We start from the raw sequence: 144,179 nt of genomic DNA, 5'->3' as shown, positions 1-144,179 counted from the left end.
GGTGGTCGCTACTGCGTTCTGATTGGCGGCCTTGCCTTATGAGGCGACACAATAGCCCTTCCGTCCTTTGTTCCTGACCACGTGGTGGTTTGCAGATTAATAAGGAAAAATGAAAACACATTTGAGACCCCAAACGATACCTACTGTGCACAAAATATAGGTGCCAGAAGAACCGTTGAAGAATAGATAAATCGAAGAGGAGTCGCAGGCCAGAGAACTCTGCAACGATCTGCAAACCACCACGCGGTCAGGAACAAAGGATGGAAGCGCTACTATGTCGCCTTCTGTTGAAGGCATGACCACCAATCGGAGCGGAGGGGTGGGGAAAAGGCAACGCAAATGCATGCCTATGTGTCGGTGTCTGAGTCGTCAACGAGGTCGTTGGTACGGTGTCAAACACAGCGATGTGTGCTACCCAGCGGGACCTCAACGATCAAAAAAAGGTCCAGGCCATTCCGACACGACCAGCGATCTCACAGCAGGGGCCTGGTCGCTGCTACGTGTCAAACATAGCGAGATCGCTACTGAGGTCGCTGTTGCGTCACAAAACTTGTGACTCAGCAGCGATCTCGCTTAGTGTGAAGTAGCCTTTATTTATTTAGTCATCAAGGCTTCTGTCACTTGTCCTTCCACCCCCACACATTCCACAGTCTCGTTAGTAATCATGTCTGGAATTATCAAGTCTTTGTGTACCACAGTCCCGGCTGCCTCAGTGTCAATCAAAAATTCTGCCTCCTTCCCTCCCGGCATTGTTATGGTGGTCATTAAGGAAGGACCAGGTCCGGAGGGGACAAGAACAGGGTACACATTTGTCACTGGGTTGCCAGTTTCCTAGTCTGAAGGAGGTGGAGGATTGGTCTGCTTAGTTTCCTTTGTAGGGTTTCTACAACGGTTGGCGTAGTGCCCATTTTCTCCACAGTTCCAACACTTTATTGTTTCTGAGTCCCTAGGGCCTTTACTAGGTCTCCACTGTTTTCCCTGTGCTCCAGCATACATGACAGGTCGTTTTGCGGTTCTGGTTTGTTCAACTCCTTTGGCAACCTTCAAGAGGTCTTTTGGATCTACATTTCTCCATTCAGGTCTGGCTGTCTGTACTGCATCTCGTAACCTTTTGGTCATACCGTCAATGAATGCATTTACTAGTATTTTGATATCAAGTGGATTTATTGGACTGTACCCCATGTCAGCTGTAACCGTCCAAAGTACATCTCCACACTCTCTTCTTTTTGCTGTGTCACGTCAGTCAGTAGTACAGACTGTTCTGATTGTTTCACTGTCGCCCATTGTTTTAGTGACTCACAGTACGTTTCTCCAGACCGTGCAGATTTATCATCCATGCTTGATCTTTTGCCACATCTGTATGTGTCTTAATTATGTGTCCTAGTACGTCACCTGCCTTTGAACTCACCAAGCTTTCTAGGTCTGCCCAGGTGCACTTATATGCCCACTGTATTTCCTTTATTTGTCTGTAAAATGGGAAAGGTTGGATTTCAGGGTTAGGTAACTGCTTTAGCATAGCCAACTGGTCAGAGGGGCTCCAGGGATAATATTCCTGTATCTGTCTCACTCTAGTCACCTCCTAGGTCTTGATGTGGATGCTTCTCTGGTGCTGGGTCTGGTGGAGGAGATGACTGGATGATGATCTATGGGGGTGAGATGCTGTTCTACATTTTCCTCTCCCTCAGGGATATTGTCCGCTTCCTCCCCGAAGGTCAGTGCTCCCGCTACTGAGTCAGCTTCCTCTGTTACTACATGTGACCTTTTACGGACAGGATTTAATGTAATTGGCTTAGGTCGGGTTGCAGCACGTCATACAAGTGTTTCTCCAGTCTGGGTTTGGCTGACCACAGTGTTTACAAGTCCATCTGTCTTGTCTCGGTCTCTGGTTATACAGAAGTAGGGCGCTAGCAGTCATAGATTTTTGTGGATCAAAACAGTCATAATACACCTTACGTCTTACTGTAGTCTCTCTACTTCCATGCTGTTGCATTTCCTCTGCCACACACCATTTATTCACTTGTTGCTCTCTCCCCTTGTCTTTTATCCAACCTCTATTCTCTCCTCTGAAACTGTGCCATTTTTGTACATCCAAACTCTGGCATTTTTGCCTTTTTCAATATTGGTCTCACACCTTTCACTGCTTCCTTTCCTTCTCTGTCTTTTACAATCTGTATAGCGGTTCTGGATCCCATTTGGGGCCCTGACTGCACACAGAACAAGTTGCCCATGGCTTCAACTTATTCACTCAGACAACTCACCTGCAGAGTGAGTGTCAAGATTTAGAGGGAAGGCTATGCCACCTCTGACCCGTTAGATCAACTGGCTAGAAATGGAAGGCCCAGATGTGTTAGGCCTCTGACCCACTAGGTCAGTTCCATGGCCGGGAAGGCTATACCACCTCTGACCCGTAAGCTGACTGTAGAAGGAAGGCCCTGTTGTGTTAGGCCTCTCACCTACTACATCAGCCGTGCAGTTGGCTACCCCCTTTGTTGATCCTCAATTTGCTATATCAATCACTCAACTTGGAGCAGGTGAATCTTTTTACCAAACTTTCAATCACTTACAAGTTTCCTCTAAAATAGGCACAGTTCTTTTACTTTTCGTCGTCCAACTTCAACTTACAGTATTCCTTTCTACTTCAATACATACAGTACCATTGCTTTAAACTCAAATCTTACACTGTACAATACCAAGGACAGATAAACTTAGAATGCAACTACGTGCCCCCCTTCCTCTGGCCCACAGCACAGAGAGGAGAAATTACAAGCAATTAGCGCAGGGGTTCGACTCACCCCTCCCATCAGGTATAAACACAGATAAGAAAGTCACAAGCAATTGCACAGCGGCTTAATTCCAGCTATAATCAGAATTTCAGAATTTTAGTGTCCCTTACACAGTAACAGCATGCAGCAGTTCTTAAATTTTAATCAGAATCTGTTTCCTCAAAACCCTCATCCTCCTCTGGAACTGGAAACCACAGAACTTCACTGTAAGGGCAAATAACTGTATAATGTGAGAAGCCACGCCTTGCCCTTTTCTGGCCAAATTCTTCCAGGAAACTTTCCAATGTCATGCCACATATAATACGAGCTATATCATTACTCAATTCATTCAATCTCAGATGTAGATTGAAATATCTGTAACGCACCCGTCCTGGGCCTTGCACAAGAACTGGAAAGGTAACAATATTTCAATCTACATCTGAGGACATTTGGTCTGGTGACCTTGTCTTTGACTTATTGTTTGCACCTTTCTTGCACTATGCACTTTTTGCCGTTACTATACCCAGCATTTTGGGGGGGGGGGGGGGGGGAGGGAGGGGTATAGATTTATAATGATTTGGTGTCCTTGTGGTGTTAGACAAAGGCCCTCGATGTGTCTGATAAGTTTTCAATGTGACTTGTGTGATATTCTTTCTGTATAAGTGTTTAATAAATTGGATTTTTTATGATTTAACAAGTTGGACATGTACTCAGTGTTCTTGTACAGGAGTTATGAATAGAACAAAGGGTTAGCTCCTCCTCTGCAGTATACACCACCCACTGGTTCCGGATAGAACCAGTTCAATGATCAAGCAGTAGGAGATTAACAAAACTTAACAGTAGGTACAACATGTCAAAACTATAACACATCATAGGCAACAGGCCAAAAGGGTGGGTGCTGTGTCCCCCAATGAGTGGCTCGGAGAAAAGGATTTTACGGTGAGTGCACAAAATTCCCTATTTCTCATTCACCACATAGAGGGACACAGGACTGTGGGATGTCCCAAAGCAGTCCATGGGTGGGAAATAACAATATAACAGAGTAAACTCACGGCACCTACCCCTGCCTTCAAGATACGTCTTCCCTGGCTCGCATCTGCTGATGCTCGAGAATGGACATTATAATGCTTTGAAAAAGTGTGCAGGCCAGACCACGTTGCTGCTTTGCAAACATGCTCCGCAGACGCTTGATGCCGAATGGCCCACGAAGCACTGACCGAGTGGAGTGTGCCTTGATTCCCACTGGAATCGGCTTGCCTCTGATGTGGTAAGCTTCTTGAATAGCCGACCTAACCCATCTGGCTATTGTCGACTTAGAAGCGGTCAATCCCTTACCGTGTCCCTCCGGGAGCATGAACAGGGCATGCGTCTGGTGAAAAGATGCTATCCTAGATACGTACTTCCTAAAAACCCTCACAAGATCCAAGGAGTGAAGAGCCTTCTCCACGCGGTGAACCGGAGCAGGACAAAACGAGGGAAGCACAATTTTTTCATTAAGGTGAAAAGAAGATACTACCTTGGGAAGGAAAGATGAGGATGGTCTGAGGACCACCTTGTCACGGTGAAAAAGCAGAAAGGGAGCTCTACAGGAAAGAGCAGCTTACTCCGAGACTCTTCTGATTTAAGTAATCTCGACAAGGAAGGCAACCTTCCATGAAAGGAGAGATAGGGAGATGTTCAGCAAAGGCTCGAAGGTAGACTCTTGTAGGACACCTAGGCCCATATTAAGGTCCCAGGCGTCTAGAGGTGCTCTATAGGGAGGTACCACGTGGGAGACTCCCTGAAAGACCATTCTCACCTGGGGGTTTGGAAGCGATCTTACTCTGGAACAGGATGGACAAGGCCGAGACCTGCCCTTTAAGGGAGCTAGGCCCAGACCGGACTGAAGAAATTCCAAAATGGTGGGAATGTTGAAAATGAGCAGAGGACCACCATTGGAAGATTTTCCAGATCAAATGATAGATACGCACTGACATCGGTTTTTGATCATGGTGAGAACTACCTTGCGGGAAAAACCTGCTTGGGTCAGAACCCAGAATTCAACAGCCAAGCTGTCAAACACAGGGTCCCTGAGTTTTGGTGGTAAACTAGACCCTGAGAAAACAGATCCGGTAGATCTGGAAGGCGCCAAGGAACGTCTGCAACCATTTGGACCAGCTCCACGTACCACGCTTGGCCAGTCCGGAGCAATGAGAATCACCAGTACCCCCTCCACCTTGATCTTCCTGATGACCTTCAGAAGCAAGGGTAAGGGGGAACAGATATGGAAGACAGAAGCGACTCCAGGGAAGGACCAGCACGTCCACCCCGATGGCTCTCGGATCCCACAAACTTGGGTACCTTGGCATTGAACCAAGAAGTCATAAGTGGTCTACGTCCAGAGTACCCCAGTGAAGGCAGATCTGCTGGAAAATTTCCTGATGGAAAGACCACTCTCCCGGGGCCAGGCCTTGATGGCTGAAGAAATCCGGGGCCAAATTTTCCACTCCTGGAATGTGAACGGCCAATATGACAGAGTGGTTCCTTTTGGCCCAGCGAAGGATGTGTTCCACCTCGCGTTTTACAACTTTGCTGCCAGTGCCCCCTGATGATTGATATAGGCCACAGCTATGGCATTGTCCGACTGGATATGATGGGGCGGCCTGCTAGATGATGAAACTGCTGCAGGGACAGCCAATTCGCTCGAATCTCCAGGACATTGATGGGAAGACGAGACTCCTGAGGAGACAAATTCCCCTGGGCAGTGTGATCACAAAAAACCGCTCCCCAGCCGAGGAAGCTGGCGTCGTTAGTGACTAGCAGCCAATGGACCGGGAGAAAAGACTTCCCTTGGAGGACGGAGGATCGGAGAATCCACCACTGGAGTACCTGCTTGACCCGAGAGGTCAGCTGACTCTTGTCCCATGCGTCCAGAAGTACGAGTTGTAGGGGATGAAGATGCAATTGTGCAAAACGGAATTGCTTCCATTGCGGCTACCATCTTCCCGAAAATCCTCATGCCGAAACAGATGGAACAAAGAGACGATTGACAGAGCGCCCTGACCCCCTGCTGAAGGGCTAGGACCTTGTCCCGAGGGAGAATACCAACTCTCAGGAAGTGTCCAGGATCATGCCCAGGAAGTAAATCTGAGCTGAAAACGGGAGAAGACTTGTTCAGGTTGATTAACCAGCCTAGCCGAGAAAGGGTATCCAAAGAATGCGGATGCATTCCTCGTAGGCTAGGCTTTGATCAGTAGGTCTAGATAAGTTAGGACGACTAAGCCCCGAGAGTGTAGAATGGTCATGACAGCCGCCATGACCTTTGTGAATATCCTGGGGGTGGAGGCGAGGCCGAAAGGTAAGGCTGTACACTGAAAATATTCTAGGTGAACAGCAAAGCAGAGAAATCTTTGGCGAGGAGGGAAAATTAGGATGTGAAGATATGTATACCGAATGTTGATGGAGGCTAGGAACTCCCCTTGTTCCATCGAGGAGATGACGGAACGGAGGGATTCCATCCTGAAATAGCGGACTCTGATGAATTTGTATAGAAGTTTTAACTCCAGGATGGGTCAGACTGTACCATCCTTCTTTGGTACCGTGAACAGATTTGAATAGAACCCTTAGAACCCGTCGTTGTCTGGGATCGGGGAAATGACACATTCTCGGCTGAGTTACTCAGTTTGGTAAAAGGCCCGAGCCCGCGTTCCCGCTTCGGGGAGATGAGAAGCAAAGAATCGGGTTGGACGGGGGGAAGAAAATTCTATTTTGTACCCAAAGGACATCAGATCTCTGACCCACTCGTCATGAACGACTGCGAGCCAGACATGATGAAACAGGAGTAGGCAGCCGCCTACTCTGCTGGTGTTGTTCGGGCAATGTTGGGAGTCATTTAGTCGAGGATCTGGATCCCCTAGATTGGGAATGCTTGGTGCAGCTCTTCCACGAGTGGTTGAGTTTGTGCAAGGTCTGTGGACTCTTGTCCCTATGAGCGGGGCGCCCCGAACCAGGGAAACTAGCCATCGAGGACCACCCGTAATTGCTGCGAAAAGACCAAAAACGTGTCTGCAGCTGACGGCGGATAGGGCGCCTAATTCTCTGCTGGGGAGGAATTTACTCTTCCCGCCTGTAGCATCCGAAATCAGCTGGTCTAGCTTTTCTCTGAGTAAGTGACCGCTAAGATAGGGAAGGGATGTTAAGGACTTTTTGGATGCAGAGTCCGCTCACCAGTTCCTCAGGCATAGTGCCCTTCTAATAGCTACTGCGTTTGAAGCTGTAAGTGCAGAACAATTAGCCACATCCAGGGAAGCATTTTCTAAAGTCACTGGCCAAAGAAATTTGATTGGCCAACGCCAATGGGGGAAGATCACTCTTCTGTATGGCCTTATGCAGGGAATCTGCCCAGTAAGCCACAGCTTTGGCTACCCAGGTCGCTGCAAAGGAGGGGAAAAAGTGCCGAGCCAGAAGCTTCGAAAACCGAACAAGCGAGGCTGTCAATCAGGTGATCTGTGGTATCTTTAATGAAAGATCCATCCGGTAGGGACAGCAGAGTCTTGGAGGATAAACGCAATACGGGAGGATCCACTGGAGGCGATTCCATCCATTGTTTGCGAAGGTCGGGTGAGATCTCTGACCTGCGAAGCGTTTGTCTGGGCGCTACCTGTCGCCGGACTATGTCCTGGAACTCGGGGCGATTGCCAAACACCTATCTGGATGTTTAGTCCTTTTAAAAGACACTGCATTATCCGTGTGAGAAGTAGCAGGCTCTTCGTCGACCTGCAGTGACTGGTTGACGGCCTCAATGAGACTATCCACAGTAGCCTGATAGCCTGGGGACTCTTGGTCAAGGCCCATCCGACTCAGATTCGGAGTTATTTTCGTTGTTCGCCCCTGGAGAGGGAGAGCGAGAAGCGGAGCTAGCAGACGCCAAAGCACCAGAGGGCCTGGGGGATGAGCTATGTACCCATTTCCTAGATGCCTGTTTGGGTCTTAAGAGAGGATGGCCCCTACAGGCCGATGGTTCCCCTGATATAGGGGAATTCTCTAAGACAAATGGATTAGTGGTCCAGCTCCTGGAAAGATCCTGAAGGGACTCCATAACCTTAACCCTGCTGTTCTGTTGGTCAAAAATGACCGACTTTGAACTTCAATATTCTTTAAAATATTCAAGATGCGGCTCTGAAACCCGTGGCCGACCGACCCATCCTCATTTAAGTCAATCAACCACAAGTTTCAGAACCGCATCTTGAACACCCCAAAAAATACCAAAGTTCAAAATAGGTCTCCCCAGACCGAACAGAACAGCAGGGTTAAACAAGCCATAGATTGCGATAGTGACTAAGTCCACTCAGGGGGACTAGTCACCAAGGGGTCGGTCGCGGTGGAGGGCTCCTGAGCGCATTTAGGATCGCAAGCCTGACAGAGGGGAGTAGCATGTCCCCTTGGTAACACAGCCTGACAGGAGGGGCATGAAGTGAAAAACAGTTTTAGTGGGCTTTTTTGAGGTTTTAGGTAGAGACATGCTGTATCCATTAACCCCCAAAAACTGCAAGTAAACTAATTTTTGTAGCTGAAAGTCAGCAGCGCAGTTTGAGGAAGAGGAGAGCCTGAGGGTAGTGTGGCAGAGCACTTACCCAGGTCCTGTACCCCAGAGAGCTTGCTCCCCAAGCGGTGCAGTGCCAGTCCTAAAAAGGCAGTCCTGGGCAGTGGGAACTTGTAGAGTGGCTAAATATGGCCGCCGAAATCAGGAAAGGCGCTTCTGACAGCGTGCAAGAAGCGCCAGGTAGGTGGGCATTACCACCGAAGTGATGAGCGGTAGTGGGTGGGATTACTGGCTTGCAGCCTAGCAAGGGCTGAAGTTGGAGACTAAATTAGCGGTGCCCGGCCGGTCTGTTGCGGGGAAATCAGTGCCCTGAAGGGAACCATCGCCCCTAAAATAGCTCAGGCCTGGCATCCCACGTCGCAGGAGAGTACACGGGGAGGCGACACTCAACGTGCTTGCCTGTTTGGGGGAGATTGGCCCCTTGAAAAAGTCCATCACCCCAGCCTTCCTCATAGAAAAAAAGATTTAAAAAAATAAAAATGTATGGTCTGAATAGCAGACCCCAGTGTGCCTCCTATGGACACTAAGCATGAACTGGTTCTATCCGGAGCCAGTGGGTGGTGTATACTCCAGAGGAGGAGTTAACTTTTTTGTATTCACTTAGTGTCAACAGCATACACACACGGTCCTATGTCCCCCAATGTAGCGAAGGAAAATTAAGGTCATCTCCAGCTCACCCCAACTCCCTGATCTGGAATGGGGCCCACAATCCCCCCCCCCCCTTCCCCGTCAGTAGCCCTATTGGGTTCAATGATGCACACCAGAAATATATGAAGGGTCTGCTCTAAAAAATACATTTTGGAATCAACAAATTCCTTCCTTTTCCATCCGAATGTCCCTGAAAATTTAACTCCTTAACAGGGGTATGGACTCAGCCTGGCTTGTTTAACTTCACCGACGTAATCAACTATAAAACACTAATTTTACATTCATATGATGAACTGAAAATTAAATTTTCCCTCCATTCTCTTATACTATTAAAACTAGGCACTTTGCCTCATGATTATTCCATGGCCTGCAGACCTCCATTCATAGCTCCTTCATGAGACTGTGCAAAAATAGTTAAACAACAAGAGGTTTGATATCTGGTATTTACAAAATTCTACAGGCTCCAGACACAGATTCCTTAACCAGACACACTTATATTCTCAAATGGGAGAAATATCTGGATAAAACACTGACCGTGATAGATTGGAGAAATGTTTGGACCGAAGCAGCCTGCGTCTTGTATTCCATACAAAGAAAAGCAGTACAAAATCCTTAATCTCTGGTACCATACGCCTGAACTTTTACATAAAATGGACCCATCTATTCCTTCCCTTTGCTGGCATCCTATCTAGAGGTTCTATTCACATTTTTTGGGGACTGTCCACTGATGAAACCGTTCTGGGTGATACTTCAACTCCTCACTAAGCAAGTTTTTGGAGTGAATCTCCCGTTGAGCCCTCAGTAGAGTTGAGCGAGTTTTAAAAAAATTCAGTTCAGATTATGATCAGCAGCGAATATTGTTTTCTCAGTGTCCCATGACAGCACCACCAGAGAGGGGATCCGCCCTTCAGGGACAGGAAACCTATAGGATAAAAGGGTGGTACCTCTCTCCTGCATCAGTTTCCTGTCCCTGATGGGGAACCTTCTAGGATCGGTACCTGAAGATATGAAGAACCCGGAGCCAGCCAGTCACGTTATGGCAGCGGGGAGGCCCCTGTCACGGCTGGTACGGTGTCCGATGCCGCCACTGCTGGGACTGATGGGTCTGCAGAGTGCGCAGGGGGAAGTGCAGCCGCCACTCCGGATGCCAGGAAGACCACGCCAGAATTGGCACTTCCGGATTCGGGGCAGGCACATGTGCGTGGTGTACTTAGGGTACACCAAGAGGGCCGCCACTCCAGATATAGTGCCTATTCATTTCTGGGTCCCAGGCAGTGCACGCAGAAGAAAACAAAAAATGGAGAATCAGCACTTTCCCGGTGACACAGCAATGGAGGAGGGGACTGGTATTGGCACCATGTTTTAAACTAGGAGTGATGCGCAATTCATTGCTGCATGCCATCCAAGGCCATGGAGGACAGCAATCAGTAGCTCCAGCCACCGCAGCCATTACAGTCGCAGCAGCAGCGCCACCACCAGCGCAAGCCGGATCTGCAAAGGAAGAGGTCCTCTGCCGACACTCGAAATACCAGGTCCAGCAGCCATTCCACACAGCATAGCAAAGGCTCCAGTGTTGTAAACCAGCCGACACCACCACCTACGGATCTGATACGGTATCCTACACCTCCTCCAGAACCGGTACCTGTGAATGCGCAAGATGGGTGAGTGATCTTCATGAAAGTTCACTAGTATAATGGGGTCCCCTCTTCTCAGTTTATTTTAGGCATGGAAAAGAACAGGGAAAACTAAACACAGAACCTGCCCACTGTGTGAGAAACCTTTACCGCAGTCCTGGGATAAGAAGTTGTGTGATTCCTGTATAGGGCAAGTCCTCTGTGAGGAAACCCCAAACTTCGCCTCTGAATTACGATCCGTAATAAAATCAGAGGTAGAGACAGTGTTTAAGTCCCTTAAAGGAGAAAGGGTTAAGGAGAAAACACCCATACCCTATTCCCACTCAGATTCCTCTAGTTCTGACATTGGAGACTCAGATAGACGGAATTCCTCCTCCACGGATAACGAGAGCGGAGGTCACCACTGCTTTCCTCTAGATGAAGTCGATGTACTTGTGAAAGCAGTAAGATCGACCATGGGCGTCCTAGATCCCCGGGCTGACAAGACAGTACAGGACATAATGTTTGGAGGATTAGGTCAAAAAAAGCGCAGAGTCTTTCCTATTAATGAAAACATCCAAGCCTAAATTAAAATGGAGTGGAAAAAGCCAGAGAGAAAAAACTCATCGGTACCCTCCCTTAAAAGGAAATATCCCTTCGAGGAAGAGGCTTCTACTTCATGGGATAAGGCAGGGGTGTCAAACTGCATTCCTCGAGGGCCGCAAACCATGCATGTTTTCTAGATTTCCTTAGCATTGCACAAGGTGCTGCAATCATTATGTGTGTAGGTGATTAAATTATCACCTGTGCAGTACAAGGAGATCCTGAAAACATGACCTGTTTGCAGCTCTTGAGAAATGCAGTTTGACACCCCTGGGATAAGGCACCTAAACTTAACGTAGCAGTAGCCAAGGCCTCAAAAAAAATTTGCTTTGCCCTTTGAGGACATGGGAACTCTGAAGGATCCCCTTGACAAAAGAGCGAATACCTTCTTTAAAGGGGCGTGGGAATCGGCAGGTGGATGTTTAAGGCCAGCAATAGCAACCGCATGCACTTCTAGATCCCTAATGATTTGGATTGATAATTTAGAACAACAACTAAGGGATGGCATATTCAGAAATAAAGTAATAGAATCTATTCCCATGATTAGAGGGGCAGGTGCCTTTCTGGCAGACTCGTCAGCTGACTCAGTTAAACTCACTTCTAAATCAGCAGTCCGTAGGACTTTATGGTTAAAAAGCTGGCTAGGCGACCTACAAACCAAACAAACTTTGCTCAATCCCATGTGAAGGGAAATTTTTATTTGGGGAGACCCTGGATGATATTTAGCAAAAAGCAGGAGACAAAAAGGGTTCCCTATCCTGGCCGCACCATTTGTTAAACGGCCCTTTCAGAATAGGAATTATTTCCGGAGACGGCCCCCAAGGGAGCAGAACAGATGGGATGATGGGAAAAGGAGAGATAGGGGGTTCCTTTTCGGTAATTCCTCAAGAGATAAAATGACCACTAAGTGACACCTCCCCCAGGGTGGGAGGAAGATTATCTCAATTCCTCCCGGCCTGTGAAAAAATCCCAAACAGTGTCTGGATATTGAAATTGATAAAATCTGGACTTCAAATAGACTTTACTTCCCTTCCTCCCCAAAATTATGTGGTCATCCTGCTGAAATTCTCACCTCAACAACAGGCGTTAGAACAGGAGATTATGAAGGTCATAAACAAAGCAGTCATCCAGGAAGTTCCCACACGGGAAAATTGAACAGGTTTTTATTCCCCGTTATTCCTAGTTCCAAAACCGGATGGATCCTTCCTCACGATAATAAACTTGAGGAAGCTGAACAGTTATGTAAAGAACCAAAGTTTCAAAATGGAGTCAATAAAATCAACAATAAAAAAAACCTGTTTCCGGACTGTTTCATGATAGTGTTGGATCTCCGCGACGCGTATTATCACGTCCCCATCCACAAGAACTCCCAGAAATACCTCAGACTAGCAGTAGTCATGGGAGGGAAAGTAAGGAAATATGAATACAAAGCTCTACCCTTTGGCATATCAGTGGCACCCCGCATATTTACCAAATTGACAGAGGAAATGATGGCCCACCTAAGAGAAAAAGTCATAGTTACTCACCGATAATGGGGTTTCTCGGACTTGACCTTTGGGCGAAGGGTTCTCGAGGCGGTGGTCCCTCCCTAAGCTTAGTCTCTGCAATTCTCTCCGTAGTGCTGTCATGGGAGACCGAGAAAGTGATAGTTACTTACCGATAACGGTGTTTCTCGGAGCCCATGAGAGCACCCGCTTATTCCCTCCCATCACGAGTGCGGTGAGCACTTACTACTTGTATATAACTAATGTAACATAATATAGGCACGAAGTTCCTCTAATATGTTTTCTCTGTTGTAACTAACCTGGAGGTCCTCCGATGCTCTGTAAACCAACTGATGCGAGGGAGAGGTACTGCCCTTTTATCTGTAGGTTTCCTTTCCCTGAAAGGCGGATCCCCTCTCTCTCCGTAGTGCTGTCATGGGAGACCGAGAAAGACATTTTGATAGTTCCATACTTGGATGACTTTCTGATTGTAAGCAATTCAGCCCAACACTGCCGTCAAGAGTGCGACAGAGTGATAGAAACTCTAACAGAGTTAGGGTGGCTTATAAATCTTCAGAAATCAAAACTAGAACCGACCAGAGTTCAAGAGTTTTTGGGCCTAACCTTGGACTCCATAACACAGGAATGTCGTCTTCCAGACGAGAAAAAACAAAAAATATTAAATCTTGTCTCAAAAGCTTGCTCAAGCCCTCGTATGACCCTAAGAAGGGCAATGTCATTGCTGGGGTGCCTTTCTGCCTGCCTCCCAGCAGTCCAGTGGGCACAACTCCACATGAGAAACTTCCAGTGGGACATTCTGAGGAATCAGAATACACTAAGGGGACGTCTAGAAGACCATATCACTCTAAATTCAGCCACTATTCATTCCCAAGTTTGGTGGTTGGATCCCAACAACCTGTCAAAAGGGGTCCCTTGGGTAATAGAGGTATATCAAATAGTTACCACAGATGCGAGTCCCACGGGGTGGGGAGCTCACCTGGGCAACAGTGTCACTCAGGGAATTTGGAGGGCTCAGGAATACAAAGCCTCCTCAAACCAAAAAGAACTCTGGGCGGTGGGCCGCGCTCTATTATCCTTCCTTCACAACCTACAGGGGCATCATGTCCGGATGTTTTCGGACAATCAGGTAGTGGTAGCCTACCTGAATCACCAGGGGGGGACCAGATCTCACGCCCTTATGAAGGCCACTTCCGAAATCTTCAGCTTAGCAGAGAACAACTTCCTATCTCTTTCTGCGCTACATATAAGAGAAGAAAATCAGAAAGTTGACTTCTTAAGCCGTACCCATTTAAAACAGGGGGAATGGACTCTAAATCAAAGCATTTTTGATCAGATCATAAAACTTTGGGGGGTCCCTTTAATAGACCTTTTTGCCAATGTAAAAAACAGAAAAGTAAAAGAATTTTGTTCTCTAGGCCTTCGGGCGCCTGGATGCATTCACGATTCCCTGGACTCAGGGTCTCGCATATGCCTTTCCCCTCCTATACTTATCCCAGCAGTTCTGCAGAAAATCAGACAGGACAGGGCGAGACTCATTCTAATAGCCCCCTTCTGGCCCAAAAGGACCCGGTTTTCCTGGCTGAGGATGCTATTGGTCACCGATCCCTGAGTTCTTCCGGACCTCCTATCACAGGGACCGATGCTCCACCCTCAGTCAGAGAGTCTCCACTTGACAGCGTGGAACTTAGGAGGTCACTACTAAAGGGAAGGGGCTTTTCGGATAAATTAGCTTCCACACTGTTAAAAAGTAGGAAACGGTAACCACTAAAATATACGGCAAAACTTGGAAAAAGTTTCTGTCCACCTCTGGGGTGAAATTACAAGATGGGGTCCAAATTCCTAAGGTGTTAGAATTTCTACAAAAAGGTTTCGATCTGGACCTCAGTAAGCACCCTGAAAGTGCAAATAGCGGCTTTGGGGGCATTATACAGTGAGAATATAGCTGCTAATTCATGGGTAACACGTTTTATTAAAGCGGCTATAAGATCGAAACCCATAAACATAAAAAGACTACCAACTTGGGACTTAAACCTGGTCTTGTTAGCTCTAACAGAACCCCCGTTTGAGCCTATAGATTCAATATCCCTTAAAACTTTATCACTTAAAATGGCCCTTCTAACAGCCTTAACATCTGTCTGTAGAATAAGTGATCTCCAGGCTCTATCTGCAAGGCCTCCCTTTACACAAATCCTGGATGATGGGGTTATCCTGAGAACAGACCCTGCCTATCTACCCAAAGTTGCGTCCAATTTTCACAGGTCCCAGGAGATAATCCTTCCTTCCGCCCAGACCCTAAAAATAAAAAAAGAGGAAAAATTCCACACATTAGATGTGAGAAGGTGTCTAGCTCAATACTTAGAATCCACCCAGCAGCATAGGAAGGAAGGGTCTCTCTGTTTTCAGAGACCCGGGAAAGGACTCAAAGCCTCCAAGGGCACTATACCACGCTGGATAACAGATGTGATAACCTTGGCGTACTCGTCCACAGGAAACACAGTTCCCGAGGGGCTGAAAGCGCACTCTACAGGAGCTATGGCGACCTCCTGGGCCGAAAGGTCGGAGGCATCAATAAACCAAATCTGTAAGGCGGCTACATGTCATCACCTTCAACCTTTTTTAGACACTACAGTTTAGACCTAGCCTCTTCATCTGACTTAACCTTCGGAAGAAGGGTTCTGCAGGCTGTGGTCCCTCCCTAAGCAATAATCTCTGCAATTCTCTCTGGTGGTGCTGTCATGGGAGACTGAGAAAAGCAGTTACTTACCGATAATGGTATTTCTCAGAGCCCGTGACAGCACCCACTTATTCCCCCCCCCCCCCCCCACTCCTCACGTGTGCGGTGAGCACTTTTTAACGAAGTGTGTTTTACTAATATAGACACGTGTATACCAGATAAGCAATATGTTAAAAGTGTAGATTTTTCTTCTTGTCACTAACCTGGAGGACCTCCGATGCTCTGTAAACCAAACTGACGCAGGAGAGAGGTACCGCCCTTTTATCCTATAGGTTTCCTGTCCCTGAAGGACGGATCCCTCTGGTGGTGCTGTCATGGGCTCTGAGAAATACCGTTATCAGTAAGTAACTATGCTTTTTTGCAATATTCGCCGGACACAGCTGAAAGTCAATCGGAGTACAAATAGACGAATATATTTGGAACTGATCATCACACAAATTCGGCACGAATAAGTTACCAATCTGGCACGAATATGGCAAATTCAGATTCGGCAACCTATTCTGAACATATTTGCTCAACTCTAGTCCTCAGCTCTTTCTAATAAATATTGTCCCTGAATCCATATCTAAGAGATCCATTAGATTGCTTTTAGATATGTTAACAGCAGCATGCTGTTTGATTGTCTACCATTGAAAGCAAACCTCTCCACCTTCCCAACTGGATCTATATTCTCACATAAAGAATATCAGGCAGCCCACATCTGGCCCTCTGGCTGTCTCAGTCCACCCGCTTGACCGAGACAGCCTTGGGGCTGTAAACCAGAGGTCCACGGGCCACACCGTGCCCACCTGTTCACTATCTCCATCTGCACTGATTGCACTGGTGAAGGAGGGGCCTCCGGCCACTTCCTCCGCCAATCAGCGTTTGAAATAGCTGATGCAATGTCTTTATTTAATCGCATCAGCTGTGTACTGCGGAGAGTCAGCGCACCAGAGGCAGGGAGAGAAGCAGAGAGCCAGGGAACAGGACCGAGGCATTTGCTTTTTTCATGTGAATGAGATGTTTGGGTGGGCATGAGGAGGCTATAGGGGTGTCATGCTGCACATGGGGAGGATATGGGGGCACCGTGCAGCACATGGGGAGGCTATGGTGGTGACGTGCAGCACATGGAGAGGCTATGAGGGCGACATGCAGCACATGGGGCTACTATGAGGGTGACATGCTGCGCATGGGGAGGCTATGGGGGCATCATGCTGCGCATGGGGATGCTATGAGGGCCTCATGCAGTATATGGGGAAGCTGTGTGCGGCTTATGCAGTGTATATAGGGAGGCTGTATGGGGCTCATGCAGTGTATACAGGGAGGCTGTGTGTGGCTCATGCAGTGTATATAGCGAGGTTGTGTGGGGCTCATTCTGCATATGGGGGAGGCTGTGTGGGGCTCATTCTGCATATGGGAGAGGCTGTGTGGGGCTCTTATAGAATATAAGGGTCTGTTGGGGGCTCATACAATATACAGAAAGGTCAGTAATCTGGTTCAAACGATATATAGGGGGATGTCAGCATACTTAATTCTGCTCAATATTAAGTGCTACAATTAATAATATCAATAATTTAATTATAATATATCAATATTAATATTGAGTAAAGTTAATTTTGACCTATTGGTTCGGCCCTCCACAACAGTCACGGTCTCATGTGGCCCCATGGGAAAACTAATTGTCCATCCATGCTGTAGAGAGATTTAACATTGTTTGGTCTCCTTGGGATTCCTTTTGGGCCATGTTAAATATATGACCTATATGAGATGAATATAACTAGGCCGTAACATTCCACATCATCATTCCACATCATCCAAGCAAGATCAGGCAAGGATTTTGTCAGTTTTCAACCCACGGACACTTCCAGAGCTCCCAGACCTATTGTTCCAGGGTCCAATGTTTCATCCTCAAATACCAAATTTGTATCCAAGAGCCTGGAATATGAAAAGGGAAATGATAGCATGTTTGGGATTTCCAGAAAAAGAAAAATAACATAGTAACATAGTTAGTAAGGCCGAAAAAAGACATTTGTCCATCCAGTTCAGCCTATATTCCATCATAATAAATCCCCAGATCTACGTCCTTCTACAGAACCTAATTGTATGATACAATATTGTTCTGCTCCAGGAAGACATCCAGGCATCTCTTGAACCCCTCGACTGAGTTTGCCATCACCACCTCCTCAGGCAAGCAATTCCAGATTCTCACTGCCCTAACAGTAAAGAATCCTCTTCTATGTTGGTGGAAAAACCTTCTCTCCTCCAGACGCAAAGAATGCCCCCTTGTGCCCGTCACCTTCCTTGTTATAAACAGATCCTCAGCGAGATATTTGTATTGTCCCCTTATATACTTATACATGGTTATTAGATCGCCCCTCAGTCTTTTTTCTAGACTAAATAATCCTAATTTCGCTAATCTATCTGGGTATTGTAGTTCTCCCATCCCCTTTATTAATTTTGTTGCCCTCCTTTGTACTCTCTCTAGTTCCATTATATCCTTCCTGAGCACCGGTGCCCAAAACTGGACACAGTACTCCATGTGCGGTCTAACTAGGGATTTGTACAGAGGCAGTATAATGCTCTCATCATGTGTATCCAGACCTCTTTTAATGCACCCCATGATCCTGTTTGCCTTGGCAGCTGCTGCCTGGCACTGGCTGCTCCAGGTAAGTTTATCATTAACTAGGATCCCCAAGTCCTTCTCCCTGTCAGAATACCCAGTGGTTTCCCATTCAGTGTGTAATGGTGATATTGATTCCTTCTTCCCATGTGTATAACCTTACATTTATCATTGTTAAACCTCATCTGCCACCTTTCAGCCCAAGTTTCCAACTTATCCAGATCCATCTGTAGCAGTATACTATCTTCTCTTGTATTAACTGCTTTACATAGTTTTGTATCATCTGCAAATATCGATATTTTACTGTGTAAACCTTCTACCAGATCATTAATGAATATGTTGAAGAGAACAGGTCCCAATACCGACCCCTGCGGTACCCCACTGGTCACAGCGACCCAGTTAGAGACTATACCATTTATAACCACCCTCTGCTTTCTATCACTAAGCCAGTTACTAACCCATTTACACACATTTTCCCCCAGACCAAGCATTCTCATTTTGTGTACCAACCTCTTGTGCGGCACAGTATCAAGCGCTTTGGAAAAATCGAGATATACCACGTCCAATGACTCACCATGGTCCAGCCTATGTATATCTATGCTTTAAACAAGCAGCAAATATTTATGGTAAAATCTGAATTTCTATCTTTCTCAAAGTTGCATCATTCAGAGGTTCCTGAAGTACCATTTTGAGTCATCTCAAGAGTTTTCTGCAAAAAGGATTAAAGGAGTAAGGAAGGGTTAGGCACCAAACTCAGTTCAGGAATCTGAACCTGGAAGTTTTATTAAAATTGTAATCTAGCTGAAAAAAAAAATGATGAGGTAGTTGATGGCTAGCTTTAGATTTGGACCCCAGATAGGTCAAATAGTTCCTCATTTGGGCCTAAATCTGGTATAAGAAGCACTTATTGAAATTCATTATGAACTTTTGGAAATATAACTTGTAAGGATTCTTACCTCTAAAAAATAAAAAAAATAAAAAAATCATACTTATGGTTGTATTAACCTTAGCTGGCAAAGTTTGTGATTTCTATAGTCCCTCCTTTTGCTAAAAGTTAACCTGGAAATTATAGGCCAGTAAGTCTAACCTCTATTGTTGGTAAAATATTTCAAGGGCTTCTGAGGGATGTTATTCTGGATTATCTCAATGAGAATAACTGTTTAACTCCATATCAGCATGGGTTTATGAGAAATCGCTCCTGTCAAACCAATCTAATCAGTTTTTATGAAGAGGTAAGCTATAGGCTGGACTACGGTGAGTCATTGGACGTGGTATATCTCGATTTTTCCAAAGCGTTTGATACCGTGCCGCACAAGAGGTTGGTACAAAAAATGAGAATGCTTGGTCTGGGGGGAAAATGTATGTAAATGGGTTAGTAACTGGCTTAGTGATAGAAAGCAGAGGGTGGTTATACCGGTTTTTACGTACCAGTAATAGGATTTTACAGAGTCCACGACAGCACCCCTACGAGAGAGGGGATCCGCCCACCTTCCGGACAGGAACCTACAGGATTTAAAGGGGCGGTCCCCCTCATCACTCCAGTTTGTGTTTCAGAGCATAAGGGACACTGCCATTGAGTTAGTACATAAACATATACACTTAAACATTACTAAATACCATCACCTTCTAAAGAGTGATTCTTTAAAAAGCACACTTTCCCAAAAGGGTGCAGAAACCAGTGATCAATTACGGGGGGGAATGTGCGGGTGCTGTCGTGGACTCTGTAAAATCCTATTACCAGTACGTAAAAACCGGTTTTCCTATCGCCACGACAGCACCCCTACGAGAGATTTCAAAGATCAATCACCTGGGAGGGACTACAGCACTAAGTACTGTACGGCCAAAACCTAAATTGGCCTTTGAAGATAAGTCAAGACGATAATGTCTAAAAAAGGTGGAAGGAGATGACCACGTTGCCGCCTTACATATTACGTCTATGGAGACGTCCGCTCTTTCTGCCCAGGATGAAGCCATGGCTCGAGTGGAGTGGGCCCTGATGCCATCTGGTGGTGTCTGGCCTTTAGCAGTATAAGCAAGATATATGGCATCTCTTATCCATCTGGCGATAGACGCCTTTGTTACACTCGCCCCCTTCCTTGGGTTCTGAAAGGAAACAAACAGAGCCCTACTCTGCCTCCATGGTTCTGTTTTGTGCAGGTACTGTAATAGAGTTCTTCTAACATCTAACATGTGATATTTCTGCTCGTCAGCTGAAACTGGATGGTCACAAAGATGGTTAAATTATTTCTTGACTTCTATGAAATTTGTAAGCTACTTTTGGTAGGTATGCTGGGTCTGGTTTTAATACTACCCTATCCTGAAAGACCATTAAATAAGGAGGATCTATCGCCAACGCTTGGAAATCACTCACTCTCCTAGCAGAAGTCAGGGCTACTAGGAAGGCTGTTTTTAAAGTTAAATTTTTAATGGAGACAGGATCTATTGGCTCAAAGGGGGGTTCTGTTAAGGCGTCTAAAACAAAATTTAAATCCCATGGTGGTAATCTAGGAATATACACTGGGTTACTACGTTCAGTGGCCTTAATAAATCGGGAAACCCATCTATTTCCCGCCACATCGCTGTTATATAATGCCCCCAAAGCTGAAACTTGGACCCTAAGGGTATTTACCGCTAAGCCCAATTCTCGGCCCTTCTGTAAAAACTCCAGTATAGCCAGAATTGGAACTTTGCCTGAAAAGGGATTTTGGTAGAAGGCAAGGAACTTTTTCCAAGTTTTAGCATAGATCTTGGTAGTAACCTCTTTCCGTCTATTTAAAAGGGTAGCTATCAGAGCTTCTGAAAACCCTCTTCTCCTCAATAACTCCCTTTCAAATTCCACGCCATCAGATGCAGGGATTCCACATTGGGGTAACTGAACGGACCCTGAGAAAGAAGCTTCGGGCTGACTGGCAGTACCCAGGGGTCGGTCATAGACATTGCCCTGAGTAACAAGAACCATGCCCTCCTGGGCCAAAAGGGGGCAATCAGGATCACTCTCGCCCTCTCCTCCCTGATCTTCCTGAGGACTATAGGGATCAGACACATTGGGGGGAACGCATAAGCCAGAGGGAAATCCCAGTGAATTTGAAGGGAGTCTATTATACAGGGCTTGTCCGCCACCCGAAGAGAAGCGAACTTCCTGTCTGTTCATTCTCGTTGCAAATAGATCTATAACGGGCAACCCCCATAGGTCTACTATCTGTTTGAACACCCGTCGATTTAGAACCCATTCTCCCTGACTTAGAGAATGACGGCTGAGGTAATCTGCCTCTGTGTTGAGCTCTCCCCGGATGTGAACGGCTGACAGAGAGCGAAAGTGAGCTTTGGCTATGTTGAGTATGTCCGTGATGGTATTCATTAGAGATCTTGACCTTGTACCTCCTTGATGGTTGAGATACGCCACTACTGTTGTGTTGTCTGACTGGACTCTTACATGTGAATCCTGCAGAGATGGTAGCAACCTGAGTAGGGCCTTTTTTACTGCCGTAAGCTCTTTCCAATTCAAGGACTCTTGAGCTTCTAAGAGAGACCATTGCCCTTGAGTCCAAACATCTCCTATATGAGCTCTCCATCCTATTGGACTGGCATCGGTTGTAACCGTGTTGTCTGGTACTATACTCCAGCGTACTCCTTTCCCTAAATGTCCCGTTTAACCATCATCTCAGACTGTGTAGAGTGTCGGTGGATAGCCTGAGTCTTCCGCCTAACTGCCCTTGAAGACTCCTCTCTGCATCCAAGACCTGGGCGTGCAAAACTCGAGTGTGGAATTGAGCCCACTGGACGGCTGGTATGCAAGATGTTAGGGATCCTAGAAGGGACATAACGTCTCTCAAAGTCAGATCTGGTCTTTTTGTTACCGTACTGACTTTGTGTACAATCCTCTGCTTTTTCTCTTCCGGAAGGAAACATAGTTGCTCTTCCGAATCTAGCAGAATACCCAGGAAAGTCTGAGTCGTTGATGGTTCCAATCTTGATTTTTCCATATTGACTAGCCAACCCAAGTCCTGTAAGGAAGATATTTCATGATTTAAGCGACTTCTACACTGAGAAAACGAATTTCCCACTACTAGGAAGTCATCCAAGTAGGGTATAATTAACGTATCATGGTCTCTGACATAGGCCATTACTTCCGCAATGACCTTAGTAAACACCCTCGGCGCCATAGATAGACCAAATGGCATTGCAGTAAACAAAGTGTCTGACCTGGTCGTTTAAGCGCACCGCCATTCTGAGGAATTGTTGATGATCCTGGTGAATGGGCAGATGGTAATACGCATCTTTTAAATCCAGGACTGTCATATAACATCTGGGAAAAAAGTTTAGTCGCTGTTTTAATAGATTCCATTTTAAAGGCATGGTATTTAAGACGTTTGTTCAATCTCCGTAAATTTATGATGCTTCGAAAGGATCCATCTGGTTTGGAGATTAAAAATAAAGGGGAATAGAACCCTTTCCCCTGCTGACGTTTTGGAACCTCTACTATAACTTCCTTCCGTCTTAACATCTGAACCTCTTTTTCAAGGGCCTTTTGTTGGTCTAAGGAATCAGGGCCAGTCAAGATATAAAAATCAGAAGGTTTTTCCTGGAATTCTAATTTTAACCCTGAATTAATTATACCCAGAAGCCAATTGCTCGAAGATATTTTGGCCCACTGAGAATAGAAGTATTTTAACCTGCCCCCTACTGGAAGATCTTTATTAACGATAATTTCTTCTTCTTCTGGAGGAAGATGATGAGGCATTAACCCCTTCATGACCCAGCCTATTTTGACCTTAAAGACCTTGCCGTTTTTTGCAATTCTGACCAGTGTCCCTTTATGAGGTAATAACTCAGGAACGCTTCAACGGATCCTAGCGGTTCTGAGATTGTTTTTTCGTGACATATTGGGCTTCATGTTAGTGGTAAATTTAGGTCAATAAATTCTGCGTTTATTTGTGATAAAAACGGAAATTTGGCGAAAATTTTGAAAATTTCGCAATTTTCACATTTTGAATTTTTATTCTGTTAAACCAGAGAAATATGTGACACAAAATAGTTAATAAATAACATTTCCCACATGTTTACTTTACATCAGTACAATTTTGGAAACAAAATTTTTTTTTGTTAGGAAGTTATAAGGGTTAAAATTTGACCAGCGATCTGTCATTTTTACAACGAAATTTACAAAACCATTTTTTTTAGGGACCACCTCACATTTGAAGTCAGTTTGAGGGGTCTATATGGCTGAAAATACCCAAAAGTGACATCATTCTAAAAACTGCACCCCTCAAGGTACTCAAAACCACATTCAAGAAGTTTATTAACCCTTCAGGTGCTTCACAGCAGCAGAAGCAACATGGAAGGAAAAAATGAACATTTAACTTTTTAGTCACAAAAATTATCTTTTAGCAACAATTTTTTTTATTTTCCCAATGGTAAAAGGAGTAACTGAACCACGAAAGTTGTTGTCCAATTTGTCCCGAGTACGCTGATACCTCATATGTGGGGGTAAACCACTGTTTGGGCGCACGGCAGGGCTTGGAAGGGAAGGAGCGCCATTTGACTTTTTGAATCAAAAATTGGCTGCACTCTTTAGCGGACACCATGTCGCGTTTGGAGAGCCCCTGTGTGCCTATGCATTGGAGCTCCCCCACAAGTGACCCCATTTTGGAAACTAGACCCCCCAAGGAACTTATCTAGATGCATATTGAGCACTTTAAACCCCCAGGTGCTTCACAGAAGTTTATAACGCAGAGCCATGAAAATAAAAAATAATTTTTCTTTCCTCAAAAATGATTTTTTAGCCTGGAATTTCCTATTTTGCCAAGGATAATAGGAGAAATTGGACCCCAAATATTGTTGTCCAGTTTGTCCTGAGTACGCTGATACCCCATATGTGGGGGTAAACCACTGTTTGGGCGCACGGCAGGGCTCGGAAGGGATGGCACGCCATTTGGCTTTTTAAATGGATAATTAGCTCCAATCATTAGCGGACACCATGTCACGTTTGGAGAGCCCCTGTGTGCCTAAACATTGGAAATCCCCCAGAAATGACCCCATTTTGGAAACTAGACCCCCAAAAGAACTAATCTAGATGTGTGGTGAGGACTTTGAACCCCCAAGTGCTTCACAGAAGTTTATAACGCAGAGCCATGAAAATAAAAAAAAAAAATTATTTTCTCAAAAATGATCTTTTAGCCTGCAATTTTTTATTTTACAAAGGGTAACAGGAGAAATTTGACCCCAAAAGTTGTTGTCCAGTTTCTCCTGAGTACGCTGATACCCCATATTTGGGGGTAAACCACTGTTTGGGCACATGCCGGGGCTCGGAAGTGAAGTAGTGACATTTTGAAATGCAGACTTTGATGGAATGCTCTGTGGGCGTCACGTTGCGTTTGCAGAGCCCCTGATGTGGCTTAACAGTAGAAACCCCCCACAAGTGACCCCATTTTGGAAACTAGACCCCGAAAGGAACTTATCTAGATGTGTGGTGAGCACTTTGAACCCCCAAGTGCTTCATAGAAGTTTATAATGCAGAGCCGTGAAAATAATAAATACGTTTTCTTTCCTCAAAAATAATTATTTAGCCCAGATTTTTTTATTTTCCCAAGGGTTACAGGAGAAATTGGACCCCAAAAGTTGTTGTCCAGTTTCTTCTGAGTACGCTGATACCCCATGTGTGGGGGTAAACCACTGTTTGGGCACACGTCGGGGCTCAGAAGGGAAGTAGTGACTTTTGAAATGCAGACTTTGATGGAATGGTCTGCGGGCGTCACATTGCGTTTGCAGAGCCCCTGGTGTGCCTAAACAGTAGAAACCCCCCACAAGTGACCACATTTTAGAAACTAGACCCCCCCAAGGAACTTATCTAGATATGTGGTGAGCACTTTGAACCCCCAAGTGCTTCACAGACGTTTACAACGCAGAGCCGTGAAAATAAAAAATAATTTTTCTTTCCTCAAAAATGATGTTTTAGCAAGCATTTCTTTATTTTCACAAGGGTAACAGGAGAAATTGGACCCCAGTAATTGTTGCGCAGTTTGTCCTGAGTATGCTGGTACCCCATATGTGGGGGTAAACCACTGTTTGGGTGCACGTCGGGGCTCGGAAGTGAGGGAGCACCATTTGACTTTTTGAATACAAGATTGGCTGGAATCAATGGTGGCGCCATGTTGCGTTTGGAGACCCCCTGATGTGCCTAAACAGTGGAAACCCCTCAATTCTAACTCCAACACACCCCTAACCCTTATCCCAACTGTAGCCGTAACCCTAATCACAACCCTAACCCCAACACACCCGTAACCCCAACACACCCCTAACCCTAACCACAACCCTAATTCCAACCCAACTCTAGCCCTAAGGCTATGTGCCAACGTTGCGGATTCGTATGAGATTTTTCAGCACCATTTTTGAAAAATCCGCGGGTAAAAGGCACTGCGTTTTACCTGCGGATTTACCACGGATTGCCAGTGTTTTTTGTCCGGATTTCACCTGCGGATTCCTATTGAGGAACAGGTGTAAAACGCTGCGGAATCCGCACAATGAATTGACATGCTGCGGAAAATACAACGCAGCGTTCCCGTGCGGTATTTTCCGAACCATGGGCACAGCGGATTTGGCTTTCCATATGTTTACATGGTACTGTAAACCTGATGGAACACTGCTGCGGATCCGCAGCCAAATCCGCACCGTGTGCACATAGCCTAATTCTAAAGGTATGTGCACACGCTGCGGAAAACGCTGCGGATCCGCAGCAGTTTCCCATGAGTTTACAGTTCAATGCAAACCTATGGAAAACAAAAATCGCTGTACACATGCTGCAGAAAAACTGCACGGAAACGCAGCGGTTTACATTCCGCAGCATGTCACTTCTTTCTGCGGATTCCGCAGCGGTTTTACAACTGCTCAAATAGAAAATCGCTGTTGTAAAACCGCATTGAAATGCGCAGAAAAAACATGGTAAATCCGCCATAAATCCGCAGCGGTTTAGCACTGCGGATTTATCAAATCCGCAGAGGACCAGAATATGTGTGCACATTCCTAACCCTACCCCTAACCCTACCCCTACCCCTAACCCTAGTTCTTACCCCAACCTTAGTGGAAAAAAAAAAAATATATTTTTATTGTCCCTACCTATGGGGGTGACAAAGGGGGGGGGGTCATTTACTTTTTTTTTTTTTTTTTATTTTGATCACTGAGATATAACCTATCTCAGTGATCAAAATGCACTCTGGAACGAATCTGCCGGCCGGCAGATTCGGCGGGCGCACTGCACATGCGCCTGCCATTTTGGAAGATGGCGGCGCCCAGGAAAGAAGACGGACGGTCCCCGGGAGGCCAGGTAAGTATAAGGGGGGGGAGATCAGGGCACGGGGGGGGGGGGGGGGGGGGCGTCGGAGCACGGGGGGGTGGATCGGAACACGGGGGGGGGGGGGGTGGATTGGAGCACGGAGTGGGGGATCGCTGTGCGGGCGGGTGGATCGGAGCACGGGGGGGATCGCTGTGCGGGGGGTGGGATCGGAGTGCGGGGGGTTGTTTGGAGCACGGGGGGAGCGGGCAGGAGGACGGGGGAGCGGAGCACAGGACCGAGGGGGGCGGACCACAGATCGGGGGGCCGGGGGGGGCGATCGGAGGGGTGGGGTGGGTGCACATTAGTGTGTCCAGCCATGGCCGATGATATTGCAGCATCGGCCATGGCTGGATTGTAATATTTCACCATTTTTTTAGGTGAAATATTACAAATCGCTCTGATTGGCTGTTGAAAGTGAAACTGCCAATCAGAGCGATCGTAGCCACGAGGGGGTGAAGCCACCCCCCCTGGGCTAAACTACCACTCCCCCTGTAGATCGGGTGAAATGGGAGTTAACCCTTTCACCCGGCCTGCAGGGACGCGATCTTTCCATGACGCATATGCTGCGTCATGGGTCGGAATGGCATCGACTTTCATGACGCAGCGTATGCGTCAAAGGTCGGGAAGGGGTTAAAGTCCGAACTTTTCTTTTTCGGATCTGTTGGTTCCCAGTCTCGGTTGTGGTAAGGTCTTCGGTATTGGAAGAGTCTCCTGAAGGTATTCCTAAAGGTAGGAGTGAACACTTTAGGAAAACCCTTTTTCCTATCCTCAGCCTTAGCTAGGATGTCATCCAATACCGGGCCAAACAGGTACTCACCCCTACACGGTATTGTACACAGTTTAGCTCTCGCCTGAGCATCCCCTTTCCAGGTCTTAAGCCATAGGGCTCGGCGAGCAGCGTTTGAGAGACCTGCTGATCTTGCTGCTAATTTTAGAGAATCCACCGATGCGTCCGCTAAATACGCCACTCCTTCCCGTATTTGCGATAGGGAGTTCAGCATCTTGTTTCTGGGCACCTTGGATTTCAGCTGTTCCTCCAGCTGGGTTATCCACACCATGACGGATCTAGCCGTACACGTACTAGAGATCGCCGGTTTGAATGCACCCGCAGACGATTCCCACACCTTCTTCAAAAAGATGTCCGCTTTCCTATCCGACGGATCTTTCAGAAGGCCTACGTCCTCCAGCGGCAAAGCACCGGCTTTGGATGTGGAAGCCACCGCTGCGTCCACTTTTGGGACTTTCATCCATTCTGCCAGATCATTGTCGTCAAAGGGATACCTTCTTTTGGCTGATGACGGCAGGAAACCTTTATCCCGTTTATCCCATTCCCGTTTTATAAGGGTCTTAACTGTATCCACTACCGGGAATGTCTTACGACTCCTCTGGCACAAGCCCGCAAACATTATGTCTTGTGCGGATCTTGGTTCCTTGTTTTCTGCAACACCCATGGTTGCTCGGACTCCTTTAACTAATATATCCATGTTATCCACCGAAAAACATGGCCTTCCCTCTTCATCTGAGGAGGATGGAGATGAGGAGCGGGAACATTCACCTTCTTGCAGGGAAAGACTAGATCCTGGAGATATGTCCCTGCCCGACCTTTCCTGGCGGCTGCCTCTAAGGGAATAGCTTATTTCTTCCCTGATGACCGCTCTAAGGTCTGATGACCGAAGGGGAGCTTCCTCTTCTAAGGTTTGACAGATGCAAGCCTGGCAAAGCCTTTTAGTATAACTGTCTGGCAATGGAGTTGTGCATAGAGCACATTGCTTGTGCTTAGATTTAGCTGACTTTTTCCCCTAAAACAAAGCACAAAATAACGGACCATATCAGCACCAGGTGTATTGTTAACACTCACCATAAGGCCGATTCTGTGAATATCGGTTCTGGAGGAGTAGGATCCAAATGTGACGCTAGGGCGCTCGCACGCTGCTGCCCCCGTACCACGCTGCTGCTGCTTCTCCTTGAGCGGCCGCTACCACTCTTGCTGCGCTGCTCCAGTCCCTCTCCATGAGGGTGCTCGGCGTCCCCTACTGAGGACATTGCTGCACACTTCATTCCACAGCCGCCGCTCTTGCAGCGCTCCTCCCCCGGCTTACCCCGGAAGTATACGACACTACTTCCGGGTTCACCAGCGCTGGTGAGAACGCTGCACCCGCGCTCAACTGCGGACCAGGACGGCACTGCCCGACTCCTGGGACGCACTCCGTATGGCCAGACGAGGGGGGGTCTGCACGCAGGACACCCCCGACGCTGCTTCCGGGCCCCCGATTCTGCCGTTCCTAAAGACACCGCGCAGAGGCATGGAGGACCCGGGTGAGATTGATGATCCTGGAGATCATTCCTGCAGGCTCCCGCCGTCCGGACAGGAACCCAAACTGGAGTGATGAGGGGGACCGCCCCTTTAAATCCTGTAGGCTCCTGTCCGGAAGGTGGGCAGATCCCCTCTCTCGTAGGGCTGCTGTCGTGGCGATAGGAAAAAATGGTATAGTCTCTAACTGGGTCGCTGTGACTAGTGGGGTACCGCAGGGGTCGGTATTGGGACCTGTTCTCTGCAACATATTCATTAATGATCTGGTAGAAGGTTTACACAGTAAAATATCGATATTTGCAGATGATACAAAACTATGTAAAGCAGTTAATACAAGAGAAGATAGTATTCTGCTACAGATGGATCTGGATAAGTTGGAAACTTGGGCTGAAAGGTGGCAGATGAGGTTTAACAATGATAAATGTAAGGTTACACACATGGGAAGAAGGAATCAATATCACCATTACCCACTGAACGGGAAACCACTGGGTAAATCTGACAGGGAGAAGGACTTGGGGATCCTAGTTAATGATAAACTTACCTGGAGCAGCCAGTGCCAGGCAGCAGCTGCCAAGGCAAACAGGATCATGAGGTGCATTAAGAGGGGTCTGGATACACATGATGAGAGCATTATACTGCCTCTGTACAAATCCCTAGTTAGACCGCACATGGAGTACTGTGTCCAGTTTTGGGCACCGGTGCTCAGGAAGGATATAATGGAACTAGAGAGAGTACAAAGGAGGGCAACAAAATTAATAAAGGGGAAGGGAGAACTACAATACCCACATATATTAGCGAAATTAGGATTATTTAGTCTAGAAAAAAAGACGACTGAGGGGCGATCTAATAACCATGTATAAGTATATAAGGGGACAATACAAATATCTCGCTGAGGATCTGTTTATAACAAGGAAGGTGACGGGCACAAGGGGGCATTCTTTGCGTCTGGAGGAGAGAAGGTTTTTCCACCAACATAGAAGAGGATTCTTTACTGTTAGGGCGGTGAGAATCTGGAATTGCTTGCCTGAGGAGGTGGTGATGGCAACTCAGTCGAGGGGTTCAAGAGAGGCCTGGATGTCTTCCTGGAGCAGAACAATATTGTATCATACAATTATTAGGTTCTGTAGATGGACATAGATCTGGGGATTTATTATGATGGAATATAGGCTGAACTGGATGGACAAATGTCTTTTTTCGGCCTTACTAATTATGTTACTATAGACTTGGATGACAAAGTAATTCCATACCTGATACAGAGTTAGTGCCCCAAATCTCCTCCAAGTTTCACAGGTCTCAGGAGACAGCTCTTGCTTCTTTGTGTAGTAACCCAAAAACTCCAAAGAAGAATTTTATTCCTTATAATATTTAAGTTGGGAATCTATCAATATAACTATTTAGGGCAGAGAAAATCTTAATCTCTTTGGTTCAGGGGCTTAAGGGATGCAAAGCTAAAGAACTTTGTTGATTAGGTTAGCCATTTGCCCATCATCTGGCTCAGCTGGTCAGTTTTCCCGGCAGATTTAGGCCAAGGCTGCATAGCTAAATGTGTTTTGCAACAGCAAATTGCAGATGTTGTATGCAAGTCGCATATGACATGACTTGAATTGCAGTCTATGATAAGAGTTGCCTTTGATGTGTGACCAGTGACAAAAAAATCAAGACACCCTTGAAAACATTTGCGACACCATAGGAGATCATTAGAAGCATGTAGTTAAAGGCTCACTGCAGTAAAGTAATTTTTGCCACCTGGGTTGACACAACAAACACATCAATTGAACAAGTATGTAAAACTGCTAAGTCTTCACCCTTTACCACCCACTATCAGTTAAACTTGAGATTTTTTTTTATTTTTTTTTTATAGAAGAAATAAGATCCTTTAAGAGGCGAGACCTTGCTAAGGATTAAAAATGCCTAGTTAATTCAGTGGTCACATCCCGAATCAAGGGAAAATATGAAAATTACACTCATCAGTAGCTTCATTCTTTTTTTTTAAATTATTTTATTTTTTGAAACCCATGACATCCCCTTTAGTCCTTTGCCTTTTGGGTGCTGGTTTCTTCTCTTTTGTGTTTAATGTGGAAGTGCAGCAAGATAACTGTTTGCTACCAGAAATAGGGTGTGTTTGGTTTATTTTTAGTTATCTAAATGAATATGGTATCCCGCTCATATTGTCATGAAATCCACTCATGTTTTGGAGAGGGGCTACACCTTTATCGTTAGGTTTCCTGTCCATGGGGTGCTTTCCCTAGATCTGGTGAGGTCACATGTTATAGAGAATCAAATTGCCTTGAGGAAAAATATATATTTTTTATGTATGGATTAGAAAGAAAACAAAAACATTTGCAGAGCGACATACTCACCCTCCTGTCATTCGGTTGGAACTAAAATGCGTGATCTGCTCTTGAAGCGATGACTATGCCATCAATATATCACAAGGCTGTGAGATTGGCTATAGCAGTTGGGTAACTGGAAATATGGGTCATCAGATGTTTCTTTGATGATGTGTTTTTCCAGTCATTGATCACTGCAGCTAATCAGAGGCTACAATGTTCCTGTGACATTAGGATGGTGCAGTCATCACTTCTGGAGATGATCACCGGCAAAGCCTGTACTTAATGCAGAGGTGACAGCAGCTGACCATGTCTCTGTTATACATTTTTTAATTTCCATACCTAAAATATAGGAAAACCCTTTTGAAGGTTTAGCCCAGGCAATGAAATTATAAAACAATCTTTACTGGTTTTAAAACTACAACAAAATCAATTTAAATTCCTGTAATGTATTGCCTTGACCCCCTTCTTCCTGCTAGTAGAATGTAATACGGTATAAAACATTTATATTTTATCTATGTGTCTTGGTTGACTTGTCTGTGGTTGGTCCGCTGTGGCTTCTCCCTACCCCACTCCCTTAGATTGACAGGCCTCACGCAGTGTGTTGGGGCAGTCCCACACGTCCAGATAATTCCGGTACCAGAATTATCCGTGTCCGTGCGTTTCTGTGGCACACGTGTGCCACCCGTGTGCCCACTGGGTACCACACGCACCGTGCAGGAGACAGCGCTAAAGTTTAGCGCTGTCCCCTGCATCTGGTGCTGAAGCCCCATTCATATCTTCCCTGCAGCAGCGTTTGCTGTAGAGAAGAAATGAATATTCATTTTTTTTTGTTTCTCGTGTTTAACATAAAGATCCCTGTCCCCACCCCCTGTGCGCCCGCCCGCTGTTCTTAAAATACTCACCTGGCTCCCTCGCTGGCTGGCGCTGCTTCCTGTCCTGGCCGCACCTTCTACTGTATGAGCGGTCACGTGGGGCCGCCGATTACAGTCATGAATATGCGGCTCCACCTCCCATAGGGGTGGAGCCGCATATTCATTACTGTAAATGAGCGGCCCCACGTGACCGCTCATACAGTAGAAGGTGCGGCCAGGACAGGAAGCAGCGCCAGCCAGCGAGGGAGCCAGGTGAGTATTTTAAGAACAGCGGGCGGGCGCACAGGTGGTGGGGACATGGATCTTTATGTTAAACATGAGAAACAAAAAAAAAAAAAAAGGAATATTCATATCTTCTCTACAGCAAACGCTGCTGCAGGGAAGATATGAATCGCGGCTTCAGCACCATGTGGGTGGGGGGGGGGACAGCGCTTACTGTAGCGCTGTCTCCTGCACGGCACACGGACTGCACACGGACAACGTCCGTGTGCGGTACGTGTTTTACACGGACCCATTGACTTTAATGGGTCCGTGTAATCCGTGCGCTCCCATGAACACTGACATGTCTCCGTGTTTGGCACATGGAGACACGGTCCGCAAAAAAAAAAAAATCAATGACCTCTGCACAGATGCATTGATTTGAATGTGTCTATGTGTGTCAGTGGCTCCAGTACGTGAGGAAACTGTCACCTCACGTACCAGAGCCACTGACGTGTGAAACCGGCCTTAGTCATGGGAAGCAGGGCAGGGAGAAGCCCCAGGGGATCTCCCATGGCCCAGACAGCTTTAAAAAAAAGTATGCCTTCTCTGAAACGCAGCAGTGTTTTAGAGTAAGCCACACACAACTGCAATAACAATCACTGTCTGGATTTATGCTGCCCATGGTTTGGGCAGCATAAATAAGCGGACAGGTTCACTTTAAATAATACTTGAAAGAATTGTGAGCGTTCATAATTTCAGATATCTAACCATCGGCTAAATATCTAGATTTCTGTGGCTATTCATCTCAATTGGAAATTCAGAAAGTCATGTACTGGCTACAGAAAACAACCCAATTGAGGTATATGAATGGATTTACTGTTGTAGAAATATAAGCAGCAAGCCTTTTGCATGTGAACATGGCTCCTCTCGTGATAAATGACACTGTGATGAACCGAGTCATGCTAAACTTGTCATCCAACAATTAAGAAAAAATACAAACCATACATAGACAGAACACCAAGTGCTTCATTTGGTACAGATCACAAATCAAGTGATAACATGGCAATGAACAGCTGGTAATGCTACACGGTAACAGGATTGTGTTGCACAAACAATGTGAATCGAAAAACTGTTTTAGACAGTATTCAATAAAACAAAAAAGTAAAAGAAACTTTAAAAAAAACAAAAAACTTCCTTAATTCCTATAAGGAAGAACACCTCTTGCATTGTTTACATAGCTGGTATGAGGATAGGAAAACAAAGAAATAAAAATATTTTTGTTTCCTCAATACCCTTTGATTGTGGCCAGAAATTTACCACTGTGGTGGAAATGGACAGCAATGGCAGTCTTGTGCCCATATTAAGGCACCGTCTTGAAGGTTGTGTGGCATTATTAAACACTTGTTGCTCCTATTTTCCCTACATGGAATGCAGAGGAATAACAAACTTGCAGCCAAAAGGTGAATGATAGCCGATTCCAACCTCTCTGAAAACCTTTTGAGGAATGCCAATGTCACACAGGTAAACTCTTCCAGCCTGCTCTCCCAGGGCTAATGGGAGACCCAACTGTAGGGACCACTTGGCATGGATACCCTGCCCCTGGTCAGTCACTGGAGGGTCAATGCTAAGCACTGGGGCTCGGTTCTGATTGGCCCAGTCCACAGCTGCTTTGTACCATGGTTGGTCTCGTAGAAAGGCATTTTCATGGCAGTCCAGACAATTAATAACCAGGTCTACAGGGCAATTTGGAAGATCTGAAACAGATGATCGAATAGCAAAATTTAATACGTTTTTGCCAGAATACATATAATACTTAAATACTGTAACACAACACAAACTTCAAAATGTAAACTTCATTGGGTACCCAAAAGTACAAAAAACAAACAAAAATTAAGAATAAGATATGGTAATGCTTTGCATTCTTCATAGAAAGCCACAAGATGGCAGTATTACACAGAGATACATAAAATGCTGCGATTTCTTATGCTCCACATAATTAGCACCTTCTGCTTGTGGCTCTGACAAATCTACTCAAAATGGCTTATAAAAAAAAAAAAAAAAACGGCAACGTCTGCAGTTTTTATTGATTAAGACACAGATTATATGTTTAATCTGCTTTTGTTTTAAGGAACTGGCTAAGTATACGTTGTACACACTATGTGTGAACACACGTGATCATGCTACTTTGCTTTATGCAACGTTGAATAGTCATTGTGTGCAGACTTCTTAACCTGTGGCTACATTTGATACACCTGTGTCTATTTTTACATCCATGTAAAGTGGACTTTTTTTTTTATCGTGTCATTCAAATTGCCTGTTTGTCTCCATGCTGCAATCCTTTTTTGATTGTTAAAAATGAAAAAAAAAGGCCTATTAAAAAAAAATGAATCTGCAGCATCACATACACTGTCAATAAAGCAGATGTAGAACTGTTACACAACTGCAGTTTTTTTAAATTGGTGTTTTTAAACACTACACCCCTCGAAAAAAGGCTGTCATTCAGATTACAAAGAAGAGAAGGAGCAAGCAAGTTTGCTAAATCTTAGATCCTGTTCACATCTGCATGGAACAGGTCATCATATGGTAGCACTTTTGAGAACTATTAAAGGGAACCTGTCACCCCGGTTTTTCAGTACGAGATAAAAAATACTGTTAAATAGGGCCTGAGCTGTGCGTTACTATAGTGTATTTTGTGTACCCTGATTCCACCCCTAAGCTGCCGAAATAACTTACCAAAGTCACCGTTTTCGCCAGTCAATCAGGCTGGTCAGGTCAGATGGGCGTGGCGACATTGCTGGTTCTTCCCCCAGATCTTGCATATCTTTCAGTTGGTGGCGTAGTGGTTTGCGCATGCCCATCTTCTGAATCCACTGGGCAGGAGAAGAAAAAACGCGCGATCGGCGCTATTTCCCTGGTGATCTGTGGGGGCGGCCATCTTTTTGAGGCCGCGCGTGCGCATATGGACTCCTCTGCTGCCTGGGGCTTCAGAAAAATGGCCGCGGTATGCCGCGTGTGCGCAGATGGAGATCGCGGCGGCCATTTTCCTGAAGTTGAGATGCAAACTCGGCTTCAGGAAAATGGCCGCCACGATCTCCATCTGCGCACGCGCGGCATACCGCAGCCATTTTCCTGAAGCCCCGGGCAGCAGAGGAGTCCATATGCGCACACGCGGCCTCAGGAAGATGGCCGCCCCCACAGATCACCAGGGAAATAGGCCGATCGCGCGTTTTTTCTTCTCCTGCCCAGTGGATTCAGAAGATGGGCATGCGCAAACCACTACGCCACCAATGGAAATATAGGCAAGATCTGGGGGAAGAACCAGCGATGTCGCCACGCCCATCTGACCTGACCAGCCTGATTGACAGGCGAAAACGGCGACTTTGGTAAGTTATTTCGGCAGCTTAGGGGTGCAATCAGGGTACACAAAATACACTATAGTAACGCACAGCTCAGGCCCTACTTAACAGTATTTTTATCTCGTACTGAAAAACCGGGGTGACAGGTTCCCTTTAACGCCTTGTCGGAGCCTGAGCCAATGGGTCCTTTGGGCAGTAAGATCATTGTTCCCTCAAACGAGGGCCATGATGCAAATGTTGCAAGGTCCTAGATTATGCCTTTCTGAGTAAGCATGCAAACAAATGTTTCCCATATCCATCTAGGTCAACTACTCCATACATATCAGTGCAACTACTTGCTTTCAGGAGCTCTGGATGCTTTAATGAAAATGGTATGGTATGAAGCCAATCAAAATATTCTTACCAATTCTAGATCTGTGTACTGTGGCATAGACCAGCTCAACAAGGAAATGGTCAGAGGAGAAGTGATTTTTGGAAGCTCATTGGCGCATCCACACAATAATTTACTGGGTAATTAAAAATCTCAGTAGTACAACTCTTGGCTATGCAGTCGAAAAAGGCTCACAGCTTCAGTAGTGGTACTAAGCATTTGGTTATGGGCACACTGCTACTGATTAGAATTGTAAATTGTGGAAACTAACAGAAAGTCTGATTTTGTGTAAGCGCAGCCTCAAAAATGTGTGTTTCGTGGCACAAGATGCATATATGCTTATGAGGCTGCAGAGCTCAGTTCAAGAGACCCGCGACCAGTCTACGCACTTTGGATCTTTGGGCTCACAAGCAAACTCTAGCATTATCTGGCAATTCTGAAAAGTCATCACCTGATCAGGAAGAAGACAGGAGCAGTGCTGGGAACCCATTGACTATGGCGATCGTTGAGTATATTACACAGGTTTTGGCAATAGTTTTGTGAGAATGCTCCTTTAAGTAAATGTTTCTGACAGGCATTCACAAAAGAGTACCAGTGAAATACCATCGGATGATCCAATCTCTCATTATGCAACTCAAGCACTGACCTTTTACATTTGACACCTGCTTGCCTTCTGTTCGACAAAACAGATTTATCTCGTTGGTAACTGGCTCCAACATCTTCACAAAATTAGGTAGAAATAGGATAATATCTACATCATGATTGGCCAAGTGCCGACCGCAGCTTATTCCCTGAGCCCCTTTGAGGTGTGGCCCACACAGAACGGCAACAATAGGTCGCTGGTGAACATTTTTAGGATTCAGCCTACAAATAGATTAAAGAAACAAGTGAATACAAATGGCATACTTCTATATTAACAATCATTATTACATTTTTCACTATTTGTCAGCTTTATGAGACCGCTTTGGAGCACTACTGCAAGAAAGAGTGGGCAAAGATTGCCAACTGCAGATGTGCCATGCTGATAGACTCCTATCCAGAAAGACGAAGTTGCCTTTGAATTTATGGTAACATTGAAAGTATTAGGTTTAAGGATGTGCATATTTATGCAACCAAATTATTTTAGTATGGGATTATTTTAGTTCTTGTTGGATCCTGATATGCATGCCAGGCTCCCACAACCCAGAAATTAAGGCCTGAATTTTTATACTTTTGACAACAACTTACGGTAAATTTAGTAAAGTCACCAATGTAGGGCTCCCCAATCTTATTTAAGAGGTTTTAAGACCAAGTAAAAAAAAAATGACCAGTTTTTGCGCATAGATTTTTTTTTTTTTTTTTTAAACCCACCATATGACATCAGAGACATGGGCCTTTTTATTTGGCACTTAGATGCCATGGCGTGCACCAAGGAGGCGTTGCTCACTGGATACTCTAGGGGTTTGAGACCACAGATACACCAAAAATAAAAAATAAATTATATTGATAGATATACAAATAATTATTAATAAAGTACTAATGGTGTATTGTGAAAAGGTAGTGACTAAACACTAGAGATAGAGAACCAACCACAACTAAAACATGAACAGCAGAGAAAGTATACCCACGCAGAAGATAATTATCAAATAGCCTTTATTTGCGGTGACAAGTGGCACAATAAAACAATTAATCAGTACGCGAATTATGACAGGACAATAAAAAAATATATATTTTAAAATCAATCAGATATAAATAGGTGACCTCAAAAATAGCTCTTGCAGTTTTTTTGCCAAAATTAATGGTCGGTATAAATAATGAATAAAACCTACCAAAAATAAATAAAAAAAATAATATATATTTTATATATTATAAAATAATATAATTATATTATATAATTTTTTTATTTATTTTTGGTAGGTTTTATTCATTATTTATACCGACCATTAATTTTGGCAAAAAAAACTGCAAGAGCTATTTTTGAGGTCACCTATTTATATCTGATTGATTTTAAAATATATATTTTTTTTATTGTCCTGTCATAATTCGCGTACTGATTAATTGTTTTATTGTGCCACTTGTCACCGCAAATAAAGGCTATTTGATAATTATCTTCTGCGTTGGTATACTTTCTCTGCTGTTCATGCTTTAGTTGTGGTTGGTTCTCATACTCTAGGGGGTGAAGTAAACAGATTTAAAATGCTGCCTGGCCACCTTACCAAAAATGAGCTACCAGGAGGACTTGAGATTATATCTTCCCAGGAGCTGCTTACTTTCTGTCAGAGGCGAGTACAAAACGACTAGCTACCACTTATTGTGGAAGGTAGCTGTAATCACTAACTGGTACTTTGACAGAACACACTGCACACATGATGGGCAGCCACAGACTGGTGATAGGTGCTCTTTAATAAATTTCCATGACTTCCAACACTGCCTCACTACTGAGCATGTACATAAAGTACAGCACAGATTCATCTCCACTAAAAGTATAGATCTTTAGATAAGGAACAGAACATATTTATAAAACATTACATAACTTTCCCAAATTTTTGTGAAAAAATATTCAGCACTTACTGCATTCAACTACTGCACCCAATTTATTATATACTTGAGTATAAGCCGACCCGAGTATAAGCCGAGACCCCTAATTTTGCCACAGAAAACTGGGAAAACTTAATGACTCGAGTATAAGCCTAGGGTGGAAAATGCAGCAGCTACCGGTAAATGTCAAAAATAAAAATAGATACCAATAAAAGTAAAATTAATTGAGACATCAGTAGGTTAAGTGTTTTTGAATATCCATGTTGAATCAGGAGCCCCATATAATGCTCTATACAGTTCATGATGGGCCCCATAAGATGCTCCATACAAAATACGCCCCATATAATGCTCCATACAGTTTATGATGGGCCCCATAAGATGCTCCATAGAAACATTTGCCCAATACAATGCTGCATAAAGGTTCATTATGGCCCCATAAGATGCTCCATAGAGTAATATGCCCCATTTGCTGTGATTTAAAAAAAAAGACAAAGAAAAAAAAAAAAAAAAAAAACATACTTGCCTCTTAGGCCCCCGACACTTGCGATATTCACCTGTCCCCGTTCCACCGCTGGGCGCCGCTGTGTCTTCAGGGTCCTCTGGCTGTGACGTTCAGGCAGAAAGCGCGCACTAACCACGTCATCGCGCCCTCTGACCTGAACGTCACAGCCAGAGGATGCGGAAGATGGAGCAGCGCCCGGCGGTGGAACGGGGACAGGTGAATATTGCAATGCTCGCCCTCCCCCCGTTATACTCCAGACGCGGTCCCCACTTCTCACTGACAGATGGTCTCGGCGCCAGCAGCTTTTTCCAGTGTTCAGCGGTCACTGGTACCACTCATTAAAGTAATGAATATGCGGCGCCACCCCTATGTGAGTGGAGTAGCGTCCATATTCATTACTTTAATGAGCGGTACCATGTGACCGCTGAACACAGGAAGAGCTGCCGGCGTCTAGAGACCATCGGAGATGCAGGGACCGCAACAGGAGCAGGTGAGTATGAAGTGACAGCCGCTGCTCCCCCTCCCCCACCGACCCCTGGGACAATGACTCGAGTATAAACCGAGAGGGGCACTTTCAGCCTTAAAAAAAAAAAAAAAAAAAAAAAAGGGGTGGGGGGGCTGAAAATCTCAGCTTATACTCAAGTATATACGGTACTTTAGGAGTCATATTATGACCATTTTTGGAGTAGAGTTCGACTCAGACTACACAGCTCTGGTGTAAAAGTCAGCTCTAGTTTAGCCTCTTCTCCAGTGAGGCTTACAATCCAATTTCCTTATGCAGAATATATTCTGGCTAACAAAAAGCAAATAGAGAGATAACAAATGTTTATTTTATCAGCTTAAATTACACTAATATTTAATATATTCAAATTACTACACAATCTACATAGCGCATATGGTATTTTATTAGTAAAATGATTTACAGATTATGTTACAGGGCAATAAACAGGCATTGAATGTTAAGTCTCAGGAGATATCGGTGTGTTTCATACCGAAGTAATGATATCCGGTTTATTCACACTTTGAAGACCAACCCACACCTAGTAATTTATTTGTGCTTGTTTATACACACGCAATGCTTGCTAAGCACGACCTTGCTAAATTGGTTTGTACTTTAGTGCCCTGAGTTAAACTGGTATTACTGGTGTGGTGTGAGAGCAGGAAGAGAGGAGGGCAGAAGATCGGCATCGCGTGTGAGAAGAACATTCCTAACAGACTTGTATCACTTTAACAGTGGGAAATAGAGGCCTGGTTGTATAACTGGCTTCATTCCTCTGCTTATCTTGCACGCCTGGTGGCAGAGTTCCCAGTTTTAAGGCTAGATATTGGCTAGGCAACTCTAATGATACAGTTAGACATTCAAGATTTTATTCAATTTTTTTTTTTTGCCTAGTGCCTGTGACCGATCAGTATATTCTGCATATAGATAAACTCATCCAAATCGTATCTCCCTTCCATGTCTGAATCTTATACCTTATGCTGGCTGCAGATGGTAGTTCTAAGTTGGGCAAAAACCTTATAACTAGTGATGAACGAATATATTGTTACTCGAGATTTCTCGAGCATGCTCGGGGGTCCTCAGAGTATTTTTTGGTGGTCGGAGTTTTAATTTTTAGCACCGTGTTATGACCTGGTGGTCAGGACAATAATGGACCTGGTGGTTAAGAGCACACGGAATGACCTGATAGTTACTGATAATATAGGACGAGCTCTGGGACGTGGGAACTCTGCTGACCGCAATCCCTAATCCTATCAACCACACTAGAAATAGCCGTGGATTGCTCCTAACGCTCCCTATGCAACTCGGCACAGCCTAAGGAACTAGCTAGCCCTAAAGATAGAAAAATAAAGCCTACCTTGCCTCAGAGAAATTCCCCAAAGGAAAAGGCAGCCCCCCACATATAATGACTGAGTAAAGATGAAAATACAAACACAGAGATGAAATAGATTAAGCAAAGTGAGGCCCGACTTACTGAACAGACTGAGGATAGGAAAGGTAGCTTTGCGGTCAGCACAAAAACCTACAAAAAGACCACGCAGAGGGCGCAAAAAGACCCTCCGCACCGACTCACGGTGCGGACGCGCTCCCTCTGCGTCCCAGAGCTTCCAGCAAGCAAGGCAACAATCCAAATAGCAAGCTGGACAGAAAAATAGCAAACCAGAGAAAAACAAGCAGTCACTTAGCTTCTGCTGGGAAGACAGGTCACAAGAACGATCCAGGAGTGAACTAGACCAATACTGGAACATTGACAGGTGGCAAGGAGCAAAGATCTAAGTGGAGTTAAATAGAGGAGCCAGCTAACGAATTAACCTCGTCACCTGTGGAAGGAAACTCAGAAACACCCACAGCCACCAGAAAAAGTCCATGGACAGAACCAGCCGAAGTACCATTCATGACCACAGGAGGGAGCCCGACAACAGAATTCACAACAGCACCGCAGCTGAAGGATTTACGTGTGTTAGCCAGCATAAGTACATGTGGGGGGTTGCCTGGTTGCTAGGGAATCCCCACATGTACTTATGCTGGCTACCATATGTAAATCATTCAGCTGCAGCGCTAAACAAACTCCGAGCACTAAAAAATACTCGGAGGACACCAGAGCATGCTCGAGAAATCTCAAGTAATGAGTATATTCACTCATCACTACTTATGACATGAGGAGCAGATAAAATGCATTCAATCGTCAAAGTGCTTGATGACCAGGAGGGTACAAAGTGTAGAAGTGGGGGGTGGGCTGAGGAGTAGGTGAAGTTGGCTGTACTGAGGGAGAGGGTGGGTGGAAATCGGTATGACTTAAAGGGAACCTGTCACCCCCAAAAATCGAAGGTGAGCTAAGCCCACCGGCATCAGGGGCTTATCTACAGCACTCTGTAATGCTTTAGATAAGACGACAACCGATGTATCCTGAAAGATGAGAAAAAGAGGTTAGAATATACTCACTCAGGGGTGGTCCCGCTGCGGTAGGCGTCGCGGTCTGGTCCGGGGCCGCCTATCTTGTTACGATGACGTCCTCTTGTCTTCAGGCTGTGGCTCCGGCGTAGGCGTACTTTGTCTGCCCTGTTGAAGGCAGAGCAAAGTACTGCAGTGCGCAGGTGCTGGGCCTCTCTGACCTTTCCCAGTGCACTGCAGTACTTTGCTCTGCCCTCAACAGGGAAGACCAAGTACGCCTGCACCGGAGCAGCAGCGTGAAGACAAGGACATCATCGTAAGAATATGGGAGGCCCCGGACCGAATCGCGACGCCCATCAGACCAGAACAGAACCGGGACCGCCCCTGGGCAAGTATAATCTAACCGCTTTTTCTCATCTTTCAGGATACATCGGGGCTTATCTAAAGCATTACAGAATGCTGCAGATAAGCCCCTGATGCCAGTGGGCTTAGCTCACCTTCGATTTTGGGAGTGACAGGTTCCCTTTAATATTCTCACCCAAATTAAGTGTTTTGGAAGAAAAAGAGAATAAAGAAAAAAAAAATCCAATTTCTTTGTCTATATAGCTACTTAAAAAACATCATAGGCATTGGAGGGATGGCCTGATCTCTTGATACCTGGATCTTGTGATGCTCTCCTTTTTTGCTTATGGCAACCCCTTAACTATAGCCGTGCAATAAGAAACTTTATTTAGTCTAGACCTAGTAATTACTTTGTTTTTCTATCTAAATAATTATTCATAATTACTGGCAATGTGTCTGTCCTAAATACCTTAGTTTCATCTCCGAAAACAAACAGAAAAATATAGCACTTTTATGAGATTCCAGATCTGTAATCATATTTGAAAGAGAAGTTAACAGAAACGTGAAACATTTTTTCATAAGCAAAGTCATTTTTTTCAGCTCACCTGTTTGGCCCACCGAGTAGCGTCAGTGCCATCTGACTGGCACAAACTCCTGACATTTCCAACTGTTTCTCAACTGATAGGCCGTGCTTCTCAGCCACGCATAAGAGCTTCTTGTGCAATCCATATGAAATGCTGGGTACCACCAGACCTGAATCTGGAGAATAAAGAGTTTGAGATCAAAGAAAGCAAACCTTAGTGAAAAGTATAAGAAATACCATGAATTTATCTGAACTGAGCTTGTGGAAATCCATATACTTCCCACCAAAACAAACCCATTTAGAAGTATCCATGTGTAGGAGACATATTTAGTGTAGATTCATCTATCCTTTGTAGCTCAACTTAATGATTACAAGCTGCAATTCCCAAGATATCCTTTTTCTGCACAACTCAATCTGTGAAGCAAAGCTGTAGTGATGGATGTAGAAATATACAAGGCCTTCTCAGAGTTTTTTCAAATAAAATCGAAAAATGTCTTAAAACGCAGATCAGAAGTTAAGCGTTATGTTCTGCTGTGAATTTAGTATGGCTTTAAGTTGTTTAAAACGGAACTCTTACGTAATAGTCTTACTGATTGTAATACTTACATGATGCATATAAACTAAAGGGCCTAGTTCTCCTGCATTCTGATAAGGAAAGATATGGCAATGTGTTTATTCACACAATTCACAGTTGCGTGCAATACACTGTAGACTAACTTGACTATGGGTGCCACCCGTGTCACATGGGGAGCAGAGTCTGTTGTTCTACTGCACGAAAGCCTGGCAGCTGTGATTAGGAATTGGCACAAAGGCTAAGGCAAGCAGCCAAGCCTCTCACCTCAGATAGAGGCAGCTGGCGACTTCTGGCACAAGGAGATTTGCTTGTCACGTTATGTTCATGGAAATGACCTGGAGCCAAAGCTTGCCCCACTCTGCCCTTATGAACCAGCACTAGTTATCAATTACCAAGATGAAAGTGTAAAGGTAGCACAAAAACACCAAAAAAAACTATTTTCGTTACAATAAGGAGCATATGCTGGACAACTTTAAAGATCACATATAGTACACAGTTAAAACAAATCCTGGATCCACTGCGATTTAAAAATCAATGGAGAATATAATTAGCCTATATATAATAGCATATATACAATCATGGGGAAAACTAAATACACCATCTTTGAAGTAATAATAATTTTAGGAAATTCTAAAGGACCAGAATTAAGTAAATAGAAATAATAAAACTACAAGACAAATTACACTGTCCTTATTTTACGAAAACATAAATCCTAGGCCAAAATATAGTAAACAAAGCGTGTAATACATTGGGTACATCCTTTGAATTAAATGAATTAAAGGGAACTGTGCACTATTAAAATGCAGAATGGATATATAGAGATAGATATACATATATTTTACATATACACACACACATTAGAAAGTGATCTTAATAAAATAGTGCCTTCAGACTGGACTGCATTTTCATGGTGATTGATTCTTCTATTTAACATCAAATTGGATGTAGATTTGCTCATGTGCTTGAGATTGTGGTCCTGATGTGGGCAAGTTTTAAGATCAATAACCTCACATTCAACAGTGGAGTACTTTGGAATATGCAGTTGCCCAGGGTCTTGTGGCTGCAAAATTAGCCGAAACCATGACCCCACCACTGTGTTTGACAGTCAGTATGTGGTGTTTTTACTCATCTGCTGTGTTTGGTTTTGTCCAAATATTGCACAAGACAAAGACCTAACATCTCCACTTTAAGGTACCTTCACACTAAGCGAGGTCGCTAGCGAGATCGCTGCTGAGTCACAAGTTTTGTGACGCAACAGCGACCTCAGTAGCGATCTCGCTATGTTTGACACGTAGCAGCGACCAGGCCCCTGCTGTGAGATCGCTGGTCGTGTCGGAATGGCCTGGACCTTTTTTTTGATCGTTGAGGTCCCGCTGGGTAGCACACATCGCTGTGTTTGACACCTTACCAACGACCTCGTTGACGACTCAGACACCGACACATAGGCGTGCATTTGCGTTGCCTTTTCCGCACCCCTCCGCTCCGATTGGTGGTCGCTACTGCGTTCTGATTGGCAGTCATGCCTTCAACAGAAGGCGACATAGTAGCGCTTCCATCCTTTGTTCCTGACTGCGTGGTGGTTTGCAGATCGTTGTAGAGTTCTCCGGCCTGCGACTCCTCTTCGATTTATCTATTTTTCAACGGTTCTTCTGACACCTTTTGTGCACGGTAGGTATCGTTTGGGGTCTCAAATGCGTTCCCACCGAAGGGCTATTGTGTCGCCTCATAAGGCAAGGCCGCCACCAATCAGAACGCAGTAGCGACCACCAATCGGAACTGAATGGGCGCGGAAAAGGCAACGCAAATGCACGCCTGTGTGACTACAACGTCACACAGGATGTCCCTCATCGAGGTCTGAATCGTCATAATAGCTGCCATGTGACAGGGTCTCAACGACCAACGACATCGTTGTACAGGTCGCCGCATCGATTCTGCATCGTTGGGAAGATCTCACTGTTTGACATCTCACCAGCGACCACATAGCGACGCAGCAACGATCCCTGACAGGTCGTATCGTTGTCGGGATCGCTTTAGCGTCGCTAAGTGTGATGGGGCCTTTAGTCTCGTCTGTCAAAAGCATATTGCCCCAGAAGTCTTGTGACTTGTCAACTTTGCAAACTTTTGCGGTGCTGCAATGTTATTTTTGGAAAGAAAAGACTCCGTAACCCTTCCAAGCAAGCCATACTTCAGTCTTTATTTAATTGGACTGTGATGAATGTATCCATTTACCATGCAGAGGCTTTTAGGATATGTGCACACGATGCGGAAAACGCTGCGGATCTGCAGCAGTTTCCCATGAGTTTACAGTGCAATGTAAACCTATGGGAAACAAAAAAAACGCTGTGCACATGCTGTGGAAAAAAAACGCGCGGAAACGCAGTGGTTTACATTCCGCAGCATGTCACTTCTTTCTGCAGATTCTGCAGCAGTTTTACAGCTGCTCCTATAGAAAACCGCAGTTGTAAAACCGCAGTGAAATCTGCAAAAAAAACCACGGTAAATCCGCAATAAATCTGCAGCAAAAACGCAGAGTTTTTGCCTTGCATATTTATCAAAACTTCTGCTGCGGAAAAATCCGCATTGGACCATTATACGTGTGCACATAGCCTCCGAGTCTGAGCCTTAGCTCTTGGGCGTTTTGCAATTTGTCAGAGCATTGCATGGTGTGTTCTTGGGGAAACTTTGCTTTAATGGTCACTTGGTTGAAAGTCCACCTGGAACATTTTCCACTTGGAAATAATCTATTTCACTGTAGAATTGATGACAACAAATTGTTCAGAAATGGCCTCAAAATGTCTCACCAAGTTTGCTTCTCAAAGATAATTACTGATTTTCCTCCTTGGCATTATGTTAACACACATTGGAAATGCACTAGAAAAATCAAACTGCAATACAGCAACTTCAGATTTTATAAGATGCAGTCAAAACTAGCTAATGACCAATATTTGAAGGACATTACATTAGCAGCTAGCGGTGGAATCTTCGCCCTCTTAATTCCTATGTTAGCAGTGCTTAATTTTTCAAACACTGTCCTGCATTTTGGCTTCGTTTTTGTTATAAAATGTGTAATTTGTCATGTGTTGTTGTATTTACTACACGTTAAAAGACCAGATTTCTTTTGTCTTGATACTTAAAAGACATGGAATTCAAAGAGGATGTTCTTGTTTTTTCTCATCACTATCTTTCTGCAAACCTTCTCAATAATAAATTTACCATAATAAAAGCTTAAGGGGTCATCCACTTTCTTGATACTGCATCTTCTCACAAGCTGACCCGCACTTCTGTCCATAAAAAGCTGCTGATGGAGGAGCAGGTGACAAGACATGTCCATCAGCCTCCAACAGTAAAGCAGTGCTGCTCTGTTTGTGTGGAAAGATGCACTAACAAGGGAATGTGGAGCACCCCTTTAGTGCCACTTACTGTTTATGTTATATGCCACCATTACATTTCTGCACCTTTAAATATTGAATACCAATATCAGCTTATGTGCACAACATAAAATCTGACCAAATATTGACTTACTTGACAAGGTAAATGTAAGAAAAAAAATAAAAAAAAAATAGATAATGAGTTGTCAGACAGGTTACTCCAGCTGCACCTGCTTTTCCCAGCTGTTCAATAGTCACACGCAACATACTCTCCATTCATGAGGTCTCATTCATCTACTGTGTTCCCTAGCACAGACAAATCTCTAGGCTTAACCCATTCACATACATGCAGTTGTGTATTAGCTCAATCTGCAAATAGTTCTTCCAATTTTGTAAAGGGTCTCAAAATAAAAGGGACCCTATGAAGCCACATTTCTTGCCAGAAGAAACACCAACCCGGGATATAATAAATCAATTAGCGCTCATTTAAAGGCCATTTTACATGGATTGGCACAACTTTTATAGGGCTAAACAATGGCTAAAGGGTACCAGTCACCTAGCTCATGCTGCTCAAGTCACAGGCAGCATAAATCGGAGTGTGGCTACACGACTGCAGCCAGTTATATTTTTCTCTGAAAAGTTCCAACGTTTCAGAGAAAATGTAAACGGGAGGATACGTCTGGGGACCACAGGCAGAGGAGAGCCTAGTTCAGCGCTGCCTCGGCTGGCTTTTTTTTGCATCGCTCTAGGTGACTGACCAATATAAATGGGTATGGGAGAGACCTGTGGATCATATGGAACGGCGATGGGATAAGCTGGCCGGGGCAGTGCTGAACAAGTCTCAACTATCTGTAGTCCCCAACCAGATAGTTTCAGAGACAAAAACATGCCTAGCTGCATTCGGGCAGGTAGGCTCTAATTCATACTGCCCATGATTTGGGCAGCTGCATCAAGTGACAGCTTCCCTTCAGAGGGACTGCACAGCCCTCATCTGGTCTACACAATATCAACAAGAATTCATCTGTTTATGTGGAGAGATGTGCTGCAGACAACATTTAGGCCAGCATAAGGGATACAATCAGCTGTCGGTCCAATGATCACTGTTTAAGAGGGTGTTTTACCAGGTATTGTGTTTCCACAACCCAATAAGCTAACCACATTGGTGTCCTCTGCTTTTGTGATCAAAACTAATGAGATGTATTTAGGCATTAGCCCGAATTTGGTGGCATACTGTCCAGTACTGTATAAAAGCAGGTTTTCAATGAATACTCATGTTTATTTGTCCACGCAAAATTCTCAAATATCATTTTGCAGGGCAAGCGTCACTCCATCTATGTACCTTGGTCTGTCCATGAGATTTCTAATATATAGTCATCTAAGCTATAGAAGAAAAAGCAGTGACTGGAAAGTTACAGAAATATATTTTAACCCCATGTGCGAGTGCGATGCTGCTGAAATCCACACCAACATGCAGTTTTAAATACTCTTAAAACTGATTAGGTCTGTGCAGCTTTGGAGATGGAACTGAAGTTTACCTGCAAAACTGCACGGACAGTATACATTTACAAACCATGCAAATTGGCTGTAAAGTACATGCTGCACTGTTTTTCGGCAGCTAGATTTTTCCATACGCATTTATCGAGACTCAGAATTTTCATTCTTCTTAACCCCTTTACCCCCAAGGGTGGTTTGCACGTTAATGACCGGGACAATTTTTACAATTCTGACCACTGTCCCTTTATGAGGTTATAACTCTGGAACGCTTCAACGGATCCCAGTGATTCTGACACTGTTTTCTCGTGACATATTGTACTTCATGATAGTGGTAAAATTTATTTGATATTACCTGCGTTTATTTGTGAAAAAAAAAACGGAAATTTGGCGAAAATTTTGAAAATTTCATTTCGCAATTTTCCAACTTTGAATTTTTATGCAATTAAATCACAGAGATATGTCACCCAAAATACTTAATAAGTAACATTTCCCACATGTTTACTTTACATCAGCACAATTTTGGAACCAAAATTTTTTTTTGTTAGGGATAAGGGTTAAAAGTTGACCAGCAATTTCTCATTTTTACAACACCATTTTTTTTTAGGGACCACATCTCATTTGAAGTCATTTTGAGGGGTTTATATGATGGGTATTTTCTAAGTGTGACACCATTCTAAAAACTGAACCCCTCAAGGTGCTCAAAACCATATTCAAGAAGTTTATTAACCCTTCTTGTGCTTCACATGAATTTTTGGAATGTTTAAATAAAAACGAACATTTAACTTTTTTTGACAAAAAATTTACTTCAGCTCCAATTTGTTTTATTTTCCCAAGGGTAACAGGAGAAAATGGACCCTAAAAGTTGTTGTACAATTTGTCGTGAGTACGCCGATACCCCATATGTGGGGGTAAACCACTGTTTGGGCGCATGGGAGAGCTCGGAAGGGAAGGAGCGCAGTTTGACTTTTCAATGCAAAATTGACAGGAATTGAGATGGGACGCCATGTTGCGTTTGGAGAGCCACTGATGTGCCTAAACATTGAAACCCCCCACAAGTGACACCATTTTGGAAAGTAGACCCCCTAAGGAACTTCTGTAGAGGTGTGGTGAGCACTTTGATCCACCAAGGGCTTCACAAAAGTTTATAATGCGTAGCCGTAAAAATAAAACAAAAATTTTTTCCCACAAAAATTTTTTAGCCCCCAGTTTTGTATTTTCCCAAGGGTAAGAGGAGAAATTCGACCCCAAAAGTTGTTGTCCAATTTGTCCTGAGTTCGTTGATACCCCATATGTGGGGGAGGAACCACCGTTTGGGCGCTTGGGAGGGCTCGGAAGGGAAGGAGTGCCATTTGGAATGCAGACTTAGATGGAATGGTCTGCAGGCGTCAGTTTCCGTTTGCAGAGCCCCTAATGTACCTAAACAGTAGAAACCCCCCACAAGTGACCCCATATTGGAAACTAGACCCCCCAAGGAACTTATATAGATGTGTTGTGAGAACTTTGAGCCCCCAAGTGTTTCACTACAGTTTATAACGCAGAGCCGTGAAAATAAAAAAATCTTTTATTTCCCACAAAAATTATTTTTTAGCCCCCAGTTTTGTATTTTCCCAAGGGTAACAGGAGAAATTGGACCCCAAAAGTTGTTGTCCATTGTGTCCTGAGTACGCTGATACCCCATATGTTGGGGTAAACCCCTGTTTGGGCACACGGGAGAGCTCTGAAGGGAAGGAGCACGGTTTTACTTTTTCAACGCAGAATTGGCTGGAATTGAGATCGGACGCCATGTCGCGTTTGGAGAGCCCCTGATGTGCCTAAACAGTGGAAACCCCCCAATTATAACTGAAACCCTAATCCCAACAGTAATCCTAACCACACCTCTAACCCAGACACACTCCTAACCCTAATCCCAACCCTATTCCCAACCGTAAATGTAATCCTAACCCTAACTTTAGCCCCAACCCTAACCCTAGCCCTAATCCTAACCCTAGCCCTAACCCTAACGGGAAAATGGAAATAAACACATTTTTTAATTTTTCCCTAACTAAGGGGGTGATGAAGGGGGGTTTGATTTACTTTTATAGCGGGTTTTTTAGCGGATTTTTATGATTGGCAGCAGTCACACACTGAAAGACGCTTTTTTATTGCAAAAAATATTTTTGGCGTTACCACATTTTGAGAGCTATAATTTTTCCATATTTTGGTCCACAGAGTCATGTGAGGTCTTGTTTTTTGCGGGACGAGTTGACGTTTTTATTGGTAACACGTTCGGGCACGTGACATTTTTTGATCGCTTTTTATTCCGATTTTTGTGAGGCAGAATGACCAAAAACCAGATATTCATGAATTCTTTTGGGGGAGGCGTTTATACCGTTCCGCGTTTGGTAAAATTGATAAAGCAGTTTTATTCTTCAGGTCAGTACGATTACAGAGATACCTCATTTATATCATTTTTTTATGTTTTGGCGCTTTTATACGATAAAAACTATTTTATAGAAAAAATAATTATTTTTGCATCGCTTTATTCTCAGGACTATAACTTTTATTTTTTGCTGATGATGCTGTATGGCGGCTTGTTTTTTGCGGGACAAGATCACGTTTTCAGCGGTACCATGGTTATTTATATCTGTCTTTTTGATTGTGTGTTATTCCACTTTTTGTTTCGGTGGTATGATAATAAAGCGTTGTTTTTTTTCCTCTTTCTTACGGTGTTTACTGAAGGGGTTAACTAGTGGGCCCGTTTTATAGGTCGGGTCGTTACGGACGCGGCGATACTAAATATGTGTAATTTTATTTTATTTTTTTATTTAAAGAAATGTATTTATGGGAATATATATATTGTAGATTGTAAGCTCTCACGAGCAGGGTCGTCTGATTTTGCTTTAATTATTGTATTGTTAACGTTGTTACTTGTGACTTGTGTTTGAAACGGTTAAACTGTAAAGCGCTGTGGAATATGTTGGCGCTATATAAATAAAGTATATATATATCATCACAGATCGATGATCTGACAGTTTGCATAGCACTCTGTCAGATCACCGATCTGACTTACAGCACTGCAGGCTTACCAAGCGCCTGCTCTGAGCAGGCACTTGGTAAACCACCTCCCTTCCCTGCAGGACCCGGATGCCGCGGCCATCTTGGATCCGGGCCTGGAGCAGGGAGGGAGGTAGGGAGACCCTCGCAGCAACGTGATCACATCGCGTTGCTGCGGGTGGCTCAGGGAAGCCCACAGGGAGCCCCCTCCCTGCGTGATGCTTCCCTATACCGCCGGCACACGGCGATCATGTTTGATCGCGGTGTGTCAGGGGTTAATGTGCCGGGGCGGTCCGTGACCGCTCCTGGCACAGTGTCGGATGTCGGCTGCTATGACGTACTATCCCGTCGGTGGGAATTAAGGCCTACCCCATCTCGACGGGATAGTACGTCATATGGGATTAAGGGGTTAAAGGGATTTTTACTCCGTGACTATTAGATCCCTGTCCTGAGATGCAGGAGACATATGTTGCAGTTTTAGATACGGTGCTGGAAAGGGTAATTATGATTAATGCTAGCAAACAAGATAAACATAATGTAATTACACCTAATAACAGATGCCCGCATTCCTCACACTTTGCGTGCCATACAACACTATCCTGCTGGCATTGCTCACACTATATTGGAACGTAACTTTAAGGAACTGGCAGGCAAAGTATTTAACTAACTTTTGCCTAGGTGAACCATCACACACACACACAACCTAATCGAGGACAGAGAGGGTGAAGGAGAAAGTCCTGTCACGCAATGAGGAAGAATCTAAAGCTAATGTTTAGACTTTTAATTACTGGATGACATATGTGCGAGTGAAGAAGGAACGCCTCCTGCCTCGCACACACGCAAGCCAATTCTAAGGCAAACCACAGCAGAAGTACCGTAATAAGGGATGTAATATAAACTTTACAGTGGGGTAGAGAGGAGCAGGAGCTCCTCCGGGAGGCGAGAAAGCTGGAAGGTGAAGTTAAACATAAAATATGAAGTAAAATAGGGGGGAGCTTGGCAAAGCGCTATATGTTCTTCTAAACAAGCTGAACCTCATGCACAATGGGGCATGCTGTGGGTAGGAAGCTGGGGGGAGGCTTGGCTGCTCAGGAAGCCAAGTAATTAAAGAGGCCCTGAAAGGAGGAGGGAGGGGGCTGTTGGAAAAGTTTTACTATGACATTTTACAGCTGGTAGTGAAGCTAGGCAGATACTGATTGAGTAGCACTCTTAACACGCAACACATGCAACGCAATCATTCACACTGTGGGAAGGAGCAAGGGTCACTTGTAATACAGACAATACCCAGTAACCCATTTCTGTCTGTAACAATCACGTGACTTAAGAACATTTGTATGAAACCAGAATTGGGGCCATTCACACTTTTTACTTTAACAATTCACAGCCCAACTGCAGGTCTCCTGGGACATGTAACACTGTTAGCTTGTGTCAGAAGACCAGCGGTTAGGCTGAGAGATGCAGTTGTAACATGGATTGAAATACAGACGGTATAAGGTCATGTGAATAAACCATATGGCAGTACGCATACCATTGATACATGCACCAATGCATGCTATAATTCCGAGCTATTCTGCCGTAATGCTACTACATGTGACTATACTGTGCATCTTGAAGGCAGTCTAAAGTGCAGTCTGTGCAACAGCGTACATGTCAATTTACACGGCACCGAGCTCCAACGCGTTCAGCTATATCAAGTGTGAATGTTTCCATAGAATGAAAAGTTCCTAATGATACATATTTATCATACGGCAGAAGAAAAGTTCAAACAGATGACCTATGGCCAGATATACAATGGAGCACATTGATAAAAGGCTCCAGGGTTTGTGCACCCTGACATAAAATGACATATATAGAACCCATTTCCCTCTACTGTATCTCAGAGCTGGAATTAAAACAGCAGCCAGCGGTGGTCATTTCACCAGTTATCGTATTAATTTGTTGGGATCTCCATGCATGTGTCGTGACGGTCGCAACACATGTAGCTGCGGAGCCAACAGCTGATCAGTCGGAAGCCGGGTTCCCTCTGCAACTTATTCGGCAAGCGCTATAGTTTGCCGAGTAAGCCCTGACTCGATCAAATTCACTCATCTCTATTAATAATCTACAGGTTAACCCCTCTGTGACCTTAGACGTACTATCCCGTCGAGGTGCCCTGGGCTTATCTGACCCTGGACGGGATAGTACGTCATAGCCGATCGGCCGCGCTCATGGGGGGAGCGCGGCCGATCGCGGCCGGGTGTCAGCTGCTTATCGCAGCTGACATCCGGCACTATGTGCCAGGAGCGGTCACGGACCGCCCCCGGCACATTAACCCCTGGCACACCGCGATCAAAGATGATCGGGATGTGCCGGCAGAGCAGGGAAGCACCGCGCAGGGAGGGGGCTCCCTGCGGGCTTCCCTGAGACCCCCGGAGCAACGCGATGTGATCGCGTTGCTGCGAGGGTCTCACCTCCCTCCCTGCTTCCTCCAGCCCCGGATCCAAGATGGCCGCGGATCCGGGTCCTGCAGGGAGGGAGGTGGCTTCACAGAGCCTGCTCAGAGCAGGCACTGTGAAGGCTGCAGCGCTGCATGTCAGATCAGTGATCTGACAGAGTGCTGTGCAAACTGTCAGATCACTGATCTGTGATGTCCCCCCCTGGGACAAAGTAAAAAAGTAAAAAAAAAATTTCCAAATGTGTAAAAAAAAATTAAAAAAAATATTCCAAAATAATGAAAAAAAAAAAAAAATATTATTCCCATAAATACATTTCTTCATCTAAATAAAAAAAAAAAAACAATAAAAGTACACATATTTAGTATCGCCGCGTCCGTAACGACCCGACCTATAAAACTGTCCCACTAGTTAACCCCTTCAGTAAACACCGTAAGAAGAAAAAAAAAAAAACGAGGCAAAAAACAACGCTTTATTATCATACTACCGAACAAAAAGTGGAATAACACGCGATCAAAAGGACAGATATAAATAACCATGGTACCGCTGAAAGCGTCATATTGTCCCGCAAAAAACGAGCTGCCATACAGCATCATCAGCAAAAAAATAAAAAAGTTATAGTCCTGAGAATAAAGCGATGCAAAAATAATTATTTTTTCTGTAAAATAGTTTTTATCGTATAAAAGCGCCAAACCATAAAAAAATGATATAAATGAGGTATCGCTGTAATCGTACTGACCCGAAGAATAAAACTGATTTATCAATTTTACCAAACGCGGAACGGTATAAACGCCTCCCCCAATAGAAATTCATGAATAGCTGGTTTTTGGTCATTCTTCCTCACAAAAATCGGAATAAAAAGCGATCAAAAAATGTCACGTGCCCGAAAATGTTTTCAATAAAAACGTCAACTCGTCCCACAAAAAACAAGACCTCACATGACTCTGTGGACCAAAATATGGAAAAATTATAGCTCTCAAAATGTGGTATTGCAAAAAATATTTTTTGCAATAAAAAGGGTCTTTCAGTGTGTGACGGCTGCCAATCATAAAAATCCGCTAAAAAACTCGCTATAAAAGTAAATCAAACCCCCCTTCATCACCCCCTTAGTTAGGGAAAAATAAAAAAAATGTATTTATTTCCATTTTCCCATTAGGGCTAGGGTTAGGGCTAGGGTTAGGGCTAGGGCTAGGGTTAGGGTTAGGGCTAGGGTTAGGGCTAGGGTTAGGGCTAGGGTTAGGGCTAAAGTTAGGGTTAGGGTTTAGATTACATTTACAGTTGGGAATAGGGTTGGGATTAGGGTTAGGGGTGTGTCAGGGTTAGAGGTGTGGTTAGGGTTACCGTTGGAATTAGGGTTAGGGGTGTGTTTAGATTAGGGTTTCAGTTATAATTGGGGGGTTTCCACTGTTTCGGCACATCAGGGTCTCTCCAAACACGACATGGCGTCCGATCTCAATTCCAGCCAATTCTGCGTTGAAAAAGTAAAACAGTGCTCCTTCCCTTCCGAGCTCTCCTGTGTGCCCAAACGGGTTTACCCTCACATATGGGGTATCAGCGTACTCAGGACAAATTGGACAACAACTTTTGTGGACCAATTTCTCCTGTTACCCTTGGGAAAATACAAAACTGGGGGCTAAAAAATAATTTTTGTGGGAAAACAAAAAGATTTTTTATTTTCACGGCTCTGCGTTATAAACTGTAGTGAAACACTTGGGGGTTCAAAGTTCTCACAACACATCTAGATTAGATCCCTGGGGGGTCTAGTTTCCAATATGGGGTCACTTGTGGGGGGTTTCTACTGTTTAGGTACATTAGGGGCTCTGCAAACGCAATGTGACGCCTGCAGACCATTCCATCTAAGTCTGCATTCCAAATGGCGCTCCTTCCCTTCCGAGCCCTCCCATGCGCCCAAACGGTGGTTCCCCCCCACATATCGGGTATCAGCGTACTCAGGACAAATTGGACAACAACATTTAGGGTCCAATTTCTCCTGCTAACCTTGGAAAAATACAAAACTGGGGGCTAAAATATAATTTTTGTGGAAAAAAAATATTTTTTATTTTTATGGCTCTGCATTATAAACTTCTGTGAAGCCCTTGGTGGGTCAAAGTGCTCACCACACATCCAGATAAGTTCCTTAGGGGGTCTACTTTCCAAAATGGTGTCACTTGTGGGGGGTTTCAATGTTTAGGCACATCAGTGGCTCTCCAAACGCAACATGGCGTCCCATCTCAATTCCTGTCAATTTTGCATTGAAAAGTCAAACGGCGCTCCTTCCCTTCCGAGCTCTCCCATGCGCCCAAACAGTGGTTTACTGCCACATATGGGGTATCAGCGTACTCAGGACAAATTGGACTACAACTTTTGGGGTCCATTTTCTCCTGTTACCCTTGGTAAAATAAAACAAATTGGAGCTGAAGTAAATTTTTTGTGTAAAAAAGCTAAATGTTCATTTTTATTTAAACATTCCAAAAATTCCTATTAAACACCTGAAGGGTTAATAAACTTCTTGAATGTGGTTTTGAGCACCTTGAGGGGTGCAGTTTTTAGAATGGTGTCACACTTGGGAATTTTCTATCATATAGACCCCTCAAAATGACTTCAAATGAGACGTGGTCCCTAAAAAAAAATGGTGTTGTAAAAATGAGAAATTGCTGGTCAACTTTTAACCCTTATAACTCCCTAACAAAAAAAAAATTTGGTTCCAAAATTATGCTGATGTAAAGGAGACATGTGGGAAATGTTACTTATTAAGTATTTTGTGTGACATATCTCTGATTTAATTGCATAAAAATTCAAAGTTTGAAAATTGCGAAATTTTCAAAATTTTCGCCACATTTCCGTTTTTTTTCACAAATAAACGCAGGTACTATCAAAGAAATTTTACCACTATCATGAAGTACAATATGTCACGAGAAAACAATGTCAGAATCACCAGGATCCGTTGAAGCGTTTCGGAGTTATAACCTCATAAAGGGACAGTGGTCAGAATTGTAAAAATTGGCCTGGTCATTGACGTGCAAACCACCCTTGGGGGTAAAGGGGTTAATAGCCACCACTTAGACCCCTGCTGCCAGGAAAAATTTATCTTTACTCCTCCCAACAGCATTCGGCGGTCAGTCATCGGGGTGCCGCCGCCATGGGTTCAGTCACTGCTGTGTAGAGAGTGACAAAAAAACCAGTACACAGGCAAAGATGCTTACCTGTCCAAGGCCGCCAAACAATAACACTAACCAAAGTGCAGCGGACCCAAGTTAAGATGGTGGTTTGGTTAGTGTAATTGTTTGGAGGCCTTGGACAAGTAAGCATCTTTGCCTGTGTACTGTTTTTTTGTCAAGAATAGTGGAGGGTTTTTTTTCCTCCTCTTATGGTGTTTTTTTTTTTTGTTAAAGTAAGACTGGCAATACGTAAGGACCCTTGGCGTGGGTTGCCAGCTTAAATATTATGGCCAAAATACCAACCAATACCTTACATACATTGTTATGTTTTTGGGCACGTCATTTTTTCAGGGTGCAGCTGGGCCCTAGATGGCTCTGTAAACTGTGGCCTCTGTTCACACAGGATGCATTATAGCAATGGCTGGCCCGCTTTATGGCGTCACTAATAGGCCTGGAGCCATATGCCCTGCATTTCTGTGTGAACATGCCACATACAGATCATTTTGCACAGGTGTGCCAGGCGGCCAAATCCTGATTGTAGGCTGGCTGCATTATTGGTATTATTGCACCTGTGCATCTGTCATCCACCATCTTAACTTGGGTCCGCTGCACTTTGGTTAGTGTAATTGTTTGGAGGCCTTGGACAGGTAAGCATCTTTGCCTGTGTACTGTTTTTTTGTCAAGAATAGTGGAGGTTTTTTTTCCTCTTCTGGTGTATTTTTGTTTGTGTAGAGAGAGTCATCTGTAACTGTGCCCTCGGCACTGACTGACAGCAGCTCAGCATTAGTGCCGCTTGTCAGTCAGTGCTTGGGTTGTGGCTAACCTGCGCCTTGACCATTCCTATGGCTCAACACCAGATTACTTATCAGAGACACATGATATTTTCAATTTTCTGAATAAGGGTCTTGTGAGGGCTTTTTTTTTTGCACTCCGAGCTACCATTTTTAATTAAACCATTTTGAGGTAGATCCGAAATTTTGATTGCCTATTATTGCAATGTTGTGAAAGCTAAAAACCTTAATTGGTTTAGATATTTTTTCTCATTACGCCATTTACAGATTTGAAGAATTTCATATTTTGATAGATCGAACTTTTCTCAATATGGCGATGATAAATGTGCATTTTGTTTTAATTTTTAAAGAGGCAAAAAATGAGGGGGATTTGAACTTGCGTTTTTTTGTCATTTAGAAAAAAAAAACAAAACAAAAAAAAAAACACATCTCACTTTTTACTGTACACAATAATCCTCTTAAAGGACTTGAAGCTGCATTCATACCACACAGCACTGCTTTCACAGAAATATCTTAATGACAGGTCCGAAATATCTTAATGACAGGTCCTGGGGTTCTTCAGCAGCCCCCCGGCTGTCATGGCAGCACAGTCATGGGCGCGCGCTGATTAGTGTTAATGCAGCTTCACCCGCAGCTGTTAAGAGGCAGCTAATAGCTGAATAATAAATCAGACATCGTCTGCCGGGACAGATGCTATTCAAGCACGCATCAAATGATGGGACACAACATATGACGTAATTGTACGTCATGTTATAAAGAGGTTAAAATGGAGCCCAAAACTGCATCCCATATTAAAGATATGGCCAGTGATTTATAGATGGGTAATAAGATGCAATACTCTACATTTATTAACATTAAACTTAAGTTGCCAAGTGTTTGCCCATGCAGACATCCTATCCAGATTCATTTATAATATATTACACTGTCAAGCTCAGTTTTATTATCCTACAAAGTTGTGTGCCATCAGTAAATACTTTTACAAACTTATATAGCTATTGGAGCATGTTTTTACTGAATGCAGAACTTTCATAGTAGTGAATGGAGAGACAACCATCAGTAAGAATGGGGGTGGATTGTGGTACCCATGTTACTCAAGTAGATGTGGATCCCACCCACATTCCTTAGACATGTATAAGATATCCTGTAGTTTAACAGCTGGGTACCTGCCGCAGCCACTAAGATTAGAGATAGCCAAAAAGAAAGAAAGAGTTGACACAGATGTGATCATTGAAACAGACTCCTTTCTTACCTGTGCAGTATTCCTTACCACCTGGTTGTGGTACTATAATTCTCCTATATACGATAGGCTCAGATTCAAGTATATTTTCATCATGTCTGTATGTTGGGGGTCTTTCATTTGGGGTTCCACGAGTCTTGGACCCTCCACCAGAGCCTCCACCCTTTCTCTCATGAGTATCTATTTCTTCAAAGACTGCGGCTTTGTCAAAGAGAGCAAGATTTCCTTCAAAGTCAAAATCTGTATCTGGAATTTCCTCTAGGTCATCTCCAAAGCACTCATCATCCCGAGCCTTGAACTGTCCATTCTTGGGTCCACTCTTTTTAGGCGTAGCTTGGTTAGGGTACCGACTGCTTGAGGACCCTAGGTGTAAAAAGCAACAATATCACATAAAGAACACAAGCTATAGATCGTAACAAAACACTTTGTGAAGGTTTTATGGTAAAGATTGTGAATTCTGTACGTAAATGTGCATAGTTTATATATATTCACATAATGCCCGGGTAACCGTTCCTGTTCCTTCCTGCCTTTAGTACATTATGTACTTGAGGCAGCTTTACATGACTTGCGAGGATTTATTTTACATATTGTACTCATTCCACTGTTCCTTTAACACATCTCCTACACATACATCTGTCTTTCAAACATAGCCCATTAGCAAACTGACAAACTGATGTCCTCAGGGAACCTATGGTAAGTAAGGTCATTTGCTGAGTCACACTATTCACAAAAGAGTTATACAAATCCAAAATTACACAAACTTTACATAAAACTTTTTGTTGTACAGGTTCCTTCACGTTGTCAATATAAGCACCTGAAAGCCACTTTCAAACATAATAAAGGTGTAGATTTCCTGAAGACAAGCTGCAGTGGTAACAGTCTAAAGTGAGAACACCCTGGTTTCCATAACTCCCTTTGATTACCGTATATACTCGTGTATAAGCAGAGTTTTCCAGCACTTTTTGTGCTGGAAATGCCCCCTTGACTTATACACAAGTCATTGTCCCAGTTTATGGTGGGGGAGGGAGAGCGGTGGAGCAGCGGGTCACACAAGGCAGGAGCCGGCGTCTGCGGCTAAAGCCTGTGCCTGCTGCTAACGATAAATATTCACTGCACTGGCAATGAATATTAATTTCTCTTATAGCAGCACGTGCACAGTTACAGTCACAGACTTCCAGCAGCTGCTGGGGTCTAACGGGTGCCCGCTAGTGATGAGCGAGTGTACTCATTGCTCGGGTGACCGAGTATTTGTTAGTGTTCCGAGATTTAGTTTTCATCAGGCAGCTGAATGATTTACAGCTATTAGCCAGGCTGAGTACAAGTGGGGGTTGCCTGGTCGATAGGTAATCCCCACATGTAATCAAGCTGGCTAATAGCTGTAAATAATGCTGCTGAGACGATGAAAATCTCCAAGCAGTCAAATAGTCGGAGATCACCCGAGCGTGTTCAGAAAACCCGAGCAACGAGGACACTCGCTCATCACTAGTGCCCGTTAATTAAGGTAATGAATATTCACCACTTTCATGGGCATGTAGAGCGGTGAATATTCATTACATTAATTAGCGGTGACACGTGATTGCCTGGCTGCAGGAGCAGCTGAAAGCCGGAACAAGATGCTGCGAGGGCGCGCATGGAATGCAAGTAGGATGGGTTTTTTTATGCTTCTCATGAGGGCCATACATACAAGGATAAAGATGAGGAACCATGCATTCAAGGATGGGAATAAGGGTCCATGCATACAAGGATATGGATGAGGGGACAATGCATACCTGGCTTATACTTGAGTCAATACGTTTTCCCAGTTTTTCAAGGCAAAAATTAGGTGTATCGGCTTATACTCGGGTCAACTTATACACAGGTATATAGGAAATAAGGAAATTAGAATTAGGTGTTGTGCGGAGGGCTGTGGAGTTTGTATCCATTTTGGTGGAGTCAGAGTTGGTATAAAATGGGCCGACCAAAATTTTGCATAATGGGGAAAAAGTGAAAGGAAAAGTGTTGGAGGCCAATTGACAGCTGCCAGATGTGAACAAGGGGGGCTTAAAGAATGAGAGCGATGGCGCCAAAGAGTATATACCGTACAGTTGCTACGGTGGGGCCCCGACATGGGATACTCACAACACACAGGCATATGAACACACACAAAATGCGCCACACACTACCACGTGCTTGAACAGATATACCACCCTCAGCACACATTTCACCACACATACACCAACCTCGCCACATAAAAGTCGAAACACAAAAGTCGCCACGCGCAAAATTCGCTACATGCAAAACTAGGCGCCTGCAAAACTTGCACACGCGGAAAAATTACCACATGCACAAAAGTTGCAACACATGCAAAAGTTGCCTCACATAAAACTTGCACATATTCAAAACATACCACAAATGTACTATATAGGAAATATGGCAGCTGTCAGTCACATGACCTGTCTATTAGGTGTATGCATGAGCTAATATATACTGCCAGGGGGAGGGATTCCTGTTGGCTGGGGATTTATCAGGCTGCCAATTTAGCTTACAAATACGGGGGTAAAAATACTGACCAAATAACGTGTGAACGAGGTCTAATACAGAAGGAGATGACACACACACACATATATACTATATACAGGAGGAGAGGACATACAGGTACATACTACATACAGGAGGAGATGACAGGTATATACTATATACAGGAGGAGAAGACATACAGGTATATGCTATATAAAAGAGGAGATGACAAGTATATACAGGAGGAGATGACAACAGCAGGTATATACTATATACAGGGGAGATGACATACAGGCATATACTATATACAGGAGATGACATACAGGTATATACTATATATAGGAGATGACAGGTATATACTATATACAGAAGAGATGACATACAGGTATATACTATAGATAAGGGAGATGACAAACATGTACAGGTCCTTCTCAAAAAATTAGCATATAGTGTTAAATTTCATTATTTACCATAATGTAATGATTACAATTAAACTTTCATATATTATAGATTCATTATCCACCAACTGAAATTTGTCAGGTCTTTTATTGTTTTAATACTGATGATTTTGGCATACAACTCCTGATAACCCAAAAAACCTGTCTCAATAAATTAGCATATCAAGAAAAGGTTCTCTAAACGACCTATTACCCTAATCTTCTGAATCAACTAATTAACTCTAAACACATGCAAAAGATACCTGAGGCTTTTATAAACTCCCTGCCTGGTTCATTACTCAAAACCCCCGACTAGCGACCTGACAGATGTCAAGAAGGCCATCATTGACACCCTCAAGCAAGAGGGTAAGACCCAGAAAGAAATTTCTCAACAAATAGGCTGTTCCCAGAGTGCTGTATCAAGGCACCTCAATGGTAAGTCTGTTGGAAGGAAACAATGTGGCAGAAAACGCTGTACAACGAGAAGAGGAGACCGGACCCTGAGGAAGATTGTGGAGAAGGACCGATTCCAGACCTTGGGGAACCTGAGGAAGCAGTGGACTGAGTCTGGTGTGGAAACATCCAGAGCCACCGTGCACAGGCGTGTGCAGGAAATGGGCTACAGGTGCCGCATTCCCCAGGTAAAGCCACTTTTGAGCTACAGAGAAGCAGCACTGGACTGTTGCTAAGTGGTCCCAAGTACTTTTTTCTGATGAAAGCAAATTTTGCATGTCATTCGGAAATCAAGGTGCCAGAGTCTGGAGGAAGACTGGGGAGAAGGAAATGCCAAAATGCCTGAAGTCCAGTGTCAAGTACCCACAGTCAGTGATGGTGTGGGGTGCCATGTCAGCTGCTGGTGTTGGTCCACTGTGTTTCATCAAGGGCAGGGTCAATGCAGCTAGCTATCAGGAGATTTTGGAGCACTTCATGCTTCCATCGGCTGAAATGCTTTATGGAGATGAAGATTTCATTTTTCAGCACGACCTGGCACCTGCTCACAGTGCCAAAACCACTGGTAAATGGTTTACTGACCATGGTATTACTGTGCTCAATTGGCCTGCCAACTCTCCTGACCTGAACCCCATAGAGAATCTGTGGGATATTGTGAAGAGAAAGTTGAGAGACGCAAGACCCAACACTCTGGATGAGCTTAAGGCCGCTATTGAAGCATCCTGGGCCTCCATAACATCTCAGCAGTGTCACAGGCTGATTGCCTCCATGCCACGCCGCATTGAAGCAGTCATTTCTGCCAAAGGATTCCCGACCAAGTATTGAGTGCATAACTGAACATTATTATTTGTTGGTTTTTTTGTTTGTTATTAAAAAACACTTTTATTTGATTGGATGGGTGAAATATGCTAATTTATTGAGACAGGTTTTTTGGGTTATCAGGAGTTGTATGCCAAAATCATCAGTATTAAAACAATAAAAGACCTGACAAATTTCAGTTGGTGGATAATGAATCTATAATATCTGAAAGTTTAATTGTAATCATTACATTATGGTAAATAATGAAATTTAACACTATATGCTAATTTTTTGAGAAGGACCTGTATATACTGAGGGGAAAATGAGAGGTGTGAGGTGAAAATGAAAAAAGGTGTGAGTGCAAAATGAGAGGAGTGAGGGAAAATAGTGGAGTGATCGGAAAATGACAGATGTGAGGTCGAAATGACGTGTTAGGGGGAATGAGAGGAGTGGGGGGAAATAAGAGGAGTGAAGGAGAAAATGAGAGATGTAAGGGGGGGAAAATGAGAGGCGTGATGGGAAAAAGAAGTGAGGTGCTAAATGAGAGGCGTGATGGGAAAATAAGAGAAGTGAGGTGCTATAACTAACCACAGATATTTACTATGCCCAGGCAACGCTGGGCTCTTCAGCTAGTACATAATAAATTGGGTACAGCAGTTCAGTGAAAGATGTGCTGTAAATGTTTTCAGAAGAATTTGGGAAAGTTTGTTCTGTTCCTGATCTAAGGATTTTAGTGGAGATGAATCTGCTGCACTTTATGTATATACTCAATAGTGAGACAGAGCTGTGGGGTGAGGTCGGAGTTGGAAGTCAGGGAAATGGCTTACTGGCTCCACAGCTCTGGTTGGGTGCACACGAGGGATAAAACTATTTCTTGGCCATTATATGAGTGGCAAATGGCATTTTAACCAGTTTTTAGCTCTGCATGTTCTTTTTAATGTTTAGTTGTCTTTGAGAGAGAGAAGAGACTGGATACTATAGTATCCCTTAAACACAGTACAAAGCGACATAAGAGAATAATCTCTTAAATATTCAGAAGCCGCAACAGCATGGAGGACATTGTACAGCAGTCCTGAGCAAAATAACTGAATCCAGTACTGGCGTGAGATACAGTACAGACAAAAAGTTTGGACACACCTTCTATGGATTAACATATGTGGAATGATATAGTTAACAAAAAGTGTGAAACAACTTAAAATAGGTCTTATATTCTAGGTTCTTCAAAGTAGCCACCTTTTGCTTTGATGACCGCTTTGCACACTCTTGATGAGCTTCAAGAGGTAGTCACTGGGAATGGTCTTCCAACAATCTTGAAGGAGTTCCCAGAGATGCTTAGCACTTGTTGGCCCTTTTGCCTTCACTATGCGGTCCAGCTCACCCCAAACCATCTCGATTGGGTTCAGGTCTGGTGACTGTGGAGGCCAGGTCATCTGGAATAGCACCCCATCACTCTCCTTCTTGGTCAAATAGCCCTTACACAGGCTGGAGGTGTGTTTGGGGTCATTGTCCTGTTGAAAAATAAATGATGGTCCAACTAAACGCAAATCGGATGAATAGCATGCCGCTGCAAGATGCTGTCGTAGCCATGCTGGTTCAGTATGCCTTCAATTTTGAATAATTCCCCAACAGTGTCACCAGCAAAGCACCCCCACACCTCCTCCTCCATGCTTCACGGTGGGAACCAGGCATGTAGAATCCATCCGTTCACCTTTTCTGCGTCGCACAAAGACACGGTGGTTGGAACCAAAGATCTCAAATTTGGACTCGTCAGACCAAAGCACAGATTTCCACTGGTCTAATGTCCATTCCTTGTGTTCTTTAGCTCAAACAAGTCTCTTCTGCTTGTTGCCTGTCCTTAGCAGTGGTTTCCTAGCAGCTATTTTACCATGAAGGCCTGCTGCACAAAGTCTCCTCTTAACAGTTGTTGTAGAGATGTGTCTGGGGCTAGAACTCAGTGTGGCATTGACCTGGTCTCTATTCTGAGCTGCTGTTAACCTGCGATTTCTGAGGCTGGTGACTCGGATAAACTTATCCTCAGAAGCAAAGGTGACTCTTGGTCTTCCTTTCCTGGGGCGGTCCTCACATGAGCCAGAATCTTTGTAGCGCTTGATGGGTTTTGCCACTGCACTTGGGGACACTTTCAAAGTATTCCCAATTTTTCAGACTGACCTTCATTTCTTAAAACTAATGATGGCCACTCGTTTTTCTTTACTTAGCTGCTTTTTTCTTGCCATAATACAAATTCTAACAGTCTATTCAGTAGGACTATCAGCTGTGTATCCACCAGACTTCTGCACAACACAACTGATGGTCCACACCCCATTTATAAGGCAAGAAATCCCACTTACTAAACCTGACAGGGCACACCTGTGAAGTGAAAACCAAGAGTGTGCAAAGCAGTCAAAGCAAAAGGTGGCTACTATGAAGAACCTAGAATATAAGACATTTTCAGTTGTTTCACACTTTTTTGTTAAGTACCGTATATAATTCCACATTTGTTCATTCATAGTTTTGATGCCTTCAGTGTGAATGTACAATTTTCATAGTCATGAAAATACAGAAAAATCTTTAAATGAGAAGGTGTGTCCAAACTTTTGGTCTGTACTATATATGCAGTACTTATTCGAAAGTAGAAGAATGATCTGTCTGTGTCTCTCAGGCTACTCATCCCTCCTTCTCCTCCAATTTCAATTCAATTAACAGTTGTAATCTGACAAAAGAGCTTGCTATCCCCTTACAGAAAGACTGTCTGTTTTCAGAGTAAATGATAAATTCAGAAGATGGGGAGGAAGTAGTATGATCTCCTAAGAGGAGAAAGAAGACAACTTCTAAGATATATTATAAAGTATTTTCGTATATTCGCTGGTACTATTAATATATGTAAAGTTTTGATTAAATAGCAATGACCATTTACATGGCTTCTCCAGGAACTAATCAATATATACCGGTAAGTGGAATATAAATAAAATTCTTAAAGACTTTTAATTAGCAAATAACACTTGTTTTGTCTAGGGAAGTAATTACACTTACAGAAAATAGTCCCAGAAAGTTTAATAGTACAGCTGCCTGTGAGAATGTGCAGTAGCAATAGTTGCCCTGCCAAGTGTAGGAAGGTGTGATATTTTGATAGAATGCTGGAGATACCAGTAGTACTGTGGCAAGAAAAAGGCTGCTCACACTGCTTTCCACCATGTATTTCTGAGAGAATACCAGAGATACTAGTGGTGATGAGGTAAGAAGAAGCTGCTCACACTGCTGTCCACCATGTATTTCTGAGAGAATACCAGAGATACTAGGGGTGATGAGGTAAGAAGAAGCTGCTCACACTGCTTTACACCATGTATTTCTGAGATAATACCAGAGATAATACCAGAGATACTAGTGGTGATGAGGTAAGAAGAAGCTGCTCACACTGCTGTCCACCATGTATTTCTGAGAGAATACCAGAGATACTAGGGGTGATGAGGTAAGAAGAAGCTGCTCACACTGCAGTCCGCCAAGTAATTCTGATTGAATACTGGAGATATCAATGGCACTAAAGTAAGAAGAAGCCACTAATACAGACGGTGAGCATGTCATTCTGAACGCTGAGCAGTTGCTGTAAATCAGGAGATAGCCTATCACATGTTCTTTCAAGCTATTGCCAGGTCACAGCTGCAGTGCTTCCTATGGCACGCGCTCAGAGGAACCTGTCCTGTAATCATTCCAGGACAGGTTTCTGAGAGTAAGATGGTAGCAATTTTAACCCCTTCAAGACCCAGCCTATTTTGACCTTAAAGACCTTGCCGTTTTTTGCAATTCTGACCAGTGTCCCTTTATGAGGTAATAACTCAGGAACGCTTCAACGGATCCTAGCGGTTCTGAGATTGTTTTTTCGTGACATATTGGGCTTCATGTTAGTGGTACATTTAGGTCAATAAATTCTGCATTTATTTGTGATAAACACGGAAATTTGGCGAAAATTTTGAAAATTTCGCAATTTTCACATTTTGAATTTTTATTCTGTTAAACCAGAGAGATATGTGACACAAAATAGTTAATAAATAACATTTCCCACATGTTTACTTTACATCAGCACAATTTTGGAAACAAAATTTTTTTTTGTTAGGAAGTTATAAGGGTTAAAATTCGACCAGCGATTTGTCATTTTTACAACGAAATTTACAAAACCATTTTTTTTAGGGACCACCTCACATTTGAAGTCAGTTTGAGGGGTCTATATGGCTGAAAATACCCAAAAGTGACACCATTCTAAAAACTGCACCCCTCAAGGTACTCAAAACCACATTCAAGAAGTTTATTAACCCTTCAGGTGCTTCACAGCAGCAGAAGCAACATGGAAGGAAAAAATGAACATTTAACTTTTTAGTCACAAAAATTATCTTTTAGCAACAATTTTTTTATTTTCCCAATGGTAAAAGGAGAAACTGAACCACGAAAGTTGTTGTCCAATTTGTCCTGAGTACGCTGATACCTCATATGTGGGGGTAAACCACTGTTTTGGCGCACGGCAGGGCTTGGAAGGGAAGGAGCGCCATTTGACTTTTTGAATCAAAAATTGGCTCCACTCTTTAGCGGACACCATGTCACGTTTGGAGAGCCCCCGTGTGCCTAAAAATTGGAGCTCCCCCACAAGTGACCCCATTTTGGAAACTAGACGCCCCAAGGAACTTAACTAGATGCATAGTGAGCACTTTGAACCCCCAGTTGCTTCACAAATTGATCCGTAAAAATGAAAAAGTACTTTTTTTTTTTTCACAAAAAAATTCTTTTAGCCTCAATTTTTTCATTTTCACATGGGCAACAGGATAAAATGGATCCTAAAATGTGTTGGGCAATTTCTCCTGAGTACACCAATACCTCACATGTGGAGGTAAACCACTGTTTGGGCACATGGTAAGGCTCGGAAGGGAAGGAGCGCCATTTGACTTTTTGAATGAAAAATTATTTCCATCGTTAGCGGACACCATGTCGCGTTTGGATAGCTCCTGTGTGCCTAAACATTGGCGCTCCCCCACAAGTGACCCCATTTTGGAAACTAGACCCCCCAAGGAACTAATTTAGATGCCTAGTGAGCACTTTAAACCCTCAGGTGCTTCACAAATTGATCTGTAAAAATGAAAAAGTAATTTTTTTTCACAAAAAAATTCTTTTCGCCTCAATTTTTTCATTTTCACATGGGCAGTAGGATAAAATGGATCATAAAATTTGTTGGGCAATTTCTCCCGAGTACGCCGATACCTCATATGTGGGGGTAAACCACTGTTTGGGCACTCGGCAGGGCTCGGAAGAGAAGGCGCGCCATTTGACTTTTTGAATGGAAAATTAGCTCCAATTGTTAGCGGACACCATGTCGCGTTTGGAGAGCCCCTGTGTGCCTAAACATTGGAGCTCCCGCACAAGTGACCCCATTTTGGAAACTAGACCCCCCAAGGAACTTATCTAGATGCATATTGAGCACTTTAAACCCCCAGGTGCTTCACAGAAGTTTATAACGCAGAGCCATGAAAATAAAAAATAATTTTTCTTTCCTCAAAAATGATTTTTTAGCCTGGAATTTCCTATTTTGCCAAGGATAATAGGAGAAATTGGACCCCAAATATTGTTGTCCAGTTTGTCCCGAGTACGCTGATACCCCATATGTGGGGGTAAACCACTGTTTGGGCGCACGGCAGGGCTCGGAAGGGATGGCACGCCATTTGGCTTTTTAAATGGAAAATTAGCTCCAATCATTAGCGGACACCATGTCACGTTTGGAGAGCCCCTGTGTGCCTAAACATTGGAGATCCCCCAGAAATGACACCATTTTAGAAACTAGACCCCCAAAGGAACTAATCTAGATGTGTGGTGAGGACTTTGAACCCCCAAGTGCTTCACAGAAGTTTATAACGCAGAGCCATGAAAATAAAAATAAAAAATTATTTTCTCAAAAATGATTTTAGCCTGCAATTTTTTATTTTCCCAAGGGTAACAGGAGAAATTTGACCCCAAAAGTTGTTGTCCAGTTTCTCCTGAGTACGCTGATACCCCATATGTGGGGGTAAATCACTGTTTGGGCACATGCCGGGGCTCGGAGGTGAAGTAGTGACGTTTTGAAATGCAGACTTTGATGGAATGCTCTGTGGGCGTCACGTTGCGTTTGCAGAGCCCCTGATGTGGCTTAACAGTAGAAACCCCCCACAAGTGACCCCATTTTGGAAACTAGACCCCCAAAGGAACTTATCTAGATGTGTGGTGAGCACTTTGAACCCCCAAGTGCTTCATAGAAGTTTATAATGCAGAGCCGTGAAAATAATAAATACGTTTTCTTTCCTCAAAAATAATTATTTAGCCCAGAATTTTTTAATTTTCCCAAGGGTAACAGGAGAAATTTGACCCCAATATTTGTTGTCCAGTTTCTCCTGAGTACGGTGATACCCCATATGTGGGGGTAAACTACTGTTTGGGCACATGCCGGGGCTTGGAATTGAAGTAGTGACGTTTTGAAATGCAGACTTTGATGGAATGCTCTGCGGGCGTCACGTTGCGTTTGCAGAGCCCCTGATGTGCCTAAACAGTAGAAACCCCCCACAAGTGACCCCATTTTGGAAACTAGACCCTGAAAGGAACTTATCTAGATGTGTGGTGAGCACTTTGAACCCCCAAGTGCTTCATAGAAGTTTATAATGCAGAGCCGTGAAAATAATAAATACGTTTTCTTTCCTCAAAAATAATTATTTAGCCCAGAATTTTTTATTTTCCCAAGGGTTACAGGAGAAATTGGACCCCAAAAGTTGTTGTCCAGTTTCTCCTGAGTACGCTGATACCCCATATGTGGGGGTAAACCACTGTTTGGGCACACGTCGGGGCTCAGAAGGGAAGTAGTGACTTTTGAAATGGAGACTTTGATGGAATGGTCTGCGGGTGTCACGTTGCGTTTGCAGAGCCCCTGGTGTGCCTAAACAGTAGAAACCCCCCACAAGTGACCCCATTTTAGAAACTAGACCCCCCAAGGAACTTATCTAGATATGTGGTGAGCACTTTGAACCCCCAAGTGCTTCACAGACGTTTACAACGCAGAGCCGTGAAAATAAAAAATCATTTTTCTTTCCTCAAAAATTATGTTTTAGCAAGCATTTTTTTAGATTCACAAGGGTAACAGGAGAAATTGGACCCCAGTAATTGTTGCGCAGTTTGTCCTGAGTATGCTGGTACCCCATATGTGGGGGTAAACCACTGTTTGGGCACACGTCAGGGCTCGGAAGTGAGGGAGCACCATTTGACTTTTTGAATACGAGATTGGCTGGAATCAATGGTGGCGCCATGTTGCGTTTGGAGACCCCTGATGTGCCTAAACAGTGGTAACCCCTCAATTCTAACTCCAACACTAACCCCAACACACCCCTAACCCTAATCCCAACTGTAGCCATAATCCTAATCACAACCCTAACCCCAACACACCCCTAACCACAACACTAACCCCAACACACCCCTAACCCTAACCACAACCCTAATTCCAACCCTAACCCTAAGGCTATGTGCCCACGTTGCGGATTCGTGTGAGATATTTCCGCACCATTTTTGAAAAATCTGCAGGTAAAAGGCACTGTGTTTTACCTGCGGATTTTCCGCGGATTTCCAGTGTTTTTTGTGCGGATTTCACCTGCGGATTCCTATTGAGGAACAGGTGTAAAACGCTGCGGAATCCGCACAAAGAATTGACATGCTGCGGAAAATACAACGCAGCGTTCCCGCGCGGTATTTTCCGCACCATGGGCACAGCGGATTTGGTTTTTCATATGTTTACATGGTACTGTAAACCTGATGGAACACTGCTGCGAATCCGCAGCCAAATCCGCACCGTGTGCACATAGCCTAATTCTAAAGGTATGTGCACACGCTGCGGAAAACGCTGCGGATCCGCAGCAGTTTCCCATGAGTGTACAGTTCAATGTAAACCTATGGGAAACAAAAATCGCTGTACACATGCTGCGGAAAAACTGCACGGAAACGCAGCGGTTTACATTCCGCAGCATGTCACTTCTTTGTGCGGATTCCGCAGCGGTTTTACAACTGCTCCAATAGAAAATCGCAATTGTAAAACCGCAGTGAAATGCGCAGAAAAAAACGCGGTAAATCCGCCATAAATCCGCAGCGGTTTAGCACTGCGGATTTATCAAATCCGCAGCGGAAAAATCCGGAGAGGACCAGAATACGTGTGCACATTCCTAACCCTAACCCTACCCCTACCCCTAACCCTACCCCTAACCCTACCCCTAGCCCTACCCCTAGCCCTACCCCTAACCCTAACCCTACCCCTAACCCTAACCCTATTCTAACATTAGTGGAAAAAAAAAAATTTCTTTATTTTTTTATTGTCCCTACCTATGGGGGTGACAAAGGAGGGGGGGGGGGGTCATTTATAATTTTTTTTATTTTGATCACTGAGATATAATCTATCTCAGTGATCAAAATGCACTTTGGAACGAATCTGCCGGCCGGCAGATTCGGCGGGCGCAGTGCGCATGCGCCCGCCATTTTGGAAGATGGCGGCGCCCGGGAGAAGACGGACGGGACCACGGCTGGATCGGTAAGTATGATAGGGTGGGGGGGGACCACGGGGGGGGGGAATCGGAGCACGGGGGGGGAATCGGAGCGCGGGAGGGGTGGAACGGAGCACGGGGGGCGTGGAATGGAGCACGGGGGGGCTGGAATGGAGCACGGGGGGTGGAACGGAGCACGGGGGGTGGATCGGAGTGCAGGGGGGGTGATTGGAGCACGGGGGGGTGATTGGAGCACGGGGGGAGCGGACACGAGCATGGGGGGGAGCGGAGCACAGGGCGGAGGGGAGCCGGAGCAGTGTACCGGCCAGATCGGGGGGGTGGGGGGGGCGATCGGAGGGGTGGGGTGGGGGCACACTAGTATTTCCAGCCATGGCCGATGATATTTCAGCATCGGCCATGGCTGGATTGTAATATTTCACCCGTTATAATGGGTGAAATATTACAAATCGCTCTGATTGGCAGTTTCACTTTCAACAGCCAATCAGAGCGATCGTAGCCACGAGGGGGTGAAGCCACCCCCCCTGGGCTAAACTACCACTCCCCCTGTCCCTGCAGATCGGGTGAAATGGGAGTTAACCCTTTCACCCGATCTGCAGGGACGCGATCTTTCCATGACGCCGCATAGGCGTCATGGGTCGGAATGGCACCGACTTTCATGACGCCTACGTGGCGTCATGGGTCGGGAAGGGGTTAAGATACTATAGTTATTACCTTCCTATACAATACAAGTGTGATTTGCCAATTTAAGGTACTGATGAATTTATAAATGACAACTCATTTATTTAGCCATTTTGCTTTATTTGTGGAGAACCACTTTAAGCTTGGATATAGTTAGGAACAAAGACAATTACTTTTCAGATCAGTGGAATTAAACACATTGTAGAAAACTGGCTGCTGAAAATAGCACACATTTTATACAGTATATGAAAGAAAAAAAATGCCAGAAAAACAAAAACTTTAAACTATTTATAAGTAGTGACTGCTACAAAAGAACGCAATCTATAGTGCTTTTGTGCAGCAGTTATATTTATGCTATATAGCATGCAGCAATATTTCAGCATTCTAAAAAGGTAAAGAATTTCATATCTAGAGAATAAAGTATAGCAGTGTTGTCCTACTTTTGAGTGACAGTGTACGTGCCGGTGGCTTACAACCTGTTCACATCTCGTGCTGAGGAAGGAATTCCCACCTCCTGGGGGATGAACTGCAGCACTGTATCTCCGTGACAATATAAGTGAGCTGGGAGGCAGGTCACGCATGGAGACATGAACTCTGTCTACCCTAGCACAGGCAATGTTTAATCTAATTGTGTTTGTGTAAAGCTTATTAAGCAGCATTCTCTTTTTTTTGGCAGAAATAGGTCTTCAATGAATCCCTGAAGAAATCGCAAAAACAAATACTGCCTTCCCTCCCACATGAAGGGTGCGTGCAAGGAATTGCTCATTTTCAGTAGTGGGAAACTATCTCAAAGCCTGAAATGCCCTGGAAATCACTTATCTAGAGTTTGATAAGTGTGTGTTTAAAAAACAAAAACTTCAAAATCACTTTACGCAGAAACAATTTTACAGATATATGGTGTTATTAACGTAAAAGAAGAGAGCCTCATCCTGCAGACGCTCAAGGGATTAGAAAATTTGTATGCAATGCAATATATGGTTTTAGGAGCAAAAACAATCATTTTGGAGACGGAACAGCCTAGTATACAGAGGTCTGATGGGGGTAAAATAAGGTTATCAGGTTGGGAAGTCCAAAATCTGAAGGCTCAGTTCAATTTATCACACATGTGCATGGCATACCTTTCTGTTATGTGAATAGTGACTTTATTGTAAAAATATTCAATGACCAGACAGGGGCACATGAATGGGATCTGCCTGAGAAGAGATGGAGGGAAACCTACTAACATTTAGCTGCAAAGAATATAGGTATTATTAATCACTTTCAAGCCTATTGTCCAGGCTCACAGTTGTAGGTGCAATAGTCAGGACACAGTACTCCTGTGAATTTGGGGAGCAGGATCATGAGTCTTCCTTCTTTCTTATGGGTATCTGTAAGGAAGAGGGGATGAACGTGACACCAGAACTATCGATCACAGCTACTGTCAGCTCTTCACCAGTGCATTCTCCAGAGACCCGACCCCAAGAAGTAGGGGAGTGGAGATGAGGGGAGATACAGGAACCTTTCTATATATTTATATACGCTAATCAGGAACTACCAAGACCTCCTCTCCTCCGCACTTATTCGCTCCTCACCTAATCGCCTGCAAGATTTCTCCCGAATATCCTCCATCCTCTGGAATTCTGTGCCCCAACACGTCCGACTATCAACCACATTCGTATCCTTCAGACGGAACCTGAAAACCCACCTCTTCAGGAAAGCTTACAGCCTGGACTGACCCCGCTGCCTCCTCACCACTACCGGAGCTACCGCCTCACCACCACTGGAGCTGCCGCAACCCCCAACCTATTGTCTCCATCCCCACCATCCTGTAGAATGTAAGCCCGCAAGGGCAGGGTCATCTCCCCTCTGTTATTGATAAGTTTGTTTACTGTAATTTGTATGTAACCCCTTCTCATGTACAGCACCATGTAATCCATGGTGCTATATAAATCATCTCCATCCTCATCATATTTTTTCTTATGGCCACACTTTGGGGGAATTTTGTTCCACCAATATAGGGATAAGATTGAGCCGTTGTGCAATGTATCACTAAAGTTGCTTAAAGAGAACCTGTCGCTTCCCCCCAGGTGTTTTTCACTAAAAGAGCCACCTTGTGCAGCACTAATGCTGCATCCTGTCAAGGTGGCTTTTAGTTGGGGTCCCTGCCAGCGGTGAACTATTTGTGTTTAGAATTTTCCTTTCCCACCTGTAGTTTGTCAGGGGGGCATGTCTTCCCCCCCCCCCCCCGACATAAACGCCTCCCAGCCATCACTCAGGGCCTCCGTGCGCCGGCTCCTCTTCCTTCATTAACGTCACCTGCGCTATAAGTTCCCATCACTTGATGGGAGTCGAAGGGCAGTGCAAACTGTGCATGCCCGAAAAAAAGCAAAAAAAAAAAAAAACTTACAGCGCAGGCGTTGGGGACGTTAATGAAGGAAGTGGAGGCGGTGCCTGGAGGCCCTGAGTGATGGCTGGGAGGCGTTTGTGTCGGGGGGGGAAAAGACATGCCCCCCCTGACAAACTACATGTAGCAAAGGCAAATTCTAAAAACGAATACCTCAGCGCTGGCAAGGACCCCAGCTAAAAGAGCCACCTTGACAGAATGCAGCATTAGTGCTGCATAAGATGGCTCTTTTAGTTAAAAACGCCTGGGGGGGTGACAGGTTCTCTTTAAGCAACTTTAGTGATCGATAAGTATTTTAATACATTCACTGGGCACACCAACTATGGCAGAGAGGGTAAATAATAAAGATTAAGTCAAAGCATGGCCAATAGGACCAATAGAATTAAAATTTATTTTTACCTACTCAAGTTAAAAAAGCACTCCAATGGGGTTTATTTTTTATTGTCTGTATATGTCTACGGTATATACAATGCTCACCAACCACCTTCTCTGGAATCCAGCGAACTTGTGCTCCTCTTCTCATTGACATCAATGCAATTCTGACCATTAAGCCCACTCTGTACGTGACCCGAACTCTCTCACAATGTAAACACTTCTGGGTCACACAGAATGGACAATGACCCTAAGAGTCTGTAGAGTGGTGAAGTCACTAAAAAGCGGACCAAAATGGTGCTGGTTCCCAGAGAGTAGAGGCAGGGAAGTATATTAATACTCACATTACACATCATTGACATACACACTTAGTGAAAATTATTAATGAGAGGGCTTCTTTAAAAGGGTTTTCTGGTTTCAGAACACTCCTCTTCCACAGCTACAATTAAGAAAAAAAGAAGAAAAAAAAAAAAAAGTTTACCCCTCCCCCCCCTTCGGTCCAGCGTTTATTCTCCAACGCTGCTCCTGTTGTGTAACTGTCTGCACACTATGACAGCGCTGGCACCAATAAAGGAGCCATAGTTTAAAGCACAAAACACTTAAAGGTGCATATCTCACTGATTGGCTGCAGTGCTGTGCGAGGTCCGTGCTGTTCCAGTGGAGAGAGGATTTCCGTCACCCTTGATGCGGGTTACGAGCTTGCGTATTTTGGCCAAAATATAAACTAATACCTCACCAAAAATTTTTTTTGTGTGTTTTGCACTTTTTTTGGGGGGTGCAGTTGGGCCCATTTTTGTCTTGTAAACTGTGGTGTCTGTTCACATGGGGTGCATTTGGTTAGCGCTGGGCAGGCCCGTCTGATCTAATAGAAGGGTGTCACTACTAGACTTGCCTGGATGCTGTGCATCTCCATTGTGTGAACAGCGCCACATACAAGTCTTTTATGTGCAGCAATGTGCCAAGCAGCCACCCCCTCCATTAGTTTGGCAGGTTGTGAGTGGCTGCCTCACCGGTTATGCTGCACCTGTGTTGTCTCCATCTTAACCACATGTGTCCACTGCATCCTGATAGTGCATTTGTTTAGAGGCCTAGGCAGGTAAGCATCTCTGCCTTGTTTTGCTGTTTTTTTCTAATTTTTGAGGATCTCCGAATCCTCTTCTTGTGTTCTTGCTATTTAGACCTATGGTTTTTACCTAGATTTCGTAGGTAAATATAGGACACATTACAAAAGGGTACATCAAATCCAGAACACCGCAATAAAATCACCATAAACAAACACTAATATGTAGGGTTATATTGACTTTAAACGAGGCACAGTCATAGGGCGCCAGCTGAAAGTTCTGATCTTTAAAAATCAATGCTGATATACTATATGGGGCCAATTGAACAAAGTTGTTATACCAGAATACAAAGTCGCAACAATTTTTTACAAGGTGTAGATGCAAACATTTTGCAACTTTTTGGAGTTTTCATGCCAGTTTCAAGTACGGTAGCTCTGCCAAAATGGGTTGAGCTGGGGAGAAGCCGGATTGGAAAACAGCATGGCTATGCACACCCATCAAATCCAGCAAAAATTCTGGCATTCAAGTAAGAAATAATACTCCAATTCCTAAATGGAATAATATTTTTTGCAGCGGCGCAAGGCACTTAGGCTATGTTCACACCTTGCGTCGGGTCCCTGCGGGTTCTCCCGCAGCGGATTTGATAAATCTGCAGGGCAAAACAACTGCGGTTCTCCCTGCAGATTTATCGCGGTTTGTTCCGCGTTTTCCGCTGCGGGTTTCCGCCTATACTATTGATGCTGCATATGCAGCAATATGCAGCATCAATAGTAATGTTAAAAATAATAAAAATTGGTTATACTCACCCTCTGATGTCCGGATCTCCTGGGCGCTGCACCCGGCGGTCCGGTTCCTAAGATGCTGTGGGAGAAGGACCCTTCGTGACGTCACGGTCATGTGACCGCGACGTCACCACAGGTCCTGGTCGCACAGCAACTCTGACCGGACGGCCGCGTGCAGCGCCCAGGAGCTCCGGACATCAGAGGGTGAGTATAACCAGATTTTTTATTTTTTAACCCCAAATATGGTTCCCAGGGCCTGGAGGAGAGTCTCCTCTCCTCCACCCCGGGTACCACCCGCACATTATCCGCTTACTTCCAGCAACGTGGGCACAGCCCCATGCGGGAAGTAAGCGGTTCAATGTATTCCTATGGGTGCAGAATCGCAGCGATTCTGCACAAAGAAGTGACATGCTGCGGGTTGTAAACCGCTGCGTTCCCGCGCGGTTGTTCCCGCAGCATGTGCACAGCGGTTTGCGGTTTCCATAGGGTTTACATGTTACTGTAAACGCTATGGAAACTGCTGCGGACCCGCAGCATCAAAATCGCGGCGGTTCCGCGGTAAAAACCGCTAAGTGTGAATATAGCCTTAGATGCTCCAAATTCATTAAGTGGCCTGTCACATCTTAATCCATCACACCTCATTAAGACTGGCGTACAAACCAGTTTTAACAAATCAGAGCCTAAACACTAATTTTAAAGTGTAAAAAAGAAGCAAATTCACAGAGTGGGGCCGGTGACTGTTAAAGTACATGGCCCTTAAAAAGCTAAATAAAAGTAATAAACTATCTTGTGTTGCATTACTCATTACAGAGTTCCAAAATGAGTCTGAAGTGACCTAAATGCAAGAATGGAGAACTAAATCAGACCTGGCAGTCTGGTGGGTGCTTTGAGAACACCCCCACTAAAATATATAGTGCCTTCTTAAAGCACCACTCCTGCAGAGTTTTTTTTGTTTGTGTTTTTTTCCACTCCTGGATTGGTGTCACTAATAGAAATATGGTTGCTGGGTGAGCCAGGAGGTGTCTTCTCAATGCAAGTCTATGTAAGCCAGAATTAGGCAAGAACAAGACCCTAATAGACTTACATTGAGAGCTTGTGATCGTTATCTCTGACTTCTGCCCAGTCCGAAGCTGCAGTCACAAGCGCTGGACCAGAGAAGCACAGGGAACAGACGAAGATGGCAGCTGGTAAGTATGATACTAGGGTCAGGGAACTTACATTATACCATTCCAGAGCCGAAATTTAAAAAAAATACAATAAAAATCGGGCAGACGTTCAAGGTCTAGGTCAGGCTTATTTGCAGTGAAGGGTAATACTAATGAAACAGCATACAAAGGACATTTTAGGAAAGGTCTTAACTTTCTGGAAATATTTAAATATTTAGGGGAAGACTCTTTCCGAGTCTAGCATCACTGTGCCCCTATGCCATAGAAATGTCCATAGACAAAGCTTGACAGGTATGGAATCGAAGGGCCCAAATTAGTCTGCATAAAGTCCCACTCTACACTGTTGGGATGAATTAGAAAATGTGACTGAGGGAGACATTCTTATGCAACATCAGTGCCTGACTATGGCACTAACACTCTTTTGGTTGAATGATTTTCTATGGACACAGGAGCTGGAGTGATCATCAACGCTAATCAGACTCTGCCACTCTAATAGAAAATCAGAATGTCAGCGAGCAATAAAGAATTAGAATTACACCATGATCTACAACAGACATGAAAGCACGTTACACTTTTGACCAGAAATCACACATCATGTTAGTAGAAAATACAAAGCAACATGAATAAACCCTCAGGAAGATCATCTTGGCAGTCATGACCTCCCTCTCCTGTGACCCAGTGATCTACACCTTGGAGATGCAGTTCAGCATCATTAATAAACATTTATACTACTAAGCTTCTTGACTTAAAGCACGTATCTCTCATATATCCAAGACAATATACTGTTAACTGCACAACTTATAGATAAGGTCAAGGAGAAAAGAATATTGGAAAGTTGTCAGGAGGCAACAAAGAAAAGGTCAAAGAAAGTTCCATATTTAGAGAGTGATAACATTGTGGGAACAAAGGTGAACCGTGGAGCTAAGATCAAATCATTTTTCTTGTTACGGAGAACATATTGCACATGAAATCACTGTGCTTTTGCTAAACAAAAGGGACATAAAACTCCCTAGGAACATATATTTATCTATTACAAACACTACAGTTTTAGGAATTCACCTAAGCAGCTAAAATACCTGCTTCATCCGTTTCGTGATTCCTCTCCACAGAATGGCAAAGGCTTTTGGGAGAGCTGCTGACAAGTAATAGGGATAAGACAAATAAAAGATGAAATTTACTGATAATTGGATTTTCTAGACCCAATGACAGCACCACACGAAAAAAGGGATCCCATCAAGGACAGGAACCTACTGTATAAAAAGGGCAGACCCTCTCCCCCTCATCAGTTAGTTTACAGAGCATGAGTGGAACTCCAAGACAGCAATATGTGCATACCATCATCAGACTATCCGCTACAAACAACCTATGAACTATATACCTAAAATTATTAGTGCACACCAATACCAATGGGAGGGGGATATAAGGGTGCCATCATGGGCTCTGGAAAATCCCATTACCAATAAGTAATTTGGTCTTTCCCTTTCATATGTAACACTGCTAGTGACAAAAGATGCTTTTCTGCCATCTGTAAAATTTCCTCCATTGCCGCCATCAGGGAGTGAGATCTTGTCCTCCCCGGATGGTTGATGTAAGCCACAGTAATTCGATTGTCTGACAGGATAGGAACATGACTGCTTTGGAGGGATGTGAGCAATTTCTACACCACATATTTCACTGCCAAAAGTTCTTTCATGTTGGAGGAACGTCTCTTCTGACCAAACACCCTGAGCTACACAGACCCTCAGATGCACTCCTCATCCACTTGGGCTTGCATCTGAAGCTATGACATCTGTAACTTGATTTACCCATGGAACCTTTACTGACAGATTATCTTTGCTTAGCCAGCATAAGAGGGAATTGGTTACCACTGAATACTTAATTATCCTTTCAAACAACCTCTTTATTTCATCTATCAGTATCTCCTGCTGCAATTCTCTGGTATATAGTTGAGCCTATAGTATTGCTGGAATACATGGAGGTCATGGTCCCCAACTATGACCCGGCTGTCATGAGCGTCTTGGTGGGGTTGCCGACTGCCACTGATACCAGGCAAGATACAATAAATTGGCCTGCACTCTGTCCAAAGGTGAGGTGCTGGTGGAATGGGCCCTTGAAACCCTGAGTCCAAATGAAGAGAATTCACCACACACTATCCATAAGGTGGTGCAAAAAAGGAAATTTATGTGGTCACACACCATATTCGTAGAGCAGAGAAGAGAGAAACGTATACGAGCGACTCTAGTCGACGTTTCGACCGATCTCTGATCTTATTAAATATGCCGCCTTATGTTGAGAAATGCTTGAGTTGTCCTGTGAAGTGAAAGTCATGGGCAGCGCTCCAGCGCTTTGCCCACTTAAACAATGTGCTTAGGCTGCGTCTGCTCTCTGCAGATACATATACTATTCATCACATGGGTTGGAACATAATTTAGTTTTAGACTGGACATCCACTAGCCAACATTTGAGCCCTAGCACCCTATGAGAAGCGTTAGAGAGGCCCACTGATCTTGACGCTACCCCCACCGTGTCTGCTGAGGCTTCTGCAAGAAAGGCTGCTGCTGCCAGCATTAGTGCCAGATTGGCCAAGATCGTTTCTAACAGAACATTATCCCTTTGTTCACCCTCCAGATGATCATAGATCTTGCTATACAGGTCACAGACGTCCGGTTTCAGTGTTCCTGACGAGGAATCCCCAAGTATGTCTTCAGTATTCATCAGCCTTCCTATCTAAAGGATCTTTTAGGATACCCATGTCCTCAAAGGGCCATGTAGAGTTTTGGCAACTGCTACAAATATCTTTTGTGATGACGAGTGTACCTCTTTTTTAATGACGAGGGTAGAGAACCTCTTTTCCAGTTTCTTCTATTCCTTTTTAATGAGAGCCCAAATTTTCTTATGTATTGGAAATGTTCACCTTTTGTTCTGCTCTAAACCACCCCGAACAGAATATCCTGTACAGATTTGGGTTTTTATCATCTATGATGCCCATGGTAGCCCTTATAGCTTTGACCAATCATTGTCTACCCCCTGTACTACCATCAGAGGATGAAGAGAAAGAAGTATCAGATCCACATTCATCATTCCACATCTCTAATTCATCTGAATCAGATGACAACATTCTGTTTTTCGTTTTTCCCCACTTCCACCACCTTCTTTATGGATTAGTCTTAAAGGAATCTTTAAAGTCTGCAGCAATAATGGAGTTTAAGTTCATGGCGAAGTTTGGTAATTCTTCAAATAGTTTTTTTTTTTTTTTTTTTTATACAAGCTGAGCAGCGTTTCGTATCCCTGCAACGCACACACTCATTTTTAAGTTTTGCACTACATTTCTTAGGTTGTTCCTAATAAACAAGAAAAGGGACCTTTGTACCATGGTGAACTTTCACAAAGATCACTCACTACTCAGTCGCTTAAAAGGTAACTAAAGGAGAGGAATTATCTTGTGACAATGGTGATTGGAAAAGGGAGAGATATATTGGGCCGCAAGTAAACAGTCAGTTCTTGAACTTCATGTTTTAGAAGTGAGAAAAGTGCATTAATGTAAGGATCAAAATGACTGACTAGGGCAAAGTCATGATTGAGATGCTCCATCTCGCAAAAGGCAGGTCTTTTGAGGTTTCGTGTATGCACTGGTTTTCATTTCAAAAACCTGACCGGCACATCCAAACATAGACTTAGTGTGAACAGGTGCTGAACCTAGAGTCGCCAACTCGTATATAGTTAAGTAAATACGGCAGCACACTGCAGCGCTAGAACATACAAACTTGAAAAACGAAATTTGAACTGCATTACTGCACTAGAAATATGAAAAATGAGAGCTTTTAGCGCATAAAAATGGCCAATTTTATGTGTACCTGGTAGCCCCGTTACGGCATCTCTCTTATTACCAATCAATACCCCTCCACAGAGAGAGAGAGAATTTTAGTCTAGTAAGAGGTTTTCACATGTACCCATTCAGATGGAGACGTTTATTCTCAGCGAGGTAAGGCAAGTTTAGGACCTGGTATAAGAGAGATGCAGTAACGGGGCTACCAGGTACACATAAAATTGGCCATTTTTATGCGCTAAAAGCTCTCATTTTTCATATTTATAGTGCAGTAATGCAGTTCAAATTTCGTTTTTCAAGTTTGTATGTTCTAGCACTGCAGTGAGCTGCCTTATTTACTTAACTGCACTGGTTTTCAACACCAAAAGCAATCGAAGAAAAGACCAGGAGCAAACTAGAGACAAAGTGATGGGTGCTCAATGCTCCTTACTGTACATAGGGAGCAAAGGCTAGCCAGTATGGTCTAATTTTACAAAACAGCTTCTGTGTTAAAAATAGCTCACCAAAGGTATTGGTGGCTATGATGGCAACCATATAGGACCGCTGAAGTCCTTGTGCCAAGATACCATCGAACACCTTAAGTAGTCTTTTTTGAGGCAATGCCACAAGGACTCAAGAGTTTTGGGATCAAAAGGGGAATCGGCACAAAATAAAGCAGGTAGGTTTTAAAAAGGAGACTGTTGCCTGAATTTACAATTCAAACTGACCAGCCTAGACTGGAATGGTGCAAAAATAGAAATCAAGCATGCATGCTATAGAATTCTCTTCAAATGGCTCTGGGCAAGCCAATGCTACCAAACAACATACGAAGGGTAGGCATGCTAAATACGTGGGTGGAATAATGCACAGGGGCCTCACCGATAGTATGCTGAACATCCTAACTTGCATATTGTAAGAAAGCTTTTGTGATGGACAAAGGAGAAACAGATTTAAAAAAGTAAAACAACAAATGTCATTGTTATTAGATTCCCCATAATGCTGAATGCTTAGTTTGATGTATACATTGGACTGAAAGATTCCTTTAAATGGTATGGCTGATCCGTGTATAGCCAGTTACAACTTCGGCACATGGCCTGGGTTGGCTCAGTGAAAGATTTGCAAATCTAACTTAGACATTTCTAAAGGGATATGCTTGTCTGCAAATAACTATTTGATATATTTTAAAGTAATGCAATATCAACTCCTTATAGCTTTAAGGATCTCTGCTTGCAATCGTTTAATATGTGCCTTCACAGCACTTACTATGTGCATCAGAGCTGCATAAGGTAAGAAGCAGAGTAGGTGAAAACAGATATTTATGCACTGAAGGCTGTGAGTGAATGAAGGAATGAACGAACGTGAGGAACTGATACAGAAACATATTGGAAAATGTTTGTAATACTATTTTTACCAACAATAATATGAATATAATGATAATTTGGTACTTTTAAAAGATCATCAACTGTGGAACCACTTCAGAAAATGTGGTTATGAACGTTCTAGTCTAGTACTTAAAGGGTAAGGGGATCCTACAGTACATCATCACTGGTGATAAAGCTCATTTCAGTTACAATACAGTATCCTACTTTTATATTAAAAGTTTATAGAAGATAAATATGGACAGAATACTGAACCTAATGAGGGAAAAAAACACATCAAGTAATCTGACATTGTAATGTATTGCAGACCAGGAAATGCAAAAAGTAGAAAGAGAAAATGTAAGGCGAGTATTGTGAACCAATAATCTAAAATTAAAAGGGGACCTGTCTGTAGGATTGTGCCGAGCAGCCTACAGACAGTGTCAGGTTGGCGACGTTATGCAGATTAAAATACCTTGGTTGATTAAATCCATCTTGTGGTTGTTGTTTAATCTTTATTTTCAGTTTATGATATGCCCGTGCTTTGGATCGCCAATAGATGCTACTGCACAGGCGCAGCCAGAAAAATTTGGAGACAGATTAAAAAAAAAAAAAAAAAAAAAAAAAAAAAAGTAATTTATAAGAGGGATCAGTGAACTATCATAAGCCATCAGTATGAATAACTAAGCGGAGCACCATATGAAGCACCTCCCAAAGGCCAATCCAGGGCACGAGCATATCAACTCAAAATGGAAAATAAAGATTAAACAACCACACGACGAATTTCATCAACCAAGGTATCATTTTAATCAGTAGAACGGCACCGACTAGAACGGCACCGACCTGACACTATCTGTAGGTTAAATCAGCACAATCCTTCTGACAGGTTCCTTTTAATGTCCTTCTTAAATAAAAAAATATATCCACTCATGGTTAAATGACATTGTTCCTATTCATGTCAGTACTCACATGAATTGTGCCTACGGCGAAAATTCTTAGGCTGGTTAAGGCCTTCAGTTTGTCTGTCCACATAACTTTTTGAGCAGGGCAGTGGGGAAGTGTCAGAATCATTGCTCCTCGCATCTGATCTGCGAGGGATGTTCTGTGCATTACTTGTCTCTACTGGCATTTGCTTTGTTGTACCATTTATGTAGTCTGTATTCATACCCGTTGTGTTCTCAGGTAGGTCATTTGTCTGCAGTTTGATATCTACAGGTATCTCCAAAATCTTCAGCTCTACAATGTCCCCTGCCCTAGAGTAAAAAAAAACAAAAAAACCCTCAATATTAAAACATGTACACAATTGTTAAGATGCCTACATCATTGTTCCTGTCAAAACCTTTCGCAGCCATCACAACATTCCAGCTACATTGCAGTTTATTTTTTATGTATTATGCATCTCAATCTTATATACACTTAATACAGTTAAAAATTTCCAATAGCTTTAATTTTTAAAGCTTTGAGCCTTACCGTTTTTTTAATGTTGATACAATCACGAAGTGTACAAAGAAGTGTATTTTAAGTATTGTTAACACAAATTGCTGCCCATTTAGCACACTATCCGGGCCTCTTGCTGAACAGTCATGAAACTATATGGAGAAGTTTATCCAACTAAGACATTTAGTTGAATGAACCAAACAGTCTAAAGCTCCCTCCTCCCACCATACTAGAATCCTTCGTACATATACAAGTGCTTCTTTAGTCTTTGACCGACTCCTGGCAGTGACTTTTCTCACCAAGAACTAAAAACTGCCAGATTGGACAGGTCACACCCTTCTCTCCAACATCTGTCAGGGGAGAGGAGGCATGCACCAATACACAATAGAATGAGCCCGCTGATATTGGTTGAAAAAAAAACAAACAAAAAAAAAAAAAATCCAAGATATCCTTTGACCTGCACCGACCAATGGTAGTTACTAAACTACAGTGGGAACGGAAAGTGTTTAGTAGTGTTGAGCCACCCCCCTAGTGTTCGAGTTCGGTTCGCTGAACTGGGGGCGTGTTTGACGAACACCGTCGAACCCCATTGAAACCAATGGCAGGCAAACACAAACACATACATAGAAAACACCTTAACCCCATTCTGCCAGCTGACGGAATAGTACGTCAGCTGGCAGATCCCCTGCTTTGAGGTGGGCTCCGGCGGTGAGCCCACTTCAAAGCCGCGACATGTCAGCTGTTTTGTACAGCTGACATGTGCGCGCAATGAGCACGAGCGGAATCGCGTTCCGCCCGCGCCCATTAACTAGTTAAATGCCGCCGTCAAGCGCTGACAGCAGCATTTAACTAGCGCTCCCGGCCGTGCGGCCGAGGTGCTCGCACCGCTGACCCCCGTCACATGATCGGGGGTCAGCGGTGCATTGCCACAACAACCAGAGGTCTCCTTGAGACCTCTATGGTTGTTGTTGGCCGATTGCTTTGAGCGCCACCTGTTATGAAAGGCAATTCAGTACTACAATGGACATAGCGGTCAGAGCACATACAGTGATCTGACAATAACCCAAAATCATAGAACGAGCTCTGAGACGTGGGAACTCTGCAGACCGCAATCCCTAATCCTCTCCAAACAACACTAGAGGCAGCCGTGGATTGCGCCTAACTCTGCCTATGCAACTCGGCACAGCCTGAGAAACTAACTAGCCTGAAGATAGAAAATAAGCCTACCTTGCCTCAGAGAAATACCCCAAAGGAAAAGGCAGCCCCCCACATATAATGACTGAGTTAAGATGAAAAGACAAACGTAGAGATGAAATAGATTCAGCAAAGTGAGGCCCGACTTTCTTAACAGATCGAGGATAGAAAAGGTAACTTTGCGGTCTACACAAAACCCTAAAGAAAACCACGCAAAGGGGGCAAAAAGCCCCTCCGTACCGAACTAACGGCACGGAGGTACACCCTTTGCGTCCCAGAGCTTCCAGCAACAAATTAGACAAGCTGGACAGAAAAAATAGCAAACAAATAGCAAAGAAGAACTTGGCTATGAAGAGCAGCAGGCCACAGGAATGATCCAGGGAAAAGCAAGTCCAACACTGGAACATTGACAGGAAGCCAGGATCAAAGCATTAGGTGGAGTTAAGTAGAGAAGCACCTAACGACCTCACCAGATCACCTGAGGGAGGAAACTCAGAAGCCGCAGTACCACTTCCCTCCACCAACAGAAGCTCACAGAGAGAATCAGCCGAAGTACCACTTGTGACCACAGGAGGGAGCTCTGCCACAGAATTCACAACAGTACCCCCCCCTTGAGGAGGGGTCACCGAACCCTCACCAGAGCCCCCAGGCCGACCAGGATGAGCCACATGAAAGGCACGAACAAGATCGGGAGTATGGACATCAGAGGCAAAAACCCAGGAATTATCTTCCTGAGCAAAACCCTTCCATTTAACCAGATACTGCAGTTTCCGTCTAGAAACACGAGAATCCAAAATCTTCTCCACAATATACTCCAATTCCCCCTCCACCAAAACCGGGGCAGGAGGATCAACAGATGGAACCATAGGTGCCACGTATCTCCGCAACAATGACCTATGGAATACGTTATGTATGGAAAAAGAATCTGGAAGGGTCAGACGAAAAGACACAGGATTAAGAACCTCAGAAATCCTATACGGACCAATGAAACGAGGTTTAAACTTAGGAGAGGAAACCTTCATAGGAATATGACGAGAAGATAACCAAACCAGGTCCCCAACACGAAGTCGGGGACCCACACGGCGTCTGCGATTAGCGAAACATTGAGCCTTCTCCTGGGACAAGGTCAAATTGTCCACTACATGAGTCCAAATCTGCTGCAACCTGTCCACCACAGTATCCACACCAGGACAGTCTGAAGACTCAACCTGTCCTGAAGAGAAACGAGGATGGAACCCAGAATTGCAGAAAAATTGCAAAACCAAGGTAGCCGAGCTGGCCCGATTATTAAGGGCGAACTCAGCCAAAGGCAAAAAGGACACCCAGTCATCCTGATCGGCAGAAACAAAGCATCTCAGATATGTTTCCAAGGTCTGATTGGTTCGTTCGGTCTGGCCATTAGTCTGAGGATGGAAAGCCGAGGAAAAAGACAAGTCAATGCCCATCCTTGCACAAAAGGCTCGCCAAAACCTTGAAACAAACTGGGAACCTCTGTCAGAAACGATATTCTCTGGAATGCCATGTAAACGAACCACATGCTGGAAGAACAATGGCACCAAATCCGAGGAGGAAGGCAATTTAGACAAGGGTACCAGATGGACCATCTTAGAAAAGCGATCACAGACCACCCAAATGACTGACATCTTTTGAGAAACAGGAAGATCAGAAATAAAATCCATAGAGATATGTGTCCAAGGCCTCTTCGGGACCGGCAAGGGCAAAAGCAACCCACTGGCACGAGAACAGCAGGGCTTAGCCCGAGCACAAATCCCACAGGACTGCACAAAAACACGCACATCCCGCGACAGAGACGGCCACCAAAAGATCTAGCCACCAACTCTCTGGTACCAAAGATTCCAGGATGACCAGCCAACACCGAACAATGAACCTCAGAGATAACTTTATTGGTCCACCTATCAGGGACAAACAGTTTCTCCGCTGGACAACGATCAGGTTTATTAGCCTGAAATTTTTGCAGCACCCGCCGCAAATCAGGGGAGATGGCAGACACAATTACTCCTTCCTTGAGGATACCCGCCGGCTCAGACAAACCCGGAGAGTCGGGCACAAAACTCCTAGACAGAGCATCCGCCTTCACATTTTTAGAGCCCGGAAGGTACGAAATCACAAAGTCAAAACGGGCAAAAAACAGCGACCAACGAGCCTGTCTAGGATTCAACCGCTTAGCAGACTCAAGATAAGTCAAGTTCTTATGATCAGTCAATACCACCACCCGATGCTTAGCTCCTTCAAGCCAATGACGCCACTCCTCGAATGCCCACTTCATGGCCAGCAACTCTCGGTTGCCCACATCATAATTTCGCTCAGCAGGCGAAAACTTCCTGGAAAAAAAAAAGCGCATGGTTTCATCACTGAGCAATCAGAACCTCTCTGCGACAAAACAGCCCCTGCTCCAATCTCAGAAGCATCAACCTCGACCTGGAACGGAAGAGAAACATCTGGTTGACACAACACAGGGGCAGAAGAAAAACGACGCTTCAAGTCTTGAAAAGCTTCCACAGCAGCAGAAGACCAATTGACCAAATCAGCACCCTTCTTGGTCAAATCGGTCAATGGTTTGGCAATACTAGAAAAATTGCAGATGAAGCGACGATAAAAATTAGCAAAGCCCAGGAACTTTTGCAGACTTTTCAGAGATGTCGGCTGAGTCCAATCATGGATGGCTTGGACCTTAACAGGATCCATCTCGATAGTAGAAGGGGAAAAGATGAACCCCAAAAATGAAACCTTCTGCACACCAAAGAGACACTTTGATCCCTTCACAAACAAAGAATTAGCACGCAGGACCTGAAAAACTGTTCTGACCTGCTTCACATGAGACTCCCAATCATCCGAGAAGATCAAAATGTCATCCAAGTACACAATCAGGAATTTATCCAGGTACTCTCGGAAGATGTCATGCATAAAGGACTGAAACACTGATGGAGCATTGGCAAGTCCGAATGGCATCACTAGATACTCAAAATGACCCTCGGGCGTATTAAATGCAGTTTTCCATTCATCTCCTCGCCTGATACGCACCAGATTATACGCACCACGAAGATCTATCTTGGTGAACCAACTACCCCCCTTAATCCGAGCAAACAAATCAGATAACAATGGCAAGGGGTACTGAAATTTAACCGTGATCTTATTTAGAAGGCGGTAATCTATACAAGGTCTCAGCGAACCATCCTTCTTGGCTACAAAAAAGAACCCTGCTCCTAATGGTGATGATGACGGGCGAATATGCCCCTTCTCCAGGGTTTCCTTCACATAACTGCGCATAGCGGCGTGCTCAGGCACGGATAAATTAAACAGTCGACCTTTTGGGAATTTACTACCAGGAATCAAATTGATAGCACAATCACAATCCCTATGCGGAGATGGGGCATCGGACTTGGGCTCATCAAATACATCCCGGTAATCAGACAAGAACTCTGGAACCTCAGAAGGGGTGGATGACGAAATTGACAGAAATGGAACATCACCATGTACCCCCTGACAACCCCAGCTGGACACCGACATGGATTTCCAATCTAATACTGGATTATGGGCTTGTAGCCATGGCAACCCCAACACGACCACATCATGCAGATTATGCAACACCAGAAAGCGAATAACCTCCTGATGTGCAGGAGCCATGCACATGGTCAGCTGGGTCCAGTATTGAGGCTTATTCTTGGCCAAAGGCGTGGCATCAATTCCTCTAAATGGAATAGGACACTGCAAGGGCTCTAAGAGAAACCCACAACGCTTAGCATACTCTAAATCCATCAAATTCAGGGCAGCGCCTGAATCCACAAATGCCATGACAGAATACGATGACAAAGAGCAGATCAAGGTAACGGACAGAAGAAATTTTGACTGTACCGTACCAATGGTGGCAGACCTAGCGAACCGCTTAGTGCGCTTAGGACAATCAGAGATAGCATGAGTGGAATCACCACAGTAGAAACACAGCCCATTCAGACGTCTGTGTTCTTGCCGTTTAACTCTGGTCAAAGTCCTATCGCACTGCATAGGCTCAGGTTTAAGCTCAGGTAATACCGCCAAATGGTGCACAGATTTACGCTCACGCAAGCGTCGACCGATCTGAATGGCCAAAGACAGACTCATTCAAACCAGCAGGCATAGGAAATCCCACCATGACATCCTTAAGGGCTTCAGAGAGACCCTTTCTGAACATAGCTGCCAGCGCAGATTCATTCCATTGAGTGAGCACGGACCACTTTCTAAATTTCTGACAATATACCTCTATCTCATCCTGACCCTGACAAAGAGCCAGCAAATTTTTCTCTGCCTGATCCACTGAATTAGGTTCATCGTACAGCAATCCGAGCGCCAGGAAAAACGCATCGATATTACTCAATGCAGGATCTCCTGGCGCAAGAGAAAATGCCCAGTCCTGAGGGTCGCCGCGCAAAAAAGAAATAACAATCAAAACCTGTTGAACTGGATCACCAGAGGAGTGAGGTTTCAAGGCCAGAAATAATTTACAATTATTTTTGAAACTCAGAAGCTTAGTTCTATCTCCAAAAAACAAATCAGGAATAGGAATTCTTGGTTCCAACATAGCTTTCTGATCAATAGGGTCTTGAATCTTTTGTACTCTTGCCGAGAGCTGATCCACAAATGAAGACAGACTTCTAATGTCCATCGCTACACCTGTGTACTGAACCACCCAAATGTCTAGGGGAAAAAAAAGGCAAAACACAGTGCAAAGAAAAAAAAATGGTCTCAGAACTTCTTTTTTCCCTCTATTGAGAATCATTAGTACTTTGGGCTTCCTGTACTGTTATGAAAGGCAATTCAGTACTACAATGGACATAGCGGTCAGAGCACATACAGTGATCTGACAATAACCCAAAATCATAGAACGAGCTCTGAGACGTGGGAACTCTGCAGACCGCAATCCCTAATCCTCTCCAAACAACACTAGAGGCAGCCGTGGATTGCGCCTAACTCTGCCTATGCAACTCGGCACAGCCTGAGAAACTAACTAGCCTGAAGATAGAAAATAAGCCTACCTTGCCTCAGAGAAATACCCCAAAGGAAAAGGCAGCCCCCCACATATAATGACTGTGAGTTAAGATGAAAAGACAAACGTAGAGATGAAATAGATTCAGCAAAGTGAGGCCCGACTTTCTTAACAGATCGAGGATAGAAAAGGTAACTTTGCGGTCTACACAAAACCCTAAAGAAAACCACGCAAAGGGGGCAAAAAGACCCTCCGTACCGAACTAACGGCACGGAGGTACACCCTTTGCGTCCCAGAGCTTCCAGCAACAAATTAGATAAGCTGGACAGAAAAAATAGCAAACAAATAGCAAAGAAGAACTTAGCTATGAAGAGCAGCAGGCCACAGGAATGATCCAGGGAAAAGCAAGTCCAACACTGGAACATTGACAGGAAGCCAGGATCAAAGCATTAGGTGGAGTTAAGTAGAGAAGCACCTAACGACCTCACCAGATCACCTGAGGGAGGAAACTCAGAAGCCGCAGTACCACTTCCCTCCACCAACAGAAGCTCACAGAGAGAATCAGCCGAAGTACCACTTGTGACCACAGGAGGGAGCTCTGCCACAGAATTCACAACAGCCACCCTGTGGTCGGCGTTCAAAGTACACCTGCATTTCTGCTACATAGATGTGATCTGTACTTCACCTCTATGTAGCAGAGGCGATCGTGTAGTGCATGCTTCTAGCCTCCTATAGAGGCTATTGAAGCATGCCAAAATTAAAAAAAAAGGGTTTAAAAATATAAAAAAAAATAAAAAATATATAAAAGTTCAAATCACCCCCTTTCGCCCCAATCAAAATAAAACAATTAAAAAAAAAAAAAATCAAACACATATTTGGTATCGCCGCGTTCAGAATCGCCCGATCTATCAATAAAAATAAAAGGATTAACCTGACCGCTAAATGGCGTAGCGAGAAAAAAAAATCAAAACGTCAAAATTACGTGTTTTTTTGTTGCCGCGACATTGCATTAAAATGCAATAACGGGCGATCAAAAGACCGCATCTACACCAAAATGGTATCATTAAAAACGACAGCTCGGCACGCAAAAAATAAGCCCTCACCTGACCCCAGATCACGAAAATTGGAGACGCTACGGGTATCGGAAAATCGCGCAATTTATTTATTTTTTTAACAAACTTTGGAATTTTTTTCACCACTTAGATAAAAAATAACCTAGACATGTTTGGTGTCTATGAACTCGTAATTTCAAAAATTTCAAAAACCTGACCTGCACATCCAAACATAGACTGAGTGTGAACAGGTGCTAAACCCAGAGTCGCCAACTCGTATATAGTTATATAAATAGGCCAGCACACTGCAGCGCCAAAACATGCAAACTTGAAAAAACGAAATTTGAACTGCATTACTGCACTAGAAATATGAAAAATGAGAGCTTTTAGCGCACAAAAATGGCCAATTTTATGTGTACCTCGTAGCCACGTTAAGGCATCTCTCTTATACGAGGTCCTACGTTTGACCTACCTCACTGAGAATAAACGTCTCCATCTGAACGGGTACATGTGAAACCTCTTCTTGGACTCAAATTCTCTCTCTATGTGGAGGGGTATTGGACCTACTATAATTAAAACACCTGAAGCTAGGAGGCGGGGAGTGCACGATCAGAAGGCTAGAGAATACATTTCAAAAACCTGACCTGCACATCCAAACATAGACTGAGTGTGAACAGGTGCTAAACCCAGAGTCGCCAACTCGTATATAGTTAAATAAATAGGGCAGCACACTGCAGCGCCAAAACATGCAAACTTGAAAAATCGAAATTTGAACTGCATTACTGCACTAGAAATATGAAAAATGAGAGCTTTTAGCGCACAAAAATGGCCAATTTTATGTGTACCTCGTAGCCACGTTAAGGCATCTCTCTTATACGAGGTCCTACGTTTGACCTACCTCACTGAGAATAAACGTCTCCATCTGAACGGGTACATGTGAAACCTCTTCTTGGACTCAAATTCTCTCTCTATGTGGAGGGGTATTGGACCTACTATAATTAAAACACCTGAAGCTAGGAGGCGGGGAGTGCACGATCAGAAGGCTAGAGAATACATTTCAAAAACCTGACCTGCACATCCAAACATAGACTGAGTGCAGTGTGCTGCCCTATTTATTTAACTATATACGAGTTGGCGACTCTGGGTTTAGCACCTGTTCACACTCAGTCTATGTTTGGATGTGCAGGTCAGGTTTTTGAAATGTATTCTCTAGCCTTCTGATCGTGCACTCCCCGCCTCCTAGCTTCAGGTGTTTTAATTATAGTAGGTCCAATACCCCTCCACATAGAGAGAGAATTTGAGTCCAAGAAGAGGTTTCACATGTACCCGTTCAGATGGAGACGTTTATTCTCAGTGAGGTAGGTCAAACGTAGGACCTCGTATAAGAGAGATGCCTTAACGTGGCTACGAGGTACACATAAAATTGGCCATTTTTGTGCGCTAAAAGCTCTCATTTTTCATATTTCTAGTGCAGTAATGCAGTTCAAATTTCGTTTTTTCAAGTTTGCATGTTTTGGCGCTGCAGTGTGCTGCCCTATTTATTTAACTATGAACTCGTAATGACCTGGAGAATCATAATGGCAGGTTAGGTTTAGCATTTGGTGAACCTAGCAAAAAAGCCAAACAAAAAGTGTGAGATTGCACCTTTTTTTTGCAATTTCATCACACTTGGAATTTTTTTCCCATTTTCTGTTACATGGCATGGTAAAACCAATGGCATCGTTCAAAAGTACATCTCGTCCCGCAAAAAATAAGCCCTCACATGGCCATATTGACGGAAAAATAAAGTTATGGCTCTGGGAAGGAGGGGAGCGAAAAACGAAAATGAAAAAACGGAAAAAGCTCCGGGGGTGAAGGGGTTAAAAAGGTGTCCAAAAGCTGACGAACTGCTCAAATGATACAACAAACACATGGAAACGTCACAACTAGATATAGTCATGCGAAAAGAAAAGAGGTGGAGGAGTAAAAAGGAGGAGGAGACACGGATATAGGCATGTCATGCCCTTATAAAAATCAATAGAGGCTGGAGTAAAAATCTAAACTCACTCAATCAACACAGACGTCGTGACAAAAAAAAAATATATATATATATCTTTAGGTAGAATGGCGGCGGGTCCATTCAGAACACTTTCCTTAGAAGACGTAGTGGTACCCGCATTGGGAGTTGTGCCAAAAAAGGAACCCAATACGTTCAGACTAATCCACCATGTGTCATATCCAAGGGGCAGGTCAGTAAAACGACAACATCGACGCGGAACCAAGTACAGTACTATGTACTGTACCTCCTTTGACGAGGCAATCAGGCGGGCAAGAAGTTGGGAAGGGGCACCCTAATGTCCAAAACAGACATTGAGGGGGCGTTCCGGTTACTACCTGTGCCTCCGAATAGTGTCCTCCCATTGGGCTGCTTCTGTGATTTTAAAAAATCATCAAGCTTTTATTCTCCCCAGGATGACACAGGCGTAGAAAAGTCCTTGCGGATCCAGGATTTGTTCATCTTGATGAACGTTAGTCTGTCTACATTGTCACTGGACAGCAGCGTGCGCTTATCTGTCAGCACACCACCAGCAGTGCTGAACACACGTTCAGAGAGAACGTTGGCTGCGGGGCACGACAAGATCTCCAAGGCGTGAGTGGCGAGCTCAGGCCATTTTTCAAGATTAGAAGCCCAAGATGAGCAAGGGTCCAGTTCCACAGTCATGGCATCGATGTTAACTTGGAGATACTCTTGTACCATCCTCTCTAGGTGTTGGCTGTGCGTCAGACTTCTTGTCTCCTGTGGCCTTGCAAAAGGTGGTCTAAAAAAAAAAAAAAAATCGTGAAACAATTGGAAAAAATTGCTGTTACCACCAGATACGATATTACTGTTACGGTTTGAGTGATGACTCGATAGTTCTAACTTGCCAACCGTGGGACTCAGAAATTCACTAAGTGCACCACTGGTGTTTTGTGGAAAAGCAGATGTTACACAATCTAACAGTCTCTGCTGATACTCCTGCATGCGTCAATCCCTTTCTATGGTAGGAATTATTTCGCCAAATTTGCTTTTGTACCGGGGATCTAAGAGTGTGGCAACCCAGTAGTCGGCATTACTTTGGATTCTGACAATCCGAGGGTCATGTTGCAGGTAGTGCAGCAAGAAGGCACTCATGTGTCTTGCGCATCCAGGAGGACCAAGTCCTTGTTGTCGGCGAGGTGAGAATCATGCTTCCTTCGTCTGCCCTCTCTCCCCAACCTCACACAACAGAAATTTGATCAAGGTCTCCCTCATCTGATGAGCCCTCCATGCCCAGCGCCAGTTCGTCCTCCATTTCTTTCTCAACAGTTTGGCTGCTACCATGCGCCCTCGGTAATCCCTCTCCCCCAGTCTCCAATGCCAGCCGCCTTGGTGCTGCAGACCGTCTGGACCTTGGAGATATTATCCCTTCCGCATACGACGACTCCTGTTCCACCACCTGACTCTGAATACTGTTTAAGGTGTGCTCCAGCATGTAAATCACCGGAATGGTCATGCTGATAATGGCATCGTCAACACTAAACATCTTTGTCGCTATTTCAAAACTGTGCATAGGTCCCTGATCTGAGACCACTCCTGCAGCGTGATTTGCCCCACCACTGGATCTCATTGGCCCAGGCTATACATCATAATGTATTGCACCAGGGCTTGTCAGTGCTGCCACAGTCGCTGCAACATGTGCAGAGTTGAATTCCACCGTGTGGGCACATCGCATTTCAGCCGGTGAACTGGCAGGCCCAACGACTTCTGTAGAGATGTAAGTCTGTGAGCTGCAGGATGCGAACGGCGGAAGTGAGCACACAGCGACCGTGCCCTCTGCAGAAGCCCATCTAGTCCGGGATAGTTGAATAAAAATTGCTGGATAACCAGGTTCAAAACGTGAGCCATACAAGGCACGTGTGTGACATTGCCCCGGCGAAGAGCCACACCCAGGTTTGCAGCATTGTCGCACACGGCCTTCCCTGGCTGCAGGTTCAGTGGAGACAACCATTGATGGAACTCAGTCTGCAGAGCTGACCACAACTCCTCACATTTCCCAGACATTTCAATGTAAACTCCGCCTGATGCCGTTGAGCCCTGGTGACAGCATAGTAAGGAGGTGTGCAGGATTTCTTCTGCACAGTTAGAGCACAGGTGGAATTACCAGACAGGCTTTGGGTGCAGGTGGAGGACCGAGACGAGTTTGAGGAGGCAGAAGCAGTGGAGGAACTTCTAGATACAATGGATCGACGAGCAACTCGTGGGGACGGCAAGACTTGGACAGCAGCCCCTTCTCCTGATGTCACCATAGTTACCCAGTGCCCAGTCACCGACATGTAACGCCCCTGTCCATGTCTACTCGTCCAAGTGTCTGTGGTGAAATGCACCGTCACACACACAGTTTCTCAAGGAAGCGGTGATGTTGTGTGCAACATGCTGGTGTAGCGCATACACAGCTTTCTTTGAGAAGTAGTGGCGACTGGGCATCTGGTACTGAGGTACTGCGACGGACATAAGGTCTCGAAAATCCTCTGTGTCCACCCGGCAGAAAGGCAGCATTTCTGTAGCCAACAGCTTGCAGATGGTGAAATTCAACCTCTTAGCGTTGCCATGGCTAGGAGGAAATGGTCTTTTACTTGTTCACATCTGAGGGACTGAGGGCTGGCTACCGTGCTTAGACGGAGTTGAATAGGGTGTCCCCGGCAAACTGCTGGTCTGTGAGGAAGGTGCAGGCGGAGATGTTATGTTGCCTTGATCAAAATGTGGTCTCGATGTCGGAGAGCGCTCAACACCAGCAGGTGTCTCCACTTGCAAATGTCCTGACGACCTGCCAATCACACTGGCTGTGGCGGGTAAAGAGGTGGAAGGTCTGCGTCCAAAACCATGTGCGACTGCTGTCCCCACAGTCACAGAGGATGAAGAGGACGCGGATGCACTTGATGGGGCAGACGGTGGTTGACCCGGCCCACTAGGCCGCAATGTAGCACAGTGGGCTTCCCACGGCAACTTATGCCTCATATCCATGTGACGGTTCATGCATGAAGTACTCAAGCTAGTCATTTTTTGGCCTCTACTGAGATTTTGGCGACAAATCTTACAGACAACATGAGTTGGGTCATCCGTTGCGATGTCAAAAAAAGCCCAGGCTATGCAAGGCTTAGAGCCCATGCGACCTGAAGAGCCACCACGACTTCTGCTCAGAGGCACAGTAAAATATCGATATTTGCAGATGATACAAAACTATGTAAAGCAGTTAATACAAGAGAAGATAGTATTCTGCTACAGATGGATCTGGATAAGTTGGAAACTTGGGCTGAAAGGTGGCAGATGAGGTTTAACAATGATAAATGTAAGGTTATACACATGGGAAGAGGGAATCAATATCACCATTACACACTGAACGGGAAACCACTGGGTAAATCTGACAGGGAGAAGGACTTGGGGATCCTAGTTAATGATAAACTTACCTGGAGCAGCCAGTGCCAGGCAGCAGCTGCCAAGGCAAACAGGATCATGGGGTGCATTAAAAGAGGTCTGGATACACATGATGAGAGCATTATACTGCCTCTGTACAAATCCCTAGTTAGACCGCACATGGAGTACTGTGTCCAGTTTTGGGCACCGGTGCTCAGGAAGGATATAATGGAACTAGAGAGAGTACAAAGGAGGGCAACAAAATTAATAAAGGGGATGGGAGAACTACAATACCCAGATAGATTAGCGAAATTAGGATTATTTAGTCTAGAAAAAAGACGACTGAGGGGCGATCTAATAACCATGTATAAGTATATAAGGGGACAATACAAATATCTCGCTGAGGATCTGTTTATACCAAGGAAGGTGACGGGCACAAGGGGGCATTCTTTGCGTCTGGAGGAGAGAAGGTTTTTCCACCAACATAGAAGAGGATTCTTTACTGTTAGGGCAGTGAGAATCTGGAATTGCTTGCCTGAGGAGGTGGTGATGGTGAACTCAGTCGAGGGGTTCAAGAGAGGCCTGGATGTCTTCCTGGAGCAGAACAATATTGTATCATACAATTATTAGGTTCTGTAGAAGGACGTAGATCTGGGGATTTATTATGATGGAATATAGGCTGAACTGGATGGACAAATGTCTTTTTTCGGCCTTACTAACTATGTTACTATGTTACTATGTTACTATGATGCAGTTGTTGACGTGCTTTCAGTACTCCGTCTCTGTCCAGGAAGGTGCAACCTAACCTCGTCGTCAGACTCGTCACTAGCATCCTCCTCCACCTTCTCTGCTGACCTCATGGACTGGCAGACTGTGGGTTGACAGTAAGTGGGGTCTCCAACCTCGTCATCATCATTCTCTGTATGTTCTCACACCAGTCGTCTTCAGAGCCAACCTCGTCCTGCCCTGACCGAAAAGTCAAGTTTTCGTTCCAATCAGGTATCTCAGTCTCACCATCTTCCTCATTGTCTCCACCAACAGGAGTTACAGTTTGGGAACGAGGGTCTACATTATGCTCAGAACCTTCTTCATCTGGGCCTGGATCCGACTCACAAAGATTCTGGGCATCAGTGCAGATCATTTCCTCGTCTGGATTTACAGAAGCTCTGGAGCAGACCTCTGATTCCCAGGCTATAGTAAGCGTAACCAGCTCTGCAGACTCAACCATCTGTGTTACCCCACACTCAGACGGGCAGCTGGAGACTTGGGAGCTGTGAGGAAGCAAGTGCGATTGGGGTGACAACTCTGAGGACTGGAGTAGTTGTGATATTGAAGTTGACATGGAGGAGAGCCCACTTGAACAAGCACTTGATATCAGTTCAAGCACCTGCTGTTTTTGTGCCTCATCTGGAATTTTTGGCGATGCTCGTAGCGATGGTTGTAAGAAAGGGATCATATCAGATTGTCCACGAAAAGAAGTAGACATCTTACTTTGGCTGGAAGATGGTCTTTCTTCTGCAGATGTTACTGTTGCTTTACCACCTACCCCACGGACACAACCCTTTTTTTCCCCTTTTTCCAACACGCCTATTCCACTTTCCACCAGCAGCAGGCCTTTTGCCACTCATTTTAGTGCTTAACTAATTGGCAACTCTGTATCTGTAGTTGTTGGCACAACAACCGATGGATGAAAACCGAGCAGAACTGAGTGGCCAAACTGTGGTACTAGGCCCAAAAGGATTTACTGGGTTAGATGCAGTAAAAATTTAGGTACACAGGCGTTGTAGTTAGCTTCACAGGCGGACTCAGATGACTATCAGACAATGCTACTAGCCCAAAAGGATTGGCTGAGCTAGATTACACCAAATGTTGTGACAAACACTTGCACAGCACTGACACAGACTTGCCTGGCAAAAAGTGCTAGGAACTGCTGTAACCTACCCTGAAAAGTCCCAACTCCCTAAACCTATCTCTCTGAAAATTCGCTCACAAAAAAGACTCAGTCTGTATAGCGCCCACAGCAGCAGCAGTGCCGTCTAACACTAAGCTGCAGAAGTGAGGAAATGGTGGCGACGGTGAAAATGGCTAGCTCTTATAGGGCAAGGACATGTGACATACACAGCCAATGACACATGCCTTTGCTTGTGTGCATCACATGCACATTGCTGTGTGTGTGTGTGTGTGTGTGCACTGCTGATAGGCTGAGACTGCACCGCCCCACTGTAAATGCAGGAAAGAAAAAAGAAAAATGGAGATCCGCATTATTTCAGCACAGATCTATAACCCACCCCACCCCCACACCGTACACAAACAGTCTATTAACGATGATAACCAGTTTTAATGTGCTCATCAAGTTGGGCTTGTGAACGAACAGTTATCGAACAGAAACTCGAACACCCGAATTTTAAGCAAATTGTTTGAGTTCGACGAACGACTCGAACACCGCCTAAAACAGCTTGAATTTGAAATTGGCTAACAGTTTGACTCGAACACCGCTCGTCTCTAGCGTTCAGACCCCTTTAGGCTAAGTGCACACGTTGCAGAATTGCTGCAGAAATTCCGCAACTCCTGCTGCGGGTATATCGCATGCGGAATTGGCATGCGTATTCCCGCTAAACACTAGCATTTGCAAGCGTAATTAGCTTGCAGAATGCTAGTGTTTTCCAAGGGATCTGTAGCATCGCTTGGAAAACTGATTGTTTGACAAGTGTGACCAACCTGTCAGAGTGTTTGACAAGTGTGACGAACTTTTTACTAACGATGCTGCCTATGCAGCATCAATAGTAAAAAGATATGTTAAAAGTAATAAAATAAAAAAAAATTGTGATATTCTCACCTTCTGGCGTCCCCCGCAGCGCTCCCAATGCTCCCGTTCCCAGTAATGCATTGCGAGAACGCTATGTTTTTTTTTTTTTTTTTACAATGATATGGTTCCCAGGGTCTGGAGGAGAGTCTCCTCTCCTCCACCCTGGGTACCAACCACACATGATCCGCTTACTTCCCACATGGTGGGCATAGCCACATGTGGAAAGTAAGCGGATCAATACATTCCTATGTATGCGGAATCCCCGCGATTCCGCACAAAGAATGAACACGCTGCGTTTTTTTCCAGAATGCGATTCTGCCGCGGGAAAAAAAAACAAACAAACAAAAAAAAAAAAACAGAACATTGCGGATTGCATTCTAATAATAGGATGCTTAATGTATGCTTTTTTGCGATTTTATCACTTTTTATTGTATAAAACCTCTAAAAATAATGAACGTGTGCACACAGCCTTAAGTTTTTCACTGCAGCCATTTGGTAAATTCAAAAAGATCATTTTTTCTCATTAATGTACACTGCACCCCATCTTGACTAAAAAAAAAAAAAAAAAAAAAAAAAAAAAAAAGTAGAATTTGTTGCATATTTATTAAAAAAGAAAAACTGAAATATCACATGGTCATAAGAATTCAGACCCTTTGCTTAGACGCTCATATTTAAGTCACATGCTGTCCATTTCCTTGTGATCCTCCTTGGGATGGTTCTACTCCTTCATTGGAGTCCAGCTGTGTTTAGTTAAACTGATAGGACTTGATTTGGAAAGGCACACTCCTGTCTATATAAGACCTCACAGCTCACAGTGCATGTCAGACCAAAATGAGAATCAGGAGGTCAAAGGATCTGGTACTACAGTAACTCAGAAGAGTGCTTCTACTCAATACTCAGCAAAGGGTCTGAATATTTATGACCATGTCATATTTCAGCTTTTATTTTTTAATAAATTTGCAAAAATTACTAAATTTCTGGGGGGGGGGGGGTTTCAGTCAAGATGGGGTGCAGAGTGTACATGGATGAGAAAAAAAAATGAACTTTTTTGAATTTACCAAACGGCTGCAATGAAACAAATCATGAAAAAAAATTAAGGGGGTCTGAATACTTTCCATACCCACTGTAAATGGTACCATTAGAGTATGGGGAGTGCAACATTTACTACAAAGGGTATGTGTGCTTTCCTCAAAAAAAAAAAAAAAAGAAGAAAAAAAAATGTTTGGGGGGGTAGATGGAATTCCTCCCATCTGACTCTGTAGACATAACATGATTGGTTTTGGTACTAGGTGGGGACATCGCATGGGCGACAGGCACGAGGTAATGCGGCATATTAGTAGTTAGAGTAGAGATAGGTATAATTTAAGATCCATATTTTTATATGTTACAAATAACTTAACACCTTTACTTTATAGCTTCCAAAGAGTACTTGTTATAACTGAGACAGTATTCTATTGTATGCTTGTCAATATATAGTTCAAATGTACTGGTTATTATGTTTAAACCTTTGGAAACAAATGTGTATGTAACATGATTCCTTTTGTTATTAATAAACGAATTAAAAAAAAAAAAAGTTTGAAAATGTACATGAAAATTGTAAGTACGACATAGGCTAAATCTACAAAAAAATAAAAAGTTGTACTATTTAGTTCAAACGAACTGCAGTGCAAACATTTATCGATAAAAAAAAAAAAAAAAACAAGAAGACCGACTAAAGGAGTAAATTACAGGATCAGACTACAAATGGATTGTTTGCGTCAGCTACCACAGAGAACATAAATCTACATAACAGCTGTAGACAAAATTATAGATTTGCAATCACAAGTTGCAAAATTACATCACCGATTTTATTTATGATGGCATATATACCATTTCAAGTAAAAAAAAAAACAAAGCTGTGAAATTTTCAAAGTGGAAATTCTGCAGCTAAAATAAAATCGGTAGCATGTCAATAACGGAAAAACTATTGTGAAGTACATAAAGTTCTGACATGTTGTAGATTTTAAGCAGATAGGTGACATTTCACTAAAAAAAAAAAAAATCTTCCTCTTCACCACTGCCCCAGTCTCGGTATACTGAACTGATGTCATGTCGGTAGCATTGCACCAGTCAAAGAGCTCAGTGAATCATGCTGTCTGCATGGACAAGCACAATGATATGCTACAGCGCTCTCGATGTGATGTGAGCAATACAGATGGAGGAAAAAATAAATAAATAAAAAAGGATCGGAGCTGAACCCAGGGAGGGTAAAACTTCATTTATTTTGAAGTCAGGGTTCATAAGAGAAAGACTGTTTCATAACCAATTTTCATAGAGATAAATCCATTTTTTCACTAATGAGGGGAGGGAAAACAAACAAAAACAAAACACCTTCTCCTCTCAATGAAAAACAGTCAAGACAACACATGGATGGCATTCTTTTTTCACAGACTCAGACTTGTTTGCAAATTTTGATCCGACAGACTGGTCAATATCAGATGTGTCTCTGCATTTTTGCATAGACCATTCAGTCTGAGGCAAAAATCTGACAGGTGAACTACACCATCGGCATATCAGTGAGAAAAAAAAACAACAAAGAAACAGTTGTATAAGAAAAACTGACGTGTGAATGAGGCCTAAGTAAAAATGAGTTTGTTTTGATATAACGCTTGCAGCTTATAGCCTAAAGTGTTTTGGATGGTAACAACCCCTTAAATCTCCACACACCAAACCCCATTGATAGTTCCAAAGTGTCCCTTATCCCAGCTCCTGAAATCTCTAACTTCAGAATACAGGCTGTAGCTATCCATAACCATAGGTTGGTGGAGACAATACACCTGGACTCATGAGCTCTCACTATAGATACATCATAAAATGCTCAATTTAACATCAAGATTATATAGCTACTAGATGGTGGCCCGATTCTAAAGTATCGGGTATTCTAGAATATGTAGGTAGTATATAGCACAGGCTACGTACTATATTGCACAGTGACGTAGTATATAACACAACCGACGTAGTATATAACACAGCTACGTAGTATATAACATAGCCATGTACTCTATTGCACAGGTATGTAGTATATTGGTCAGCCACGTAGTATATTGGACAGTCACATAGTATATTGCCCAGCTACATAATATATAGCACAGAGATGTAGTATATAACAGCCCATGTAATACAGAGCAATGTGGGCACTATATGCGTGGTTAAAAAAAGACTTAAAATTAAAAATAAACATATACTCACCTTCCGAAGGCCCCTTGAAGTCCTGGCCCTGTGTGCGGTGCACACGGCAGCTTCCGGTCCCAGGGTTGGTATGAGCGCAGGACCTGTGATGATGTCGCGGCCACATGACCGCGACATCATGGCAGGTCCTTTTCGCATAGTATCCTTGGCACCGGAACCTGCCGTTTGCACTGCCAAGGACAGCGCCCAACCTTGGAAAGTGAGAACTTTTTTTTTAATTATTATTTGAAACATTAGATCTTTTCACTATTGATGCTGCATACGCAGCATCAATAGTAAATAGTTGGTCACACAGGGTTAATAGCTGCGTTGACGGACCGCGGGCATTAACCGTGTGAGCGCTCAGCAATGACTGCAGGGCAGTAAAGCAGCGGCCATTTCGCTGACAGACTATGGCCGTCGCTGATTGGTTGTGGCATAACGCCCACGACCAATCAGCGACTTGGATTTCCATGACAGACAGAGGCCGCGACCAATGAATATCCGTGACAGAAAGAAGTGACCCTTAGACAATTATATAGTAGATTCCATCGTGTATTTTTAAAGCAAGTACACCAGACTCGTTAGGTCTGAGATCTATTTAACCCCTTTCTGACCTCGGACGGGATAGTACGTCCGAGGTCAGAAGCCCCACTTTGATGCGGGTTCCGGCGGTGAGCCCGCACCAAAGCCGGGACATGTCAGCTGTTTTGAACACCTGACACGTGCCCGTAATAGGCGCGAGCAGAATCGCGATCTGCCCGCGCCTATTAACTAGTTAAATTCCGCTGTCAAACGCAGACAGCGGCATTTAACTACCGCATCCGGCCGGGCGGCCGGAAATGACGTCATCGCCGACCCCCGTCACATGATCGGAGGTCGGCGATGCTTCTCCATTGTAACCATAGAGGTCTTTGAGACCTCTATGGTAACTGATCGCCGGTAGCTGTGAGCGCCACCTTGTGGTCGGCGCTCACAGCACACCTGCAATTCTGCTACATAGCAGCGAACAGCAGATCGCTGCTATGTAGCAGAGGCGATCGCGTTGTGCCTGTTTCTAGCCTCCCATGGAGGCTATTGAAGCATGGCAAAAGTAAAAAAAAAAAAAAGTGAAAAAAAAAAAAGTGAAAAAAAAAAAAAAAATATATAAAAAGTTTAAATCACCCCCCTTTCGCCCCAATCAAAATAAAAAAAATCAAATCTACACATATTTGGTATCGCCGCGCTCAGTTTCGCCCGATCTATCAATTAAAAAAAGCATTAACCTGATCGCTAAACAGCGTAGCGAGAAAAAAAATCGAAACGCCAGAATTACGGTTTTTTGGTCGCCGTGACATTGCATTAAAATGCAATAACGGGCAATCAAAAGAACGTATCTGCACCAAAATGCTATCATTAAAAACGTCATCTCGGCACGCAAAAAATAAGCCCTCAACCGACCCCAGATCATGAAAAATGGAGACGCTACGAGTATCGGAAAATGGCGCACATTTTTTTTTTTTTTTTTTTTTTTTTTAAGCAAAGTTTGGAATTTTTTTTCACCACTTAGGTAAAAAATAACCTAGTCAAGTTAGGTGTCTATGAACTCGTACTGACCTGGAGAATCATAATGGCAGGTCAGTTTTAGCATTTAGTGAACCTAGCAAAAAAGCCAAACAAAGAACAAGTGTGGGATTGCACTTTTTTTGCAATTTCACCGCACTTGGAATTTTTTTCCCGTTTTCTAGTACACGACATGCTAAAACCAATGATGTCGTTCAAAAGTACAACTCGTCCCGCAAAAAATAAGCCCTCACATGGCCAAATTGACGGAAAAATAAAAAAGTTATGGCTCTGGGAAGGAGGGGAGTGAAAAACGAACACGGAAAAACGAAAAATCCCAAGGTCATGAAGGGGTTAAGAATGCATACAGTTGTGAATGGGAAAGATTGTGAAAGGTTTGCTTAGAGGGATTGCTGAGAGGCACTCACTTTCGTAGCTGGAGACGAACAGTGAATGACATCTACATAAAATATTTCATGTTAAAATCTACCTTACTGCTGTTACTGTACTCACTGATTTCCACCTGCAAATCAGAGCAAAAAGTCTACAGTAAACACCATAAACATACCCTTAAATTCCACAGAGTCTGCTCATTTTTGTTGAGGATTTTCTCTGCAGCATGTGGATGAGATTTTGTACAATCACCACCACAATGCCAGTACTGTAGATTTTCAGTACTGCTAATTTTCTGGCAAGTCTATTTTTATTTCTCTGACTTGTAAGGTGCTACGGAATAAGTTTCCCTTAAATGTATAAAGATTAATTATGTGAACGATGGATGTAGTGTTGATTATAAGCCATCATGGTGGTAATGGAAAATATCCACTGCGTGTACGAATTACATGCACTATTACAGCACAGTGAGCTTACCCTCCAGTATACAGCCTTTTTAGGCTACGTTCACATTAGCGTTACGCTAATGTGCGTCGCTGTTGCGTCGGCGACGCAGCGGCAACGCGCCCCTATGTTTAACATAGGGGACGCGTGCGTTTTTTTGTTTGCGTTTTTCAACATGTGCGTCGTTTTCGACGCTAGCGTCAGACGCATGAAAATGCAACAAGTTGCATTTTTCGTGCGTCCGATTTTCGTCAAAAAACTACGCACGCGTCGCAAAACGCAGCGTTTTTGCGCGCGTTTTTGGTGCGTCGCGCGTTGCGTCGCCGACGCACCGGCGCGCAACGCTAATGTGAACGTAGCCTAACTGCTCACATACACCAACAAGTACAGTCACCAAAGGCAGAGGAATATAAGAAAAAAAACGTCAACTAACCTGAATGTAACCTCTGGAACGAGGCACTTAACTCCATTATGGAAGGGCTGTGTGAGTGATATTGTCTGATTAAGCTGATCAACAGCAGATACAAGGCCTTGGTACACTCCAAGGATGTTTCCACAATTTATGGATACAATGCTCCCCAGCCAATCTCCTGCCATTGTTTAGGCTTAAATTATCCAAAGTGCTTTTCCTGAAAGAGAAAACAGTCTATAAGTCCATAGAAAAAAGGTGCAAGTGCACATTATTAGTGATGAGCGAGTGTACTCGTTGCTCGGGTGGCCTCCGAGTATTTGTAACTGCTCGGAGATTTAGTTTATCGCCGCAGCTGAATGATTTACAGCTACTAACCAGGCTGAGTAGATGTGGGGGTTGCCTGGTTGCTAGGGAATCTCCACATGTAATCAAGCAGGCTAGTAGCTGTAAATCAAACTAAATCTCTGAGCAGTCATAAATACTCGGAGACCTCCCGAGCGTGCTCTGGAAAACCCAAACAACGAGTACACTCGCTCATCACTACACATTACCACATCATCAATGTAAGGCCGGTTTCACACGTCAGTGGCTCCGGTACGTGAGGTGACAGTTTCCTCACGTACCGGAGACACTGACTCACGTAGACACATTAAAATCAATGTGTCTCTGCACATGTCAGCGTGTTTTCACGGACCGTGTGTCCGTTTGGAAAACACGGAGACATGTTAGTGTTCATGGGAGCGCACGTATTACACGGACCCATTAAAGTCACGTGCAGTCAGTGTGCCGTGCAGGAGACAGCGCTACTGTAAGCGCTGTCCCCCCAGCGTGCTGCTGAAGCCGCTATCCATTTCTTCTCTCCAGCATCGTTCGCTGGAGAGAAGATATGAAATTTTTTTTTTTTCTTTTGGGGGGGGGGGGGGGGGGGGTGTTTAAAATAAACATCCCTGTCCCCAACCCCCTCCAACCCCCTGTGCGCCCCCCCCACCCGCTGTTAATAAAATGCTTACCCGGCTCCCTCGCTGGCGCTGCTTCCTGTCCTCGCCGCAGCTTCTCCTGTATGAGCGGTCACGTGGTGCCGCCCATTACAGTGATGAATATGCGGCTCCTCCCCTATGGGAGGTGGAGCTGCATATTTATCACTGTAATAGGCGGCACCACGTGACCACTCATACAGGAGAAGCTGCGGCGCGGACAGGAAGCAGCGCCAGCGAGGGAGCCGGGTAAGTATTTTATTAACAGCGGGGGACACACAGGGGGTGGGAGGGGGTTGGGGACAGGGATCTTTTTTTTTTTTTCTTTTTTTTTTTTAACCCCCCAAAAATTATTAATATCTCCTCTCCAGCGAACGATGCTGGAGAGAAGAAATGAATGGCAGCTTCAGCACCAGATGCAGGGGACAGCGCTTAAGTGTAGCGCTGTCTCCTGCACGGTGCGTGTGGTCCTCAGTCGACACACGGATGCCGCACGTGTGCCACACTGATGTGCCACATAAACGCACGGACACGGATAATTCCGGTACCGGAATTATCTGGACGTGTGAGACTGACCTCAAGGCTAAAATCGGCCGCATTTGACTTTTTTATCACACCAGACGAGCGTGAACGAGTCTTTATCCTATTTTCCCAATATACGACACATGTATTCATCCACACAGATTTTTATGGCATTGTTAGAATTACTGAAGCAAGCCTATTCTTGCACCAGAATGTAGGTAAATGGCCAACAAAAACTATTAAAGAGTATCCGTCACCATTTCAGTAGTATTTTACTGACAGACAATATTAATATTTTACAAAAAGGTTTTGTTTTAAACAAGAAAATAAACATTTCCATGTGTACCCTCTCCACGCAGGGAGATGGCGAGTAAATAAAAAAATTATAACATCACATAAAGACTATTACAGAGGCAGAAGTGTATTACCCCACCACGACCACTACGCTCTGCAAGTGAGTACTTCTGGCCGGCAGCTGCCATCACCAATAACAGCTGATTGGCAGGGGTGCCGAGTGCCAGACCCCAGCCAATCATACATTGATGCCCTATCCTTAGAAGGTAGATTGGAAAGTCTGCAGAGACAAGCTGTGATAGATCACAGTGGTGTCAGGACCAGAAGTAGTGAAGGATGATAACATCTACAATCAGAGAAGACATCACCTATAATGTACCTGTATCGAAGGGTGCATTTACATTGGCCAATGGTAGTCTTTAATCCCTCAAAGACATATGACGTACGTAGCAAGTCATATGCCTTTTACCTGTATCTGATGCTGGCTCATTTGAAGATTTAAGCGACTGCCAAGGAGCTATATGAAGAGGATGGTCGTTTAATATCCTAATCTGGCATACTGACCACACTATCATGTGCACCAAATGATCATTAACATTCGGGAGCACATGGAGCGCAACAATATTGTATCTTACCGTTATTAGGTTCTTTTGAAGGACATAGATCTGGGGATTAATTCTGCCGGATTATAGGCTGAACTGGATGGACAAATGTCTTTTTTCGGCCTTGCTAACTATGTTAGTATGTCCTCTTTAAAGAAGACAATATACTGGCGAGAAAGATTCTTAGGGCTCGCCAACACGAGCATATACAGGTCCTTCTCAAAAAATTAGCATATAGTGTTAAATTTCATTATTTACCATAATGTAATGATTACAATTAAACTTTCATATATTATAGATTCATTATCCACCAACTGAAATTTGTCAGGTCTTTTATTGTTTTAATACTGATGATTTTGGCATACAACTCCTGATAACCCAAAAAACCTGTCTCAATAAATTAGCATATCAAGAAAAGGTTCTCTAAACCAGGGGTCCCCAACTCCAGTCCTCAAGGCCCACCAACAGGTCATGTTTTCAGGATTTCCTTTGCATTGCACAGGTGATGCAATTATTACCTGGGCAAGACTAAGGAAATCCTGAAAACATGACATGTTGGTGGGCCTTGAGGACTGGAGTTGGGGACCCCTGCTCTAAACGACCTATTACCCTAATCTTCTGAATCAACTAATTAACTCTAAACACATGCAAAAGATACCTGAGGCTTTTATAAACTCCCTGCCTGGTTCATTCCTCAAAACCCCCATCATGGGTAAGACTAGCGACCTGACAGATGTCAAGAAGGCCATCATTGACACCCTCAAGCAAGAGGGTAAGACCCAGAAAGAAATTTCTCAACAAATAGGCTGTTCCCAGAGTGCTGTATCAAGGCACCTCAATGGTAAGTCTGTTGGAAGGAAACAATGTGGCAGAAAACGCTGTACAACGAGAAGAGGAGACCGGACCCTGAGGAAGATTGTGGAGAAGGACCGATTCCAGACCTTGGGGAACCTGAGGAAGCAGTGGACTGAGTCTGGTGTGGAAACATCCAGAGCCACCGTGCACAGGCGTGTGCAGGAAATGGGCTACAGGTGCCGCATTCCCCAGGTAAAGCCACTTTTGAACCATAAACAGCGGCAGAGGCGCCTGACCTGGGCTACAGAGAAGCAGCACTGGACTGTTGCTAAGTGGTCCCAAGTAGGGTTGAGCGAAACGGGTCGTTCATTTTCAAAAGTCGCCGACTTTTGGCAAAGTCGGGTTTCATGAAACCCGATCCGACCCCTGTGCGGGGTCGGCCATGCGGTACGCGACTTTCGCGCCAAAGTCGCGTTTCAATGACGCGAAAAGTGCCATTTCTCAGCCAATGAAGGTAAACGCAGAGTGTGGGCAGCGTGATGACATAGGTCCTGGTCCCCACCATCTTAGAGAAGGGCATTGCAGTGATTGGCTTGCTGTCTGCGGCGTCACAGGGGCTATAAAGGGGAGTTCCCGCCGACCGCCATGTTACTGCTGCTGATCTGAGCTTAGGGAGAGGTTGCTGCCGCTTCGTCAGAAGCAGGGATAGCGTTAGGCAGGGTCCATTAACCACCAAACCGCTTGTGCTGCAGCGATTTCCACTGCCCAACACCACCTTCGGTGTGCAGGGACAGTGGAAGCTACATTTTTTTTTTTTTCCTCAGCGCTGTAGCTCATTGGGCTGCCCTAGAAGGCTCCCTGATAGCTGCATTGCTGTGTGTACGCCGCTGTGCAAACCAACTGCTTTTTTCAAAGCACAAATCCTCTTGTTCCTTCCTTTCTGCACAGCTATCTTTTTGGTTTGTACACACTTTTTATTTAATTTGTGCATCAGTCCACTCCTTATTGCTGCCTGCCATACCTGGCTGAGATTACTGCAGGGAGACAGTAATTGAAGGACACTCCCTGTTTTTTTTTTTTTTTTTTGTGGGAGATTAAGATTGACATTTCTGCTAGAGTGCCATCCCTGTCTGTGCCATCTCTCACTCAGTGGGCCATAGAAAGCCTATTTATTTTTTTGCTTGATTTGGGTTATAAAATCTACCTGAAAAAATCACTACATCAATCAGTGGGAGAAAAATATTGGCCTCAGGGCTTGTGTGCCACTCTTGACTCCTGTGTGCATCATCACTCACTCAGTGGGCCATAGAAAGCCTATTTATTTTTTTGCTTGATTTTGGTTCTAAAATCTACCTGAAAAAATCACTACATCAATCAGTGGGACAAAAATATTGGCCTCAGGGCTTGTGTGCCACTCCTGACTCCTGTGTGCATCATCACTCACTCAGTGGGCCATAGAAAGCCCATTTTTTTTTTTTTTTGCTTTATTTGGGTTCTAAATTCTACCTGAAAAAATCAATAAATCAATCAGTGGGAGATTAATATTGGCCTTTGGGCTTGTGTGCCAGTCCTAAGCGTGCCATCTCTCTCTCTCAGATAGTGGGCCATAGAAAGCCTATTTATTTTTATTTTTTTATTGGGTTTATAAATTTTCCCTGGAAAAAAAAAAAAAAAGTGGGAGATTAATATTGGCCTCTGGGCTTGTGTGCCAGTCCTGAGCGTGCCATCTCTCTCACAAATAGTGGGCCATAGAAAGCCTATTTATTTATTTTTTTTTTGTTTTATAAATTCTCCCTTACAAAAAAAAAGGGAGATTAATATTGGCCTTTGGGCTTGTGTGCCAGTCCTAAGCGTGCCATCTCTCTCTGTCTCTCAGATAGTGGGCCATAGAAAGCCTATTTATTATTTTTTTTATTGGGTTTATAAATTTTCCCTGGAACAAAAAAAAAAAAAAGTGGGAGATAAATATTGGCCTCTGGGCTTGTGTGCCACTCCTGACTCCTGTGTGCGTCATCTCTCACTCAGTGGGCCATAGAAAGCCTTTTTTTTGTTTTATTTGTTTTCTAAATTCTCCCTGAAAAAATCATTTTATTTTATTTGGTTTCTAAATACTTCCTGAAAAAATCATTTTATTCTATTTTTTTTTTCCTAAAGTCTCCCTGAAAAAAAAAAAAAAAACAAATCAGTGGGAGATTAATATTGCCCTTTCTGCTTATGTGCCAGTCTTGACTCCTGGGTGTGCCATCTCTCTCTCTCCAATTGTGGGCCGTAGAAAGCCTATTATTTTTCTTAGCTTGATTTGGGTTCCAAAATCTACCTGAAAAAATCACTACATCAATCAGTGGGAGATAAATATTTACATTTGTGCTTCAGTGACAGTCCTGCGTGTGTGGCATCTCTCTCATTTGTTGCCACCAACAACAGAGTGTGTAACATTGTGCCTGATTTTCGTTGTGGTCTCACTCACCTGTAAAGGGGTAGCTAAATCATACTGAAGTTATAGCTCACCGTGTAATTTGTGTGACAGCAACAAATACCGTTAGTTTGTTTACGTTTTTAAAACAATGAGGAAGTATGGTGGAAGAGGTCGTGGCCGGGGGCGTTCATTGTCAGCTGGTAATGAGGGTAGTGGTAGAGCATCAGCTGGTCGTGGGAAAAAAAATATTGCACCTAAGTCTCGAGCTGTGGAGCCAGGTTCGTCGTCTGGCTACACAAGGCCTCGAACACTCCCTTTTCTGGGAGTAGGAAAACCGCTTTTAAAGCCGGAGCAGCAAGAGCAAGTTTTGGCTTATCTTGCTGACTCAGCCTCTAGCTCTTTTGCCTCCTCTCGTGAAACTGGTAAATGTCAAAGCAGCGCGTCGTTAGTGGATGTTCACGGTCAGGGACAAGTCGCTTCCTTGTCCTCTTCAGCAAAAACAACAACAGAAAAGAATGCAGCAGGCGACACAACGGGTTACTCCATGGAGCTCTTTACACATACCGTCCCTGGCTTAGAAAGTGAAGCAGTTAACAGTCCATGCCCATTACAAGTTGAATCTGACATGGAGTGCACTGATGCACAGCCACAGCCAGACTACTATGCTGGTCCTTTGACTCAGACCACAACATTGCCCTCGCAGGGTGCTGATCAAGAATCAGACCCTGATGAGACTATGTTGCCCCATCACGAACGCTATACCACCGACCGACACGGTGACACAGACGAAGTTGCACACGAGCTACAAGAAGAGGTAATAGATGACCCAGTTCTTGACCCCGATTGGCAGCCATTGGGGGAACAGGGTGCAGGCGGCAGCAGTTCTGAAGCGGAGGAGGAGGGGCCGCAGCAGGCATCAACATCGCAACAGGTTCCATCTGCCGGGCCCGTATCTTGCCCAAAACGCGTGGCAAAGCTAAAACCTGTTGGAGGACAGCGTGGCCATCCGGTTAAAGCTCAGTCTGCAATGCCTGAAAAGGTATCCGATGCTAGAAAGAGTGCAGTCTGGCATTTTTTTAAACAACATCCAATTGATCAGCGCAAAGTCATCTGTCAAAAATGTTCAACTACCTTAAGCAGAGGACAGAATCTGAAAAGTCTCAATACAAGTTGCATGCATAGACATTTAACCACCATGCATTTGCAAGCCTGGACTAACTACCAAACGTCCCTTAAGGTTGTAGCACCCTCGGCCAATGAAGCTAGTCAGCAACGCAACATCCCTTCCGGCAGTGTAGGGCCACCATTTTCCGCACCACCTGCAGTATCTGTGCAGGTTTCTTTGCCAGGCCAAAGCCGTCAGGGTCAGGGAATCACCAGTTTCGTAGTAGGAAACACTGCATCTAGGGCACCGGTGGCAACAATACCATCTCCCACCGTCTCTCAGTCTGCCATGTCCACCGGCACCCCCGCTAGTTCCACGATCTCCAGCTCTCCAGTCCAGCTCACCCTACATGAGACTATGGTTAGAAAAAGGAAGTACTTAGCCTCGCATCCGCGTACACAGGGTTTGAACGCACACATAGCTAGACTAATCTCGTTAGAGATGATGCCCTACCGGTTAGTTGAAAGCGAAGCTTTCAAAGCCCTGATGGACTACGCTGTACCACGCTACGAGCTACCCAGTCGACACTTTTTTTCCAGAAAAGCCATCCCAGCCCTCCACCAGCATGTTAAAGAGCGCATCGTCCATGCACTCAGGCAATCTGTGAGCACAAAGGTGCACCTGACAACAGATGCATGGACCAGTAGGCATGGCCAGGGACGTTACGTGTCCATCACGGCACACTGGGTAAATGTGGTGGATGCAGGGTCCACAGGGGACAGCAAGTTTGGGACAGTTCTGCCTAGCCCACGGTCTAGGAAACAATTGGCTGTAGCCGTTCGCACCCCCTCCTCCTCCTCTTCGTCCTCCTGCAGAAGCGAGAGCTCGTCCACAGACCGCAGTCGCACAACCACTCCATCCGCAGCTGCCACTGTTGCACACCAGGTCTCCCATTATGGGGCAGCTACTGGCAAACGTCAGCAGGCTGTATTGGCTATGAAGTGTTTGGGCGACAACAGACACACCGCGGAAGTTCTGTCCGAGTTCTTGCAGAAAGAAACGCAGTCGTGGCTGGGCACTGTAGATCTTGAGGCAGGCAAGGTAGTGAGTGATAACGGAAGGAATTTCATGGCTGCCATCTCCCTTTCCCAACTGAAACACATTCCTTGCCTGGCTCACACCTTAAACCTGGTGGTGCAGTGCTTCCTCAAAAGTTATCCGGGGTTATCCGACCTGCTCCTCAAAGTGCGTGGACTTTGCTCACATATCCGCCGTTCGCCCGTACACTCCAGCCGTATGCAGACCTATCAGCGTTCTTTGGACCTTCCCCAGCATCGCCTAATCATAGACGTTGCAACAAGGTGGAACTCAACACTGCACATGCTTCAGAGACTGTGTGAACAGAGGCGGGCTGTTATGTTTTTGTGGGAGGATACACATACACGGGCAGGCAGTAGGATGGCAGACATGGAGTTGTCAGGTGTGCAGTGGTCGAAGATTCAAGACATGTGCCAAGTCCTTCAGTGTTTTGAGAAATGCACACGGCTGGTTAGTGCAGACAACGCCATAATAAGCATGAGCATCCCCCTAATGCGTCTGCTGATGCAAAGTTTGACGCACATAAAGGATCAGGCGTCTGCAGCTGAGGAAGAGGAAAGCCTTGATGACAGTCAGCCATTGTCTGGCCAGGGCAGTGTACAGGACGAGGTAGCGGGCGAAGAGGAGGAGGAGGACGAGGAGGATGATGGGGATGATTATATTTTTAATGAGGAAGCTTTTCCGGGGCCACTGGAAATTGGTGGCGCGGCAAGGCCGGGTTCTGGTTTTTTGAGGGACACAAGTGACGTGGATTTGCCTGAAACTGCCCCTCAACCAAGCACAACCGCAGATTTGAGAACTGGAACTTTGGCCCACATGGCGGATTATGCCTTACGTATCCTCAAAAGGGACGCACGCATAACTAAAATGATGAATGATGACGATTACTGGTTGGCCTGCCTCCTTGATCCTCGCTATAAAGGCAAATTGCAAAATATAATGCCACATGAGAACTTGGAACTTATATTAGCAACCAAACAATCAACTCTTGTTGACCGTTTGCTTCTGGCATTCCCTGCACACAGCGCCCGTGATCGTTCTCACACGAGCTGCAGGGGCCAGCAGACCAGAGGAGTTAGAGGGGCAGAAATCAGAAGTGGCGTTGGCCAGAGGGGTTTTCTGACCAGGTTGTGGAGTGATTTTGCTATGACCGCAGACAGGACAGGTACTGCAGCATCAATTCAAAGTGACAGGAGACAACATTTGTCCAGTATGGTTACAAACTATTTTTCATCCCTTATCGATGTTCTCCCTCAACCGTCATTCCCATTTGATTACTGGGCATCAAAATTAGACACCTGGCCAGAATTGGCAGAATATGCATTGCAGGAGCTTGCTTGCCCGGCAGCTAGTGTCCTATCAGAAAGAGTATTCAGTGCTGCAGGTTCAATACTAACAGAAAAAAAGGACTCGTCTGGCTACCCAAAATGTAGATGATCTAACCTTCATTAAAATGAACCACAACTGGATTTCGAAATCTTTTGCCCCACCTTGCCCGGTTGACACCTAGCTTTCCTATGAAAAGGTCTTGCCTGTGGACTATTCTGAATGCCTTTTCCAATCTCGTAATTTTCTGCACCTGATTGTCCAGCATACGACATGTTTACACCTCACTAAATGGCCAAACTCCCCACACGGGGCCGTGGTATCGACACTTGGCGACAGCACCCGTGAGAGTGCAGTTTGTCTGAAGAGGTGGGTGAGCCCGCTTTTGGTCGACGGCACTGCCACTGGGTCCCTCCTAGTACAATAAAGTGTCTCTGGCGGTGCGCACCCAACGTCAGACACACCGTTGTAATATGAGGGGCCCTGGGCCTGTACCGCCGGCCACAAGACAGTTTCCCCCCACCCCAGCTCAAACAGTGCTCTACCACTTGCAAAATTATCTCACAGCTCCACCAATGTTTAGTCTATGCGCTGACATCCTTCAATGCCTGCCACTGACAATACCATTGTATTGACATTTTTGTTATGTTAGGCCTTCGATGCCTGTCTGTGGTCACTCCTTCCACTAGGCCTCCACTGACCACACCACTGCTGCCCGTGTACCCCTGGAACCAATTTAAAATTGCCTACAGCCATGTGTTATTATTTTAGGCCTTCGATGCCTGTCTGCGGTCACTCCTTCCACTAGGCCTCCACTGACCACACCACTGCTGCCCGTGTACCCCTGGAACCAATTTAAAATTGCCTACAGCCATGTGTTATTATTTTAGGCCTTCGATGCCTGTCTGCGGTCACTCCTTCCACTAGGCCTCCACTGACCACACCACTGCTGCCCGTGTACCCCTGGAACCAATTTAAAATTGCCTACAGCCATGTGTTATTATTTTAGGCCTTCGATGCCCGTCTGCGGTCACTCCTTCCACTAGGCCTCCACTGACCACACCACTGCTGCCCGTGTACCCCTGGAACCAATTTAAAATTGCCTACAGCCATGTGTGATTATTATAGGCCTTCGATGCCTGTCTGCGGTCACTCCTTCCACTAGGCCTCCACTGACCACACCACTGCTGCCCGTGTACCCCTGGAACCAATTTAAAATTGCCTACAGCCAGCCCAATTTTTTTATTTTAGGCCTTCGATGCCTGTCTGCGGTCCATTCTTTCAACTACTACTACACTGACCAGGGCACTGCTGCCCGTGTACCCCTGGAACCAATTTAAAATTGCCTACAGCCATGTGTTATTATTTTAGGCCTTCGATGCCTGTCTGCGGTCACTCCTTCCGCTAGGCCTCCACTGACCACACCACTGCTGCCCGTGTACCCCTGGAACCAATTTAAAATTGCCTACAGCCATGTGTTATTATTTTAGGCCTTCGATGCCTGTCTGCGGTCACTCCTTCCACTAGGCCTCCACTGACCACACCACTGCTGCCCGTGTACCCCTGGAACCAATTTAAAATTGCCTACAGCCAGCCCAATTTTTTTATTTTAGGCCTTCGATGCCTGTCTGCGGTCCATTCTTTCAACTACTACTACACTGACCAGGGCACTGCTGCCCGTGTACCCCTGGAACCAATTTAAAATTGCCTACAGCCATGTGTTATTATTTTAGGCCTTCGATGCCTGTCTGCGGTCACTCCTTCCACTAGGCCTCCACTGACCACACCACTGCTGCCCGTGTACCCCTGGAACCAATTTAAAATTGCCTACAGCCATGTGTTATTATTTTAGGCCTTCGATGCCTGTCTGCGGTCACTCCTTCCACTAGGCCTCCACTGACCACACCACTGCTGCCCGTGTACCCCTGGAACCAATTTAAAATTGCCTACAGCCAGCCCAATTTTTTTATTTTAGGCCTTCGATGCCTGTCTGCGGTCCATTCTTTCAACTACTACTACACTGACCAGGGCACTGCTGCCCGTGTACCCCTGGAACCAATTTAAAATTGCCTACAGCCATGTGTTATTATTTTAGGCCTTCGATGCCTGTCTGCGGTCACTCCTTCCACTAGGCCTCCACTGACCACACCACTGCTGCCCGTGTACCCCTGGAACCAATTTAATATTGCCTACAGCCATGTGTTATTATTTTAGGCCTTCGATGCCTGTCTGCGGTCACTCCTTCCACTAGGCCTCCACTGACCACACCACTGCTGCCCGTGTACCCCTGGAACCAATTTAAAATTGCCTACAGCCATGTGTTATTATTTTAGGCCTTCGATGCCTATCTGCGGTCACTCCTTCCACTAGGCCTCCACTGACCACACCACTGCTGCCCGTGTACCCCTGGAACCAACATCAGAAAATATAAAAATAAGTATTTTGCTTATAAAAAAGAAAATACTGGAGAGATATCAAATGCAGACATTTTAACATTAAAAACAAACACATACAACAAAAATCTGGTACAGTACTAAAAATGGCCACCAGCTACAATAACTTTCTCCTGCAAGTAGTTAACTGAAAGGTTTTTTCAATTTTAAACACAGATATGGCATCCACCGAGTGTTGTCCTGTCGCGTCTTCTTTATATTATTGCCAAGAAGATGCAAAACAATGAAAATAATAAAATCATTATTTACCAAAAAAATAGAGTAAGTCAAAACCACATTGCAAATAAACATTCATTACAAATAAAGAAGCAGGGCGCGTCCGAGGGTGAGTATATACCTAATAAGAATATAATCACCCTCGGACGCGCCCTGCTTCTTTCCGACAGCCTTCCTTCCTAAGAATCAGCCCTTCCGTGGTGTAGAGAGAGGGTTTGTTACACTCCAAGGTGTTCCCCAGGTTGCCTTTCCTGAGCTTCGATCTTCCGGCTCTCGTTTAGTAGTTGTTGGAAACTACGCTGCATTGGGCCTACAAATTGGGTATGGGGTGTAGAGAGATGGTGTGTTCCACTCCAAGGTGTTCCCCAGGTTGCCTTTCCTGAGCTTCGATCTTCTGGCTCTCGTTTAGTAGTTGTTGGAAACTACGCTGCATTAGGCCTACAAATTGGGTATGGGGTGTAGAGAGATGGTGTGTTCCACTGTAGAGAGATGGTGTGTTCCACTCCAAGGTGTTCCCCAGGTTTCCTCGCCAATGCTTCGATCATAATGCTCTCGTTTAGTAGTTGTTGGAAACTACGCTGCATTAGGCCTACAAATTGGGTATGGGGTGTAGAGAGATGGTGTGTTCCACTCCAAGGTGTTCCCCAGGTTTCCTCGCCAATGCTTCGATCTTCATGCTCTCGTTTAGTAGTTGTTGGAAACTACACTGCATTAGGCCTACAAATTGGGTATGGGGTGTAGAGAGATGGTGTGTTCCACTCCAAGGTGTTCTCCAGGTTGCCTTTCCTGAGCTTCGATCTTCGGGCTCTCGTTTAGTAGTTCTTGGAAACTACACTGCATTAGGCCTACAAATTGGGTATGGGGTGTAGAGAGATGGTGTGTTTCACTCCAAGGTGTTCTCCAGGTTGCCTTTCCTGAACTTCTATCTTCAGGCTCTCATTAAATTGTGGTTAAACGGAACAACTGCATTTGGCGTACTAGTTGGTTTGGGGCCTACTATCGGTGTCTGCCACTCCTTGCTGTTCTCCTGGTTTCCTGTCCTGAAATTCCGTTTTCAGGCGCTCGTTAAGTAGTTGTTAATGTTAGACTGCATTTTGCCTACTAGTTGGGTTGGGGCCTACTATCGGTGTCTGCCACTCCTTGCTGTTCTCCTCCACTGAACAAAGCTGTGCCGCCTGTTTACTACGGTTGCCAATTTTGAACTGCATTTCGACTACTTACTGATTTGGGCCTACTCTCTGTGTCAGCCTCTCATTCCAGTTGTCCTCCACTGCAATGCCCCCTGGTTATTCCTGTGTTACCAATTTTGAACTGCATTTAGCCAACTTTATTCTTTGGGCCTATATCTGTGTTTCCTCCTCATCCTGCCCATTGCCCAGCCAGTGATAGATGAGTCTGCTGGTACATTGACCCATAACGCAACATTCCCCGTGCACGCTACACAACAACATTGTGACCCTGCTGAAAGTCAGGTTGCTCTTCCCGCATACCATACCACCTTACACGGGGACAAAGAGGAAGGTGCAGATGAAAGTGCAGGTTCCTTCATCAGGTGGGGGGGAGGAATACTAGTTGGCGACGTCACTGGCACAGGGCCTCTCATAGTACGCAAAAGTGTTGCTGCTGGTGGGAGGCGCCCCCGCCGTGCAAACACACCGCTGTACTTTGAGGGGCCCTGTGCCAGTGCCAATGCCAACGAGTGGGCCCCCCCTGCTTGCTCAGGTTCACAGCACTTGCAAAGCTGAAATACTTACTTCTCCCTGCTCCACTGCCGTGACGTGGTCCAGATTTCCTGGGCCCACTAATTACTTGAACCAGCCCTACCCACCACAACTTTAGCCAAATGACCCCCAATTTCAAATGCCTTCCAATTATTATAAGGTAAATTACGCTTGACAAGCTTCATTAAGAAGAATGGATGGTTTTGACATTAAAATGGGCACTCTAGGTGTTTTCCTGGCCCCCACTCACTGCCGACTATGCTGCCCCATTGACTTGCATTGGGTTTCGTGTTTCGGTCGATCCCGACTTTACGTCATAATCGGCCGATTTCACTCGACCCGACTTTTGAGATAGTCGGGTTTCGCGAAACCCGGCTCGACTCTAAAAAGGTCAAGGTCGCTCAACTCTAGTCCCAAGTACTTTTTTCTGATGAAAGCAAATTTTGCATGTCATTCGGAAATCAAGGTGCCAGAGTCTGGAGGAAGACTGGGGAGAAGGAAATGCCAAAATGCCTGAAGTCCAGTGTCAAGTACCCACAGTCAGTGATGGTGTGGGGTGCCATGTCAGCTGCTGGTGTTGGTCCACTGTGTTTCATCAAGGGCAGGGTCAATGCAGCTAGCTATCAGGAGATTTTGGAGCACTTCATGCTTCCATCGGCTGAAATGCTTTATGGAGATGAAGATTTCATTTTTCAGCACGACCTGGCACCTGCTCACAGTGCCAAAACCACTGGTAAATGGTTTACTGACCATGGTATTACTGTGCTCAATTGGCCTGCCAACTCTCCTGACCTGAACCCCATAGAGAATCTGTGGGATATTGTGAAGAGAAAGTTGAGAGACGCAAGACCCAACACTCTGGATGAGCTTAAGGCCGCTATTGAAGCATCCTGGGCCTCCATAACATCTCAGCAGTGTCACAGGCTGATTGCCTCCATGCCACGCCGCATTGAAGCAGTCATTTCTGCAAAAGGATTCCCGACCAAGTATTGAGTGCATAACTGAACATTATTATTTGTTGGTTTTTTTGTTTGTTATTAAAAAACACTTATTTGATTAGATGGGTGAAATATGCTAATTTATTGAGACAGGTTTTTTGGGTTATCAGGAGTTGTATGCCAAAATCATCAGTATTAAAACAATAAAAGACCTGACAAATTTCAGTTGGTGGATAATGAATCTATAATATATGAAAGTTTAATTGTAATCATTACATTATGGTAAATAATGAAATTTAACACTATATGCTAATTTTTTGAGAAGGACCTGTAATACGGACAAGATCTATCCAATCTTTTACTTACCGGTATACCAATGTTATCCTATGGGGCAGTGCTGATCAGTGTTTTCCCTCTGCAAATCGGATGACATGCACTCATTCAAATCTATGGGTGTGTTTAAAACTTCGGACTGCCATCCAAATGCAGTCAACATCCACAGGCTCAGACAATGGAGAAATTACAGTCATCTACTTCTCACCTGTGCTATGGTTCCCTCACTCAAGAGAGTTCAATCACAGAGTAAGCTGACACTCTGATCAAACTTTGATCCAAGTTTGATTGGAGACTCAATGGCATAACGGAGAAAATCAAAGCTCATGTGAGAGAGCCCTTACAGAGGTTTCCAGGTTTGGGATGAAAGTCTACAGTCACACTAGGTTACCATAAACTTTTGAATCCCCACAACATGCACGCTGTGAAGATTTTCTGGTCTCAGTGGCGAAACCATGCAGACACATGACCACAACTAAGTGATTTGCACAGATGCGGTCACATGCGGTAATGCTATGTGCACACGTTGCAGATTTGCAATACCATGTAAACCTATGGAAAACCAAATCTGCTATGCCCATGATGCAGAAAATACCACGCAGAAACGCTGCGTTGTATTTTCCGCAGCATGTCAATTCTTTGTGCAGATTCTGCAGTGTTTTACACCTGCTCCTCAATAGGAATCTGCAGGTGTAAAACTGCAGGTGAAATCCACACAAAAACCGCAGGAAATCTGCAGGTAAAAAACACAATGCGTTTTACCTGTGGATTTTTAAAAAACGGTGCAGAAAATTCTGCACACGGATCCGCAACGTGGGCACATAGCCTAAGGATTCAGAAGTCTCCAGACTTTCACGACAAACCTAGACAGCCCCTCTAAGCAAAGTTAAAACCCATTTCATGAAAAAAAAAGCGGAAGTTACTCCTTAAATGATTAATGGCGCTACTGACTGTGTCTGATCAGTACAGTCATTTTTGGTCTTGTCAGCAATAGGTTGATGGCTGGCAAACACAATTTCCAGGATCTCCGCACCATTGTTTAGGACATATTGGGAGTAGCAGGTACATACGATTCAACTGTATATGGTGGCGGATGACCAGACATTGCAATTGATTGCTGTACTACACTTGGCACTGCATTCTTGTACAGACAATAGCTCTGATCCTATAGCTCTGTTGTAGTAATCCTTAATTTCTCAAAATGACCTGACATGGCTATGTTAATCATGTATTGTGCCATCTGACAAGTTAGAGTACGTGCACATGATCCGGAGTTGCTGGGGGTTGGAAGCTGCGTACTTATGCAGTCCCCAACCTGCAGCGGCCAGATGTTACAGCATAGTGGTTGGGATTTCAAGAAATACCATGTCCACTATGTGTCCACAGATGCCCGCGGCTCACCTGCGGAGAATGACATGCAGTGCGTCTTTCCAGACCACAACAGGTCAATTTCTCTTGGGGAGACAGTCTCCGCAAGAGAAGTTTCACAAATAGTAAGTATTGGACACTGAATCCGCACAGTTCAGTGAACACATGCAAATTCACCTCTGTTCAATAGACGGCAGAGCTTGTTCGCTGTGTCTAAAGCGCTGCTACTTCCAGATCGTGTGCGCCTGGCCTTAAGGATTATTACTGCAGTATATATGATAGGAGCATTAACATTTTGGAAAGAGGGCAGAATAATGGGAGATCAACCTTTGTGTGCTGTGTAAATTGTGTATTTTGTGTAATCTATTTGCATAACAGCTGCCTGTCATCATCGGTACTCAAAAAACAAAACTCATCACCCACCTTTAAAAAAGACCATCTGCAATGCGTTGCTCGCCGCTGAGCTTCTGCCCAAACATGAATGCAGAGCGGTATACAAGCTCAACAAAGTTTACGATTATTAACATCCCTCAAATAGAACTGTTTCCGTACCCACCAGACCCTAAACTAATAATGAGAACTAACGCCTGGGCTACAGTGCAAGTTTTTGTAGCCCTACTGACTGATTTAACTATTTAGCCACAGCTGTAACCTATGCTAACACAGTTTTATGCAATTGAGTAGACTGCAGTTGTCACTTAACAGTTCAAATAAATTAATAACGCTACAAAAAGTAACAGTGAGGCCCAGGATCAAGACTGCGTTCACACATTGCAAACAAAGTGCTTTTCAGCTACGGCAAAACTGCAACGGGTTACCATTTCCGGGGGAAAAAAAACACCAATAACATGGCATAAGGAGCCTACTAGCATCCGTGAAAAAAAAAAATCTATTTACCATTGTGCAAAATTTAAGGCAAGACAGTATAACCTTTTTAATAGCTTATACGGGTGCCATATTTATGATGACAGGACTGTGCGCTTGGTGGCTTTCACTTTATCCACATGGTATCAAGTGTCTACACACATTATATACCGTAATTAGTACCAAAACGGAGATCAAGTCACATCAAAAGAAAGCACAATTAAGTCAGAATTTTTTTCCTGCACTCACTTGAGAAGAACGTATCACACATATTAGGGACATAACTCTGCCATCAGCCTCAGGCCTCCTTCACATGTCCGTGTGGTATCTGTTTTTCACAGATATTACACGTATTATAAACTATGGTGTTATTCACATGTCTTTTATCCATGGCAGCGTACTGGGCCTTGTCATCTATAAGTGATATATATGAGTTTGTAAGAAACACATGGCTGGTATCAGTGTGCTGTCCGTATTAAACATGCAAAGTATAGAAGCTTTGTCATTTCTTTATCCATACTGGACAAACATTGATGGAAAACACTCATGCCACCAGTTCTGTTTATTTTCCACATACGTGTTTTATACGTACACACACCGATGGTACCGGTTTTCACGTGTTTTATACGGACGTGTGAAAAAGGCCTAAGTGTAAGGCCAGACTGTGCAAGGGCTGCAGCTTTGCCCACCAGCATTGGGACAATGGCAGGATAATTGTAAAAAACTAAGTGGCACCTGGCCACTGCAGAATTCAGCCATCTTAGCCTCTGTTCACAAGTGTACTCCATTACAGGTGCAGAAGACAACAATTAACCACGATTGGTTGATTGAATAAAACCAGCGATGCTCGATGACTAACGGGATCCATTAGGTAGAATACAGGAATCTATCAGAATAGCTCAGCATGCAGATGTCCAGTATTACTTAGGGGATCGTGCAACAAAGCTCCAATGCAATGGTGAGCACCGCCTTCAGTGTTTAGGAGATACCTGAGGCCACCACCACAACTCCCACAAGTATCGATTGGCACAGCTTTCCCTATGGACGGCATAAAGTTGGCTGTGGTCGTTTGACAGCGTTAACCCATTGGAAACAGTACATTACGTGACAAACAGGCGACCTGCGAGCTACAGCCGCCATGCAGCGTGTGAACACAGCCCTGGGCCACAGACACGGAGTCTGTCAGATGCTCGGGTGTCTCAGCAGCAAATTACAGGCTTAAGGATATATGTCCGGCGCTTCCCACGGGGCGTGAAGTTCGCGCACACACGTGGGCGACGGGAAGGTAAACAGCAGTATCCCGGAACAATGCCACAGACGCGGCTCCCTGCACAACCTCTCCGCATTACCGAGGGCGCCGCGTGTAGACCCTGCCTCAGAAGCCCGGGGACACCGAGAAAGCGCGGGCTACAATTCTAACACACCGCTGAACACTCACCCACCTTCTTCCACACAGAAGTCTCCAAAATAAGCTTCCGCTTCCGGTCGCCTACTTCATGACGTCACTGCCGGTTTTGTGAAGCTTGTGCAGTGTTGCTGTGGAAACGAGGCCGCTCTGACGTCACTCGTAGGAGGCGGTGTAGTGGTGCTTTGTTGTGCTAGTGGTGTGCGCCATGTTCCCGCTTGTTGTGTGGAAAAACCTCATGAGGGACATTTATTAACGTTTCTGCTCTTTCATTTTTTTTATATTGCGTTTTTTTCCAAGAGCCGTGATTAATTTTTCTGTCAACAATAGCCATTTAACAATGTGCTGCGTATTGCAGGCTGATTTTTCTAACCATACAATGTACTGGAAAACAGGGAAAAAATTCCAGTTGGATATGAAATGGTGAAAAAAATCAGTCACCATGTGTTTTTTGTTTTTACTGTGTTCATTGTATGGTAACAAAGAGCTGGCGGCCGGACTCTCCGGGGCCGTACGGTCACAGCGATACCAAACGTGTAGAGAATATATATTTTTGTTTTTGTCGCCATTCGGGTGCTGTCACGTTGTATTTAGACACCCGTTCAGTGGCCCCGCCACGGCTTACAGCTGAGCCCCACCCGGCAAAATGGGATTCGGACGTATGTGCCGACGAGGCCGTAGACTAATGCTACCGGCAGAGCATCATTTTTGGGCATGCACGCTTACTGGGGGGAGGGCTCGGACGTAAACCCCGTCGGGACCACTGAACAAGTGCAGAAAGGCAGTGTGATAGCGCCCTAAGCACTGTAAAAACGTATGAAGAGCTTCTCATTGTACTTCAGTATAGTATAGAAACATCGAACTAAAAGATGGAAGAATGCTGGCACCAATTTTGTTTTTTTTTTACAAAGTTTACTACTGTTTCAAAACTTTTGGCCATGACTAAAAAAAAACTAATGCTTTTTGTCCCTAGCAACCAATCAGAACTCCGCTTTCATTTCTTAAATTGTTGAGTTAAAACAAAAGCAGTTATTGGTTGTCATGACAAGTTTAATAAAGGCCAATTGCACTGCGTAATTTATCAGAGCTGAAGTTTTATTTTCAAATCAGTGCTAAAAAATGCAACGTTAGTCTTATTGGGGTTTTACAGAAAATTCAGACAGCTAATTTTTCAGTTTTTAAGTGCTGTTAACTAGTTAAATACCGCTGTCAAACTCTGACAGCGGCATTTAACACGTGCTTCCGGCAAGCTGGCCGGAAATCCCGCCCATCAGCGCCCGTGTCACATGACTGCGGGTCGCTGATGGGTTGGCATGCACTCCCATTAAAGGGAACCTGTCACCTGTTTTGGCCGCTATAAGGCCGGCGTCACACTGGCGTTTTAAACGGCCGAGTGCAATGCGATAAAAAATCGCATTGCACTCGGACCAGTGTTAAGCTATGGGGCAGCTCCCAGCAGCCGACTTTTTGTCGGTCGTTTTTCTCAGTCCGAGACAATCGCAGCATGCGAAGAAAACTCTCGGCTCACTCGCACCCATATAAGCCTATGGGTTCGAGTGACACAGCGCACACCACTCGGATATCATCCGAGTGATGTGCGTTATAAGCGGACCCCAGCAATGGAGGAGATGGTGAAATTCATTTCTCCGCCTCCTCCACAGCTGTGCTCCGATCCTCCCTGTGCGAGAGAATCGGAGCACAGACGCATGACACTCGGCTGCTGCGAGCAGGAGTCGAGTGTCATTAGCATATCGCATCCGATGATCTCGCATCAGATGCAATACGCCAGTGTGACGCCGACCTAAGGCTGCCGTCACACTATCAGTATTTGGTCAGTATTTTACATCAGTATTTGTAAGCCAAAACCAGGAGTGGAACAAATAGAGGAAAAGTGTAATAGAAACATATGCACCACTTCTGCATTTAGCACCCTCTCCTGGTTTTGGCTTACAAATACTGATGTAAAATACTGACCAAATACTGCTAGTGTGACGACAGCCTAAGATGCGGCCACTGCCTTTCACGGTTTATCTACAGCATCCTCTAATGCTATAGATAAGCCACTGGTCCGACCTGCAAGTGAAGAAAAATACGTTTTATTATACTCACCCGGGGCAGTCCCGTCCGATGGGTGTCGCAGTTCTGGCACCTCCCATATTCTTGCGTTGCCGCTCTCCTGTTGAGGGCAGTGCAAAGTACCTCAGTGCGCAGGCACTGGGCTTTTCTGACCTTTCCCGGAGCCTGCGCAATGCAATACTTTACTGTGCCCTCAACAGAACAGATAAGTATGCCTGCGCAGGAGCGCGATGCCGGGGAGCGATGAAGAAGCAGGAGGGCTGCATCGCAAGAAGATGGGAGGCCCCGGACCTGCAACACTTATCGGATCGGACCGCACCCCTGGTGAGTATAATAAAACTTATTTTTCTTCGCTTGCAGGTCAGACCAGGGGCTTATCTACAGCATTATAGAATGCTGTAGATAAGCCCTGAAAGGCAGTGGCCGCATCTTATAGCGACCAAAACTGCTGACAGGTTCCCTTTAAGCTTTATTTATAAACCTGTGTATATGTGATTGTAATGTAGTGTGTATGTGTTAATATACTCACTGGGATCCAGCTCCATTCTGCTCCACTTCTCTGTAAATTGTAACATCACCTCTCTTCAGACTCTCCGGGTCACACTATGCTCTGTGTAACCCAGAAGTGGCTTTTCATAGAATGTTCGAGTTGGAACGTACATCCAGGGTCATTGTGTCCAACCCCCTGCCCAATGCAGGTTTCACTAAACCATCTCAGACAGATGTCTGTCCAGCCTCTGTTTGAAGTCTTCCATTGAAGTAGAACTCACCACCTCTCATGGCAGCCTGTTCCACTCATTGATCACCCTCACTGTCAAAAAAATTTTTCTAATATCTAATCTGTATCTTCTCCCTTTCAGTTTCATTCCATTGCTCCTCTTCTTTCCATGTGCAAATGAGAATAAGGCCGGCGTCACACTAGTGGGTTTTACGAACGTATGAGAGGCGCAAAAACTACGCATTGCACACGGACCAATGATTCTCTATGGGGCAGCTCCTATCTGCCGTATATTTCGCAGCCGTATTTTACGGGCGTAGAAAATCGCAGCATGGTGCGTTTGTCAGCGAATTGCGCAAAAAATCCGCCAATGAAAGTCTATGGGGGCGAGAAAAATACAGATTACACACGGACCAAAAGTGTGACTTGCAAGAAATACGCAGCGGTGTTGTATAGAAAAGCCGGTAATACAGCGCAGTGTACAGTAAAATCACACTGACAGGTTACACTAGAATAGGTAAAATAAATGTCTACACATAGAAAAGGTATGTATATATATATGTATATATATATATATATATATGTATGTCAGTGAGACACATATATATATACATAAATTTATATTTCATACAGTGCTAGATAGCAGAAAAGCCAGTAATTCAATTGCCGGCTTTTGCTATCTCCTTCCCAAACCCGACAGGATATGAGACATGGTTACATACAGTAAACCATTCCATAGTCCTTATTTTTATACATATTCCTCACTAATAATGTTCCAAGTGTATGTGTGCAAAATTTGGTGGCTCTAGCTGTTAAAATAAAGGGTTAAATCATGGAAAAAATTGGCGTGGGCTCCCGCGCAATTTTCTCCGCCAGAGTGGGAAAGCCAGTGACTGAGGGCAGATATTAATAGCCTAGAGAGGAACCATGGTTATTGGACCCCCCCTGGCTAAAAACATCTGCCCCCAGCCACCCCAGAAGAGCCACATCTGTAAGATGCGCCTATTCTGGCACTTAGCCTCTCTCTTCCTACTCCCGTGTAGCGGTGGGATATGGAGTAATAAAAGGTTAATGCCACCTTGCTATTGTAAGGTGACATTAAGCCTGGTTAATAATGGAGAGGTGTCAAGACACCTCTCCATTATTAATCCAATATTAGTAAATAGTTAATAAAACACATACACATTAGAAAAAATGTATTTTATTGAAATAAATACACAGGGTGTTGTAATAGTTTATTATACTCTCAATCCAAATGATGACCCTCGATCTGTAAAAAAGGAAAAATAAAAAAACAACAATATCCCATACCTTTCCGCCGTTACAGTCATGTCCCACGCTGTAAATCCATCTAATAGAGTTAAATAATTTTACAAGACGGAGCCTGCTAATGCAGCCACCCCTGCCTGTAAAAACTGGGGAATGAATGGAAAGCAGGGGATCGTAGCTACCTAGGCTAGCGGTGCTGTGCCCCCTGCTGGCACAACCTCAGATGAATTGTAGCGTGGGAATTTTTCTGAATATTTTCTCACGCTCGAGTTCATCTGAGGTTATGCCAGCAGGAGGCGCAGCACCGCTAGTCTAGGAAGCTACTATCCCCTGCTTTCCATTCATTCCCCAGTTTTAGAGGTGGGGCAGCTGCATTAGCAGGCTCCTGTTTGTAAAATTATTTAACCCCTTCAGATGGATTTACAGCGTGGGACATGACTGTAAGGGCGGAAAGGTATGGGATATTGTTGTTTTTTTATTTTTCCTTTTTTACAGAACGAGGGTCGTCATTTGGATTGAGAGTATAACAAACTATTACAACACTCTGTATATTTATTTCAATAAAATACTTTTTTCATAATGTGTGTGTGCTTTATTAACCATTTACTACTATTGGATTAATAATGGATGGGTGTCTTATTGACACCTCTCCATTATTAACCAGGCTTAACCCTTTATTACCCCATATCCCACCGCTACATGGGAATGGGAAGAGAGTGGCCAAGTGCCAGAATAGGCGCATCTTCCAGATGTGCCTTTTCTGGGGTGGCTGGGGGCAGATGTTTTTAGCCAGGGGGGAGTCAATAACCATGGTTCCTCTCTAGGCTATTAATATCTGCCCTCAGTCACTGGCTTTCCCACACTGGCAGAGAAAATTGCGCTGGAGCCCACGCCAATCTTTCAATGATTTAACCCTTTATTTTAACAGAGCCACCAAATTTTGCAGACATACACTTGGAACATTATTAGTGAGGAATATGTATAAAAATAAGGGATATGAAATGGTTTAGCGTATGTAAACCATGTCTCATATCCTGTCGGGTTTGGGAAGGAGATAGCAAAAGCCGGCAAATGAATTACCGGCTATTCTGCTATCTAGCGCTGTATTAAATATAAATATATATATATGTGTCTCACTGACATATATATAGAGAGAGAGAGACTGTATATATGTTTTCACCATCAAACTTAACTGAACTGGAATTATTTTGTAAAGAGGAATGGTCAAAAATACCTTCATCCAGGATCCAGGAACTCATTAAAAGCTACAGGAAGCGACTAGAGGCTGTTATTTTTGCAAAAGGAGGATCTACTTAATATTAATGTGACTTTTCTGGTGGGGTGCCCATACTTATGCACCTGTCAAATTTAGTTTGAATGTAGATTGCACATTTTCTGTTAGTACAATAAACCTCATTTCAAGGCAGAAACATTACTGTGTCCAACAGTTATTAGATATATCAAACTGAAATAGCTGTTGCAAAAAAAAACAATTTTTATAAACATTAAGCTTAAGATTAATAGGGGCTCCCAAACTTTTTCATATAACTGTATCTAGATCCTTCTGAATCCTTTCTCTGTCTTCTCTAGTATTAGCTATTCTTCCTAGCTTTGCATTGTCTGCAAATTTGATTATTTTTTTCCGTCAGTTTCGTTATCTAGATCATTTTTAAAAATTTTACAATGAGTTTTCACTTTTACAATATCATCAGAACGTGGATCAATAGGCGTACATTGTAAATGAGACTTCTGGCTCATGCATAGTGTATGAGTGAGTCGGATAGTCTGAAAAGCGGTGTTGTCACTGAGGAGAAGAACGGCGCTGGATCCCAGAGAAGGAGGCACTGGGTGAGTATATTACATCACTCACACTACATTACATGCACAGATGTGTATACAAAATAATCTTCATGTGAATGATTCTTTAACCCCTTTTTGATCTTTATGTCATGGTCAAGAAGTGGTTCACAACCTAAGATGTAAACATACGTCATAGGAAGCGTGTAGGCACAAGAGCTGTGCCCTCGTGATTTTCACCGGGAGCTTGGCGTAAGTTACTGTGTAACCTATCTCTGGCTGTCACGGCCAGGAGCCCCCAGGTCATTTAACCCCCTAAATGCTGTGATTGATATCGTTTGCAACATTAAGGATAAGGAGTGTGCTACCTCTCCCTTCCAATTGGCGCCATGCAACGTTATCGCAAGGGCCCGATGGTCGTCATGGCAACCTGAGGTCGTCATGACGACTTCTGTGTCTGCCAGCTACAGCAAGCCTTTTAGACCATGCTGAGAGCATTATAGCACTTACAAGAGTCATAAAAGTTAAAGTCCCAGAGAGGGACTAAGTTAAAAAGTTGAAAAAATTGTAAAGATATTTTTGTAAAAATCACAAAATAAAAAAAATGGAAAAAAATTATACCAATAAATACATATATTTATTTAAAAAAGTACATGTTTGGTATTGACGCGTCCATAACTACCCTATCTATAAAACTGTCACACTAGATAGCCCCTTCAGTGAACGCTGTAAAAAATAAATAAAAAAGTTGGTAAACTTTGCTTTTTAATCGTATCATTGAACAAAAAGTGGAATTAAACTTGATCAAAAAGTCAAATGTAAATAAAAATGGTATGGAAATCTCATCTTGTTCCACAAATAACAAACTGATATACCGTATATACTCGAATATAAGCCGAGATTTTCAGCCCAAATTTTTGGGCTGATAGTGCCCCTCTCGGCTTATACTCGAGTCAAGGTGGGTGGCAGGGTCGGCGGGTGAGGGGGTGAGGGCGCTGAGGTATACTTACCTAGTCCCAGCGATCCTGACGCTCCCCCTGCCGTCCCACGGGTCTTCTGTGCTGCAGCTTCTTCCCCTCTTCAGCGGTCACGTGGGACCGCTCATTAGAGAAATGAATAGGCGGCTCCACCTCCCATAGGGGTGGAGCCGCCTATTCATTTCTCTAATCAGCGGTAACGGTGACCGCTGATAGAGAAAGAAGCTGCGGCACCCGGAGACCGTGGGACAGGCAGAGGGAGCCGGACGTCGGGACCAGGTAAGTATGTCATATTTACCTGTCCCCGTTCCAGCCGCCGGGCGCCGCTCCATCTTCCCGGCGTCGCTCCGCTCTGACTGTGCAGGTCAGAGGGCGCGATAACGCATATAGTGTGCGCGGCGCCCTCTGCCTGATCAGTCAGTGCGGAGACGCCGGGACCGGACGCCGGAACGAGACGCCGGGAGCTGCAATCAAGAGAGGTGAGTATGGCTTTTTTTTTTTTTTTTTTTTATTGCAGCAGCGGCACAGATTTATGTGGAGCATCTCTGGGGCAGTATGAACGGTGCAGAGCACTATATGGGGCACTACTATGGGACAATATGAACGGGGCAGAGCACTATATGGGGCACTACTATGGGACAATATGAACGGCGCAGAGCACTGTATGGGGCACTACTATGGGACAATATGAACGGCGCAGAGCACTGTATGGGGCACTACTATGGGACAATATGAACGGTGCAGAGCACTGTATGGGGCACAGATATGGGGCAATAATGAACGGTGCACAGCACTATATGGGGCACTACTATGGGACAATATGAATGGTGCAGAGCACTGTATGGGGCACAGATATGGGGCAGTATGAACGGTGCAGAGCACTATATGGTACACAGATATGGGGGCAGTATGAATGGTGCAGAGCACTATATGGGGCACAGATATGGGGGCAGTATGAACGGTGCAGAGCACTATATGGGGCACAGATATGGGGGCAGTATGAACGGTGCAGAGCACTATATGGGGCACAGATATGGGGCAGTATGAACGGTGCAGAGCACTATATTGGGAACAGATATGGGGCAGTATGAACGGTGCAGAGCATATAGGGCACAGATATGGGGCAATATGAACGGTGCAGAGCATACAGGGCACAGATATGTGGAAATATGAACGGTGCAGAGCACTATATGGCAGAGCTATGGGGAAATATGAACGGTGCAGAGCACTATATGGCACAGCTATGGGGAAATATGAACGGTGCAGAGCACTATATGGCAGCTATGGGGAAATATGAACGGTGCAGAGCACTATATGGCACAGCTATGGGGCAATAATGAACGGTGCAGAGCACTATATGGCACAGCTATGGGGAAATAATGATCTATTTTTATTTTTGAAATTCACCGGTAAATGCTGCATTTCCACCCTAGGCTTATACTCGAGTCAATAGGTTTTCCCAGTTTTTTGTGGCAAAATTAGGGGGGTCGGCTTATACTCAGGTCGGCTTATACTCGAGTATATACGGTACATCTCCATCAGCGGAGAAATAAAAAAAACTATGGCTATCAGAATACAGGGGGAAAAAATTCTTTTTTTTGTTAATTATTTTTATTGTGCAAAAGCGTCTAAACCTATAAAAATTATATAAATGTGGTATCGATGTAATTGTACTGACCCGAAGAATAAAGTTGTCATCACTTTTACCACACGGAGAGTGGCATAATAAAGAAAACAAAAAAACTATTCCTGAATTGCTGGTTTTTGAACATTCCACTTCCCAAAAATCGGAATAGATAGCGATAAAAAAAGTTATGTGCCCGAAAATGATGCCAATAAAAATGTCAACTCGTCCCGCAAAAATAAATTAACACATTACTCTGTCGACAGAAATATAGACAAATATAGCTCCCAGAATATGGCGATGCAGAAACTTTTTTTTTGTAAAAGAAACACGTCTTTTAGTGTGTGATATCAGGAGAACATAAAAAAGCCCTGATATAAATCTGGTATCACTGTACTTGTACCGACTCAAAGAGTAAAGTTGTCTAATCACTCATACCGCGCAAGGAACGATGTTAAAAATAAATAAAACCAATTATTCACCTGCTGTTGATTTGGTTATTCTGTCTCCAAAGATTGCAGTAAGGTTCGGCTAACATTTGTCCTGTGCTTTATGCTGAGCGCTTACACCGGGGTTTCCATGTAAATCTGTAATACGTTATTAAGATGGAACCCCGGGTGGAAGATTCCCTTCAATGAGACAGTTGAAGACCCTGTCGACACCATCAGACCTATGATCCGACAGTGTCCCTCTTTTTCGGCATGCACAAAAGGGCAGTCAACCACAGTTTTGCGTATGTCAGAAAAGAAGGACACCACTGAACAGAGACCAAACGGAGTAACTCTGCTGCCTCATTATAGTGAATGGATCCTTCAGGGATACATCTGAATCTTTTCATGCGGCGATGTAGATGGAAACTCAGATGGAAGTGCTCAACGTAGAGCGCCAAATAAATATGATTCAAAATTATATGTAAATTGTTCCTAATAACAGCTTTAACTCAATAAAAAAATAAGTCCCAATTCAGGCTTGTCATCTGTCAATGGAAATATAGAGGGCTTCCACGTTACTGGTAGCACACAAGCTATAAAAAATTGTTCCTCCTCTCCAAAAAGAAATCCAGCAAATTCTTCACTCCCATTTCTGTAGCAATGAGACCCCGCTTAATTTGTGGGATCCATTTCTCCAGAAGCATAAGCTGGGCACAATATAAGGGCAATACATCGTACAGGCGCTAAAGCTGCAGATTTGCAATTTTCACTCGGCAACATCCATTGCTGCTTGTTTCTGGAAAACACCAATGGAGTCAAAATTGTCACTGCACCTGTAGATAAATTCCCAGAGTGGTATAATTTTCAAAATGTGGACAGTTAAGGGTGGGATTCCACTCTTCTGGCACTTAGAGGCTTGCACTGCTAGCAATGAAAAAACCTGCACTGTTTAATACGATAGGGAAGTACCTCTAACCGGTACAGGAGCGCATGAAACCAGATTTAACGGTCTTCTGGCCCTTCCCTGTCATGGTATTACTGTGACGGTATCTCCTCTTCTAAGAGGAACCTCCAAAACGGGTTTATCATGGTGTGCCATGTAAAAAAAATGGATCAACCTAACCACATGGACGTCTGATGCTGGTACCCACATTCTCTCTTCAGGACTGTGATCCAGTGTACCAGATATTGAAGAGATCAACGAACCAAGCGAGAATCAATAATCTTCGCTATCTGAAATTCCAAATTCCCATCAACAATGACCGAGGAAGGTGGTGGTGGGGATGGTTAAGAGGACACAATGTATTTTTTAAGCAGAGATTAATGAAAAACATTATCCTAAAAGAGGATAGCAAAGCAAGGCAAAATGGTGCTGGATTGACAACAGTTAAAATCTTATAGGGGAACGTTGAACTTGGGTATCAAGTTCCAAGAAGGAGCCTTCAACTTAATGTTCCTTGAGGACAACCACACCAAATCACAGGTCCGGACCCACCAAATGTCTCCTGTCATCCAAACTCTTCTAATTGGACCCTATCATCTTCAAATTATCAAGTATGCAAGTTGCCTCTTCAGAGAAAAAGAGGACTTAAACTCTATAGCGCCACCTGTTGGAAGTAGTGATCCTACAAGTCACAATCAACCCTTTAACGAGTCGTGCAATATGACTTAGGATAAAAGCCAAATCAGTATCTCAATTCGCAGACACGGTGTTTCGGGCTGTTGGCCCTCGTCAGTGCGAAGCATGAGAACTGATTTGGCTAGGGGGAGGCTCTGGACTGGGGTCTAAGGGGTAAGGTTTCTCCTTGTGGAGAGTGACATACCAGCTCTGGCTTGTCAAGGTAAAGAGGCTTATTCGCCGTGCAGTGCTCCTCTGGAAAATTTAATATGCAAATTGCCTCTTCAGAGAAAAAGAGGACTTAAACTCTATACCGCCACCTGTTGGAAGTAGTGATCCTACAAGTCACAATCAACCCTTCAAGAACACCTTGTCACACTGATATAATAGATGATGAAAACCGTTCCACTTCAGTTAAGCCCCCGTCACACACAGCGAGATCGCTAGCGAGATCGCTGCTGAGTCACAAGTTTTGTGACGCAACAGCGATCTCAGTAGCGATCTCGTTATGTGTGACACGTAGCAGCGATCAGGCCCCTGCTGTGAGATTGCTGGTCGTGTCGGAATGGCCTGGGCCATTTTTTGATCGTTGAGGTCCCGCTGGGTAGCACACATCGCTGTGTTTGACACCTTACCAACAACCTCGCTGACAGGACGTCCCATTGAATCGTCATGAAATAGGATCGTTGTACAGGTCGCTACAGGTCGCCGCATCGCTGCTGCGTCGTTGGTGAGATCTCACTGTTTGACATCTCACCAGCGACCACATAGCGACGCTTGAGCGATCCCTGACAGGTCGTATCGTTGTCGGAATCGCTCAAGCGTCGCTATGTGTGACGGGGCCTTTACTCCTGAAGAACGATTCCTATTGAAAGAGAAGAACTGAGGATGAAATCTGTATACCTCGAAGAACGGGGACTTGCCAGTAGTAAACTCATAACAATGGTTATTCACCACCAATTTAGCAAGAGGTAAATAAGTAACTCAATCTTTCTGATTCTCAGACACACAACAAAACCTAAGATAAGTCTCAAGATTCTGGTTTACAGAGTTTGGCTATCAGACTGTGGATGAAAGGCTGAAGAAAATGAAAGATGTATCCCAAAACAAGCACAAAATTCTTTCCAAAATTTGTAAAGTAAATTGCACTCCCCCGGCCACAAACAATGTCAGCAGGAATCCCATGTAACTTCACAATTTCTTTTATTAAAATTTGCGCCAAGGTCTTGGCGTTAGATAAAGCTGGTGGCGCAATGAAAGGAGACTCCTCCAGAACAAGGCTCTTATGCCAAAACAGTTCCTGGTACCACACTCCAGCTCTAGTAATGTGATTACTTATGCCATGTACTAATATACAGTATACCTTTTGGTCTAGTGTTTCTTATACCATGAATTGACTGGGAGTTTATATCTATATAGGACACTAATTATACTAGTTATTGAATATTACTGAATTATATTACCTATATAACTATGTTCCTGTAGACTGTGCTATATGGTTACTCTTTTTAATCTATTTATTCCAAATGTATTGTATGTTATATTTACTTAGCCTCTGCTGGTATGTGTTGCCAATTTGGCTAACTTTGTATGTACCTTTTTTTAATGATATTCAATAAAGTTTATTTTATTCATTCTTAAGATGATGTAGTTTTTCTGCACCATTTTTCTATATGATTTATACCTGCAGATACTGCAGATCTGTGATGAAACCTACCTACAAATGAGTCCAAGGTCTCCTGGGAATCGCCAATGGTTGAAGAGCCCCAGATGGACGAGTATGACGGGTCTTAGAACGTGCACAAACACTGCAGCCAGCTACATACTCCCGAACATCCTGCTGCACCAAAGACCACCAAAAGCGCTGAGTAAGGAGATCTGTAGTGGCTTTACTACTATGATGCCGGCCAAGACCAAATCATGATGTTCGCTTAAAACTTTAAGATGGAGATTCACAGGAGCAAACTTAAAGGACAGGCAGCAGGGACGTCCCCCTGGGCCCCTACAAACTCCCTCTCCAGAACAGAACATATAGTTGCAATAACTACCACCTTTCTGTAATATAGGAACCGATTCACAATTATATCCACCCCCAGGAAAACAACGAGATAATGCATCTGCCTTAATATTCTTATTCCCCTGCTTATACATCACAAAAAAGTTGAATCTGGTGAACAGTGACCATCTTGCCTGTCTAAGGCCATGTCCACACGTTCAGGTTTTTCGCGCTAAAAACGCTATAAAAACTCATTAAAAACGCATACATTATGCATTCTATCATTTAGAATGCATTCTGCATGTTTTGTGCACATGGATGCGTTTTTTTCCGCGAAAAAAAAAAACGCATTGCGGTAAAAAAATGAGCATGTTCATTATTTTTGCGGATTTTCTGCGTTTTTCCCGCAATTCTATGCATTTGGGAAAAAACGCATCAAAAACGCGTCAAAAACGCGTGAAAAAGCGCGGTAAAAACACATGCAGATTTCTGGCAGAAATGTCCGTTTTTTGTCAGAAAAATTTCTGCAAGAAATCCTGACGTGTGCACATACCCTAAGTGTCAGACTCTTTAGCAGATTCCAAATATAGAAGATCTTTATGATCAGTGATTATCATGACCAGATGTACTGCCCCCTGCAAGAGTTCCCATTTACCAATGCCAAAGTTTTTCTCAGCAGGCAACATTTTTTTTTAATAGTATGCACACGGACGCCCTCACTTCAGATACATCGCCTCGACAATGAATGACTGAGTGACGACAGGCTATATAAGAATCTGTGCAGCAGGAAAACATTTCTGTCTAAGGTATCAAATGCCTCATTGGCTGGACTGGACCATTTGGATAAGCGTTTTTCTTTTCTGGTCATATCTGTCAGAGGTTTGGCCAATACTGAAAAGTTTTTGATGAACTTATGGTAGTAATAGACAAAGCCTAAAACCTTTGTAAACCCTTTATGTCCTCAGGACGATCCGAATCCAGTATCGCCCGGACTTTTGCCATATCAATGCAAAAACCATTGGACGATAAATAATAACCCAGAAAATGGATCTGAACCAATAACATACATTTCTCTGGCTTGACAAATAATTTGTCTTTGAGGATCTGTAAAACCTGCATCACATGTAACTGATGTGATACAATACCCAGATAGATTAGCGAAATTAGGATTATTTAGTCTAGAAAAAAGACGACTGAGGGGCGATCTAATAACCATGTATAAGTATATAAGGGGACAATACAAATATCTCGCTGAGGATCTGTTTATACCAAGGAAGGTGACGGGCACAAGGGGGCATTCTTTGCGTCTGGAGGAGAGAAGGTTTTTCCACCAACATAGAAGAGGATTCTTTACTCTTAGGGCAGTGAGAATCTGGAATTCCTTGCCTGAGGAGGTGGTGATGGCGAACTCAGTCGAGGGGTTCAAGAGAGGCCTGGATGTCTTCCTGGAGCAGAACAATATTGTAACATACAATTATTAGGTTCTGTAGAAGGACGTAGATCTGGGGATTTATTATGATGGAATATAGGCTGAACTGGATGGACAAATGTCTTTTTTCGGCCTTACTAACTATGTTACTATGTTACTATGTTACTAAGGTCAGGCGAATAAATCTGTATGTCATCAAGATAAACCACCACAGATCTACCTGCCAGGTGACTAAAAATTTCATTAAAAAAGTGCTGAAAGACTGCGGGAACATTAGTCAACACAAATGGCATTGCAAGTTTTTCATAGTGTCCCTCAGGTGTATTAAATGCTGTCTTCCTCTCTTCCTCCTCCTTAGTTTGATTGAGATTATATGCCCCCCCTGAGATCCAGTTTAGAAAACCATTTTGCTCCGACATTCTGGTTAAATATGTCCGTAATGAGAGGGAGATGATATGGATCCTGGACCGTGATCCAATTAAGTTCACGGAAATCTAGGCAGAGGCGTAACCCCCCATCTTTTTTTTCTTAACAAAGAAAAAAAAACATTGCAATGGGAGCTGAGGATGATCTGATGTGACCCTTTGCCAGACTTTCTGTGATATAGTCCTTCATGGCCTGCATCTCTGGACCGGAAATATTATATAACCTGCTGTTAGGCAGCTTGGCCCCAGAAGTAAGATTAATAATGCAATCATTAGGATGATGAAGAGGGAGATCTTGATACCCTTGTTCTGAAAACATATCCCCAAAGTTAGACAGGTATTCCAGCAGAGACTGGGTATCCACACTGACTAATTGGGTGCCCAAGCAGTGTTCATGACAGTACACGCTCCACCTTACCACCTCCTGTGTCTGCCAGTCCGGAATTGTGCAGCGTAAGCCAAGTTAATCCAATAACCACAGTAGAGGGTAAGCCCTATAGCATATAGCAATCAATTAATGGTCCCTATCTGCTGATGTATCACTCGAACGACCTGAGTTAAATACCCCTGGCTCAAGGGTATAGAGTCAATGGCGATTTTGGGTATTGGATTAGACAGGTTATGTGGCTTGAAACCTTGGTCCTGGATGAACCAGGCGTCAATCAGATTAAATCCCAACCCACTGTCCAGAAAGGCTGAATTAACCACCTTACTCTTGCCAAGATGGATCTCGGCTGGCAAAAAAAAATTGACACCTGGGTTGCTAACCTCCTTGCAACCTGGGTTCCTTAGTTTTCTGATGGCTGTTTGCGATTATGTATGGAAGGACAGGTACCCACCACAGAAAAAAAAAAACACTTCCCCTTTATGCTGAACTGCAAGAGGACTAATGGAATTAGTCATTCTCACCAACTGCATGGCTTCCTCTGTTGACTCAATTATAGGTTCCCTTGACCCCGGCCCTGTTGTGAATTCTGCTCTTGGGCTCCCTCCGGTGGTTATGAGTGGTAGTGCTGCGGTAGTTGGATCGCAGCATTTATCAGGTGTATCTATTTTTTGCAATTTGGGCTGGGCTATATAGCCTTGCTTGATCCTTTAGTCAGTGCCAGTTGTCCATTGTTTTTGGAGGATTCACATCCCTTCTGGTCTCTCCTGTTGCTGTGCTTTTATTCAAAGATAAGTCCTGGCTTTGTTTTTGCTGTCCACCTGCTGTGGACCTTATAGTTCAGTGCATTTTCATGTTTTTGTCTTGTCCAGCTTAGTCTGTGAAGGATTTTTTGCAGCCTAGCTATTTCTCTGGAGATGCAGATATACCCTCCATGTCTTTAGTCAGATGTGGTGTTTTGTATTTTCTGTGGTGGATATTTTCTAGTGTTTTAATACTGACCACATAGGACTCTGTTCTATTCTTTCTTTTTAGCTAGTATGGCCTCCTATGCTAAATCCTGATTTCATTTCTGCGTATGTTATTTCCCTCTCCTCTCACAGTCAATATTTGTGGGGGGCTGTCTTTCCTTTGGGGATTTTCTCTGAGGCAAGATAGGTTTCCTGTTTCTGTCTTTAGGGGTAGTTAGTTCTTAGGCTGTGTCGAGGGGTCTAGGGAGTGTTAGGTACCCCCCACGGCTACTTCTAGTTGCGCTGTTAAGTTCAGGGTTTGTGGTCAGTACAGGTGCCACCTACTCCAGAGTACGTCTCATGCTGCTCCAAGGCCACCAGATCATAACAGTACAACTGGCCAACAATGAGTTAATTGCATCTCAGAAGAAGGGAGGAAAGATTTTGAGTCATTTTTTTTTTCCTTAGCCTGTTTGGTCTGTTCCTCCCTCTTAATCTCTGGGTGGCTGCGGAACCTAGTAATAACATGAGTGTTCAGGAGTTAGTTTCTCGTGTGGATCAGCTTGCTGCTAGGGTACAGGGTATTTCAGATTATATTGTTCAGACTCCTGCCTTAGAACCTAGGATTCCCACTCCTGATTTATTCTTTGGTGACAGATCCAAATTTTTGAGTTTCAAAAATAACTGTAAACTGTTTTTTGCATTGAGACCCCGGTCTTATGGTGACCCCATTCAGCAGGTTAAAATCATCATATCCCTGCTGCGTGGTGACCCACAGGATTGGGCATTTTCCCTGGAAACTGGCAATCCTGCTTTGCTTAATGTTGATTCTTTCTTTCAAGCATTGGGGTTATTGTATGATGAGCCTAATTCTGTGTATCAAGCCGAGAAAATCTTGCTGGACCTGTGTCAAGGTCAAGAAGCGGCAGAATCGTATTGCCAGAAATTTAGAAAATGGTCTGTACTGACTAAATGGAATGAGGATACCTTGGTGGCAATTTTCAGAAAGGGTCTTTCTGAATCTGTTAAAGATGTTATGGTGGGGTTCCCCATGCCTGCTGGTCTGAGTGATTCTATGTCTCTGGCCATTCAGATTGATCGGCGCTTGCACGAGCGCAGAGTTGTGCACACTGTGGCGTTGCCCTCTGAACGGAGCCCTGAGCCTATGCAGTGTGATAGGATTTTGTCTAAAGCTGAACGTCAAAGATTCAGGCGTCAGAATAGGTTGTGTTTTTACTGCGGCGATTCTGCTCATATTATTTCTGATTGCCCTAAGCGTACAAAGAGAATCGCTAGTTCTGTTACCATCAGTACTGTAAAACCTAAATTTCTGTTATCTGTGACCTTGATCTGCTCATTATCATCATTTTCTGTTATGGCATTTGTGGATTCAGGCGCCACTCTGAACTTAATAGACTTAGAATTTTCCAGACGTTGTGGTTTCCCCTTGCAGACTTTGCAGAACCCTATTCCTTTAAGGGGCATTGATGCTGCACCGTTGGCTAAAAATAAACCTCAGTTTTGGACACAGCTGACCATGCGCATGGCACCACCCCATCAGGAAGATTGTCGTTTTCTGGTGTTGCATAATTTGCATGATGATATTGTGCTCGGTTTTCCATGGTTACAGCTACATAATCCGGTGTTAGATTGGAAATGTATGTCTGTGACTAGTTGGGGTTGTCAGGGGGTACATGGTCACGTTCCTTTGATATCAATTTCCTCTTCCCCCTCTTCTGAAATTCCTGAGTTTTTGTCAGATTTCCAGGATGTATTCGATGAGCCCAAATCCAGTTTCCTTCCACCGCATAGGGACTGTGATTGTGCTATTGACTTGATTCCAGGTTGTAAGTTCCCTAAGGGCCGACTTTTCAACCTGTCTGTGCCAGAACATGACGCGATGCGGAGCTATATTAAGGAGTCTTTGGAGAAGGGGCATATTCGGCCATCTTCTTCACCATTGGGAGCAGGTTTTTTTTTTTTGTTGCCAAGAAGGATGGCTCCTTGAGACCCTGTATTGATTATCACTTTTTGAATAAGATCACAGTCAAATTTCAATACCCTTTGCCTTTGCTTACTGATTTGTTTGCTAGGATTAAGGGGGCTAGCTGGTTTACCAAGATAGACCTTTGAGGGGCATATAATCTTATTCGTATTAAGCAGGGTGACAAATGGAAAACTGCATTTAATACGCCCGAAGGCCATTTTGAATACCTTGTGATGCCATTCGGACTCTCTAATGCCCCATCTGTGTTCCAATCCTTCATGCATGATATCTTTCGGAGTTATCTTGATAAATTCATTGTTGTATATTTGGATGATATTTTGATTTTTTCCGATGATTGGGAGTCTCATGTGAAACAGGTCAGGATGGTATTTCAGATCCTCCGTAATAATGCTTTATTTGTGAAGGGATCGAAGTGCCTCTTTGGAGTGCAGAAGGTTTATTTTTTGGGCTTCATTTTTTCTCCCTCATCTATAGAAATGGATCCGGTTAAGGTTCAGGCCATTCATGATTGGATTCAGCCCACATCTGTGAAGAGCCTTCAGAAATTCTTGGGCTTTGCTAATTTTTATCGTCGTTTCATTGCCAACTTCTCCAGTGTGGTTAAACCTCTGACCGATTTGACAAAGAAAGGCGCTGATGTGACGAATTGGTCCTCCGCGGCTGTTTCTGCCTTTCGGGAGCTTAAACGCCTATTTACTTCTGCCCCTGTGTTGCGTCAGCCAGATGTTTCTCTTCCATTTCAGGTTGAGGTTGACGCGTCTGAGATTGGGGCAGGAGCCGTTTTGTCTCAGAGGAATTCTGATGGTTCCTTGATGAAACCGTGTGCCTTCTTTTCTCGGAAGTTTTCGCCTGCGGAACGCAATTATGATGTCGGCAATCGGGAGTTGTTGGCTATGAAGTGGGCATTTGAGGAGTGGCGACATTGGCTTGAGGGGGCCAAGCACTGTATTGTGGTCCTGACCGATCATAAGAATCTGATTTACCTTGAGTCTGCCAAACGGCTGAATCCTAGACAGGCTCGATGGTCCCTGTTTTTCTCCCGTTTTGATTTTGTGGTCTCGTACATTCCTGGTGCTAAGAATGCTAAGGCGGATGCCCTCTCTAGGAGTTTTTTTCCTGATTCCCCTGGGGTTCTTGAGCATTCTGAAGGAAGGGGTGATTCTTTCTGCCATCTCCCCTGATTTACGACGGGTTCTTCAGGAGTTTCAGGCTGATAAACCTGACCGCTGTCCAGTGGGGAAACTGTTTGTTCCTGATAGATGGACTAGTAAAGTGATTTCTGAGGTTAATTGTTCTGTGTTGGCTGGCCATCCTGGGATTTTTGGTACCAGAGATTTGGTTTATTAGGTCCTTTTGGTGGCCTTCTTTGTCATGGGATGTGCGTTCTTTTGTGCAGTCCTGTGGGATTTGTGTGCTGGCTAAGCCTTGCTGTTCCCACGCTAGTGGGTTGCATTTGCCATTGCCGGTCCCCAAGAGGCCCTGGACACATATTTCCATGGATTTTATTTCCGATCTTCCTGTTTCCCAAAGGATGTCAGTTATCTGGGTTGTCTGTGACTGATTTTCTAAGATGGTTAATTTGGTGCCTTTGCCTAAATTGCCTTCTTCTTCTGATTTGGTTCCGTTGTTTTTTCAGCATGTGGGAGAATATTGTGTCCGACAGAGGTTCCCAGTTTGTTTCTAGGTTTTGGCGGGCCTTTTGTGCCAAGCTGGGCATTGATTTGTCTTTTTCTTCTGCATTTCATCCTCAGACAAATGGCCAGACTGAGCGAACTAATCAGACCTTGGAGACCTATTTGAGATGCTTCGTGTCTGCTGATCAGGATGATTGTGTGGCTTTTTTGCCATTGGCCGAGTTTGCCCTTAATAATCGGACTAGTTCGGCTACTTTGGTTTCGCCTTTTTTTTGTAATTTTGGTTTTCATCCTTGTTTTTCTTCTGGGCAGGTTGAGCCTTCTGACTTTCCGGGTGTGGATTCTGTGGTCGACAGGTTGCAGCAGATTTGGGCTCATGTGGTGGACAATTTGGTGCTGTCTCAGGAGGAGGCTCAACGTTTTGCTAACCGTCGTCGGTGTGTTGGTTCCCGGCTTCGGGTTGGGGA

General features: G+C 44.3%; 1 protein-coding gene across 6 annotated transcripts; it reads right to left on the bottom strand.

Annotated features, from left to right (window-relative positions):
- Positions 1-33,099: 33,099 nt before the first annotated feature.
- EDC3 (enhancer of mRNA decapping 3) lies at positions 33,100-124,487 on the bottom strand. Of its 6 annotated transcripts, none has more exons than XM_069765710.1 (7): positions 124,413-124,487; positions 105,967-106,162; positions 84,037-84,320; positions 58,751-59,101; positions 42,674-42,827; positions 36,464-36,681; positions 33,100-33,845 (listed from the first exon to the last, which is right to left on the bottom strand). In XM_069765710.1, exons 2-7 carry the CDS (start codon positions 106,128-106,130, stop codon positions 33,511-33,513), a joined length of 1,506 nt encoding a protein of 501 aa, XP_069621811.1. In that variant the 5' UTR covers positions 106,131-106,162; positions 124,413-124,487; the 3' UTR covers positions 33,100-33,510. The 6 variants fall into 6 exon arrangements, with proteins under 6 accessions (XP_069621811.1, XP_069621815.1, XP_069621817.1 ...); XM_069765714.1 differs by having other exon boundaries at positions 84,211-84,320; XM_069765716.1 differs by having other exon boundaries at positions 84,235-84,320.
- Positions 124,488-144,179: the final 19,692 nt, after the last annotated feature.

This window comes from Ranitomeya imitator, chromosome 4 (assembly GCF_032444005.1).
Source record: "Ranitomeya imitator isolate aRanImi1 chromosome 4, aRanImi1.pri, whole genome shotgun sequence".
NCBI lineage: Eukaryota > Metazoa > Chordata > Amphibia > Anura > Dendrobatidae > Ranitomeya > Ranitomeya imitator.
The sequence above is the reverse complement of the archived record's forward strand: the minus strand, read 5'-3'. Positions and strand labels throughout refer to the sequence as shown.

What these genes read in the sequence shown, in the direction of transcription:
- EDC3 (XM_069765710.1), bottom strand. Translation starts at nt 106,130, where the DNA reads ATGGCAGGAGATTGGCTGGGGAGCATTGTATCCATAAATTGTGGAAAC. An exon ending in TGGTAAGGAATACTGCACAG is followed by an intron (nt 42,828 to 58,750) that starts GTAAGAAAGGAG and finishes TTTATTCTCCAG; the next exon opens with ATTCAGGTCTGGTGGTACCC. An exon ending in CTACTCGGTGGGCCAAACAG is followed by an intron (nt 36,682 to 42,673) that starts GTGAGCTGAAAA and finishes ATCTATTTGTAG; the next exon opens with GCTGAATCCTAAAAATGTTC.